The sequence below is a fragment of the Lontra canadensis genome, unplaced genomic scaffold, assembly GCF_010015895.1.
Source record: "Lontra canadensis isolate GAN:19392208 unplaced genomic scaffold, GSC_riverotter_1.0 scaffold106, whole genome shotgun sequence".
In the NCBI taxonomy this organism is placed as follows: domain Eukaryota; kingdom Metazoa; phylum Chordata; class Mammalia; order Carnivora; family Mustelidae; genus Lontra; species Lontra canadensis.
Window position 1 is genome coordinate 1,083,291 of NW_022631100.1, and position 124,300 is coordinate 1,207,590.

Genomic DNA, 124,300 nt, shown 5'->3' on the forward strand with positions numbered 1-124,300 from the left:
GTCTTGGCTTTTTCCCTGCTGGATTCTCTGGCCGAATTTTTTTTTTCATTGACTTTTTGGTGATTTTGTATTGGTCTGCTTGTGAGCCCCTTCTCAGTTCTGGGTGTTGAAACCACCTTCTCCGACATTGGCTTGGCTTTTCACTTGCCTCTGCTTATCAAAGCAGAAGTTCAGAACTCTGATAAACCAGAATTCTTAATTTGATGTATTCCAATGAATCTTTCTTTTCCTTTGTAATTTGTAGGTTTCCTTTCTTGGTCATATATATATTCTCCTGTATTCTTTCCTAAATGCTTAAACTTTGTTTTTCTTTAAATCTTCCATATATATATATATATATATATATATATATATATATATATATATACACATATATATTTGGTCTTTTAAAAAAATTTAATTTTATTTTTTTCATGTTCCAAGATTCATTGTTTATGCACCACACCAAGTGCTCCATGCCCTCCTTAATACCCACCACCAGGCTCACGCAACCCCCCACCCCCTTTTCCTCCCAAACCCTCAGTTTGTTTCTCAGAGTCCACAGTCTCTCATGCTTCATCTCCCCCTCCGATTTCCCCCAACTCACTTCTCCTCTCCATCTCTGAATGTCCTCCATGTTATTCCTTATGCTCCACAAATAAGTGAAACCATATGATAATTGACTTTCTCTGTATGACTTATTTCACTCAGCAAATCCCTTCCAGTCCCATCCATGTTGATACAAAAGTTGGGTATCCATCCTTTCTGATGGAGGCATAATACTCCATTGTATATATGGACCACATCTTCTTTATCCATTCGTCCGCTGAAGGGCATCTTGGTTCTTTCCACAGTTTGGCGACTGTGGCCATTTCTACTATGAACATTGGGGTACAGATGGCCCTTCTTTTCACTACATCCGTGTCTTTGGGGTAAATACCCAGTAGTGCAATTGCAAGGTCGTAGGGTAGCTCAATTTTTAATTTCTTAAGGTATCTCCACACTGTTTTCCAAAGTGGCTGCACCACCTGGCATTCCTACCAACCGGGTAAGAGGGTCCCCCTTTCTCCATATCCTCTCCAACACTTGTTGCTTCCTGTCCTGTTAATTTTTCTTTTCTCTCATAGTTGGGTTTATAATACACATGGATCTGTTTTTTTTTTTTTAAAAAAGGTATATTTATTTATTTTAGAGAGAGAATGCGTAAGCTGGGGGAGGGGCAGAGGAAGAGGGAGAAAAACAGACGCCGCACTCAGTGGGGAGCCGGGGTTGGGGCAGGGCAGGATCCTATGACCCTGAGATCATGGCCTGAGCCAAAATGAAGAGTCAGAAGCTTAATGGACTGAGCCACCTAGATGCCCCCAGGTGGACCTGATTTTTGAGAATGGTTTGGGGGGGGGGCAGTGAAGTTTCAGGTTTTTTTCCCTTATGTATATCCCACTGGCCCAGTGCCTTTATTGAAAAAGTATCTTTCCCCCATTAGGCTGGTGTTTATGATGAGGCCATGCTGCCCCCTGGCTGTCCCCAGTTAGCGATTGAGCACAGGGAGGGCACAGGAACCAGTCTCTGCCACTCTACTCAGAGGAGGACTCTGGTGGGACCTTTGCTTTGAGACTGCCATTGGTCAACTGAGGCTTTCTCGGGCCTGCACCGCGGTCCGAGGGCTCCCTGCCTCCTCCTGTACCCAGCCCTGTCCTCCACGGGCACAGGCTCCCTGCCTCCTCCTGTTCCCGCCACCCCACCTCCACCATGGTCACCTGCCCCGCCGATGCTTGTGTGTCTAGCCCCTATCTGGCGTCTGCTTTCTGGAGGCTCCAACTGACCTGGGGCAGGGAGAGAGGGATAAGGGAGCTGCGGTGATAAAGGCTGGCACAGGGGACTGGCTTTCTGAAGGAAGAGTGGGCAGAAGTGGCTGGAGGGGTGCAGAGCAGGGAGGATGGGAGCTGAGGCAGCTCTGGGGTTGGACTTGGTCACTATGCCTCAGAGCAGGGGCTCTGTGGGGACCCGTGATAGCTTTAGCTCTACGCCGGTTTAGGGGATTTTGTGGGAAAAGTAAGGTAATAAATTACATTTGACCTGGGCGTCCACCGTTCACTGGGCACATCGGCCCCGGACCCTTCTCCAGCAGGGCCTTCTGCATAGAGGAAGGGAAGGAGTTGAGGGGATCCCACGTGTCCCTTCCTGTTCGGTCTTTGTGCAAGGCCCCACTCCTGCCGTCTTGCCGAGGGCTGCAGGATCAGCAGAAGAACTGATGAGTCAGGTCGCATCTAGTCCTGGCAGTAGGTCAGGTGGTGGCGGCTGAGAAGGAGATGGGGCGGGGCTGGGGCACGGAGGGCCTGGAATGGGGCTCATTGGTCCGGCCTGGGGAGGGTGGCTTGGGGTGGGCCACGGAGAGGACTCCATGATGGGTCAGCGGGCGGGGCTGTGTCACAGAAGGGGAGACCCCAGGACATGAAGTGGGGAGGAGCACACCCATGAGAAGGAAGGACCGTCATCGTAGCTGGGTCTGCAGAAGGACAAGAACACTTCGTGACCTTTACGTGGGGGTACGGGCGCGCGCATGTGTGTGTTCTCGCCTCAGGCTGGGGAGCGGGAAGGGAATTTGGTGGCAGGAAGAGCAGAGTGGCAGAGGGGTTGGAATCCCAAAGCTTCCAAAGAAGTTGAAGGCCCTTCTGATCGGCCGCCACTTGCTTGGTTGGTTGGTCCCGCGGCCTTGAGGCTCTGTGGATGGTGACGATATGGACGGCGGGTCGGAGAGGCCAGCTAGATTCCGAGGCTCCTTTCCGTGCTAGGGATGGACAGATGGTTCAAGGGAGTTGCTAACTTTATACGGTTGGGTACCAGGTTTCAAACTAAATTTGGGCTCTGGCTTCCAGCTTTCCGTTGGCCCTGGATTGAGAATAGCCTCTCATCTCCCAGCCATCTGGTCCCTCCTGGTGTCCCCTGCCGAGTGACGTCTCCACATAATCTTCCCACAAAGAGGACAGATTCTCAAACCGAATCTATTAGGTGAACCTATGTTTTTCCCACAGGGGAGCCTCAGGTGGGATTCTGGGGAGGAATGGGTCCCCACATTGGAAGCGTCCATGGGGTATGTATGGGTCACAATTTGTTTGATGGGATGGGATGGCCCCTTGGTCAGCCTCATGTTGAGCTGTGCCCTGGAGGAGTGGTTCCTGCCTGTGCATCTAGATCTTGGTTTCTGGAAACTTCCTTTTCTGAACGAGCAGGTTCTGGTGCCGCCTCTCCACCATCTAGCGTCAGTGGGCGTGTGTGCATGCCTGCTCTGTGTGGGGCGCTGGTGGCCCAGAGTGGTAGAGGCAACAGCTACTACTAGTATGGAACGCAGCTGGTTCTCTAAGATGACGAAAGCAGAGAATGAGTTAGCTTTAACTGCAGCGTTCATTATTAGTAAGAGAATAATCCACTCTTATGTCTGCCAGGACCGTCTCTGCATGGAGACCATGAGCTGGGCTTGTGGAGACCAGAAGACAGACCAGACGCTGAGCTTCCTCCACTCCCACCCTCAGCCCCTGCCCCTGACAAGCCAGCTTCTTTCTCCCCGTGAGGTCGAAAAGGATGTCTAGGGCTAACTGGAAGAGGGTCCGTCACAAACTGGGCCAACGTGACCGGAGGAGCTGGACAGAAGTGGAGGGTGGTGTTGGCATTTGGCTAGCTCTGGGAAGTCTGGGGCCTCAGGCTTCCCTCCTTGGCCCCAGATGGCAGAGCCGCCCTCAGCTCTCCACTGGTATCCTCAAGAACCCATGTTCGGCCTCAAACCGGGAGGTCCCCATGGGCCAAGAGAAGCTGTTATGGTGGAAACCAATGCGTGGTGACCCCGTGCAGATGGAGCTCAGGTGGCCCCTGACAGTGTCTGGTGAGCGGAGCCTGCGGCATTGTGCGGGGGATGTGTGTGTATGTGTGTGTTGAAGACTCTGGTGGTGGCTACAGGGTGCCCGGAGGGCGCAGTTGGTCGAGTGGTGAGCTCTTGCTTTTGGCGCAGTTTGCGTCTCAGGGTCATGTTGAGCGCAGAGTCTGGGATTCTCTCTCTCCCTCCACCCAGTCACACACAAGCGCTCTCTCTCTATAAATAAATAAATCTTAAAAACAACAACAAAAAACTGGTGGCAGGCAGATCCACCATATACACCTGTCCTCTTCCATGGCTCATCCCAGATGCCCGAGCGCTGAGCATGAGCCAGTTAGGACGTGACAGGTCCAGAAACTCATCAGTTTCTCAATAACAACAAGCAGTCTATGAAACTGGTAACATTTCCCCAAATAGATTCTGCAAAGCTTGGAGGCTCTCCTCCACATATTCTGGGTTGTGGGGGAAGGGATGTTTCTATGAGTGATGGACCTACAAGTGTGTGTGTGGGGGGCGGGGGTGCTCACTGCAAATGTTATCTTCTTGCAAAAATGTTAAACAAGGGGCGCCTGGGTGGCTCAGTGGGTTAAGCCGCTGCCTTCGGTTCAGGTCATGATCCCAGGGTCCTGGGATCGAGCCCCGCATCGGGCTCTCTGCTCAGCAGGGAGCCTGCTTCCTCCTCTCTCTCTGCCTGCCTCTCTGCCTGCTTGTGATCTCTGTCTGTCAAATAAATAAAAATAAAATCTTTAAAAAAAAAAATGTTAAACAAGCCTTGTAAGGGTGGTTTAAGTCTTTGTGGTTAGCTGTGTATGTCCCAGCCCCCAGCACAGCGGTGGTCAGGGGCTTTCTTGTTGCAAAAGTGCAGGGTAGGGTGGGAGATCCAGGCAAGGCGAGGTGCATGAGTCATGAAACTCTGCTCTTCAGGGATAAGGACATACATTTCCTGGGCTTGCCCAGGGGGCATTGAGCCCTGGAGAGCCTGGACCCAGCACCCCTGTGTGCTCTAGGCCCCTGGTCTGTGCAGTCCTTCTGCCCCGTGCTCACTCCCTGCCCTTGGCCGGCTTGGGACTTTCTCTCTCTGCTTTCTATCCCTGCTCACCCCGCTGTGTCTGGCCAGTGGCAATCCCTGCTTGGAGTCTGGGGTTGGAAATTGCTTCCCCTGGGAAGGTTCTCTGAGTCTCCAGGCCTGGTGATGTGTGCCCCTGTGGCTGCCCCCGTGTCTCCTGGACATACGGCATCGTTTATCCCCTTGGCTTCTACACTGCCCTTTGCCCGCTGACAGGATTGTTTACTTTTCCCACACGGACCCCGGCATAGGCATACAGTCGGTGCTCAGTGATGCAGTGAGGGGATGAACTGTATTGTCCTTGGAGGCCCGGCCTGGTCGCCTTCTTTTTCTCCTCTCCCTCACTCCCTCTCCCAGACAACCCTTCTCCTCATCCCAACAATCTTAGAAATGCTATTGTCTGTTTCTCTTTCATACCTGGATGCCACTTCCCTAAAGTCTCTTTGGGTGAAATAATAAAACTTTGGGTTATTTGCTCAGATATTTTTCAAGTTGCATCAAGGTTGCAGAAGGAGAAAATCACAGCTGTGGGGGGGGGAGACCAATGTCAGAGCCATTTTGGCTAAAACATGAGCACTGTTCACAGCTCTCCCTGGTTTGGGGCCTCTTGTGGGACAGATGCTTTCAGATTGCCTCAGCGTTTATAACCTTTGGGCCAGAAGATGATTGATTGAAAAGCAGGCATTGGGTGTTACAAGAACAGGGGACCGGGGCTGGGGAAGCCTTGTGAGTCCTTGACTTGGAAACCCCTGCACATCCTTCGATCTTCCAGCCAGTGCTGGGGGTGCAAAGACACCACTGATTAGTGTCCCTCGACTTTGTGCTAAGATACCGACAGCGAAAGAGGAATTAGAGCAACAGCGCCTAGCACCTGCCAGCCCCTCCGCTCATCATCTCCTTGAACAGCTTTGGTTAAATATTGAGTAGCTTCCAAAGGACAGAGATTTCACTCACCATGGCCCCTGGGCCTCACGTCCTTTGCCCACTTTTGAATTGGGCTGTTTATTTATTTATTTTTTTTTTGTTATTGAGTTGTATGAGTTCTTTATTTTTCTGGATATTAATCCCAAATCAGGGATGTGCAAATATGCTCTCCCATTCTGTGGGGTTTTTTTCACTCTCCTATAGTGTCCGCGGACGCACAGTAGTCTTTAATTTTGATGAAGTCCTATTTATCTGTTTTTTTCTTTTGTTGCCTTTGTCTTTGGTGTGATATCCAAGAAATCACTGCCAAGTCCAAAGGCATGGAGACTTTCTTCTAGGTTTTTTTCTGTGTTCTGTAGTTTTAGTGCTTAAGTTTAGCTCTTTGATCCTTTTTGGTTTAATTTTTAAAAAAGATTTATTTATTTGAGAGAGGGGGAGAGAGAATGCTTGTGCGAGTGCAGAAGGGAGGAACAGAGGTAGAGGGAAACTTCAGCAGACTTCCTGCTGAGTGCAGAGCCCAACGCGGGGCTGGATCTCACCACCCTGAGATCACGACCTGAGCCAAAACCTAGAGTCGGACACTTAACAGACTGTGTCCCCAGATGTCCAAAGCCTTTTTGGGTTAATTTTTGTATATGATGTAAGGCAAAGATCCAAATTCACTCTTTTGCATGTAGCTAACCAGGATTTCCAGAAGCATCTGTTGAAAAGACTGTCCTTTCTCCCTGGAATGCTCTCGGCACCTTGTTGCAGGGCTTAGCTGAACTGCACATCTCCTTCCTGTTTTTGTGGGTTCTGAGGGAACAGCAGCTAGTGAGTGTGGTTAGCCTGCCATCCGAACCAGAGTCCCAAGATTTCTGGAAATAAAAAAGGCCTTGTTGTGGAGAAAGCACTGGAAATCCCTACCCCCACTCTTCTACCCCCTCTGTCCTTTGTGACAAGCCTTCGCTTTGGGGCCACTTCCATACTCTCTGCTCCGCTGGTTAATCTGACCATGTATTTTGACTGACTGACTAGCGTAAGAAATAATCAGATGCACAATACGTTAGTCGTTGCTTTTTTTTTTTTTTTTTTAAGATTTTATTTGTTTATTTGACAGAGAAGCAGCGAAAGAGGGAACATGAGCAGGGGGAGTGGGAAAGGGAGAAGCAGGGTTCCCGCTGAGCAAGGAGCTCAATGTGGGGCTCAATCCCAGGACCCTGGGAGCATGACCTGAGCCGAAGGCAGATGCTTAACCGACTGAGCCATCCAGGCACCCCCTAATCATTGCTCTTGAGACGGTAATATATGAGGAGCCCAATGCCTGTTGATTATCTCCTAACATGAGGTTGTAGGAGAAGTAAATTGTACTAGTCCTAAAAACAGGACTATGTGGTTTGTTTGCATCACAGGGAAAAAAGAATTGTCATTCTCTCAAACCTGTTATTTCATTATTGACTTGTTGGCTTTTTAAAGGTGACTGGGTTCTTTTTCTTTTCTTGGGAGATGATCTGTTAAGGTCATATTTAGCTCATCTGCTTTGCTAAGGGACTTTCGGGAGAACCTTTGAGTCACTCATAAGCCTGGAAGACAGACATTGTAATATTTGAATTACACTGGGGTAAGGACTCTGGGAAGCTGGATGGCCTGTCCTGATGCCTTTTCCCACCTCTGGAGTCAGACTGGATGGGCCAGATTGAAACATCAGACATTTGTACGTCCAGATGATGGGGTCGGTGTGCAAGCATTAGGGATGAAGACTGACCATGAAAATCAGACATAGGGGATGGCGTTGGGGTGGGGGGACTGGGGAAGCCGACTCTTCTCTGGATGATCTTTGCATTTTCATTCATAAAATTAACATCCTTTTTGGCTTTTTGGCTCTGAAAAGCTGAGGGCTGGGGTTTCCTTTACCCTCTCTTTGTGCTCCCCCAGCTGTCCCCGGGGTTGATTTATTTAACTGCTATTTCTGGTAGACACACACTATAGATGGCCAGGCCCCAGAGTATGTTACTGGATTAGCATAAATTTCTAGAGGCAAATATTTTCTGACTCTGGGAGAGGCAGACACGGCCAGGCTTTTCTGTAGCACAATTTGCTGTGACCAGCATGTTCCCCAAAGATAGAAAAGGACAAAACATGTCACTTTTCTCTCTGACTTAGCTATGGACTGGTTTTTCATCTAAAATAGTGTTGGGTATGGAAATACCTATGTGCAATGCGCCGGGATCCCACAGAATGTCCTCCTTACAGATGTAGGTAATGAAATGGAAGGACTTTTATTCACCTGAATTCCTCTTGGAGAGAAGGGAGTATGCGTTTGGGAGGAATATTTTGAGAAGCCTGGAAAGGTCAGCGCAGGGGACCACAAGTGACGTGTTCAAAATCAGAAAGTGTTGCGAATGCCTTCTAAGGGGCACGAGCCCCACTAACTGCAGAGTTTGCTTTTCTGAAGACTGAGACCGTCAAGTGTGCAAGCTTGCAGGTTAAGAGCCTGCCCTGTGCCTTCATTGCTCTGAATGATGGAGAGGAGGAGACTCTGACTCGACTTGACTTCTCCACCATGCGACCCAGCTCATGTGTTGCTGAGGTCCACAGCATGTCCCCGGGGGGAAAACACGGCACATTTTCTGGGCATTGGTGGTCTCCACGAACAGACCACGGAGAATTCAAAACTCATATACGCTGTTAAAAACTTTAACCTTGGGGCTCCTGGGTGGCACAGTCATTAAGTATCTGCCTTTGGCTCAGTCATGATCCTAGGGTCCTGGCATCAAGCCCCACTTTGGGCTCCATGCTCAGTGGGCTATCTGCTTCTCCCTCTTCCACTCCCTCTTGTGTTCCCTTTCTCACTCTCTGTCAAATAAATAAATAAAATCTTTTAAAACACACACACACATTAACCTTTAAAGACATGGGTCTGAGTCACATGAGTCTCTGGTCCCGGATGCTTCTGGTCCATCTGCTATGTACCTACCTTCCTTAGGCACTTACCAAGTGCTGTAAGAATTCAGGGGACAGAGGGAGCATTTCTGGCCGTGGGCAGTCACTGAGTGACCTCGGGGTCCTGTAGGGAGGCAGCACAGGAGATGAGTGTCCAAGGACCGAGAGTTTTTGTTAGGGAGAGGTTGGTGGGTCTGCGTTGGGTGTGTGGGGGACTTGTCAGGTGAGGGGTGGTGTGAGTCCCAGCTCCAGGGTGGAAATGACAACCAGAGAGGGGACCAGTGTGGGCAAGCTGTGGCACAGTGAGGGAGGAGGAGATCTGCATTGCGAGTGGGAACCAGTGGGCAGGAGCCAACTTTCATCTACCCTGATGAGAGACCAGGGTGGTCGGTCAGCCATCCCTCATCCCAGATGCCTCCGAGGCACCGGGGCAGAACTTTGGGGCCTGCCGGGACCCCGCCAGCAGAGTTTCTGAATCAGGAGCTCTCCCGTGGAGCCCAAGAAATCTGTTCAAGGATTTTTGTTTTTAAAACACTGCAATGGAAGCTGATGGCAACAGCCCACTTCGTAATGTAGTCAAACTTGGATTCAGGACTCAGGGGGGTGGCCATGCGGTGGGAGAGGGGGTCCACTTGAAAGGCTCTGTGAAGGAGCAAGGAGGACGTGAGGTGATGTCAGGCCTGTCAGAAACCCCAACTGCGGGCCCGGAGTGGAGCCCACATCCCATCCAGCAGGTAGAAAGGAGTTCTCCCGAGCTTTAGCAAAGGAGAAATTTTCACAGGGTGGAGATCACGCGCAGAGAACACAGTTTTGGGTGAGGGTGGCTTCCTGAGGGGGATGGAAGAGGTCTCCTGGGTGGACTGTCCCATTCGGCCACTCCTCCATGACTGGTTCAAGCTTCCTGGGGCCAGGAGGCTGGAAACTGCTTTGCTGGTGGTGTCAGGCCGCATGGCTCTATGTGGGGCCCGTTTGAACAGACTGCTCCCCACTCTCCGTGCCCCTCCCCAGTCAGCCATTGCTGGGCTCCCCCACTCACTGGTGACTGCGTGAACCTCATTAACAGCCTTTTCCGGGGAGATAATTCCACAGGATACGTGGTTATTTGAGCTCTTTGTGGACAGTTTTCCAAAAGGATATTTTTGCATGCTATTATAGCTGACATTACCATCATCATTATGTTTTTAAAAGCTATTTTATTGCAATCTCCAACTTCAGTTTTGTCTAATTCTTTCTTTTGAAAAAAAGTTATACTGTTCAGAGCAAAGGCATTAGGGAAAAAATTCTCAAGTTTCTGTTGCAGAGAGACACATAATGCCCCTATAGACCTAATCCCCCTGTACCTCTGATTTGTCCTTGACTGTCCCCGGAATAACAGGCGACTCCTGGACAGTGCGAGACCCGGTGTTATGTAAGACAGCAAGGGACTGCTTGATCTCCAACAAACCGGATTTAAGTCTCGTTTGGGCACCAGAAGAAAATTACCCAGTTCTATCACAAACCCTCACTGCCGGGGCAGACAATGTTTCATTAAAAGGCAGAGAAAAAGTGCTGATATGCACCCTTCCTGTTTGGGAAGCTGATCCTTTTGTCATGGAACAAAGAAAGGCTGGTAAAAATATTCACTCTGCAGTCATCAGGATGGCAGAACTCGAATCTGATGAATAGGCGTATTTATCATTTGTCATGATGTTTTGGCTACATGAGTCAGCATTATGACTTGCAGTGACCAATTTGAAAAGATGAGGCCGTTCTTGGTCCTGAGATATGTTTCTTGGGAATATTCCTACTTTGAGGACCGGTGTTGACTGTGTGGAGCTCTTGGCCTTCATGCAAGAGAAGAACATGGGAGTCTCAGAAATGTCAGTGTGGGTTGGCCAGCGTGAGGTCTGTGAGGCAGGGACTGAGCCAGGGCCACATGTAGGAATGGGAAGGACATGGCAACTGCTGGCATCAGCCTCAAAGGTCAGGGAGGAACCCCTGGAAAAACTAGTGTTGGGGAGGAACAATTTTACTCTACCCTTCAGAGTTTCTTCTGGTTGGTCTGAGAATCACATTGACATGAGACAGATTAACAGCAGCAAATCAAATTTAATTTTGCGCCTACTGGAACCCCACATACAGAGAGGTTCAAAGACAGAAGAGGTAAACTGAGCCACATGTGCTGTCTTGAACTAAGGATGAATAGGGGCCTGGGGCCTCTCCAAGTGGAGGACTGCCATCCACAGGGCATTGTTTGGTAACGAGATGTCTGCTGTGTCATTCAGATGGGTCACTCGGATAAAATTGATCTCTAATAATAATTCTGATTCTGGGAAAGAAGTTTCTCCTGAGTCTGCTGCATCCTGATTGCCCTTACCCCAGATAGTCCACATGCCGAAGTGGCACATTTGGAGAGACTTGCTCTGAACCCCTTCACCGGCTTCCCCAGTCGACTGTCACAGGCCAGTAAGGCGTTACTCCATCCGAACAACCCTAGAAACACGCTCTGTCTTCAGCCTGTATAATTTCCCTCCATTTCCTTCCTGTTAAATCCCAACTTGGCGTCATCAGAGGCTTACCTCTCTGGCCTCATCTCACACCCCCTCTGGCCACACAGGGGTCCTCCGCCTCCAGGAGATGCCCTCGCTGTCATGCCTCCATGCCTTCGGTCCTTTGCCCTTTGCTTATAATGCTTTTTCTGCACATGTGCCTCCATCAAAATCCTACTCATTTATTTTCCAAGGCCTGACTCAATGTCACCTCTATCAGGAAGCCTTCCAGATCTCCCCAGTCATTCAACACACATAGAACAGGTGTCCTCCATATGCCAGGTGCCATGCTTATGAGAATAAAGATGGGCAAAACATGGTCCCTTCAGGGGGTCCCGTATGGGATTCCTTAGGCAGTGAATACGTGTGCCAGCTACTGGTGGCATGAAATCACAATATAGTTCTTTCATTGCTGAAAGTCCCCATTCCTGGTGGTCCCATAGCTGCGTGTCTGATCCATCAGTGTCTCAGTGAACAGTGGGCATGGCGAGGGACAAAAGCACTTAGCTCTAAATCATAGTTGGGTATTTGTCAAGATTTTATTTATTTATTTATTTGACAGAGAGAGAGAGAGAGAGCATGAACAGGGGGAGCAACAGAGGGAGAGGGAGAAGCAGACTCTCCACCAAGCAGGGAGACCTGGGATCATGACCTGAGCTGAAGGCAGATACTTAACTACTGAGCCACCCAGGTGCCCTGGTTATTTTGAATCTATAATCAGGCAGTAGTCTTGAAAGACAGACTTTGTGGGAAGAGAAAAGGGCTTTCTAGAGACTTTACGTGTTCTCCTTTCATAGTGAGAGACAACTGGGCCAACGCAAATCCTGGGCTTTTTACTGAGCCTAGAGAGAACTCCAGATACAGATCTGATGTAGGGACGTTCTTACATGAACAAGGAAAGTCCTTCCCTCCTCCCCAGTGCTGGGGGAGGAACAGGGCAGTGTGATGTTGTGGTTTGTAATAGAAATATGCATATTTGGTTTTCATTCAATTTCTAAGGGATTTTCTAAGGGATAAGAGCAATGGGACCATCTTTTGCTTTAATATTTGATTTTTATCCTCAGTTTCTGGAAAGCCTTGAGAGATATAAAGGTGAAGTGGGTGCCTTCTTATTCGTAAGAAGCCCCTTTCAACCACACTTGAGTTTATGCTAATGAGGTGACTTTTTGTAAACCCCTAAGCAACCTTAGGCTGGGGGCTGGTTGCCCAGGGTGGGCACTGTGTGACTGGAGGGGTGGAACTGTTAGTCCCACTCCTGACCTCCTGGGAGAGTGATCTCCTGGTTGGAGATTGAGTTCAATTGCCAATGGCCAATGCTGTAATCAATTGTGCCTATGTAATGAAGCCTCCACAAAAATCCAAAAGGATGAGCTTCAGAGGGCTTCCAGGTTCTTGCACAGATGTTCACATCTGTGCTCCTCCAAACTCCTTGGGGACAGAAGCTCCTGTGTTGGGGATCTTTCTAGACTCAGCCTATGTATTTCTTCATCTGGCTGCTCATTTGAATCCTTGTCATAATCTTGTAACCTGTTAAGACTTTGCCTGAAACAATCTTTTCTGTTGCTCATAACTTCTTGCCCCACCCTCCTGCCTATAAAAACCTTCCATTTTGTAAACTCCCCAGAGGTCCCTCTACTTGCTGGGTGGGGTGCTGCGAGGTTTGTGAGCTCATTGATAAAGCCAGTTGGATCTTTGGATGTACTCAGCTGAACTTTGATTTTTAACAACAGCCTGTGGGTCAGGAGGAGGGCTAACAGCCTGCACTTGTGTTTGGAGTCTGAAATGGGGAGGGGGGTGGGTCTCGAGGGTCAGAGCCTAGAACCTGTGGGGTCTGACGCCACCTCCTGGGAGACAGTGTCAGAATTGAGTTAATTGTAGGACATGCAGGTGGTGTTGCAGAAACTGCTTGACGTGGGGGACAGCCTCCCATCCGGAGAGGGAAGTTGACCTATGAACGATCTGCTGTTCTGTGTGGGATGAGCATTGGAACCTCCAAGGGGCTCTCATGACACCTGATGATCTGGGGACTTTGGGGACTTGTGAGCAAGTTCTCTGCTTCCCTGGGAAGCTGCCGCCTGCTGAGAGAAAGTCTGGCTTTGGGCACGTGGGGAGACACAGGATGGAGGCAGAGGTGGAGTGATGCCACTGCAGATCAAGGAGGGCCGGGAGTCACTAGAGGCTGGAGGGGCCAGGGGCAGGGAGTCCTCCTATAGAGACTGTGAGGGGGTGTGCCCCTGCTGACCATCCTGGCCCTGGGCTTCAGACTTCCTGCCCCCAGAACCCTGAGAAAATTCATTTCTGTAGTTCGAAGGCCCCCAGTCTTTGGGACTTTATGAGATGAACACTGTGTGGGAGCGCTAGACAGGGCTGGCACTTTGGGCCATATTTCTGGTTGCCCGCGCTCTGCACACTTCCTTGGGTCCTGCAATCTCTGTCGGCCGGGTAGGGGCGCAGTCGTGAAGAAGGAGCCAGGGGTCGGGACCAGGGAGGCCACAGAGGAAGGGCAGCCACCTAGGACCTCAGCCCTGGGGCACAGCAGCCCAGGACACTGGTGGAACCAGCCACGGCGGGGACATCCGTGTCCAGAAGAGGTCAGGGGACAGCCTGTGGATCATAGGCCCATGTGGGGTGCTGTCAAGACAGGACATGTGCCCCTGCATGTATCCCCCTTCCATGTGAGAAGGAAGCGGCTGTGTGGCCAGAGCCCCTCTGGAAACAGGATATAGACCTTTTGAACTTGGAAAGTGAGTGATTATTTACCTGAAAGCAACATTTCCAGCCACCAAGAGCCTGAGGCTAAGGCTCCTGGAAAAACCCGGGAGTGTGCATGTTGTCACTGGGGATAGAGCACAAGAAAAGACTGGTTATAGAAAATGTATTTATAGTTTTTGCATATTTGAGTTTTAGAATATAAAGTCTGCTCTACCCTTCAATATTTACCATATTCTGTGTTTTTTCCCTCCCATGTTTGCTTCCTCCATTAAACTGTGAACTCTCCGCAGGTAGAGATGGTGTTCTGCCTTTTGGGATATCTGTGTCCCTGAGACCTAACGGGACAGCCCTGACACACAGTCTGGTCTCATCAACTGTCTGTTGCCTGAATGACAATGTTCAAAGTGTCACTGGCTGGCTCAGTTGGTGGAGCGTGTGACTCTTGATTTCGGAGTTGTGAGTTTGAACCCCACGTGGAGCGTGAAGATGATCTAAAAATAAGAAATCTTAAAAAAAATGTATAAGTAGCATTTCCTCTCATTTTCCCTCAATATCTTTCTTTCAAGTTTTATTTATTTATTTATTTTTTTCAGTTTTGTTGAGCGATCACTGACATATCACACTCTGGGAGTCCAACATGGGCAACAGAAGATGTGATATAGGTACAATGCCATGAAATGGTCATTACAAGGAGATCAGTTAACACTGATCATAGTTACCAATTTGCCACAGAGTTAGTTTTTCTTCTCATGATGACAACTTTGAAGATTCATTCTCTTAGCAACTTCCGAATCTACAACACAATGCTGTTAATTACACTCCCTAAGCCGTGTGGCTTCCCCAGGACTTCTTACCTTGAAACCGTAAGTTTGTATCTTTGGACCCCTTCCCTCACTTTTTTTTTTTTTTTTTTCAAATTTTAAACAGTGTCCAGGCTTTCTTAGGGCCTTTGCCTTGGATGCACACTCGGCAAGATCATGAGGACTGGGGTGCAGGCCCAGGCTCCAGAAGGAGCCGGGAGGACAGCGGTGTCTCTAGGGAGTACTTCTGTATGAGTTCCTTTTTGGGACCTCGGCTAGCACAGGACTGTGGCCCTGTGGCAGGGTCTTCTGCATCTGTCAGTACATCAGAGGTGAAGGAGAGGGATTTTTCAGAAACAGCGTAGTTTCTAGTAGGATCTTTGCTGCTACTTTAGCAAAAAAAAAAAAAAAAAGTATTTAAGACTCCTATAGTGTAAATTAATTCAGATGTAAATAACCATTCAGACAACCACAGAATTTGACAAGCAGAGGTGTCTACCAACATGTCCCGAGTAATTAACTTGATTTTTGCACTTTTTTTTTTTTCATTTTGCTGGCAGCACCAGGAAAAACCTACTTAGTTCTTAGCTCTGAGTTGATGATGCTGATTCTAGGAGTCAGAAGAAGTCTTGGGGATTTGGGTGGCTGCTTCTCAGGCTCCGAAGCCTGCTGGCCCAACCTGCTGGCCCGAGAGGCTTGCTTGGTCAGTTCAGAAGCTCTGTTAGCATCAAGCCTTGGGCCACCCCACCTGCTTCTCCCTGGCCCACCTTTGTTTGGAGCCATCACAAGGGCCGTATGATGACTCTCCACCTCCCAGATCCCCCCTTGGGATCCATTCTGGGTCTGGGCTCTGAGACAAAAGGCTGGAAGGCAACCCTTACTGCTCAGGAGACCTGTCTGGGTCTGCTGTCGCCTCGCCTTGGCCAGACGATCAGGCAAATGGGTTGTTGACTGTTCCCGGGCACAAGCTCCGTGTGCTGCTATGCACGGTGGGGTTCCCAGCCACTCCGTGCTCTCCTCCTCTTTGAGGCCCTAGGAAGGGATGATGTGGTGACATCATTACTGTAAGTCAACATTTGAATCAGAATAACTGCTCGGTCTTCTCAGGTGAGACTGAGTGTCCGGGTTAAATGAGAAATAATTCCCCTTAACTTCCTATGTGCAGGCAAAACGGATCTCAGCCTGGCTGAGCTGCGGGCCTCGGTCTCTTCTCTAAGCCAGCTCTCGGAGGGGTGGGTCGAGTCTGCTTTCTCCAAGAACTGTTCTTTGACATTTGGACACTTTTATTCTATTTTTATTTTAATTTTTAAAAAAGATTTTATTTTATTTATTTGACAGACAGAGATCAAAGTAGGCAGAGAGGCAGGCAGAGAGAGAGAGAGAGGAGGAAGCAGGCTCCCCGCGGAGCAGAGAGTCTGATGTGGGGCCTGATCCAAGGAACCCAGGACCATGACCTGAGCCAAAGCAGGGGCTTCAACCCACTGAGCCATCCAGGTGCCCCTTTTTGGACACTTCTTAAAAAAATATTTATTTATTTAAAAGAGAGAAGGAGAGCAAATGCGGGGAGTGGCAGGGGGAGAGAGGGTCTCGAGCAGACTCCATGCTGAGCACGGAGCCTGGTGTGGTGCTTGATCTCACGACCCCAAGATCATGACTTGATCTGAAACGAAGAGTCGTCCGCTTAACCGACCCGACCGTGCCATCAAGGGGCCTCTGACATTGAGATGCTTTTCTCTCTGATGACAGCTCCGATGCTCAAAGTGAGCTTTTGCTCCAAACTTGAGTTTCAGGAAGGAAGAGAATTTTTAAGCTAGAATACACACACAACTACCACAGCCCGAGGAGGACAAGACAGGACAGAGCCGGTGCTCACCGCATCTCTGGCACCCTTGCCTCCTGCTGGGGCTCTGGCGGGGGCTTACTGGTGGGACCTCACTGTGCGGTGTGGAGGTTTGAGGGTCAAGTTTATCAGCATATGTGTTTCAATGGTAGACCATGAATAAATGTCTGTTGAGATGAAATTCCTTCTAACCCTACGTGAGGTATTCGGATTATTGGTTTCTTTGGGCTGTTTTGCCTCCATAACTCCCTGCCCTTGCCCTATGACCACTCTGCATCTTAACCGTGAGCGTGGGGCTGCATGTGCCCCTGTCTCCCCGGCACAGCCCTTGGCCCTTCCTTGTCACATCTGCTCCCAGGGGAGGGGTCCGCGGGGACTCCTGGCCTCTGTGTCTGCAGCCTGCTAGGGCTTTGGTTCTCTGTTTACGAGTGGTGGGTTTCCACGAAGACTTAGAGGGTCTTGCTGCAGAAACAGCTCCTCCCCTACAGTTACACGTGCCGAGACGTGATGCGGAGGGCGGCTGGAAAAGGCAGGACTCTGACTTCACCTGAAGCTGTTTTTGTTTGGTTTAGGCTTTGGCATTCAAGGCCTGTTATGCTTCCCATCTCGCTCTGTTAGCCCAACAGTTCTGTTCCGTGATCTGCGAAAGAACACGCATGTTGGCACCCTGTGCCCCTTTCCTTCCCTGAGTCCTGCCTATGCTTCCAGCTGTGGCTGAAGGGTCAGCTCCTCCATAAAGTTCCTCCTCTATTTCAAGTCGTGTATAATGTGCAGGATTAGTCCAGGCCCTCTGTGAGGTGAGGGGTTTCGGAACCAGCTGTGTGGTCAGATCGCCGGGTTTGAATCCTGGCCCCTCTGTCTACCAGCTGTGTTTCCCTGGCAAAGTTAACTAACTTCTCTGTACCGCTGAGCCTTACAAATGGCGTAGGGGACAGGTTTGGTCTCAGCGTGGAGGTGGGTTTCTTGGAGGCCCATTTCAAAGGATCAGGGGAGGACACTGATTAATCATGCCCGCCTATCTTGACACCCACTCCCTGTCCTGCACACCAGAATGCAAAAGATGGCATGGTTCCAACTGGAGAACTTCTGTTTTTAGGCCCCACATATCAAACTATAAGATAGCCCATTTGTGGGGCACCTGGCTGGCTCAGTTGGTTGAGCGTCTGTCTTCAGCTCAGGTCATGATCTCAGGGTCCTGGGATCGAACCCTGCCTCAGACTCCCTGCTCAGTGGAGAGTTTGCTTCTCCCTCTGCCCCTCCTCCACCTCCCCTGACTCGTGCCCACTCTCTCTCTCTGTCAAATGCATAAATAAAATCTTAAAAAACCCACAAGCCCATTTGTGCTGTCAAAGGCTTAGCTGTTAAGTGTCTTTGCATCCCTAGGTCTCCCTGTCTTAGAAATCAGGCTTCCAAGTCGGACAGATTTGAACATGAATCCTAGTTGACCCTACAGTCTCCTGTGTGACCTTAGGCAAGCGCTCCACCTCTCCAGAGTCTCTGGTTTCCCGCCGGTGAAAGGGTGATGCTGATACACACACGGCAGAGTGAGAGGATAAAGGGAGACAAGGTGCGGCAAGTGCTGGCCCCAGGGCCTGGTGCCTGGAAGCGGTTGGCACTGACTATGAATAACCACGATGTAGGGGCGCCTGGTGGCTCCCTCGGTTACGTGTTCAACTCTTGATCTCATCTCAGCTTTGCATCTCAGGGTGGTGAGTTCACGCCCAGCATGGAGCCTATTTAAGAAGTAACCAGAGTTCACAAACCCGCTCTCCCAGACACTTAACGGTTGTTGTCCTTCTCTGCTGGGGTCACCGTGACGGGTGGTGCTCATTCAGATGCAGCTGTGGGGACTTCCTCCATCCTGCGTGTGCGGGGGGGAGGGGTGTTGTGCATGATCATGCCTGTGCATGTGTGTATGTGTGCACACACACAGTACGTGTATGTGTGCATATACATGGGCATGTGTGTCATGCGTGCATGCATGTGTGCACGACACTGATCTAAGCAACGCTTTCAGAAACCCTTCACACAAACTGAGAATACAGTTTGTATTCTGATAACTGATGAAGGGACTCACAGCTTTCTAAGCCCAAGTTCTGGGGGAGCAGAGAGGGCGCGGATAAGGCTGCAGAACTTGGCCAGAAGAGAGGCCTCTTGGGGCCCGTGGGAGTTGGGGTTTGGGGAGGGCGGTGGGAATGGAAAGGAAATCATGACAGCGATACTCAGACTGTAAAATTAGGCCCAACATTCATCTTGAGAGTTACAGACTCATTCCCTGTGAGGCTAGACTTTATAGCCTCAGATTTTCTGCAGGACGCCTGAGACCATCCCTCAGAATGGCACAGCGCTCCCAGCGTGGGGAGGAAGGGGGAGATTTGTCACATATGACTCCAAAGCCTGAGTCCTCAAGTTTCCTATCCGAATTCTCAAGTAGAACAAAACAAGGGGCGGTACAGTGGGCTCATGTCAATAGTCACCCTGCCCCATATCCCAGAGACTTCCTGCCCTGTGTGTCTGGAAAGGGATCTGGTGGGGGGGGGGGGGGGCTGTGGCAATTAGAGCAAATGGGAATTATGGGATCTGGAGGCACACCTTATCTAAACTACAGGAGCATTTTCTTTGCTGGACGCTTCCCTTTCTAGAAGCTGTGAGTTCTGTCCACAGTGGACTCCACATTAAAAAGGTCTGTTGGTGAATAAAGGACTTCCGCAATTATCACTGCACAACCAGCAACCCCCAACCTCAGCGGCTTGAAACAGCAGCTAGTTTTTAATCTGTTCGTGACTCAGCTCTGGGCTGAGCTTCGCTGGGCACGGTCTCTGCTTCACGTGGTATTGGGAGCACTAATCAAGGGTTCGGGGCTAGAAGAGCCAAGGTCTTCCCCAGTGCAGCAGCTGAGCCCCATGACCAGAGACTGGGGACCAGTGGGGCCTCCCTGTCCTCAAGGAACATATTTCCTGAGTCGCATTGACTTACTAATTTTTGATCGCCTTCAATCCATGGAGCTTTGCAAATGTAGTTTCACAAAGTAACAATATTTAATCAACGGAAAATTCACTGAGCTTCTTACTTGTGTCATCGCTTTAAGTAATTTACTAAGGTATTCGAAGAGCTTTCTTAGGATTTATAATTTGCTTTGTTTCAAGTGGTATAACATATTTCTTTGTTTCTTTGTAGTTTCTTTGACTTATCCTTAGCTTGATTACTTAATTACTTTATTGAGTGTTGAATTAAATTGATTTAACAGAAACACTTATTTCTTATAAAGTGCGAGAACAGAAATATCATTATTATATATCGTTATATATATATCATTATGTCATTATATCATATATATCATTCTATATAAAAATATCATTATTATTGTTTACTAAAGCTTATTCTCTAAATTCTTTTGTCATTTTCAAAATGTTCACTCTTGTTTTACAGGTTACAGTAAAATCTCCATGCTCTCTCTTGCTCTGTCTCTCAAATAAATAAGTAAATAAATAAAAAACAAAATCTTTAAAAAATAAAAAAATAAAATCTCTAAATTCTTTTTGCATTACAGCATTACAGGCTGCCCATCAAGATTCAGATTTTCTTTCAATTATTAATCTTTATTTTAAACAATTCTATTTATTCATTTGAGAGAGAGAGAGAGGCAGAGACAGCGCAAGCAGGGGGAGGGGCAGAGGGAGAAGCAGACCCCCAGCTGACCTGGGAGCAGGACGTGGGGCTCGATCCCAGGACCTGGAGATCATGACCTGAGACGAAGGTAGATGCTTAACCATCTGAACCACCCAGGCGCCCCTCAGTTCTTAATCTTTATCCCCAGATTATCATGCCACTGAATTCTGTGTATTTGACATATGGTATTTGTTGTGGACCCAACTGTGTCTCACCCAAATGCATATGTCAAAGCTTGAACCCTGAACCCCTAGTGTGGGTATATTTGGGGGTGGGGACTATACAGAGGTGGATATCAGTTAAGTGGGGTCACAATGGGGCCATAATCTGATAGCCCTGGTATCCTTGTAAGAAGAGAAGGAGACCCCAGATCCCTCCTCCTCTTTGAATGCATGCACAGAAGAAAGGCATGTGGGGGCACAGCAGGCAGCCTGGGGGAGGGGATCTCACCAGAAACTATGTTCCCGGCACCTTGACCTTGGACACCCAGCATCCAGGACGGTGAGAAGATAAAATTCTCTTGTTTGGGCCACCAAAGTCTGTGACATTTTGTTACAGCAGTCGGAGCAGGCTAATACAGTAATAAATATAAAGCTTATCAAGAAAAAATTTAAAGTGGTTTATTGAATTTACATGCTTGATTGTATCACCCGGGGATAATTGAATACAGTGACTTAATCAATTTTTTAAATTTAAATTTAAAACATTTAGATATGCTTCTAAAATGCTGTCTGAAATGCCAGACTTTCTCCCTAACATAGAGATACCAGCCCCTCCTGAACAAAAGATTTCTACGGAAATATTTCTCATTGATGCCATTTTTCTCAAACATTGACAATAACATTCTGTCATTATTTCAGAAATGATTCCTTACAAACTTCAAAGACCATCAAAATTCAATTTAAATTTCTCATTTTAAAATAAATTGTTACTTGGGGCGCCTGGGTGGCTCAGTGGGTTACGCCGCTGCCTTCGGCTCAGGTCATGATCTCAGAGTCCTGGGATCGAGCCCCGCATGGGGCTCTCTGCTCAGCGGGGAGCCTGCTTCCTCCTTTCTTGGAGGGGGGTGGGGGGCTTGGGGGGCTGGTGATGGACATTGGGGAGAACATGTGCTATGGTGAACACTGTGAGTTGCGTAAGATTGACGAATCATAATGCATTATATGTTAATAAAAATAAAATAAAATAAATTATTACTATGCTTTTATGCAAAACACTGAAGTTTCACAGAAAATGAATATTTTACTGTCTTGATTTATAACTTCTCAAATAACTTGTTTTCTCCTTTCATGAGATATATGTTTTCCAATAAGTGGGACGATAGAGATTGCAGTGTATGTTTATATAGGTCATACTTTCTCTTAAATGGCTGTTGAATAGTTCATGTTTGGAAATGCTCTATCATATTTAAGCAGACGGTAGCTAGTGTTCATATTTTCAGGGCATTTTCTTCATATTTTTAGTTATTTTATCAACATTTCAAACATTTAAATTTAGCAGTTCTGTTCTTTCAAGTGCATTATTGTGTGAAACCGATCTCTGGATTGTTTTTCTTATTGAGAATTATAATCATCTTATGAAACCATGAGCTTTGGGAGAATGTGATCTGCCCTTAAACTCAGCACTGTTTGCCTCCCTGGCATCCATGAGATGCTCGTATTTTTGTTAAAAACGCTCAAATTAGGGGCGCCTGGCTAGCTGAGTGCGTTGAGCCTCCACCTTCAGGTCAGGTCATGATCTCAGGGTCCTGGGATGGAACCCCACATCGGGCTCTCTGCTTGGTGGGGATCTGCTTCCTCCTCTCTCTCTGCCTGTCTCTCTGCCTTCTTGTGATCTCTGCCAAATAAATAAAATCTTTAAAAAAATGCTCAAATTATTATGAAGTGTTGAGTTATTTTGTCGTAATTTCATGTATTGTGTGATTTTGTAGTAATTGTTGTGAGTGTGGGAGCTGGGCTGGCCTGGCTCGCAGCCGCAGAAGGGGCTCTGGACTGTGATTCACTACCAGTATCACTCCTCGTTCTCTGCAGACTTGGAAGATAGAGGTGGACCATATTTAAGTGAACAGTAACAAACGGATCCACATTTCATTTTCTTTCATCAGTTCACCTTTAATATTCTATATGTAAATTCTGAAATGCAGAAATACTGGAACACTGCATTTAGCCCTTGCACAAACATAGTGACTGTTGGAGTTGGTGGCAGGTGAGGGCCAAGGAGTGATCTGGGAGTCAAGAGCCGGTGCACCCTGGGACACACAAGCCTGTCTTGGTGTGCTCACCACGGGCTCTTGTCACAGCTTCTGACAATTGGCCTGAATGGATGAGTTTCACTTAGAACTTCATTATTTATTAATTTTCCCATCCACAACCACAACCGTTATGATATTTACCAATCAGAACAGAAGCTTTCAAGACAACCAGACCATCCCTGCTGCAGTTATACTAGTGAATTTTGGCTGAATACAACTGCGAGGTGGAAAGTTGAAGATCTCAGAAGTCAAAGATCTTTCCGGTTCTGGAGAGATTCTGGGAGATGCCCCTCTGGGGTGAGATGAGAGGGGAGAATGACCCTGCCAATGACCAGGAGGAGGTGGGGAGCAATGTCTTGTAGACGGGAAGGAGGCTGAAGTTGGGGTTCTGGAAGAGAGGGGACCCCTCTATGCTGTTTGACCCCCATGACTCGGGGAGGGGGCAAGACCTCACAGACACAGCTGTGTGGTGCCCAGGAAGGGTGCACCTGGGCATAGGGCTCCCAGCACTCCAGCTAGGAGGGAGCAGAAGGCCAGAGGTCAGAGGACCTGGGGCCAGGCCAGCTGGGATGGCAGCAGGAAGCAGGGTGGGCAGATGACCAGTGGCAGAGAGAGGATCTGCCCAGTGTTTGGTGGAGGGCAGCCCCCTAGATCTCATGGGGAGCCCCGGCGAATGTGATACTGAATTCCTTGCTAGTCAAGTGGGAAGAGGACACACAGATTTCAGTTATTTTAAAGAAAATGAAGAGGGGATTGATCCAGTACTCTCAAGTTAGCTCGTCCACCAAGTGCACGTGTGCCACCCAAGTGGACATGGTCCAGAGTCAGACAAGCCAGCTCGCAGAGATGGAGGCACGCACAGCAACAGACAGGGGCTTCCTGAATACGGTCACTGTGCTCAGCATGGAGCTCTCAATGGCAGACGTTCAGCTTAGAAAAATTAGTGTTGGATAAATTACACGAAAGAAAATGGTTAAAAAATCCTAAGGGTGAGAGATGCCTCGAGGGAAAATCTTTACATTCTATGTGGAACAAACAAGATATAAAATACAATTTGGGACAACCAGGAAGCACGTGTGGCAAAATATTGATGGTTGTGGAATGTGGGTGATATGGAGGAGAATGTTCACTCTACCCCTTTTTCTACCTCTCTACACATTTGAAAAATTTTTTAAATATTTTATTCATTTAGAGAGTGTGCACACAAGTTGGGGAGGGGCAAAGGGAGAGGGAGAAGCAGACTCCCTGCTGAACACGGAACTGAGGGTTCATCCAAGGACCCTGAGATCATGACCTGAGCCGAAATCAAGAGTCAGACTGACTGAGCCACCCAGGTGCCCCTACACTGGAAAGTTTTATGAGAGAAAATCCCACTAATGGGTAGGGAAGAAATGTGAACATCCAAAAAGCCCACCCAAAACCTTTTTTTCTTTTCCTTACTATTTGATAAAGGCCAGAATGAGAAAAGACTCATCTCAGACTCACTTGCAATAAGGGATGGCAGCTGAGTGTCTGAATTCTGGCCAATCAAATGGAAGAGATCCCTCAGGAGGATTTCCATTACTTTCCGAAAAAACATGCCTTCGTGGGCTGAAATCTTTTGGCTCTTTTCTTTTGTCCTGCCCGCAACATGGATGGAGATGCAGCAACCTTTTTGTGACCATGAGAACCAAATCCACGTGCTAAGCATAGTAAGTCAGGAAGGTAAAAGGAGTTGGGGACAGTAATGGTGTCAAGGAGCTGCTATACCAGCCCTGAACTGATTATCTGATTTCCTCTTGCATCAGGAAAACATCCACCCCCCAACATTAAACCATGGTATCAGTTAAGAATTGTGATGGGGCACCTGGGTGGCTCAGTGGGTTAAGCCTCTGCCTTCGGCTCAGGTCATGATCTCAGGGTCCAGGGATCGAGCCCCACATTGGGCTCTCTGATCAGCGGGGAGCCTGCTTCCCCCCCTCTCTCTGCCTGCCTCTCTGCCTACTTGTGATCTCTCTGTCATATAAATATATAAAATCTTAAAAAAAAAAAAAGAATTGTGTTTACCTGTAAGAGAATTCCTTACTCTTGTGCCTTAAAAAAAGTCAGAAGTTTTATTGTCTCACATTGTAAGAAGCCAGAGAATAGGAAATTCAGGGCTGGTTTGGTGGCTTTGTCATGTTGTCAATGGTACTTCCTCCATCTTTTTATCTTTTCCGTTCTTAATGTGTTGATTTCTTCCTCATTGTCACAATATGGCTTCTGTACCTCCCTATATCATATCTGCATTCCAGGCAAAGAAAAGTGTATATCTCCTGAGCTCAAACAGTGTCAAATGGCTGCTTGTGGCTGCATGGTGGCTAGGAAAAAAAAAATAATAATAAAGCAATTGCCTTTTCAATGTCTACAGTTGGTGAAACAATGTAGGTTGGTCTCTCAACATCCTTTCCTCATTACTTTTTCTCCTGCCTTCCTCTACTGTGTCACGGGCAGTTCTCCTCCTCCCTCTTCCAGCCCTCCCTTGTGAAGGAGTTATTTATAAACTCACCAATGAGGCTGGGAATCTTTCAAGTCCCTGACAGTTCTCACCACCACTAAATAACATTTGTTGAATTAATAAACTGTAACTGCGAGCGGTTCTTATTTTCTGAGATTCTACTACCCCAGATAATTCTGCAATTGAAGACACAAGATAAAGTAGGGCTGGGGAAAGCTCAAGAAAAACAGAGGCTAAAGTATGTATGGAACTTTGAAAGTCAGAGTGGTAGGATAATGGATTCGATTTTTGTTTGCTTGATATTTTATTTTGATGTAGACACTCCTGATTCCAGTAATGCTGGGCTAGATCATTCAGACCAATCCTCCCACTAAAAACAATTTAAAAAGCCGAATAAAGTCTAAAAACATCTTCTGAAAAGCACCAAAGACTTATCCAGAGAGTAAGGAATTACTGCGGCCAAATTCTGAGAGTGGGCGAGATCAAGAGCCATTGACCTAGCACTGGGAGACAGTTTTGCCCCTCGGCAAAAGATTAGCATTTGCTAATCTGGAGGAAGGGTAGGAGTCTTAATTACGATTTTAGTGCTTTGTAGGGCTTTGGGGCAAAAGCCAAGTTCCAAGGACTAGGAGGGCTTGGGGCTTGATAACAACCTGTTTTGCCCGGATATCTAAAAGGACCACTTCTCGTGAATAAGGGTGAATTGAGAAAACCAGCCCTGAAACAGACGATGGTCTTCTGGTTACCCTAGAAAATCTCAAACCCTGCATTTGGAGCAAGAAAATTCTAGAATGTTCATGTCCCCCACTCACCTGGCAAAAGATGTAGAAAATCCTCCTTGGGGAAAGAGGACATCATCTTAGTCCTCGAATTTCTGCAAAGAACTTAAAAAAACAAAAACAAAAACAAAAAATACAAAAAACCAAACCTGTTTGACACGCAATAAAAACCTTGTGGATGTCAGAGGAGCGAGGACTCCACAAGAACGAGCCAGCAGAAGCAAAAGACAATAGATCAAACCTGAAGGAACTCAAAATACTGCAACGATCACATCTCCCTGTGATATTTTCTTACTGTTTTGGTGGCATACATAATTTGTATGGTATAATTACAACCTTAGTGACTGATATAAAGGAATGGTTGATATACAATGAAAAGCAAACAGAGCTAGAAGGCAGCACAGCCCCATGGTGTCGATGGTGTCTGAGAGTGGCCAACTCTGGTGTCCGTTTTATCCTTTTTCATTTCCGTATTTTCCAAATTTTCTTGAACGAGAATTTTTACTAGAAGACGTATAAGTAAAAGACAAAGTGATAAAGAGTGTAACCCAGAGTGGGGCTGGATTCACAGGTGCAAAACATCCTCAGTTGCCCAAGGTCCTGTGGCCAGAAGGGCGTCATACTTGGATGAATTTCTTTGCTGCTTCTATCTTGAGATTCTTAAGAATTTTGAACAGGGAACTCTACATTTCCATTTTGTACTTGGCCTCCCCAGTCCTGCATAGCCAGCTCTCACCCAGAGGCAGTTGAATGCTGATCGGTGGACCCTCTGTCAACAGCCACTGGGCTGGTCTGTTTTCTGTACTTCCCACTGAAAGGTATCTAGTTTCCGAGTTGGAGGTGTGCCCACACAGCTGCAAGAACACGGAGGTATGGAGGAAAGCATGCAGGTCTCATCCGAGCTCTGTCCTGGCCAGTCTAGGACTAGCTCTAAGTCCTTCCGTCCATCCCCAGAGCCACTGGAGTCATAACTGTGCATGGCGATTAACACACCGGGCTCAGAATTGATCAACAACTATTTATTTAGCATGCACTCTGCAAGACAGCAGGTGCTCTGAGACCCACTCTCACCATGTGCTGAAATGACTGGAAATCGCTTACAAAGGAAACATGGCACATTTCCAAGATTCTGGGCCACTGGGGCAAAGTGTGCAGACTATAACCCTACCGCATACCGAACTACAGGCCCAGCACCCCCACCCAGGTTCTTTCCTCATGTTTCCATTTAACCCCTTGACATAGATTGGAGTAGGAGTAGCCACTTTTTTTTCAGATAAGAAAACCGAGGTTTAAAGAGGTTAAAAGGGGCGCCTGGGTGACTCAGTGGGTTAAGCCTCTGCCTTCAGCTCAGGTCATGATCTCAGGGTCCTGTGTTGGGCTCTCTGCTCAGCAGGGAGCCTGCTTCCCCCCCCCTCTCTCTGACTGCCTCTCGGCCTACTTGTGATCTCTCTCTGTGTGTCAAATAAAGGAATAAAAAAATCTTAAAAAAAAAAAAGAGGTTAAGAAACTTTCACGAAGGGGTCCGACTCCAAAAGCGTATGCTCTGGACAGTTCCACTGGACCTATACCAATAATAGTCAACGTGGCTGCCTTTCAGCCCAGACAGGGTCTGGGTCTGCCAACCCCAAGTCAGATAGCAGGGTGAGGGGGCGCTCCAAGGGAAAGCCGCCCCTGGGGGACTTTGCAGGGGCTGGCGCAGCGCGGCCAACACGGCCCCACGTGAAGGGCACTACAGGAGCAGTGCTGGGGCCCAAGGGCTAGTCCCGCGTCCCCAGCCACACAGGGCCGGCCCACTCGGGCGACGCTGCGAGCACCGGCGGCCGCGGCCGCGGCGGGGCGCGAGTACGCACGGTCCCCTCCCGCAGCTCCCACCTCTTCAGACGCACGTGTTCCGAGTCCCCGCCCGCGCCGCCTGCCGCAGGTGTCCTGGAAGAGGCGGGCGCGCACAGCGCGGGCGCCCCCGCCGAAGATCCGCGGGCGAGGGTGGGGGTGGGCGGCGCTCGCAGGAGCGGGAGCCCGGGGCCGAGGCACAGGCGGCGGCGGCGGTGACAGCAGCAGGTGGAGCGAGCTCCGAGGCGGGCGCAGCTCCCGGTCTGAAACCCGCCTCTGCGGCCGCCGGGGAGCAGGCAGGCCCGCGGGGCCCGGAGCCCTGCGCGCCCGGTCCAGCCTGGTTGCCGGGAAGGTCGGGTCGCCGCGCGGGGCTCCCGCGCCTGTGACCCCCGCAAGACCTGAGCTCGCGGGAGGGAGCGCCCGCGGCTCTGGGATCTGGGAGGAGCTCGCGGGGCGGCGCGGGAGGGTCCCGGGTGGCGCTCCCGCCTCTCCTCGGACTCGGGCGCGGGAAGCCGAGGCTCTTCGGGCGCAGGAGCTGGTCGCGCGGCCCTCGCCGGGTTTGCTTCGGAGGCTCTCTGGCTGCACTGGTCTGCACGAGTTCTCTACTGACTGGTTTCCTCGATTTGGGGACTGTTCCCGCGACGCCGGAGCACCCGGCCGTGAGTTCCCGGGCGGGCGGGCTGGCGTCCCCCCGGCCGCAGCTTCGGGATCCCGGCGCTGACCGCCGCCCCTGACCCTCGAGGCTCCCCTTGCTGGCCTGCCTCCTCCCAGCCTCCGGCCTCGACGCAAGGGTGTGGACCTAGCCTGCCCCTCTAGGAGGGAGGGCGGTCCTGGAGTGGCGCTGGCCTCCGAGGACCTTCTTGGTGTGCGGCGGGACTGGGGTGCGCTCGGCCCCGCCGCTGGCCATGGCCTTCACTTTCGCTGCTTTCTGCTACATGCTGTCCCTGGTGCTGTGCGCCGCGCTCATCTTCTTCGCCATCTGGCATGTGAGTAACCGGCAGCGGCTTCTCTTTTTTTTAGTCCCGTTCCTCCCTTCCTTCCCCGCTTTCTCTGAAGTACACCTGACGGTGGAGCGAGGGGCGGACGGCGCCAGCCGCCGCGCACCTACGCGCTGGACCCTCGGCCGGCCGGGTCCCGGGTCAGGGGGACAGTTAGGGGCATCCCGAGTCCGCGGCGCGCGCGCCCTCGGTGCCCGGCTGCTGGTGGGGGGCGGAGGGAGCGCTGGTTCCCCGGCGAGGCCCCAGTGCTGGGCCCGCGGCGGCGCCCCCGCCTACCCTGCTCCTCCCTACCCGCCGGGAGCGAAGGAGCGGCGCCGCTGCCATCCCGGCAATTAGTCAAGTAGCTGTAACAACTAAACATTGAAAATGTCAGCGTCTGTGGTGGGTTGCGTTTAGACACGTTTGGAGACAAAACGGAGACACCACGGGAGCGCCGTTGGAGAGGGCGCGCAGCGAGCGGGGCCTGGAGGAGACGGGACCAGCAGCGGGGATCGCCTGTCCCGTGGCGGACGGGCCCCGGCGGGCCACGAGTTTCCCCCTCCTCCGCTGTCCCGGGGCCCAGCCACCAAGTCGCTGCAAGGCCCCCCGCAGGTGGCAGACTCCCCGCTCCAGCGTCCCGCTGTCCTTCCCGGGCTGCGCCCGGCTGGGAGCAGTGGAGGTGGGCCCGGGTTCTGCAGGTGCAGTGGGGGTCTAGGACGTGCAGCACTTCCGCATAAGGGGAGGAGTCGGCCGCAGTACAGATCGGTGCCACACTTGGCAAGCCCAGTGCTCCCAGGGGCCTCTTCTCTGAGGCCCCCTTGCCCTAGCCAGCGGGGAGCTGGTGGGTAGAACAGCGGAGGTCTGGAGTTCCAGACTGAGCCCGCAGATTGCAACCTCACTGACCCGCGAGTCTGGGGGCGGACAGGGACACTGGCAGGGGTTCCTGGAGGCTAGTCTCTGTCTCTGACCAGCCTTCCACAGCTCGTGTGCAGGGGCACTTGCCCCACGGGAAGAGCTGCAGGCTGGGTGGGATGCTGGTGTTTCCTAGGGGCGATTTCTGGAGTGAGAGGATTTATCTCAAGAACGAACTAAGCTAGAGCAGGTCCTGTTACAGGGCTTCCCAGGAGTGAGGAGAAGGAACAGGTTAACACTTCCTTTCACATCCCCAAAGCGAGAGTTGACCTAGGTGGTCCCCAGGCTTCCTCTTGCGTCTAGATTGTGCAAGTCTGTGAATCAGTTGGTTTAGGAAGGTGGGGGAGCGTTGGAGAAGAAATTCAGACACAGGAATTTCGGGGCTGATCAAAAAATCGGGCGGTGAAAGTGATAGGATTTTGTGATCTCTCCTCTGTCCCCGGATTCTGGGTCTAATTCTTTCTGCAGAAAGGAGCTTAGGGGTTGTTGACGTTGTTAAGGGAGAATGAAACTCTACCTAATTTAGAATAAATAGGGGTGCAGAACAGATCACACCCAATTAGTGCCACACGTACCTGCCCGTGTGTTTCAGTGGAGCTTTCTGTGTTTCCCGGGATCTGGGGAGTTATTCAGATTCCAGAAGGCTAACAACTCCCCTTTTCGACAGTACTTCAGCCGCTGTTTCTTTATGTTCTTGTCTTGGCCAGAGGGTGGCGGGTAGCCAAGAGCTCCATCAAACTGTCAGCCCCAGGAGCAGAGCAGGTAACCAGCAAGAAGAATTTCCTCTCCCTCAGGGGAAGATAACAAATAATTCAAGAGCAGATTAATTAAGTGGATGGTGTGTGCAGCTGGTTGACCTGTGAATCGAAGCTGGCCGGTGGGGTGATTCCTGGCAGCCTCCGTTCAGGTTCCAGGCACGTACCCCCTTGTCTGGGGAGTAGTCGAATGCTGGCGGGTCCTGACCAGGTTCCCAGTGGGAGTGTCGTGTCAAGATTCCAGTTTCTGATAATAAAAAGAACCTGTGCTCTTTGAATTCCGATTATGAGGAGCGTGGCCAAGTCTCCAGCTTCTGTTCTTTCCTGTATATTTTCCTTCCCGCTGCCTCGGAATCAAACAGCCCAGAGCCTCCCCATTTTGATTTGGCTCCCAAGCATTGAAAGGGGAAATCGATGCACATGTGGTGTGTGTGGGTGTTGCCTATAGGGTGGTAATTACTTCCATGAAAGTTTAGGTTGTGCGTTTGCTTTGCTGGCTTCTTATCTTCCTTATATATTTTTTTGATCTGATAAGCCATATCGATTGCTTAGCTTATGCTAACATCCCCAGAGAATACAAGGTGCACTTAGCAATACACTACAGTTAAAAAGCCTGCCAGTCGCCGTGTGTTGGTTGTAAGACAGGAAGACAGCACCTTTTTCTTACTTAATGATACACGCCTTCCTAGAGGGAATGATAGTAGCTACGACTTAAGGACCGAGTCCCGCCAGCCAGTTCTAGGCACTCAGTGAGGACCTGTCACATGTCCCTCTAGGTGTTTACTTCCCCTGGAGGCCCAGGGGAAAGGGGGATGTGGCCATATCCACATTGCTTTCAAGTCTTGTGTTTTACTTTGAAAATTTATTTGCCTCTGTTTTCAAATGAAAGGAATTTGAATGGCAGATTAATTTTTTTATCAACCACTATTTGCCACATTTGGAACATTTAGAATAAAAGTGAGGGTGTGATTTTATTTGTGTGTGTGTGTGTGTGTGTGTTTGGCTTTGTGTGCCTTCAGGCACATGGCTTCTGCCCCTGGCAGTCCTGCATTCCTCAGAGCTGGCATTTTATAGATCCAGGAAATGTGGATCAGAGAGGTTATGAAACTTGCCTGAGGTTGCACAGCTGGTGTGTGCTGGAGCTGGGATTTGAGCTGCGTCTGAGCCTGGTGTGCCCATGTCGTCTTTCTAACTCAAGTCACTATCTTTGGCTTGTTTAACTTTGATAATAGTAGCTAATGTTTTTACACAGTGGATTACCTTTCTGTATAAATGAAATATTTGGGTTCAGAATATCTGATTGGAGTTATAACAACAGAAACGACTGACACATTATATATCCTTTTAAAAAAGAGGAGATCCTATTTCAGTCTTTAAAAAACTAGTATTTCTGCTTATAAAATGATACAGGTTCCTTGCCGAAAAATTTGAACACACATATATGGAACAAAGTCACCATTAATCATGTTCTCCAGAAAAGATTTGGGGGTTTCTTCTTCCAAACATTACATATCCATGTATCTTAAAAAAATTGCATATGGATGTTTAGGAGGAAGCAAGGTGTTCTGAAGAGTTTTACATGTGAAGTGATTTCTCTTTCCAGACGATATAAAATGAACAGTGTTTACTGACAAGAGCACACTCAGCTCTGCCTCGGCTGGGCCTTTTGCAGACGGTCGCATTTATATAAATATAGATGAAACCATTCTTGGATCAAAGACCCATTTCAGGTTTTTAGCTTTCAAAGTTTTTTTTTCATTTTTTATTCAAATACACAGAGTCACTTGTAAGGCCTCTGAATTTTGACAAGATACAAATAAAATGAATTCCTGATAATATTTCTTTGGACGTCCAGCAGCATTTGCTGTGGGAGGGCCTGCAGGGGCCCCAGCAGATGATAACAGCACGTATTGACGAGACGCAGTTTTGCTGGGCAGGACAGCGTCCTGGTGGAGCCCCGTGGCCAGTCCCAGCCTGCCACAGATCCCGCCCCGGGGACCTGGTGCCCCTCTCAGTTTCTCCTCTTTTCCATCTGGAGAAAGGACATAGTTGACGTGATGTGGTGGGCTGCCTGGGGCTACACTAGCCTGGCTTTGGAGGACTCCACTTTGGTCTGCTCAGTAGGTGGAGCTGAGAGGTCAGCGACGCTCCCTTCTGCCTGGGACGTCCCGTGCCCTCTGGCATCTCTATGCCCGATGTGGGGTGTGGAAGGAAGCTCCCCCCTATCGGGGTCCCCCTCGTTCTCCAGAGCTGAAGGGCACTGCTGGGCTTGTGCAAGGGGCTCAGCAAATAATCCGGGGATGATTTCTTGTTCTCTTCTGGCTGACGTGGTGACTCATTTCTGAATTGACTTCTGGCTAATTCTCTGGGACTGTTCCCTGGGTGGTTTGAGCACATGCATTTTCTGCAGTAGTCTGGCCTTTTGGAACCCTGGAATCTGTTGCTTTTACAACAGAAAACTGGCCACGAGCAGGGGTGTGAGGGCCCATCTCGAACCTATCGGTTCTCTTGTGGGGCATAGCCTGGGGACGAGTGCTGGCTGTTCCCGGAGAGCGCGCCTTCAGTAAGGGGTGACATCGGTGCTGCCTCATGTCTCCTGGCTATTGGCTGGGGTCTTCTGCAACTACCCCATACAGGACGGCCTCCAGCCTCTGGTTTGTCCCCTGCCCCCACTCAGGCTGGAGAGAGGAAGGAGGATGCAGAATGCAGGGAGGCACCGGCCCCTATCCCCACTGCTTGGTGAAGTTTGGGGCCTGGTTGGGTGGGATGTTGGGAGGGGGGGCATTGTGACATTTGACTTTGAGGTCAGCGTTCCTGAACAGACAGTAAAGGCAGAGACTGTTGGGAAGCCTTTGCCAGGTAACGCCTGAAGCCAGCTGGGCAGAGTGCCCTCCTGAATCACGAGGCCTGGTGACCTGGCTTCACTCCTGTCCAGCACCTGTACCCCTGCCTGCGGCTCTGCACGGGGGTCTCCCCTACGCTCGCCTTCTGCTGCTCCCTCTCCCAGTATGTCAGCAAACCAGTTCCCCTGGCACCCCGCTCCCCTAGAAATGTGCTGGGCGGTTAGAGCCCTTGCCAGCTCTCCCTGGGTTGTCATTCTGCCTCTGTCGGCCACTCCCCCAGGGTCTTGCCAGGCCCTGGCATCTGTCACAGTCTTGGGCCTCCTCTGTGTCTCCCAACTTTCCAGGAGAGGGGGCAGGACCTCCATACTCTGTTGTTTGGTCGAGGCCCCGTGTGACCGGGACAGTTTCCTGTGTTCCACCCTGTGCCCCCTGACCTCACCGACCTCCAGCCAGCTCTTACCATGGCTCTTGGCCCCTTGTGCCCATGGTCCCCTAGGAAACCACTCGGCCCCTGTCTGCTGTCTGCCTGTGCCCAGGGCTGCTGGAGCGGGTGATGTATGGCTCAGTCCCGGACCTCCAGCAGGCTCCTGGCCGGTTCTTTCAGCTCTAGTGATGCTGTTCCAGATCCTTGGCGTTTCCCCAGAGCCCCCAAAGCCCCATACCCTCTCTCAAACTTCAGTCCCAGTTGATAGAGAAGGTGGGGTTACTGGCAGGGACACCTGGGCACCTGGCCCGTCCCTGAGCTGCTGAGTCAGCCAGCACCGGTCTCCTTCCCTCTTGGACTCAGAAGCGTCTCTCCCGTCGGGAGGCCAGCCCCTCCCCTGTGGGCTCCCTGGGGACATCACCCATAATGGCCCCCAGCTCCTGTGTCCTCAGCTGCTGCCCTCTGCTGTTCCATCTGCGGTGTCCCTGAGCTCACGGGCCAGCTGCTTTGTGCTGGACCCTCATGATGCTGCTGGCCTCTTCCTTCTCAGACTGGTTTTGCCTCCCCGTTCCCTCTTTATTCTTGTAGCAAATGTTTAAAAGCACCAAGACTGAAAAGCCTTCTGCTCCCGCCATCCAGAATCAGCAAATGTTAGCGTTTTGCCACTTGAGTGTCTTAACCACCTTATTTAAGGCAATGTGTTTTCCCGTTGGCTCCGCCTCACTCCCCGCCTATTCTTGGCTCTGCTCTCGGCAAAAGCTCAGGTGGCCAGTCTCCCAGTGCCATTCAGGGCTCCCCTGTGGCCTGTCCATGGCCTTGGGCTCAGGTGACCAGTCTCCCAGTGCCATACAGGACTCCTCCGTGGTGTGTCCGTGGCCTCGAGGTGCTGGCCCACATCCTCCTTGTGGCTCTTCCTCCCTTGCCCCCTATCCCAAAGTGCCAGTGCCCTTGACCCCGTAGATCGTGTATGGGGCTGCCTGCCCCACAGCCTGGGTCGTGCCCTCCTCGACCACAGTGATCTGCCTGCGGTGCCCATCTTTCCCCTGTTAGTGTCCACTCCTATCTGTTTGCCTCTGGCCGCCCCACGTACACCTGGCCCAGGCCCTCTCCCGCCCTTTCTCAGGATGCATGCCCCTTCTGGAGCGGCACCCTTGGTTAAATCTCACCGGAATGACTTCCCTGTCCCAGCTTCTAGGAGCGACCTTTCGAGCTCCTCATGTCATCCTCATACTAAACACTTTTTCTGGCTGCTAGGGCCTGCAGGGTCCGGGCCTAGGTCACGCTTTGACCACTTGGCTTCAGTGTTCCTGACATTCTCAGCTTCTTGTAGTTCCTAGCACGGGCTGTCCTGCAGCTCAGCAGAGCTCAGCGGCTCTGCCCCGTCCCAGCCTCTGTCCTTGGCGATGCCTGGCTGTCTTGGTCCCTGACCCCACCATGCTGGTGCCCTGGTCTGAGCCCCTCTGTTGCACTCGTCCCCAGGGATTGCTTTGGATTGTTAGCCCTTCTGGGGCAGGAACTACCACCCTCCCTTGTAGCCTGAGGTGCCCCCTACCCTCCCCAGAAGTGTCCCCATGGTCAGAGCCCAGAGAGGGTAGAGGACACAAATCCAGGATCTGGGTGATTGCCTGCACCAGCCAAGGCCCGCAGACTCTTCCTCAGTGAATGGTTTCCCCAATTTACCTGGTTACAGCAGTCATCTGGGTGCTTATTAAAAGTGCACTCATGGAGCCTGGCCGGGTGGTAGGAGCACATCTAAGCTCAGCCCGGCATCCCTGGGGTGGGGGAGACACTCGACAGGGCACCAAGTCTGGAGGGCCGCTCTGGGCTAGGATTCTGAACAGGAGAGGTGAGGAGGGAGGGAGCCATTGGAATGGGCTGTCAGACAGACAGGATGATGTCGGCTGGGCTGATTTATGCATGGAGACAACAGCCCCACAGCGTGTGGGGACACCCATTTTTGATCCGCGGTGATGGTGAGATGCGCCATCCTCCCCTCCTGTGATGCCCGGGCGCAGATAGTCCCCTTGCAGCTTAGATAAGGCGTATCTGAGGTTCTAGCTTAACGTCTCTGCCATTTGGATTCCTGGTGAGATGCTGGTCTTCTGGTGGAGGGAGGTTGTCGGAAAGGGACAGGGGCTGCGTCTGTCTAGAGAAGAGGCTGAGTGCATCCTGCTCCAGCCCTGAGGCCGCGCATAGGACCTGTGCACCCAGCTCTGTGGGACGGGAAGTGGTTAGTATCGGGGATCGCTTGCAGCCAGGACCCCTGCATCCTAACATGGGGAACTGAGACTTGCCAGAGCATCTTTTAGCAGCTCTTGGAATCCGATTAATTCCCATAAAGGTTGCTGAAAGCTCCAAGTGCACAATTAAATCCTGAATTGGTCTCTGAATACCAATCTGGAACCTAACAATGAGGCTGGCGAATATTTTTAATTTGACATAGAAGCGGCAAGCGCAAGACATTCTTGCATGCTGAATAAAATAAAGCCTGAACGAAAACCACTGCAAAAGATACAGAAATCAAGACGAAGCTGGGAGACGTTAATGAAATTGCCAACATTTCTGGGAGCCTGGGGGGCTGGGTGTTAGGACGTCCTGGTCTGGGTGGGGGGCTCCTGGCCAAAGGCATGGCGGGCTCACAGGAAGGTGCCACATGGCTCCGCGCTCAGTGTCCATCTCACGCCCCACCCCACAGGTAGGGTAGGTCTTATGGCGCCCACCTGTGTGCGTTTCCCCCTCCTCCACCGTGGACCTAAGTTCCATGTGTTCTTCTGTGTGGGTCCTGTCTCGCCACGGTCAAGCCTCTCGCTCTGGCCCAGCATGACGCCCAGGGAAGCTTGTGGGGCTCATCAGACCCTGCACCTGCGTGACCCGGGGCTGGCGTGCCGCTCGGGCTGCTGGCTCTGCTGTCGGTAAGGTCGATGCGGACGGAGGGCAGGCTCTGCCGTCCCCATCACACACCGTGGAACCAGGAGGACGCGGTGAACAGGTGCAGAGCGCAGCTGTGCTTGGTGGCTCTGACAGTCACTTCTTTGTCTCCTTGTCTGGGTGGTGAGTCTAGAAGACCCTGGAAGAAGAGGTTGTCTATGGCTTCGGGGACGGTGGTGGCCGGCCCCCAGGAAGGGTGTGGTGCGGCAAGTGCTGGCCTCGCTCCACCTGCTCCACGCCAAGCCGACGCCGCACAGTCCCAGGAGCACCAGCAGCCGGCGGGGGATGGCTCGGCACAGCGGGCCCTGGCGCCCCCTCGGATGGGCCTCTGAGAACGGGGCCTCCCACCACCGCCAGACACCCAGGCTGTGCTTGCAAGTGAGGCGTGCGGTTTTCTCTCTCCGGGATCTGTGAGCCTCCGTCTTCCCAGAACCGGCACGGGGCCCCAGTCCAGGGTGCAGAGCTGGGCGGGGTGGACCTGTCCCCTGCCCTCATGGAACTATTTGGCCCAGACTCAGCCTGCCTGGTCGAGCTCCCCAAGTTTCTGGCCCATGGCTGGCCTTTCTCCACATCGGCCTGGCTGCCCAACCGGGAGACGGACCTTACCTGGCCTGGTGGTTTCTCCTTTAGGCACTGCCCTGCTCCTCTCATGTTTTAACTTCAATTTTTTTTTTATTGTAGTAAAATATACGTCACATAGAATTGACTATTTTCCAGCCATGTTTAAGCGTACATCTAGCGGCATTAAGTGTGTTCACGTCATTCCGCCGCCATCCCTACTGTCCACTTCTAGAACTTTCTCATCCTCTCACCCTGTCCCCATGAAACACTGACCCCCACCCTCAGTCTCCCTCAGCCCTGGCGCCCCCGTTCCGCCATCATCCTGCCTGTCATCTCTGAATGTGGCTGCTCTCGGTGCCTCGTACAAGTGAGTCCTGTCCGTCCATCTGGCTGCCTGGCTCATGAGCACGGTGCCCTGGAGACTCCTCCACGTGGGGGCAGGTGCCGTCTTGTTCCTTCTTGCGGTCGGAGAGCCTCCCGTTGTCTGTCTTCCGATTTGCTCATCCCTTCCTCCTCTGGGTCCACCTGTGCTCTTTCTGGGAGCAGGTGGCCAGAGGTCTCTGGGTGCATACTCAGAAGCGGAGACGCGGGGTCCCGTGGGGATTCTCTTTACTTTCTGTGGTTCCCCTACTTCCATAGGCAGACCCTCTCTCAGTTCTCAGCCTTGGCTGCGCGGGCTCTGGGCCCTGTCTTGACCTCTGGCCCCTGCCGGTGGCCTCTGTCTGCCTTCCTCCGGGACCGATGACAGCTACGACTGCCCCGGTGAACTCATGGGCTGGAATGCCCGCTCCGTTTTGTTACGTTACTCTGGAGCCCTCAAGTCTTCTAGGCGAGTTGGTGAAAGACTATCTTTTCAAGTCTCAGCTTTGGGTCCTTGTCATCAGAAGTTGTAAGCGGCTCTTGGCTTTGCCGGGGAGAGGGCCCCAGGAGGCTTCTTCAGGAAGACACAACAGTATTTGCCTGAGAATGGGGACACACACCGGAGTGAGGATCCAGGGGATCTGGTGAAAATTTTGTCGTTCAATAAAATCCAACTTGCATTTCTGCTCTCACAAGGATGGGGGCCACAGAGGCTCGCTTGCCCTTGGTGGCTGCCAAGGGTGGAGGGAGAGGCCTGGGGGGGGGCGCTCACCGGGGCTGGGAGGGGCCGGCGCAGGGGGAGGGGACTGTCAGCTCATAAGCGATTCATAGAATAGCTTTATTTTCTAGCTTTCTTGAGCTACCTTGAGTCACAAAAGTGGTTAAAAAAAAAATTACACCAACCCAGATTTATAAAAATGTAATTGCCCTCTGTCTGTCTGTGTCTCTGTCTCTCACACATGCACACAGTTAACCACCACCACCAAAAATATCCCATAGCAGGGACAAGCCCTCACTTCCCCGGCCAACCTTCGGGGAGGATGGATTTGCTTTTCTCCGTCGCCCTGGGGGAAGGGTTCGTGGTGGATGTGGAGGGGAGACAAGTGCCTGTGTGCCCGTTTGCAGTTTGGGCCGAGTGCCTTCGTGGGGGCAGTGGAGACATACACCTCCCCCGACTCTCTGTACCTGGGGGTTTGTGACCCAGAGCCCCAGCTGGAGCCTGCCTACAGGTGGCCAATGCCTGGAACTGCCCGAGTCTGGGCTGGGGTTGATGCCGCCCGGCCAGACTGGGCTGTAACGGGTCCTTGGCGCTGGGTACACGTTTCCGACTGGATGATACCTGATGTCCAGCCTTCCCACTGCAGGAGGAACCGCAGACCAGGGCACCAGGAATCCCTGTTGAATATGTCCCCCTCCTTCCATTCCTCTGGCTTTCCATTCATATTCTTTGTGGGATTGAGCCCAACTCTGCACCGCCCCCCACAGGTGCTCCCGTGGGCTGGGTGCTCCAGGGCGTGTGGTGGGTGATGAGTCCAAGGCGTCAGGGGCTCCCAGGACTTGATCGCTCTCTCCCTCCTTTCCGCCCTTCTTCCTCTCTTGCTTTTGACCTCCTTTTGTTCCTTCTTCTTGGCATGGAGCCTAGATCTGTCGGAGGCTGCACAATATTACTTAGCCCAGCTGGAGGGCCCCAGGGCTGGGAAGTTAGCTGCCACCACATCCCTCCCCCGGGGCGAGGAGAACTGCAGGCTGACATTTCCAGAGCAGCAGCCTTAGGTAACTCTGCTGTCGCGCCTGCCCGGGGTCCATTTGGACGCTCGGATCCAGCTCTCCTGCTGGGGAAAAATGCAGGGGAGGAAAGCAGAATCTTGGAGCTGACTTCCTTTTTTTTTTTTTCTTATTGGCAACTGATTCATGAACCCTAAAAAAAGAGTTGATAGCAACATAGCCAGCTAGCTATAGCAGCCCAGATGGTCCCCTATATAATAGAGACATTTGTCTCCTGGATAAAAAAAATATTTAAATGTGTTCTGTGAGCTTATTGAGAAAAGGAATTAGCAACAGCAGAGGTTGCGGGCACGGAGACAGCCCGGTGATTCGAGCCCCGTGGAGCGCAGAGATGAGGAAGGGGGAATTAGAGGTGTGAGGCTGGATGTGCAGGGAACCCTGAGCCGGAAAGAGACGGCTCCAGGGTGCCCGCCGTGCCCCTTGTCCCTCGGGCATGCTGTGGGCGGAGGGGCCTGTCCTGACGTGCGCATGCGGAGATCGGGCCCTGTGGCCTGAGGCACGGCCAGCTGGGGAGGCTTTGTGGCAGCTGTAGGCAGACCAGGGCCAAAGAGGACACGTTTGTGCCAACCGTTCAATTCTACACTGAACGGATAGACAGATGATCCCCTGCTTCCTTTCTGTGTGGTCGCTGGGAAATGGTGCAGGCCCCGTGAATCCCCTGGGCCTGCCCAAAACCCTTTCAGAGCTTTGATTGTTCCCATTGTCGCCTGTCCTGGGCAGGTCACTGGGTGGAGATCCTGCTGGAGATAGGGCTTCTGAGCCGTGGTGGCCAAGAGCTGACGCCAGCGGCTTTGTGAGGAGGGAGGGCGCAGTGACAGCCATGGAGCGGGAGCAAGGAGCGGTGGGAGTGGGGGTGGGGGGTGGGGGACGGTCTCCCAGAGCATGCAGAATCCTCATCTGGGGTTGGGATCGAACCAGATGCGTGGCACCTCGAGCCCCTTCATCATGACTGGAGCGTGACTTTCCCAGGATGCTGTTTCTTGGAGGTTGCGGAGGGAAATGAGAGCTTGCCAGGAAAGCATGTGTGCTGAGTGTAGGGAAATGACTGGAGAGACATGTATTTGGTCTTGACACCCTTTTCCCTCCCTGGCTGACAGTTTGAGACCCCAAAGTCATGCCCTGAGAAGGGGCTGGCCGCCCCCTGAGTGGGCACTGCTGCTGAGCTGCGTTCTCTGCACACTGCTCTGTGGGTGCCCGGTCCTTGCACTTCCCCGGGGAGCGCGCATGGGCGTGCATGTATGTACACATGTGCGCATGCACGGGTGTGTGCCTGCATGTGTGTGCACATGTGTGAGCATGTGCATGCGGGTGTGTGACGTGTGTGTGTAGAATGAAGGCGCCGAACACAGCGGTCTCTGGGGTCCTCTCCAGCTCTCCTGCGGCTTGTGGTCTGCACCCTGTTCTTCCCTGTCCTCCGACGGTGGCCTTTCTTTTCTGACGGCCTTCCGTGTAGGGGACACATTGGCTGAGGTTCTAGAGATCGGTTCTGGCCCCCCCCCATTCAGCAAAGGGATTCTGGGGAGCGTGGGTGGAGGGCTCATACAGTGCGTGGGGTGACAGGTCTGCAGAACAAGACTTGACACAAAAGTCCCTGGATTTAGGTCGTTGGCCCTCCGCCCCCCGTCCTGGAATCGCTGCTTCTGAGGATAGAGAGTCTCCTAGGCTCAGCTTGGGTGGTGTCCCTGTTGGCAGCCCTGAGCAGTGAGAAGTGTCATGGGCTCTCCAGGTACCTGGATTCTCCCTCCCCCTGGGACGGTGCTCAGGTGGGAAATCAGACTGGTATGAAAGGGGGCATAGATGCTGGGTGACCAGAATGGGATGATGTTCCCTCCCTGAGCTCTCCAGCGTCTCTGTCCCCTCCCCTGTGCTCAGAGAAGGTGAGCTTGTCTCTAAAGCAGAGGTTAGCTTCCTGGGGCCATGGACGCTATGCTGTGTTAGCCCAGGGGAGCTGCAGAAGCTCACGTAACGGGATGCGCGGCAGCTCTGCTGTGGCCATGAGACTGGACCACCCGGGTGATGACTGTCCACTGCCCCTCAGGAGGGTCTCCACCATCTCTTCGTTGAAGCGTGCCACGGGGGCCATGTGACATGCTTCCGTGGCACACGGGCTTCATCTGACTGTCCCGGCCTCCGTCCTCTGCCTCGTGCAGAGCCGAGTGTGGGAGGCCCCTCCCAAGCTGTCTCAGCCATTGAATGTACCTGCTCTGCGTTCCTGCCCGGGGCCACTGTCGCACAATTAGCAAAGCCGGCAACTTCCACCACTGTAGAGGAGTAAGCTGTTTTGCTCTGTACATGGGAGGCAGCATCAGTTGTCTCCCGAGGGGACAGGTGACGGTATTGGCTCAGAGCGAGGCTGTGCGCTGGCTCCTCTGTTAAAATTAGCTCCTCCTGCGTTCTAGAATCGTCATAAAGGAGCCAAATAAAGGTGGGCGTGGCAGGATTCTTCCATGGCTCTGGGAGGAGCGTGTTGTTTTCAGAAGTCAGTCCCCCAGCCACGGAACCCGCTGAGCACTGGGAGAAGGGCAGGATACGGGCCACAGGGACAGAGGAGTGCTTGGCCACGTCCCTGCGAGACCTTGGCAGCGAGGAGCCGCTCTCAGTTTGTGGACTCCCTCCCTCTGGGTCCTCTTTCTTCCTCTTTCTTTCTTTCTTTCTAAAGATTTTATTTATTTATTTGACACAGAGAGAGAGATCACAAGTAGGCAAAGAGAGAGGGGGAAGCAGGCTCCCTGCTGAGCAGAGAGCCCAATGCGGGGCTTGATCCCAGGACCCTGACATCATGACCTGAGCCAAAGGCAGAGGCTTAACCCACTGAGCCACCCAGGTGCCTCCTGGGTCCCCTTTCTTATGTCAAACACCAAGGGGGGCATTTCATTCAAGAAAAAAAAATCAATACAACAAACGGAAACCAAAGGCAGTAAAGTGTTTGGGGTCAAGGGCTCAGCTGTGCTGTTAAGGGGCTTGCGGGCTGTGCTGCGCTCGGCGGGTGGCACTCCTCCTGAATTCAGGGCAGATGAAGGGTTTGTGTCCTTCTTGTTGATGTGTTTGGGATGGAGTCACACAATCAGGCAGTGCTGGAATCCCGACAGCAAGAGGGACCTGAGGTCATCAGGCCAGTCTTCTCATTTGGGAATGGAGCTCCGTTAACCCCGAGAGACTGCACACAGCCTGTCCCGGGGAGGCTGAGCTGCCCGGAGATAGGTCTGTGGTGTCTGTTGGGGAGACCGGGAGATTCTGGGGGGCCTGGGGCCAGCCCTGCCCCCAGGACGCCCATGCCCACAGCCAGGTGGATTCTCTTCCCTTCCTTGTAACCAGCCTCTGTTTCCTGCTCTGGAAGAGGTGCGGTGGCGGGGTCAGGGGCTCCCGTGGCTGCCTGACCAGCCTCCCCTTCCCCCCCGCCCCAGTGTTGCTCTTCAGAAAGTCTTGGGGAGGGGGGTCCGGGCCTCGGACTTTCTCCCAGGCCATTCCAGGTCTCTTACCCTCCTCTCCTCTCTACTGTGTTCAGTACTGCAGTTTGGTCCCACACGTGTCCCCAACCCTCCCCATCCCCCGACTCCTGCTCACAGCTCCTTCTAGGCTCACTGTCTTGCAGAGGAAATGTGTTCTCTTGGCTGTTTGGTCTGTGAGTTTTCCTCCCCCCTCAAGACTCTCCTCCCCTCCCATCAAGGACCTTGGGTATTGAGTAGGAGGCTTGTGAACAGCGCTGGTCTCTGATCTCTGTCTTCAACGGGAATGGCCGTTGCCTTGCCCTCCCCTTGAAGTGGACGTTCAAGTAGAAGATGTCCTACTAGCTGACGATTTTGTGATTCACTCCTGGATGGGATCCCCTTGTCCTGCTCCCCACCCAAGTCCTCTGGTCTGTGTAGGAGTCGGGGGCGATCATGTATTTACCCCTCAGCATCCCCACCGCCTTCCTGAGCTTCTGTCCGCTTGGGGTGTCTGTGCCCAGGGTGGGAGGGCCTGGGGGACCGGGTGACTCTGAAATGCTTTCCAGCCCTGCCTGCTGTGTTGTGAACCAGGGGTTATGGGAGTGGCCCTGAGCCCAAGGGATATGGGTCACCAGCAGCCAAGATGTCCTTCATGTGTGTCATCACCCGAGGGAGGGCTGAGAGGTCCTTATGGAGCAGAGGCGGTTGAGACGGGCTGGAGGTCCCTGCTGGTCATTTCCCAGGTGGCAGGTCTGACAGTGGAGGAGGGAGGGCCAGCGTGAGGACAGGTGGAGGTGGCAGGTTCCTGCGAAACCGTTGACTTTCAGTCACAGGGTCACACTGAGTTATTTCACTTGGTGCGGTTGTTGTCTCCTTGCTCAGGCAGGTGCAGTTCCCGTGGGCCTCTGAGCGCTCTTCAGTGTCTCTGGGGTTAGGCTCCTCAAGGCGCCGAGGGGATAGCCTGGGGCCTGGGCTGAGCCTCCCAGTGACCCGGGTGCCCCTGGCTGTCACCCTAACCTGTAGCACCTACTCCCTGGCAAGGGGCTCAGCCTGAGGCAGGACAAGCTAGGCACTGTTACAGGGGAGGGGAGTGGATGGGAAGGCCCCCCTTGTCCACCAGGCACCTCCTGGGAACAGTGTCCAAACAAGAGTACCTGTGCCCCCAGGACCCACTCAGCACCCCTCCCCCCACTGGCCCCTCTGGGGTTCCCACTGTTACTGTCCTCTGGGGACAGTGTCTGGGCCTGTAGCCACTCTGGACAGTGCCTCCTCGCTTCTCCGTCCCTGGTCCCGTCCATAGAGACTCAAGGCCTAGTGGGCACCTTCCCGCCTTGGTTTCCCTGTGTAGCCACGAGCACAGCCCAACACTCCGAGTTCTCGGGCCCCAAAGGAAGCCAGGCACATACGATGTGACAGGGGGAGATGGTGATGACCACGGTCCCTCAGGGCCTCTGCTGGATCCCAGGGCCTATTTCGAGCACTGGCGCATTTCCCCTAGCTGTCAGAGCCTGCAGGCCGCTGCCCACAGCACCCCTGCCGTCTTCTCTGTCACACTCTGGCATCTCTCACAGGATGGGATACTGGCCTGTCCCCACCTCTGCGGATTCCCAAGGCCGCCGGGCTCCCGATTTCCTTCCCCAGGACTAGTTAACAGAATGCAACCAGGTTGTTGGAGGGGCAAAGCCGGGCTGTGCTGTTTGATTTGTCAAGAAGGCTGAGCACCTGCGCTCCTCCCACAGGGACACCTGTGGCCGCTGTCCGTCCGTCCGTCGGTGGGTGGTGCGTGGTTGGTGAGAGACGGCATACCCTGGGAAGCCTGCTGCTTGTTGCTCCGCGCGTTTGCTGTAGGAGGTGTTTGTCACCTGTGTCTGAGTGGTCCTTCCAGTTCTTCTAGATCAGCCGGTCTCCAACTCCTGGGCGCATGCGAGTCACCGGCAACCTGACACCCAGTTCTGATGGCTCCTGCCCGTGGGGCTGTGGTTTGGGCAGGAGTGCTGGTTGTGCTGTTTGGACATGGGAACGTGTCAGTGATCCTTTACCTACGTGGCTGTTTGGCGCCCTTGCATTCTGTTACTGTAGATCTTAGAGTTCTCTGTTTTCCAGCTGAGAAATCGAGGCACTTTACAGGGAGTACATGGCCAAGAAAGTATTGTCCCCGGGTTGCCTGCCCCTCGGCACGGCCCTGGGCATGTGCTACTCTCCCCTCACTGTGGTCCGCCTGCTGGGAACCGGTTCAAGCTCTCTGTGCTCTGTAGCTACAGATTCATCTTTTACATTTAATTTATTTTAATTAATTTTTAAAAGATGTATTTATTTAGAGAGAGAGCAAGTGAGTGGAGGGAGGGGGACAAACAGACTCCCCCTGAGCACGGAGCCAGATGTGGGGTTCGATCCCATGACCCCAAGATCATGACCTGAGCTGAAATCAAGAGTCGGACGCTTAGCCGACTGAGCTTCTGGGCACCCCTGTTTGTTTTTAAGGAGAATGGCCAGTGTCTGTGATTTCTCATGGTCCCAGAGCTGCATGTGTATGAGTAGCTCCAGTGGAAGGGAAGTGAGACGTGGTTGGTCCTTCATCTTGGCACAGAAAGCCTGGCCCTCTGGGGGGTTAGGCAGGAGGAGAAGGGGGACATTGTGAACGGGGCTGCTCTGGGCCGGAATGTCCGAGAGGGCTCTGAAGGGACACTTGTCCGGGCAGCTGGACACACAAGTCAGGAAGCGGCACCTGCAGGCCGTCTGCGTGTTCGCTGGCTGTGGCGGGCACGTGTGTGTGGGGTGCGCACTGAGGTTGTAGTTCGTACACTCCTGTCCTCAAACGCACTTCCTCGTGCCTCAGCCGTCATACACGAACCGAAGAGTGAGACAAGGCCGGCCCTGGAGGGGATGGCAGCGTGCTCCGGACACACACGGAGTTGGAGCAGGTGCTCCCAGCAGCAGCGGCAGCCACACAGCATCTTAGCTGCAGAATCTTTTGGATGGTGGTTCCAGCCACGCAGAGGCTCCTCCACATTAGGAAACTAGTGAAATGGCACACAGAGCCTGGCTCTGTCTGACCCCTGCAGGCCAGCTCGACTGGAGTGGCCCAGCCGGGACCAGGGGTCATGGAAGCCAGGCCAGGAGGGGCGGGTTTGGTGAACAAGGGGGACCCTGCCTTCGTGATGGCCGGTAGCCTCCAGGCCATGGCCAGATGCTTGGGGCACATGGGGGTGATCCCCGTCAGGGCAGGGGACCCCAGGGTCTCCAAAGCCAGGCAGTGGGTGTTGGTGTGGCCATGTGACTCTGGTGCGGTGATTAGATTGGGGCAGAGCCTGGGACCTCTGTGATTGGTAGTCCCGCAAAGGTAGGACCCGTGTGTGCTCCCAGCCCGGGGCTGCCGAGGGTGTGGAGGACATGGCGACCACCTCTCCTGGGTGGTTTGGCACATGTGTGGAGGACTGGACTCCAGAAGCTGGGAGGGGGTTCAGGGCACACAACGTCCAAGGGCTGGTCAGCTCTGACACCCACCTGGACGCATGTGCTGTTTTGAAGCCAACTCAACAACTCTAGGAGGGATAAGGGCGTCCCAAGAACCCCTGTCCATCTGTCTTTGCTCTCCTTCCCTGTAAAGTTTCTCCCGGCTGCGGGCGCCGACCCCTGATCCTTGTCACAGCACCAGACTTGTGCTTTCCTCCCAGGCTGCAGCACCCCCCGCCGCCACTAGAGGGAGGAGACTTCCCGGAACGTGGGGCCTCCTGCCTGGCTGCTCTCAAGTCCCGGCCTGCCTGACACTGGCTCTCTGTGCTCCCGATTCGCCCATTCCCAAAGTACAGCGGGCAGTGAGGCCCAATGGCAGCCCGCTCTGGCAGGTGACGCCGTGCTCCGAGCTCTTGTGGCTACCCTGCATGTCATCTGTCCCAGCCTGGACTCCTAAAAGCTGACATGCCCCAGCCCACGCCCCTTCACTCCCACCAGCTGGAGGACTCTCCCTTTCCCTGAAGGAGCCAGTCAAACTAGAACAGCCCAGTGGTGGGAAGCCACGGGAGACGCACAAGAGAGCGCCGGCTGTGTTTGGTTCACCAGTCAGACCATCCCTTGCCCTTGGCCATGCATGGCGGATTTTCAGCCCCGTGCAGGGCAGTCCTCTGGCCAACCAGCCATGTTTAAGTTTGTGTCTATGCATCGAGCACCCATTGGTCACTGCTGGGACATCCAGGACACGGAGGTCCCATTGGACTGGGGGCATCATGGAGAGGTGGCCTTTATGTAGGCTGGCACATCTTGATGGACGGACGGGAGGCCAAGGACGGACAGATTCGTCCAGACTAAGGATGCATTTGGGAGAACTCATCAGGAGTCTGGTGTGCATTGTCCGCGGAATATGATCTCTGAGTAGGGACTGAGGTGAAACAGGAATGTCTGACCCACTGCACTGCCCAGGCTGGGGGACTCGGGTAAGCAGAAGGTGGCTAAACATGGCTGCTGGAGACTGGGTCAGGCATGGCCAGCGTGGTGGCTGGAAGTTCCCACCCAAGACTGAAGGTCAACAGGAACCAGGGCAGTGAGCTGCCTCAGAGCCCCCAGAAGAACGTGTAGCTCAGACACTTGGGAGAACTTGAAAGAGATAAGCTACCAAGCCACGAAAGACGGGGAAGAAACTTACTAAGTGGAAGAGGCCAGTCTGGAAAGGCTCCACCCGGTGACATTCTAGAAAGGCAAAGCTGTGGGGACAGGAAAAGATCAGGGGTGGCCCGGTGTTGGGGGAGGGAATGGTGAACAGGCAGAGCACAGGGACTTTGAGGGCCAAGAAGGGACTCCGAGTGATACCATAATGGTGGGCACTTGTCATTAGCCCTGTGTCCCCACCCTCAGAATGAGCAGCACCCGGGCTGAACCCTCATGTGAGCTGTGGACTTTGGATGCCTCTAGTGTGTTGACGTGCATTCATCAGTTGAACAAATGTCTGGCTGTGTTGGGTGTTGATAATGGGGAGGCTGTGCCTGGGTGGGGACGGGGAGTCTGTGGAAAATCTGTGCGTCTTGCACTCAATTTTGCTGTGTACCTAAAACTGCTCTAAAAAAAAAATCTATTAAAGAAACAACTTGGGAGACTATGTGCTAACCCCAGGCCTGAAGAAGACAAAGGCTGATGAGGCTGAGACCCCCAGAGCCAAGAATTTGTGACCGGGTGGCAAAGCGGTCAGAGAGAGAGCAGGTGGGAAGCAGCCAGTGTGGGGAGAGGGAGGATGTGTTAGGAGAAGTGAGAGCATCAGCCAGTGCTCCCAGATGGACATAGCAAGCCTGCAGGGGCTGGGGGGATGGCAATCAGTGGCAGGTGGATAAGAAATGAGTTAAAAATCTCTGAGGTCTTTGAACCCCTCTGAGTGGTGCTGGTTACACGGCTGGACAGGGGCTTTTGGATGAGCTCTTTTCCGGGCATGCTGACCTTGAGATCTGGAGGAAGGTGGGGAGGGAGTGTATATGTCCGGCTGGGAGGTATCAGTCTAGAGGTGGTGGTGGAATGAGGGGGAGAGGGTGAGTTCACCAAAGGAAAGATCGTAGATAGTGTTTTCCCTTCATTGGCGCATTCATCAAATGTCTGTTGGCACCAGGTTCAGCAATAGCCAGTCCTCAGTCTTCAGAGCCATTTAGGAGTGAAGAGCAGTGATTGGGTTCAGGGAGAGGTTTGCTTATTAAAGGGATCTTTGAGCTATCTCAGCAGGATTATCTGCATTTCCCCTCTCCTCTCCCCTGAGATGTTTCTGGAGGAGATGCAGATATAAGGACTGGGGATGGGAAATGAGGATTCACATTGTCATGACTCACCCCCTAGTGCGGAGGGCTCCCGTAACGGTGCTGAGCTGCAGCAGGGGACTCCTGGTCAACCTGAAAGCCGGAGTCTCTACCTCCTCTAAGCTTAGATCCAGAGGTTAGCACTGGCTGGCCCCCATGCTCCAGTGGTGTCACAGAGCCCCAGAAGGTGGCTGGTGATCAGCTCAGGAGAGAGGAGCAGCGTGCAAGGGCGTCCTGAGCTCTTAGCCCGCAGCACACCTGCCCACCAGTAGGCAGGTCTGGTTGGCATCTGCAGTGGGATCGTGCTCTTCCTTTCTGGGCCGGGAGGAGCCAGGAGTTTCTCAGCCACTCTGTTAGTGAAGGGAATGGCAGGCTCAGAGGTGGTGGTTTATCCTCAGTGTGACTAAACCACGGCCCTTTGTTCCCTGTTCTTTCTTTCTGAATCTCCAGCCAAGGAGCCAGCTCAGAAGTGGGTGGGCTTCTCTTGAATGTTGTGCTGTCTGGGTGGTAGGCAGGTTGATGGCCCCAGCGATGCCCAGGGCCTGGTTCCTGGCACCTTCTACTCTGTTACTTTATGTAGCAGAAGGGACTTTGCAGATGGAATTAAATTAAGGGTAGTGAGATGGGGAAGGGCCTGATGTAACCACAGAGGACCTTTGGCAAAGGAGGCAGGAGGGCCAAGGTGGTGTGGTGAGCAAACAGATTCTCCCCCGGAGCCCCAGAGGGAAGGCAGCTTTGCTGATACCTGATCTGAGCCCTGCATGACCCATTTCAGCATTCTTCTGTCTATGTCTGCAGTGGTTTGATACAGTAGCTATAGGAAATGAATGCACCCACATAAACCTCTTTACCGGCACACACCTGAAATCTTGGTACATAGTAGATGCTCAATGTCACTTATTGGATGAATAATGAACCCCACATTTACCTCCAGCCCAATAAGGTTCTCTCGACTTGGCTTCATTTGGAAATGCAGAAACTCGGGGGAAACTTGGTCCAAGCAAAGACACCTCCAGAGGCCCCTCTGTTCATTGCAAAATGATCTGTTCTCCCCAGTCCAGAACACCGGATACAAAGTCTGCCAGGTAGGCTCTCCACCGGGGAGAGCTGGTTCGCTGCCTGTCTCTGGCCTGCCCTGCACTATTTTATTCTCTTGCACTACAAATCCAAGTGGAGGAGGACTGTGTACCCTGGGCTTCATGGAATCTTTGAGACCTTTTCATCGGCAGAAATTTCCAGTAAGTGTGGAATACCTGCCTAGAGGTGCTCACACGGGCCATGGGTATGACCTATCAATGACAAATACACGTCCCCTCTAAGCACCCCCCCCACCCCAACACAGCACCCGGGGCAGGCTAACCACACTGTAACAGCTTCCGAGACTAGGGTGTCCTTGTGGGCTGTGCAGGGGTCCTTGCCCGGGATGCTGTGTCTGGGGTGTGGGCCAGGGATCTCCCGTCTGAGCAGTGCTCGTCAGCGGATGGAGGTGTCCGAGCACCCTGACCAAGCAGGGAGGCTCACGGGATACACGCTTCTGAGAAGTTGCACAGACTAACCACTTTGTCCCTAAACACTGGGAATTAGGTCTCTGGAAGCCCACATACACATTTATGCAAAACCATATGCAGATGAGCACCAGGGCCCCATGGCCCGGCCCTGCAACCTTGCCTGGGACCCCGCTCCCCTTGTGTTTGGTTGTTTTTGGCTCTGGGACTCAGTCTGTTGTGTCAGCGTGTGCGGGGAGGGGGTTGAGGGGTTGGGGAGCATGGAAGGAGACTGTTCCAGTTTAAGCAGACACAACAGCAAAATTCTTCTAGCAAATTGGCTTGCTGTTCATCAACAGTTTTCTGTTTGCGTGGGGTTTCAGAGGCCGGATACACTGTCGTCCTGGAAATAAGAGGCGAGGAAAAGATATGTCAGCTCCCAGCTGCTGAGATCATAATTGAGGAGAAGACTCCTTGGTTCTCTGGTGCAGCCGCGCTGGTGCCACTAGGACCCAGCACAGCTCCCCACCAGCCCAGCCGAGGCTCTGGTCTCCTTGGGCAAGCAAGGCAGTAGGTGTGGAGCCCATGTGTTCAGTATAGACACAGGCTTGACGGGGTCCTTCTGGTGCCAGGTCCTCAGCTGTCTGTGGGCTTGTTCAGATGGTGGTGGGCTGGAAAGAGAGTGAGTGAGAGGGATATTACACACGTGCACACACAAGCCAGGCATGCACACATGCATGCACATAGGCAGGTGTGTACACACAGGCGGGCATGTACACACACTTACATGCATGCACACACAGGCAGGCACACCGAGGCAGGTATGCATACACGTACATGCAGGCACACACAGGCAGACATGCACACATTATATGCATGCATACAGAGGCAGGCATGCACACATGCACACACACATGCATGCATGCCCACACAGGCACACATGCACACATGAACACACATGCACACAGAGGCATGCATGCACACATGAACACTCATGTGCAGACATGAACGCACACATGCACACAGAACAGGTACACACACGTACATGCATGCACACAGAGGCAAACAGGCACACACATGTGCATATATGAACACACACATGCACACAGATCAGGCACACACATGCATGAACACATGTATGTGTATGCACACTCACATGTGCAGACACAAATACACACATGCACACATAGGCATGCATGCACACACCTGTACATGCATGCACACAGAGCAGGCACACACACATGCATACACACACCCATACATGCATGCACAAAGAGGCACTCCCACATGCACACATACAGGTAGGCAGACATGCACACACAAGCATGCACATGCACACAGAGCAGGCGCACACACAGGCATGCAGTGCATGCACACAGGCAGGCACACACACACATACATGCATGCACACAGAGGCACTCCCACATGCACACATACAGGCAGGCAGACACTCACACCCAGGCACGCACATGCACATGCGCACATAAGCACACAGCTCAGAACTGATGAAGGTGAGCCCAGTGCAGTCACCGGCTGCTGCTATACTGCAGTTTATTTGGTTGGAAGTGATGCATTTGGAGTGATGATAGTTAGAAAAGCAGGGGAATGAAAAAGCCCAGTAAAATAGCTTTGCAGGGTATTTCCCTGATTCTATGAATATTTTATGCTTATTATAAAAATACAAATAGCACAGGAATGGTGTGAGGAAACTATCCAGCGATAGGGCCCATCAGCATTCCGTGATGACTTCCACGTATCTTTCTGTGAGCGCACGCATACATAATTGTACGTAAATGGAATCAGATGGGATTATCTATGTTCTGTGTTTCCTATCACGAATTAAACTGTGGTTTTGTTGCTGTTTTGCATAATTGCCCCCTCCAGCCACAGTGCCCGCCAGCATTCCCCACCCACCCCACTGTGCTTAGGGCACCAGCGGTAACAGCCTGGCGTTTGCCCTTCACAGGCTTCCCCATGCTCGTCTACAAACACGAATACTTAGGATGTGTCTTGGTTTTGCTTTTCCATTTCTCTGCAGTTGACTTTTCTCACCAGGTAGCAGCCAGGAACCCCCTCCTGTTTAGGCTCCACGTGGCTCGGACCCCAGGCTGCACACATGTCACGGCCCGTTCTGCCTCATCCTACTGATGATGGGCACTTACTGTTTCTCCAGTGTTTTTCCCGTGTTTCACTTGGACCTCTGCTCTGTGGTGGAGGCTTCATTTCAATGAGCAGCTCCCTGAGAGTTGGGGTTGCTGGCTGCGGGCTTTGCAAATTGGGACTACCAGGATGTATGCGTTCACGTTCTCAGCAGCACTGAGCAGGTTTCCATCTCCTGCCTCTCCGACAGCCGTGTATGCAGCACAGATTAAATTTCTCTTTCAATCTGATATGTGTAGAATAACATCTCGTTGTTACCTGTGTTTGCATTCCTTAGTCTGTGGCGTGGTTGGGAAACTTTCATGGAATTGTTGACCTGCTGCCTCTTCTTGCAAAGGAGAAGTATTGGCCTGGAAGTCTGAGCGGTGATTTCTGGGTTTGGGAGGAGAGCAGAGAGCTGACCCATGACCTCACCCAGACCTCTCTTCCAGGTCTGTGGCCTATGGCCAGAGGCTGGAGCAGACGGTGTCCATACGGAGGCAGATCAGCAAGGTGGTGGGGGTCACTTTGGGATTCCTAGACTGGGACTGCACACGAGGTGGTAGACTGCAGTCCCTGGGAGGCTGCTGGCTGATCTGTGCTCCCGCCAGTGGGTCTGATGAGTTTAGTGGGGAGGTTGGCACCCAAGTCCTGCCCAGGCCATCCTTTCCTTTGCCATTGGCTGGGCTTCATCCATTTGTCCGCTGCAGGAGGACGGGAGCTTTGGGGGATGGACTCAAGGCCGGGGGTTGGCAGTAGACAAGGGCTAAGCAGTGCTGCCTGACAGCCCCTTCTGGTCACTATGGGGCCAGGTGGCTGAGAAGGCATCCCCGCTGTACAAAGCACATAAATGCAGAGGGAGCAGGAAAGATAGCAGAGTCCCCCATGGGGGCATCTCTCAGGACTTCCAGAAATCATACCCAGGGAAGCAGGATCAAGCCAGCTTGCACCAGGTGGTGGGGTTGGGACCGCTGACGTGCGTTGTGTTGCCCATGAGGACTGCAGGACTCCTGGCTCCCGTCCTCCCAGACCAACCAGGCAGAAGCTACGCAGGCAGAGCGGAACTCGATCCCAGGACCCCAGGATCATAACCTGAGACGAAGGCAGACCCTTCACTGACTGAGCCACCCAGGCACCCCTGATTCTGTTTTTAGAACAGGATTTCAGACAATGGCTGAGCGAAATGTCTATTAAGGCCACTTGTCGCTTAGGACCAAGAGGGAGAAGAAGGAAGATGAATCAGCAGCACACCAAATATGCTGTCTACTTAAAAACAACAACAAACTCCAGAACAAGGGGGCAGACATCAAGATTACCTAAAAGGAGCTCCAAATCTCTGAGCTTCAGGTAAAAAAGCAAGAGCGGCTTTAACCCAGGAGCCTTACTTGATTGAAACGGGTATCTGGCCTGGAAGGGGGAACACTGACATGTGGCGCAAAGCATTGACACCCAGTGTTTACACAGAGCTCACACAGCTTCGCGTCCACAGAGGGGACGGCGACAGGTGCAGTCCTGTGAGAAGTGTGTACAACCGATCTGTTAAATATGTAGAAATGCCTGACATCCAGTTGCTCCCCATGTGCAACACTGATCTGAGAAATGCAGACCCACGGATTGAAGGAAGAGACACATGGAATGCCCAGGCTCGGGCTCATAAAATACCCTCCATTTAACGACGAGGCCCTCCCAGTTTGAAACGTGATTGGCCAAGCAGCGCCATAGGAAGAAAATGGAACCCGGCTGATCATTCATTTCAGCAGCCAATATTTCTTTGGTCTATCAGCTGGGCTGGCACAGAATGTGTCCCCTTCCTCCACTTGGCCTTTGCCATTCTCAAGGAAGGAAACCTCTGGGGAGGTTTATTTCTCCCTCTGCCCCTCCCCCTGTTCATGCCCTCTCCCCCCGCCTCCGTCAAATAAATAAATAAAATCTTTGTTTTTTTTTTTTTTAAAAGATCTTTTATTTATTTATTTATTTGACACAGAGAAAGGGAACACAAGCAGGGAGAGTGGGAGAGGGAGAAGCAGACTCCCCACTGAGCAGGAAGCCTGATGTGGGGCTTCATCCCAGGACCCCAGGATCATGACGTGAGCTGAAGACAGACACTTAATGACTGAGCCACCCAAGTGCCCCTAAATAAAATCCTTAAAACAATAAAACCAGAATCGTCAGACATCTTGCAGAGTTTCATCGTGTATAACCAGTAACCACCCAGAGCAGGTCACTGGCCTCAGTTATTTAGGGACACACCGTATAAATAATTCAGCCTGGAGAATTCATGGGGAGGCTGTGCTGTTTAAAACTGAATATTCCACAGCCGCGTGATTGGGGTTGAAACAAACAAAATTCTCCGCTGAGCGGCAAGAGCAGCCAGTCGCTGGTCGTGCTTGCTTTGGAAATTTCCTCTGGTGAAGTAATTCTGTGCCCTGCGTCTGGGATGTTGAGGCAGGGACCAGTCATCGGCTCACATGCTGGGGTGTATCCAGAGTCTGTATTTACTCGGTTGTTAGGAAAGGCAACTGGCCTGCTCTTGAGGTCCCTCGGCTCCTGCCTCAGTTAGGGTCCCAGTAAGACAGAAAGCACTTCCCCAGGGGACATCACGGAGAGCTCTCAAGGTCATTTAGAGAGGTATGGCCAAGGGGTAGGGGGCTCCCACCCCAGGTCTGAAGAGATGCGGGGAGGGGGCAGTTCCCATGGGGGCGGGGGTGTCCTTGACCGGAGGAACATAGACTCTGAGCCACCACCATCTGGCAGGAAGGGAATGGGGAATAGGTGCCCCCTAGGATCCTATGGTCTCCCTCGGGCACCTCCTATTGGCCTAAAGTGATGAACAGCCAGCAGGTGAGGAGGGCCAGGTGGTGCACTCTTTGGAGAGCAGGAGGGAGAAGGGCTGAGAGGCATCTGGAGGGATAAATGGAGACTCACCTTTGGGTGGAAGAAAAACGGACATCCAGGCAGGAGAGAGCAGCCTGGTCTTTGCTGGGGATCCCGGCCTCCTCTTGCCTGTGCTCTGACTGCTGTGGCCCCTGCGGGGAAGGTAGGTTAGTGGGAGATTAGGGAAGCGCATAGACCCTGCCTGCCCCATCAACTGTTTCTTCTGGGCCACACATCAGTGCTGTTTCTCAGCCACTGTTGAGGGAGGCTACAGTAAAAAGTCCAACTCCTGGTTCCGTGCTGTGTCCTCTGCTGGGTTAAGATCTGTGCAGTGAGCAATTTCAGGTGTGTGTGTTGAGGGGCAATTTGTTTCCTCCGACGAGTGCGCACCCTTTTTTGTGGATGTTGAGAGCTGTGCCCCGGGTTTCTCTTCCCACTTTCGCTTTGGGGAAGTGGGGATCCTAATTGTTGGCTCTTTGGAGCCCTGGGGTCTTCAGGTGTGTGTGTATTTCCCCCTCACAACTTTTTAAAATTTCATTCAGGTTCAAATTATTTTCTGACCCTAATTTTTCTTTTCATTGGTTTTTCCACTATTTTATATAGTTCTGATAAACCACCCAAAATAATTTTTTTATAAGCTGGAGTATCCTTACACACTCCCAAATGTGGGTAAATCACTAGTTAATTGGCGAGTGTGGACAGAAGCCCCGAATCCATGACCAGCCTCGGGGGACTGCCCTCCCGGACCTTGGATTCTCCAGGGCTCCAACATGGATGCAGAGAAAATTTGTCCGTAAGCGCACACATCCACCCTGGGAAGATGGTGCAGGGTAGCAGGACGTCCCCTGCTTTGTCTGCAGGGAGAGCTGGCTGGACGGCTGCGATGAACTAATGAAGTATTTGTGAAAGTGGTTTGAGAAGTGTAGAAATCCTTCACATTTGTTCGTGCACTGATTTACCAGCTGTCACAAATGGTAGGCGGGGGATACAAAGACGGGCAAACTTATTCATTCATTCATTTTCTCAGTAGATACTTACTGAAAAGCTTCCGTGTGCCTGGCCCCAATCCACGTGTGGGGGAGGCAGCCATAAAAGAAAAACGTGGTTTCGTCCCCCCTCTGGTGTCTCCCCTCCTGCTCACACACAACACCTCATTCTGGTCACCTGATGGGTGGCGGTTTTCCCACACCGAGGTTCTCCCACACCACAGTTCTCCTGCGCAGCTGCAGGGGCTACAATTTTACTACGTTCTGCTACTGTTTACCCAGAGACAGCACAGACCCCGGAGGGGAAGGGCTTGGTCCTACGAGACCGTCCCCCACTTCAGGTGCCAACAGCAGGTAGCAGGTAGGTCTCTAGGTGAACCACAACTTCTGCCCAACGTGCTTACCAATCAGAAATTCCCGAGATCCCTCCTTGGGTTTGACTAATTTGCTACAACAGCTCATAGAACTCAGGGAAACTCACCATTGGGTTATTACAGGACTTGGTAAAGGATACAGATGAACAGCCAGATGAAGGTCTGGGGTGAGGTCTGGGGTGTGCCGAATGCAGGAGTGTCTGTCCTTGTGATGTTGGGGTGCATATCACCCTCTCAGTGTGGATGTGCTCGCCAACCCCGAAGCTTCTCTGAACCCTGAACTATTGGGATTCTATGGAGGCTTCCTCACATAGGCATGACCAACTCTCACTTCACCTCTACCCTCTCCCCTTTCTAGAGGGGGGGGGGTGAGTTTGAAAATCCCAAGTTTCCAATCACGGCTCAGGCTTCCTGGCACGCAGCCGCCATCCAGGAACCCACTCAGATTTGCCTCCTTAAAACAAAAGATGCTCCTAGTGCCCTTATCCCTGGGGGGAGGAGAAGGATTTTAGGAGTTCTGTGCCAGGAATGGGGGCAGAGGACAGCCTCTGTGTTTTCCATCGCACAGCAGCAGCGAACAGAAGCCTCTCCTCTCCTAGTGCACGGTGTCCTAGAGACCGCAGCGGGACTCTTTACACGTGTCCTTCATGTTCTTCACATATGTGGCCTGGACTAGGACTAACTTTTCAGGTGAAAGCTGTGTTTCTGAATTCGGGTCTAGAGATGGAGGCTACTATGTTGAAGATGTTTGTATTTGCATAGACATAAAGTGGTATCTCCATGAACAGTATCTGGAGGTAAGTGTCAGGGGGTAAGTAGGAACCTGTGGCTTGGGTCTGCAGTTCCCAAAGAGGCTCTTAGATTGGGCTTTGATTGTCTGAGGGATGCTGCAGGTGGCCTGGTGGGGTAGCATTCTCCAGGATGCTTGTAGAGCTGGATGGAGGGGGTCCCTCTCAGTGAGCCCCAGCAGTGCTCCCCTTTGATTTGGGTTGAGCAGATCCTGCATAGGTCCTCTGCCCCCTTGTGCTTTGAAAATTCCCCTGGAATCAATCTAAAATGCATACAATTCCTCTCCTGTGTTCAGAAATGCTGATCTAACCCAGGGGGCTAATTTTGCACATCAGGAAAATGAGGCACGGTAGTGGGGGCAAAGAGGTTGTCCAGAATCACATGGTCAAGAGCAAAGCCAGGACCCAAACTCAAGTCCATGACTTGCACGTGATGCCCTTTTTGCAAGCACAGGCTCTGTGCCATCGGTGAACATACAGGTGGTGAGAGCTGTGAAGTGGGCTGGTGACATGCACTTGCTGTAATATCATCCATCCCACCCTGGGCCCTGCTCGGAGAACTCCTGGCCTGGGCATCCTTCTGTGGGGCCTTTTCCTGGCAACCCACAGCTCAGGGAATCCCCATTTGTAAGGAGGGCTGCCACTGCTCCTGGGACAGTTGTACCCCCCACCCCACCGCCGTGTGTGCTGTGGGGTGCAGAGTGTCCTGAAAATCCTTTTTCTTCTCCGGTCCTTAGGGTCTTTGTCCGTAAATGGAGCAGCCTGAATCACACTCTTTTTCCAAGTTATTTTAGGGTAGCCTCCTTCCTAAAATGAGCTCGTTGACAGACGCCAAGATTCACGATGGTTTCTCCCATGGGAAAAGCACCTGCTGGGGGCATAATTCTGTCCTGCTGCTCCATTTGCACCTGCTGGCCAGGTCCCAACACACCCCAGAGCCTGCAACAGTCCCGGCTACTGGGGGTTTGGGTGCTTAATTTTGCATCAACTTGATAGGGCCATGGTGCCTGGTTATGTGGTCAGTGTTAGTCTGCATGTTCCTGGGACAGTGTTTCTGAATGAGATGAACAAATCAGCCAGTGACTCTGAGGGACTTCCAGGGAAGATGGTGGAGTAGGAAGATCCTGGGCTCTCCTTGTCCCACGGGGACACCTAGATCATACTGACATCAGCCTAAATGACCCAGAAAATGACCTGAAGAGATGGAACAGCCTCTCCACAGTTAAAGGTAGGCAAGAATCCACATCAAAGAGGATAGGATGGGTAGAGACAGCTGGGAACCAAACGGGCCTGAGACTGTCCGCAGGTGCAGGCAGGGAAGAGGAGCAGACTCCAGCCAGGCACGGGGGGCCCACACCGGGAAGACAAATCCCCTAGTATTTGGCTTTGAAACCCAGAGGGGCCCAACTTCCCCAGTTCTTACAATCAGTGGGACTTAACACCTGGAACTTAAAAAATCAGTGAGCAAGCTCTAGGAGAGCTGGGAGGGTGGGGGGAAGCTGAATCCCTGTCCTTAAAGAGACGGAACAACCAGCAGCCCCTCTGAGATACAGCACAGAAGCAGCAGTTTGAAAAATATCTGGGGTACATGAGGAGGAGGCTTATTTGCTAATATAAGAATGCATGCTGGAGGAGCAGGGGTCTTTGTGAGACTTCTCTAAGAGCAAAAGGGCTGGCAGGAGCTGTATCCTTCCTCCACCCCTGGCCTAGATACAGGACACCTATGGGAACCACGGCAGCACCAACACAGCTTGCTAACAGCCGGCTCCAACCCTGTCCTCCTCTTTAGACCTGCCCCTTCTACCCCAGCCTCTGCAGCAGTTTTTCTGGATGGCTGCATGTCCCCTCCCACAACATATTGCTGGCATTTTGTGCTATGCCCCTGCATTCTCCTGAGCACCTCTCCCTCTAATACACCCCTGTAGAATCCATCCAGAGCAGTATCATAAACCTGGCAGTGTGCGTGCAGCCCAGATTGGGACTAGCACCACTCCGGAGTGAGTGTGCAAGCACCCCAGATGAGGGCCAGCTGCACTCCAACGTGAGTGTACAAGCAGCCCAGACAGGGGCCAGCCCCATTCCAAGGATGAGTGTGCAAGCAGCCCAGATGGGGACAGACCCACTCCGGGGTCAGTGTGCAAGCAGCCCAGATGGGGGGGTGGGAGCCCCACTCCAGAGTGAGTTCTGCCAAAGGGAGAGGGGAAGAGAACCATAGGTCAGTCTGACTGTGACCCCAGCAGTGGGCTGGGGGTGGGCAGCTGGTCTGACTGTAGGCCCCGCCCACCACCAAAAGCTCAGGGGACAACACAGGGAAAGTGCCTGCAGTTTGGGGCTACTTCATCTCTGGTAAACGCCTGGTCTGACTCAACTCAAGCCCACGGCAGCCCCAGACTGGCCCACTAACACCACAGGGACCAGACTCTGCCCACAACAGGCAGAGAGCCATCACAGGCAGGACTGAAGGCAAACACAGCTCTGCCACTACAGGAAGGTGCATACAACATACAGGGGAGATGCTCTGAAGTGCCAGGTTCAGGGGAAAGGGGACACTGCACTATGGGACCTGTTCTTCATAAAGCCGCTACTTCCAAGTGCATGAGACATGGCTGAATTTCCTAACAGCAATATACAGAATGAGGAGACATGTCCCAAATGAAAGAACAGAACAAAATCACAGCAAGAAACCTAAGCAAAATGGAGATAAGAATATGTCTGATAGAGAATTGAAAGTAAAGGTCATAAAGATACACACTAGATTTAAGAGTGGAGGACCTCAAGCGAGACAACAAAAAAGAGATAAGAAACATAACCAGTCAGAGACGATGAACTCAATAAATGAAATAAAAAATACACGACCTGAAATAAATAATAGACAAGAGGAAGAATGGATCAGCCACCTGGAGGACAGAGTACTAGAAAGTAATCAAGCTGAGCAGTGAGAGAAAAAAAAAAATTATGCAAAATCAGAATACAGCCAGGGAACTCAGCAACACCATCAAGCATAATAACAGTCACATTATAGGGATCCCCAAGAAGAAGAGAAAGAAAAGGGGGGCAGAAAATTTATTTGAAGAAATAATAGCCAAAAACTTCCCAAATCTGGGGAGAGAAAGAGAAATCCAGATCCAGGAGGTACAGAGAGCTCCCACCAAAACCAATCCAAGGAGGTCACCTTCAAGATACATAGTAATTAAAATGGGAAAATGCAGTGATTAAGAGAGAATTCTAAAAGTGCGAATAGAAAAGAAAGCAGTTACATACAAGGGAAACCCCCTAAAGCTTTCAGCTCATTTCTCAGCAGAAACTTTGCAGGCCAGAAAGTAGAATGCTATATTCAAAGTGCTGAAAGGAGAAACATGCAGGCAAGAATATTCTGTCCATCAAGGCTCTCATTAAAAATAGAAGGAGAGATAAAGAGTTTCCCAGACAAATAAAAGTTAAAGGAATTCATGACCATTAAATCAGCCCTACAGGAAATATTAAAGGGGACTTTTTGAGTGGATAGGAAAGACCATAAGCAGAAGAACAGTAGGAAGCATAAGGCAGCAAAAATAAGTATAAAAATCAGTCAAGGGATTCACAAAATAAAAGGATGTAATGTCTGACACAATATACCTAAAATGGGGGGGGGGGTAAGGAATGAGTTCAAATATAAGTGCCCACCAACTTAATATATAGACTGCTATATGCATAAAATGTTACCTAACGGTATCCACAAATCAAAACTGGTAATAGATGTGCAAAAAATAAAGAGAAAGGAGTCCAAATATATGACTAAAGAAATCCAGCAAACCATGAAAGGAAAGGAACAAACAGGAAGAGAACAGAGAAGAACTACAAAAACAACTAATAAAGCAAGTAGCAAAATGGCAACATGTACATACCTATCAATCAACGTAAACAATTACTTTGAATGTAAATGGACTTCAGCTCCAATCAAAGGACATAGGGTGTCAGAATTGATAGAAAAAATAAGACCTATCTATATGCTGCCTACAAGAGACTCATTTCATATTTAAAGACGAGCAGATTGAAAGTGAAGGGATGAACTTATCATGAAAATGGAAGTGAAAAGAAAGGGTAGCTATACTTATATCAGACAAAATAGATTTTAAAACCAAGACTAACAAGAGATGAAGAATAATATTACATAATCATAAAGGGAACAATCCAACAAGAAGACATAACAATTGTAAATATTTATACAACCAACATCAGAGCAACTGGATACACAAAGCAGGTCATAACAAACATAAAGGAAGCAATCAATAAGAATACAATAACAGTAGGGGATTTTAACACCACACTTATGTCAATAGATAAATCATTTCTAAACAGAAAATCAACAGGGAACAGTGGCTTTGAATGACTCATTGGACAGATGGATTTAACAGATATATTCAGAACATTCCATCCTAAAACAGCAGGATACACATTGTTTTCAAGTGTGCATGGAACATTCTCCAGAATAGATCACATATTAAACCACAAAACAGGTTTCAACAAATTAAAAAATATTGAAGTCATACCATGCATCTTTTCTGATCACAACTCTATGAAACTAGAAATCAACCACAGAAAGAATTCTGAAAAGAACCCAAAGACTTGGAGGTTAAGTAACTTGCTACTAAACAATGAATTGGTCAACCAAGAAATCAAAGAGGAAATTTAAAAATACATGGAGACAAATGAAAAAGGAAAACACAATGGTCCAGAATATTTGGGATGTAACAAAAGTGGTCAGAGGAGGGGAGTGTATAGCAATATAAGCACAGGTCAGAGGGCAAGAAAAATCTCAAATAAACAACCTAATCTTACACTTAAAAAGAAAAAGAAGAACAAACAAAACCCCAAACCAGTAGAAGGAAGGAAATAATAAAGATTTGATCAGAAATAAACAAAAAAGAAACTTAAAAAAAAAAAAACAACAACCACACACACACACACACACACACACACAACCAGAACAGATCAATAAAACCAGAAGCTGTTTCTTTGAGAAGATCAACAAAATCAATAAAGCCAGACTCACAAAATAAGGGCTCAAAAAACTAAATAAGAAATGAAAGAGGAAAAATAACTGACGCCATAGAAGTACAAAAGACTGAAGAGGATATCATGAAAAATTATATACTAAAAAATTGGATATACTAGAAGAAATGGATATATTCCTAGAAACATATAACCTCCCAAAACTGAATCAGGAAGAAATTGAACATTTAAACAGCTTGGTTACCAGCAATGAGATTGAATCATTAATCAAAAAACTCCCCCAAAACAAAAGGACTAGGACCAGAGGACTTCCCAGGTGAATTCTACCAAACATTTAAATAAGAATTATTCTTTAGAATTATCTTTTTATTATCTTATTATCTTATCTTTTTAGAATAATTTTTTAGAATTATCTATCCTATTCTTCTCAAACTAATTAAAAAAAATAGAAATAGTTTCCAAATTCATTCTATGAGGCCAGCATTACTATGACACCAAAAAGATAAAGACACCACACAAAAAAGAGAGCTACAGGCCAATATCCCTGATGAACACAGGTGCAGAAATCCTCAACAAAATATTAGCAAACCAAATCCAACAATATGTTAAAAAATCATTTATCATGATCAAGGGGGATTTATTCCCACATTTGAGGGTGGTTCAACATTCACAAGTCAAATAATGTGATACATCCCATCCTATCCTTTCAGTAAGAGAAAGGATAAGATCATGCTCCTGGATTGGAAGAACAAATACTGTGAAAATCTCTATGCTACCTAAAGCAATCTACACATTTAATGCAATCTCTATCAAAATCCCATCCATTTTTTCAAAGAAATGGAACAAATAATCCTAAAATTTATATGGAACCAGAAAAGACCTCGAATAGCCAAAGGAATATTGAAAAAGAAAGCCAAAGTTGGTGGCATCACAATTCCAGACTTTAAATTCTATTACAGCTGTCATCATCAAGACAGTATGGTACTGGCACAAAAACAGACACATAGATCAATGGAACAGAATAGAGAACCCAGAAATAGACCCTCAGCTCTATGGTCAACTAATCTTCAACAAAGCAGGAAAGAATGTCCAATGGAAAAAAGACAGCTTCTTCAACAAATGGTGTTGGGAAAATTGGACAGCCACATGCAGAAAAATGAAATTGGACCATTTCCTTACACCACACATGAAAATAGACTCAAAATGGATGAAGGACATCAATGTGAGAAAGGAATCCATCAAAATCCTTGAGGAGAACACAGGCAGCAACTTCTTTGACCTCAGCTGCAGCAACTTCTTCCTAGGAACATCGCCAAAGGCAAGGGAAGCAAAAAATGAACTATTGGGATTTCATCAAGATCAAAAGCTTTTGCACAGCAAAGGAAACAGTTAACAAAACCAAAAGACAACTGACAGAATGGGAGAAGATATTTGCAAACGACGTATCAGATAAAGGGCTAGTATCCAAAATCTATAGAGCTTAGCAAACTCAACACCCAAAGAACAAATAATCCCATCAAGAAATGGGCAGAGGACAGGAACAGACATTTCTGCAAAGAAGACATCCAGATGATCAACAGACACATGAAAAAGTGCTCCACATCACTTGGCATCGGGAAAATACAAATCAAAACCACAATGAGATACCACCTCACACCAGTCAGAATGGCTAAAATTAACAAGTCAGGAAATGACAGATGCTGGTGAGGATTCGGAGAAAGGGGAACCCTCCTACACTGTTGGTGGGAATGCAAGCTGGTGCAACCACTCTGGAAAACAGCATGGAGGTTCCTCAAAAAGTTGAAAATAGAGCTACACTATGACCCAGCAATAACACTACTGGGTATTTACCCTAAAGATACAAACATAGTGATCCGAAGGGGCACGTGCACCCGAATGTTTATAGCAGCAATGTCCACAATAGCCGAACTATGGAAAGAACCTAGATGTCCATCAACAGATGAATGGATCAAGAAGATGTGGTATATATATACAATGGAATATTATGCAGCCATCAAAAGAAATGAAATCTTGCCATTTGCAATGACATGGATGGAACTAGAGGGTATTATGCTTAGCGAAATAAGTCAATTGGAGAAAGACAACTATCCTATGATCTCCCTGATATGAGAAAGTGGAGATGCAACGTGGGGTGTTTGGGGGGTAGGAAAAGAATAAATGAAACAAGATGGGATTGGGAGGGAGACAAACCATCAGAGACTCTTAATCTCACAAAACAAATTGAGGGTTGCTGGGGAGAGGGAGGTCGGGAGAGGGGGTGGGGTTATGGACATTGGGGAGGGTATGTGCTATGGTGAGTGCTGTGAAGTGTGTAAACCTGGTGATTCACAGACCTTTACTCCTGGGGCTAAAAATACATTATATGTTTATAAAAAATAAAAAAAATTAATAAAAAAAAGAAAGGATAAGAACCATATGATCATTTCAATAGACACAAAAAAAGCATTTGACAAAGTGCAACAGAGATTCATGATAAAAACCTTCAACAAAGTAGGTTTAGAGGGAACATAACCTCAACATAATAAATGCCATCTATGAAAAACCCACAGCAAACATCATCCTTAATGGGGAAAAACTGAGAGCTTTTTTCCCAAGGTCAGGTACAGGACAAGGATGTCTGCTCTCACCACTTTTATTCAACATAGTATTGGAAGTCCTAGCCACAGCAATCAAGCAAGAGGAATAAAAGTCATCTAAATTGGTAAGGAAGAGGTAAAACTTCCCCTATTTGCAGATGATATGATACTATATATAGGAAACCCTGAAGACTCCACCAAAAAAACCCTGATAAATTGGGTAAGGTCATAGGATACAAAATTGATATACAGAAATCTGTTGCATTTCTATACAAATAATGAAGCATCACAAAGAGAAATTAAGAAAATAATCCCATTTACAGTTGCACCAAAGATAGTGAAATACCTAGGAATAAACGTAACCAAGGAGGCGAAAGAGCTGTACTCTGAAAACTATGAAACACAGATGAAAGAAATTGAAGATGACACAAATGGAAAGATATTCTGTGCTGATGAACTGGAAAGAGAAATAGTGTTAAAATATCTCTACTACCCAAAGCAATCTACACATTTAATGCAATCCCTACCAAAATACTAACAGCATTTTTTCACAGAACTAGAACAAACAATCCTAAAATATGTCTGAAACCACAAAAGACCCCAAGGAACGAAAGCAATCTTGAAAAAGAAAACCAAAGCTGGAGGCATCACAATTATAGATTTCAAGTTATATTACAAAGCTGTAGTAATTAAAATAGTGTGGTACTGGCACCAAAACAGACACATAGATCAGTGGAACAGAATAGTCCCAGAAATAAACTGATGATGATATGGCAAATTAAACTTTGAAAAAGGAGACAAGAATATCCGTGGGAGGAAAGATGGTCTCTTCAATCAATGGTGTTGGAAAAACTGGACAGCAACATACAAAAGAATAAAACTGGACCAGTTTCTCATACTATATAAAAATTAACTCAGGGCATCTGGGTGGCTCAGTGGGTTAAGCCTCTGCCTTCAGCTCAGGTCATGATCCCAGGGTCTTGGGATCGAGCCCAGCATCGGGCTCTCTGCTCAGCGGGGAGCCTGCTTCCACCTCTCTCTTTGCCTACCTCTCTGCCTACTTGTGATTTCTCTCTCTGTCAAATAAATAAAAATAAAATCTTTTTAAAAAATAAACTCAGCTTCATTTAAAGACAAATGTGAGACCTAAAACCATAAAAATCCTGGAAGAGAACACAAGCCGTAGTCTCTCTGACATTGGCTGTGGCAACATTTTTCTAGATATGTTTCCTGAGGCAAGGGAAGCAAAAGCAAAATAATCTACTGGGACTTCATCAAAATGAAAAACCTCTGCACAGAAAGGAAATAGTCAACAAAACTAAAAGAAAACCTATAGAATGAGAGAAGATATTGCAAATGACATATCTGATAAAGGGTTAGTATCCAAAATACATAAAGAACTTACACAACTCAACACCCCAAAAAAATCCAATTAAAAATGGGCAGAAGACATAAACAGACATTTTTTTTTTCCCAAAGAGGACATGCAGATGGCCAACAGACACATGAAAAGATACTTAACATCACTTACCATCAGGGAAATGCAAATCCACAGGGAGGTACCACCTCACCCCTGTCAGAATGGCTCAAATTAACTACTCAAGAAACACAGATATTGGCAAGGTTGCAGAGAAAGGGAAACCCTTGTGCCCACTTGGTAGAAATGCAAACTGGCATAGCCATTGTGGAAAACAGTATGGAGAATCTTCAAAAAATTAAAAATAGAACTACCATAAGATCAGCATTTCCACTAGTGGTTATTTACCCAAAGAATATGAAAATATTCTGAAAAATAAAACTGGAAAATGTACACACACCCCGATGTTTACAGCCGCATTATCTACAATAGCCAAGATATGGAAGCAGCCCAAGGGTCCATCCTGACAGATGAATGGATAAAGAAGAAGTGGTGTATAGATAGATTATCTATAGAATAGATAATTAGATAGAATTATCTATAGAATATTATTTGGCAATAAAAAAGAATGAAATTTTGCCATTTGCAATAACATGGATGGAGCTAGAGACTATAATGCTAAGTGCAATAAATTGGAGAAATATGATCTTACTCATATGTGGAATTTAAGAAACAGAACAAGCAAGGAAACAGAGAGACAAACCAAGAATGAGACTCTTCACCATAGAGAACAAACTGGTGGTTACTAGAGGAGAGGTGAGTTGGCGGGGTGGTGAAACAGGTGAAGGAGATTAAGATTACATTTAGGATGAACACTGAATAATGTGGAGAATTGTCAAATCATTCTATTGTACACCCAAAACCAATAATACATTGTATGTTAAGTATACTGGATTTGAAAAAAAAAAAAAACTAAGAAAGAAAATAAAAATAAATCAGTGACTTTGAGTAAAAGCAGGTTTTATCCACCATATTGTGGGTGGGCCTCATCTAATCAGCTGAAGGCCAGAATAGAACAAAAAACTGACCTCCCCTGAGCAAGAGGGGGTCTGCAGTGGTGGCTTTCAGACTGGTGCTGCAGCATCAGTTTTCCTGTGTCCCCAGGCTGCTGGTCCACCCTGCAGATCTTTGATTAGCCTTTGTAAATGCACCAGCCAATTCTCATGGGAATGCTGACTAAAATGGAGATGAGATGGGGGTGAGGTTAGGGCCAGGCCCGCCTCTGCTGGTCTGGAATATTTTTCTTTTCTAAGCTCTTGGCCAGGTAGGATTAAGCAATTTATTTGATGGAGAGTCCTTAGCAAGTAGAGGTGTGCGTGCTAAGCCTGCTGTGTCATGCCTAACAGGGCATCTCATACCGATGGGTGCTTTAGTAAACCATTCTCACTCTCCAGTAGGAAGAGGTGAATCTGTGTGGCCTGATGGTAAAAGCACAGGGAAAAGAAATGGAGACACTGAGTGCAGGTTTAAGCCCTCCCCCTTCTGCTACACCCTTTCTAGAAAAGGAGGTGGGCAGTAGGTCAAGTGTCAGAGACATTTTTTCATAGGCCGCATGATGCCAGGAGCCGAGCCAGGACCAAGGAAGCAGCTGGTATCCACGAGTGTGGAGCCAAAGCCTCTTTCTTTCTTCCTAGGGGCTGAGACATGTTGTAGCAAATCCTTAGAGCAGCTTAGGAGCGGTGATCAGGGACGCTGGGACTCACAGCCGCACCAGTATGACACGTAGAACCAGGATGAGACATTAAACCACGTGCATGTCCCAAGCAGTCTAGTTGTTCCCATCCATCACCCCTCTCCCGTCCCATGGAGCTCCTGACCCTCACAGAGCCTTGGGCTGTGGTTTGTAGGAATTGCTGTGTTTGGGACAAAACATGACGAGGACACAAAAACCTGATTTTGGGGGCACCTGAGGGGCTCAGTCTGTTAAGTGTCCGACTCTTGATCTCTGCTCAGGTCTTGATCTCGGGGATCTTGAGTTCAAGCCCCACACTTGGCTCCAGTGGGGAGCCTGCTTAAAAAAACAAAATATACACTGGACTTACTCTAAATCACAAGTGCATTCTGAGTGTGGCTTGGGGCACGTGTAAATCCCGCCTCCTTGGGGAAGTACTTTTTTTGGGTTAGCAATACTTCTTTCACACCAAGATTTACTGGTGCAACCAAAGCCATTTACAAGATGGTTCTTGTAAAAATCAGCAATACTAAGTACAACAATCTTTATTTTAGAGATGAGCTCATCCAAATAATGTAGGGGGGCTTAAAGGGCCAAAAAGGAAGAAAACATATTGCTGTGGGCCATGAGAATGAAAATAAATGCATTTCAACATTGAATAAGGTTTGATAGGTAAATAAAGAAAGTCACTTTTTTATTTAAAAAAAAAATGATGTCACAGCAGAAGTTTCAGATGTTGTGCAAGTGGAGTGCCTTCACAGGCTCCCACTGCCTTGGTGGCTTTAAATGCCTGGTTCTGGAAGCTGGAAGTCTGGAGTCAAGGTGACAGTGGGGTGTCAAGGTGCTCAGGGTGTGAGCAGATCGAACACTGCAGTGAGATAACGTGACACAGACCCACGGTCCCGAGGGCTTACCCACGTAAGAGCTTTCGGAAGCCAGAGGGCACTGTGGAGTGGAGGCAGGGGAGAGAATGTTCCAGAGAAGAGGCTTCTCCTAATGCTGAGCTCTCAGTGGTGCAACCCTGGGGACTCATTAGCTCCTGCAGGTTGAGATTTCAGCCGTTTTCTTACTCTTCCAGGGAGGCTTTGCTGCAGTCCAGCACGGTTATTTTTAGCAAATAAGTGTTTCAGTCAAGCATGGTAATTTTTAATCGCCTGGTTATCCATGCCATGGGCCTGAAGAAGGAAGGCTCCTTGAGATGCTTCTGGAGTATTTCTGTGTTTCCCCACCTCTTGAGGTGGGTCCCTGCTGCTCCTGCCTGACACTTGGGGCTGATTTGCTGCTGGGAGGGGGTGTCTCTAGCCCGGGGGAGGCCCCTCATGGGGGCTCCGGTGGACAGTGAATCATTGCTCTGTGACCTTGTGGAGGCTGGGGCCGGGGGCCGCTGGACCTCGGCGCCTAGTGTTGGCATAGACAGGGCTCGGTGTTCAAAGAAATAGCCTCACACCACGTGCTTCCTCTGCTTGTGACCCCCTTTCTTCCTGACTTGGCTGCAGACTCCCCCGGCCTGCCTCGGCTTCTCCTGAGCCTCCAGCTCAGTACACATCCAGGTCCTGGCATCTGACCTCCTGTCTCCCTCTTGTCTCCGGCAAACCTCCGATTTCCACCCCAGGCCTTGCTTCTGCCATGTCTGCCCGGCCCAGCCCAGCGAGGCCCCAGGCAGCCTGGGTCTCCAGAGTCCCTGGTCCTCGGCTGGTGGGAGAACCGCTCTTCTAGCTTTGTCCCTGCTCATCTGCAGCTGCCCTTTCCAGCCTTTGTCTGTGCTCGTTGGAACCTCTGTCTCAAATTTGGTGAGAAAACAAGGAGAGGAGATGGCCTACGAGAGAAATTGAAACAGCCAGGGGGGCCCCTGAGTTTGAGTGCACCCTGTAAACGTGACAGTTTTGATGAAATGGGCCAGTTCCTGCAAACTCTCAGAGCTCGAGTTGACCCAAATAGTCCTACATCTATTACAGAAATTGAAGTTGTATCTTAATAAACCTTCCCATAAAGAGGGGCATCCGGGTGGCTCAGTCGGTTAAGCGTCTGACTCTTGATTTTGGCTCAGGTCATGATCTCATGGTTGTGAGATGGAGCTGGGCTTCGGGCTCCATTCTCAGTGGGGCATGGGCTTGAGACTCTCGCCCCCTCTCTCTTTGCCCCTCTCCCATCTTGTGCACACAGTCTTTCTCTCTAAATAAATCTTTAAAAAATCATAACCTTCCCATAAATAAAATGCTATTTAGGAAAAAACCAGAAATATCTGTACAGCCTTAGGAGTTCTTAGATCCAACACCAGAAGTCTGATCAGTAAAAGAGAAAGAGATACATTGGATAAACCGAGAAATGGTAAGAAGACGTTTGCTCTGAGAAACATGCTACTAAGAATGGACAGACAGTCCACACAGCAGAAGAAAATATTGCCAAATCATATATCTGACAAAGGACTTGCATCCAGAATATATAAAGAGCTCTCAAAAATCATCAATAAGAAAACAGCTTAAAAACAAAAAGATGGGGAAAAGATCTGAGCACATGCTTCACCAAAGAAAGCATACAGGGGGTGATTAAGCCCATGAAAAGATGCTCAACATCTCTGATTAGTCATTGGAGAAATGCAAATTAAAACAAAATGGGACACCTTTACACACCCATGGAAATGGCTGAAGTAGAAGACATCCAAGCTGACACAGGGCTGGCAAGGATGCCAAGCTTCTCACTCATTGCTGGGGGGCGGTGTGCTGAGGTGGTACAGCCTCTTGGGAAAGCAGTTTCTCGGCTCCTTATGAAGTTAAACACACAGCATGCACAGGGCCATGCCCACCGCACCACCTGTGTCTCCCGGGCTCGGACCCTGCTCAGGAGGTGGGGGCTGGGAGACCATGAATGAGTGCTAAGAAGAGGGTAACCTAACTCTCACCTGTTCTGGAAGCTTTCTTTTCCTTTCCTTTCTTTTCTCTTCTCTTCTTTCTTCCTTTAAGATTCTATGTATTTACTTATAGAGAGAGAGTTGCGGGGGAGGGGCAGAGGGAGAGGGAGAATCTCTTGCCGACTTTGCACTGAGTTTGGAGCCTGATGCTGGGTTCGATCTCACGGCCCTGAGATCAGGACCTGAGCTGAAATCAAGAGTTGGACGCTTAACCGACTGAGCCCCTCCAGGAGCCCCTGGAAGCTTGCTTTCATTCCACAGACACAGTTGCTTATTCTGGATGTCCTTGGGATCCCGCTTCCTCCCCTCCATGTGTCTTGGGAGGCAGAGCCTTGTAAAGCTAACTGCCCCGAGGTCAGCATCAAGAGAGGCCTTGGTGTGAATCCTGGGGCCAGAGCAGTGATCTTGGGCGAGGACTGTAACTACTTTTGGTTTCAGCTTCTTGGCCTCTAAGACAGGGACAATAATAGTACCTACTTCACTGGGTGGCCAAAGGTTAAACAATCAGAAGCGTGCACTTGAAGCCCAGGGCCCTGGTGTGGCGAGCATGTAATAAACAAGTTGTCACGTGAGCGATGCATGGATTCGTGAGTGGTTCCGGGAGGCAGGGATGCTGAAGCCTCTGTCCTCCTTGTGCCCAGTGCCAGCACCGGCCCGGGAAACACCGCCGAGTGTCTGCTGTGTCACGGAGCTCTGGGGCCGAAGTCATACTCAGAGCTTACTCCTTTCTTCACTCCTTCCTCCAGGCCTGGCCCTGGCTCTCAGACGCATTCAGCAGCTCCGAGTCCCTCCCCATCCTTCACGCACCTTCACTCCAGACTCCCCTCCCAGCCCCTGCACCGGGTTGGGGCGGGATGGGACCTGGACAGTCACAGCCACAGCTCAGGGTCTGACTCATTTCCTCCTGGGCTCCCTGCCTCTTTGGGCTGGTATGTGGAACACCAATGGTTATGGGGTTCTAAAGCCATCCGGGGACTGACTTTAGGTTTCTGGATCAAAATATGGTGAATTGTCTGTGTAATTGGATAAATAAAAGGCTGAAGGGTTGCTGATGCCAGCCTCGTGGGAGCAAGGAAGGGCGAACTTCGGGCTCTGCCCTGGTCTCTGATCAGTTCGCACCTGTGTCCGAGTGAACGTGGATGTGCATATCGAGGACATTAGGTTCATTAGGATTTGTGCTTGGGAGATAGATCATATCTCAGCAGACTGGACTGATGGACCAAACCAAAGAGGGAGGAAGAGGGATAAAGAGGGATAAAGTTCGGTTCTTGCTCTTAGGCCTTCATATCCAACAATGTGCATACAGAACAATGTGAATTATTAAACTGAGTTTAATGAGCCCATGAGAAAGATCTGGGGCTTTTAGGCAGTGCAAGGTCAGAATGAAGCCAGGGCTGTGATATGGAAACAAAAAAGCTAATGCTATCAGGCTGCATTAACAGAGACATAGGTTACAGAACAGAGGAGGTGATATGTTTGCTCTCTGTGCTAAGCTGACCTCATCTTGAATGTGGCACTTATTTTTGACAGTCACATTTTAGTATGGACATTTCCAACCCATAACGCCAGCAGAGGGCAACCAGGATGACAAGACAGCTTAGTGCCAGTTTATAGAAAGGTTGGAGAGAGTTAGCTTAAAGAACAAAGATTTGCCAGGTTCAGGATAGCCGACAATACTTAAGGGGATTCCTTGTGCTACAGTGATTTGACTTATCCTATATGTCTCCAAAGCAGAGTTATATAACAGAACTTCCTGTGATGATGGAAATATTTTGTGTCTGTACCATTTAGTAGCTACCAAACAGATGTGGTTTTTGAGCAAATAAAATGTGGAAGCTGAATTTTTTAATTGACCTAGCTAAAATTAAAATTTAAATGGCTTAGTGTGGCTACCTTCTTGGATGGTAAGGCTTTAGAGGGAAAATAAAAGAGTAGACCAAGAGTTGGCAAGTTTTTTTTTCTGCAAAGGGCAAGAAAGTAACTATTTTGGGCTTTGTTGAGCATATAGTGTCTGTTGCAACAACTGGACTGTCCCATTGTAGTGGGAAAATACACACGGTGTAGCAAAGAATGAATGCATCTGTGTTCTAATGAAACTTTATTTATGGCAACTGAAATTTGAATATAACTTTTACATGTCACGAAATACTCTTCTTTTGATTTTTTTCAATGACTTGACAGGCATAAAGACCATTCTTAGCTCCCAGGTTGGACAAAAATGGGTGTCGGACTGGATTTGGCTTTGTAGTTTGCTGACTCAGGCTTAGGATGTGGGTGGGATCTTCAGGGAGTCCTATGTAAGTGCAAGAAAGGGAGACAGTATTAATTAGAGGGAGCCAGGAACGGCCTGAGCCCCCTCAGTGAGAGGTGTGTTCTTGTCACTAATGGTTCAAGGACAGGGGTAAGGCAGAAATACATCTACTTACTACAGGTTATACTAGAATTTCCCCCGAATTCTGGAGGAGTTTTGAAATCAGGATGACATGTGATTGCTTTAAAATTACACCTGCTTTGTGCTGGGAACTAGGTTGTTTCCTCCACTGAGTACTTACTCTGAGCCCTGTGTTGGTGAGACGAGAGACACCTGTCCTCCATGCCGGTGCTCTCTGGCGAGCTGTGAGTCCAGAATGAAGCGGAGGACCCACGTCCAGCGACCCATCTGTGAAGACGGGACTGCTCAGGGCTGATTGTCCAGCCCGTGAACTGCTGGAGGTCGGGTCCTCTCCGTTGACGTCAACCCTGCTTTCTTTATTTTTCTTCTCCCTCTGTCCTGCCTTCTGTCCGTCTCACTTCCAGTCAGCATCTCTGCCAAAATAAACACAAATAGAAAATAAACAGCTTCTTCATGCAAGGAGAGAAGTGGAAAGCGCCAGCTTAAAGTTTGAATTTCTTGTGCCTTTATCCACACCTGCACCTGCCGTCACCGTAATAGAGTTTGCTCCATGTCTTTGTAAAGCACGGGAAGCCTGTGAAGCCTTGGGGCCTTCACAACCATTGAGATAAATACCTTTAGCTTGCAACATTGTGTAAGTTTAAGTATACAATGTTATCGATTTGATACAGGAATGTTGTGGAAAGGTTCCCCTTGTACGATTAGCGACCCTCTGTCCCCACACATAGTTATCACTTAAGAGCTCCTCTCTTGGTCAGTTTAAGGTTTAGAGTACAGTGTTGTGTGTGTGCGCTAGATTGCTTTAGGTCTGTAGGACTTCCTTGTCTCCTCATGGCAGGCACATGCCCTTGAACAGTAGTATCTTGCCCTTTCCCTACTTCGGGGAGTTTGAAGCATACAAAGAAAACCCAGGAGGACCATCAGCCCCAGGTATCCATCACCAGCATTGACGGCGACCGCCTCCTGGCCATTCTTAGTTCACGGGTACCTTCTTCCTGCCTCCTATATCATTTTGAAGCAAATCTACAGGGAGACGTGGTGCACTGATTCACCTTTGCACTAACTTCTTGGTTCTGCGCGTTCCATTTCAGATCATTGCCTTCGATGAGTTACGGACGGATTTTAAGAGCCCCATAGACCAGTGTAACCCCGTTCATGCGGTAAGTAGCGGGTGTCAGTGGGGTGCAGGGTGGTGTCCAGGTGGGTTGCCAGGGGGATGCCAGGGGATGGTGGGTCCCATGGGGGAGGAGGGATGTTCTGATGGGGGGAGTGGGTAAAGTGCCTCCACTCCTGACTCAGGGCCGTTGGGGACCCTTCTCATTCCTGAGGTCCACCAGGTCCCGACATAGCATCTTGCAAAGTGAAATATTTTGATCCCAGGAAGCCAGGTGGGAAAGGTCTGCTGTGCTCTGACGGTCGAGTCTTCAAGGCCTCGTGCTGGTGTTTCTGGTTATTCATCTTGAATAACCATGTCGGCCAGCCTGCTGGCAGCGTATGGGACCCTTAGCGGCTGTCTGCCCGCTGCGCTTGGCCTGGTCTCTCAGAGGGAGACACACAGAGTGGGTGGATGTACAGAGACCCTGGGCCCATGTCCATATCCGCTGCTCCTCTCGAGAGGCTCTGTGAGCCTGAGGTCAGCTTGCCTCCCACTGGGGAATCTGATGCTGTCTGGTCCTTGGCCCCAAGCTCAGCACGCGCTGATCTGACCATTCCATCTGGCTGCTGTCCCTGTGTGCCCTGGAGTGCACAGGGAAAGCAGCCTTGGCAGGAACAGGAGGAGGACCCTACTTCCAATGAATGGGCCAGGGACTGGAGGTCTGCCTGTCCCCAGAGCCCGTGTTCTTACCACCTGCCTCCTCAATGTTGTCTCTTTCAAACATTTGATTTTCTAATGCCTGATTTTATAATCCTTGGGCATCAGATTCTTCAGTTCTGTGAAATAGAGCCAAAGCCTTTCAAAGTTGACGGTGTGAAGCTGAAATTTGTGGCAAGTTGCAAGAATCTCTAAGATGCACTTGAAAACTTCTTAGGCTTCGTGACATGTACTTGGCATTAAAATCCATTTTGTTTCCATCTGCCGGTCTCCCCATCATCCACCTGTGATGACTTGGCAGCACCAGGCCTGAAGGGTAACCCCCTCCCCTGGTCTCATTTCTTCCTGGATGTTTAGTGTTCTGCACCAGTGTCACACACCTGGCCCGTTGGTCCCCACCCGGTGTCCCAAGCTGCTCTAGTCTGAGGGAGCCTGCTTTCCCTCCTCCTAGACAGGCGGGTTCAGAGGAGCTCACCAAATACACCCAGGGCTTTCTTGAATGAGCCCAGGCACACACTAGCACAGACACGTGTCCTCTGCTCCATTCTGTCCTGCCAATTCAGCCCAGGCGATCGGCGAAACCAGAGATGGCTTTGTGGAGCCTCGTCCCTCCGGCCATGGCAAGTTCTGTCGTTCTGACGGAGTGGAGAATATAGGACTGACATGCACGCCTCTGGGGAAGGTCAGTGCGGGAACGAAGCCTGCACACAGTAGGCGCTCGGCCTGCACACAGTTCGTGCTCACAGTAGGGAGAATGCGGTGTAGCACGAAGGCTGGGTCTCAGCTCTTCACTCTTATCATGAAAGCCACACTTCTAACTGGGTAATGACTTAATCAAGGAGCTTGGACGCTGCCAGCCATGGATAGATCGAAGTCTCCCTGGGAAAGGACTCTTCTCCAAGATTTCTAAAAAAATCTGTTAAAACCCTCCATGGAAGAGTAGCAGACTTATTTTCTTGGTTCTTATGATTTCATCCCCAGCAGGAAGTTAAGTACTTTGGATGCCTCATTAACTCGTGCAAGGTCTTTTGGGCTCCGTAGAGCCCCCGAATCTGCATCTCCGTCTCAGGTAGCTTGGAGAAGCTACCGCACTGGTTGGTGACCCCGCTTTAGGTGGACTTAGCTTACAAAGAGTTGCTCTACAAGTGAGCCCCAGGCCCACCGGCTCTCTGGGTCAGAGACCCCCTAGAGCTCCAAATCTTGTGGGGCTGTCGGGGTGGACCCCCTTCCAGGAGTTGAAAGGGAGGAGGAGGGCCTTGTTTTACTCCTAGCTTCTCATTGAGCCCTTCCCCTACCGTTACCAGCGGACCCTTTAGTATCCCTGTCAAGTAAGGGGAGCCACCAGACGACTAGCCTGTGGGGAAAGAGTTAGTGCATTCCCTATCCATGCCTGGCCCCTCACACCTTTCCCCTTACTCTCCATGTAGGCGGCCTCAGTGCCCAGTGGTGTGTGGGGTTTGTGTGTGCACATGTGTGTGGACACACATGGGGTTTGTTGCAGAGGACATGGTCTGTCTTCCTAGCCATGGGGACACTAATTTGTCCCGATGTGGGCTCTTTCCTCAGGGCTTAACAGATGCACAGGAATCACGGTATGATTCAATTAGGGAAGCTCAAGTGGCCCAGCCACCTGTCTTCTTCAGATCTGTGAGCAAGTTCATTAGCATCACGTCCATGGTCACCAAATTGCCTTGTAATGAAGCATTGGCAGACGCCGCAGCTGTGCTCAGAGGGGCTTTGGAAAACAAGAAAGTCAGTGCGGGAAAGGGGCAGAGGCATGCCGTGTGTGTATGACGTGACCATCACCTCCCGCCTGGCCGTGGGCTCCTGTTCTCAGCCCTGAGTCAGGCTCCGGGGATGGACTTCGATGTCTCGAAACCTCTTAGCCTGGGGGCACTGTTGGTGTCTAATTTAGTGTGATGATTCCTTCCTCTAAATGCCCTCACTTTAGAAAAATAGACTCAATGGCAGAGAACTTCCCTTACCTTAGACTCTAATCAGGGGCACACTTCCCTTACCTTAGACTCTAAGCTGTGCTCTGGAGAAAGTGGGCAGTCTTCCCAGGAGGGCTGACTCAGCCTCGAGGGCGTCCGGAGGTCTTTGTTGTCTTCTAACTGGCAGTTTGTACCTTTGACCCTCTCCATCCAATTCTCTCTCCCCTGCTCCCTGTCTCTCATAACCACACACCTGATCTCCTTTTCCATGAGTTTGCTTTGTTGTTGTTTTGTTTTGTTTTTAGATTCCATGTTGTAGCGAGAACATAGGGTACTTGTCTTTTTCGGTCTTATTTTGCTGAGTGAACACTCAGGGTCCATCCTCGTTGTTGGCAATGGCAGGATTACCTTCTTTTTATGGTTGAGTAATATTCCGGTGTGCGTACTGTGAGTGTGAGAGCCTACTGTAATGTAGTACGCTATGGTGTGTATTTATGTATACACACACAACATTTTCCTTGCCCATTCGTGCATCCAGGGGTGCTCAGGCCATTATAAATGTTGCTGCCACGAACACAGAGGTGCAGATGCCTTTTCCAGACAGTGACTTCATCTCCTCCAGGGAGACATCTGGAAGTAGAATTGCTGGATGATACAGTAGTTCTGTTTTTTAACTCTCTGAGGAACCTTCCGCATGTTTTCGTAGCGGCCGCCCCAATTTCCATTCCCAGCAATAGCACATGAGGGTTCCCTGTCTTCCACGTCCTCAGCGGCACCTGTTGTCTCTTGTCTTGTGGGTAACAGCCATTCTGACAAGCGTGAAGTGACCGCTCACTGCGGTTTTGATCTGCATTTCCTTGATCGTCAGTGACCACCACCTTTTCACGTACCTGCGGCTAGCTGTATGTCTTTGAAAAATACCTGTTCAGATCCTCTGCACATTTTCATTTGGATTATTTGTGGGTTTTTTTTTTTTTTCATTGTTGTTGTTGTTTGTTGGTTTTGCTATTGAGTGCTATGAGCAAAAACTGGTTACGAGCTGCTGGGTGGGAACCTGCAGGCCTCAGGGGGGTTCTGCCTCCTCTCCCAGGGGGCTGACTGTGGGGGCTGCTCACATTCCTTCAGCAGAGCATCTAACCTCCCCTCTTCTTCTTTCCTGTGCACCCCGATAGAGGGAACGGCTGAGGAACATCGAGCGCATCTGCTTCCTCCTGAGAAAGGTCAGTGCGGGAGCTCCACGCCTGGGGATGGATGGTCCCATGGGCGTGGCTGGTCGCCCAGTGGAAGGGGCAAGTGAGGCTCAGTGCCTGCTCCGGTGCTGTCTCCCCGAAAAGGCAAATGGCAGGGGAGGGGGTGGGGGGAGCAAGGGAGCCTTATGTTGGTTGGAAACCTCTGAGACAAAAGGAGCTCATTAGAAGGGTGGCCATCAATCAAAGTGGCAGGCAGTGCTGGATATTTGCAGGCGCCCTCTGGTTGGACTTAGAGGTTCTTTCCTCTCGCGTGATGATGGATGACATTTCCAGCTCAGGTTCCCTCGGAGCCTTTGTTCCTGGCTGGCGCTGCACTCAGGGAAGTTTTAAACTAGATGGTGGGTTTCCTTTGAGGTTTCAGCCTGCCACTCAGCTTTGTAGTCTGATGGACAGTGTCACTGGGAGTGTTTTACGACAGGGACGGGAAGTGTTGTCGAAGGGGGAGCCAAGCATTGGGAGAGTTATTGTGAATGGATGGGTGGTCAGTCACAGTGGCCCTAAGTGTGTCTGGGAAGCCTGCATGTACATGCACAGTCACGTGTGCACGCACGGTCATGTGTGCACGCACGGTCACATGTGCACGCATGGTCACGTGTGCACGTGCAACTCACACTTGGTTTTTAGCACGCCTCTGTGACATAACCAGGGAGGCCCTGCGGCAGAGCAACTGCTGCTCCCCAGTTAGGCCCGTGCCTGCTTTCTGCGGCAAAGTGCAGGGAACAGCTGCTGGCAGGTCGAGGAAGCAGAGCCCATTGCCTGGAACCAAAGCACATGGGACATGGGGAAGCCACCCGTCAACCCAGAGGCTTAGGTGAATAGGAGAGAAACAACTACCCTGCCAACATTAATGGAGGACAATAACCGCGCTCTGTTGAATTTTTTTCTCTACTTCCATAATGGCGCCTTTCATGGGAGGAACGAGCTTAATGAAGCAGTTACTTATTTTCCCAGCTACTTACTTGTCCATTCATGTTTTCCTGGACCCTTGGTGCGGTAGAGTTCCCCAGCTGGTGGGTTGCAGCAGGGAGAGGTGGTCAGATAAGGAAAATACATGTGAAAAATATTAGCAATCCAAAGTAGAGGATGATGTAAGAAAACACATGACATTTGGTTTTAAGGGCAATTCATGAATTTGTCAGTTATTTTCCCCCGTCGTATCTTGGACACCAGTAACCCCTTTAGCTTCCAGTCTGACCCCTAAGTGTCTGTCACGATTCCTCCCCTCCTTCTGTCCTGAATATGCCTCCCGGATTCTCCTGCAGTGTATAATCCATACCCATCTCATGAGTCCGGCTCACCCTTCAGCACTGACTCTGGCTGAACAGTGGCAAGTGGCTGGCTGGGCCAGGCTCCTCCTTATAGCCCAAGGTCAAAGCCGTGGCCATGAAAGAACAGAGGCTGGGCAGGAATTAGCATTACCATTTGCAAATTTACATACAGTTTGCATAAGTTTCCGTCAACAGTAGATGGAGGCATTTTGTTCCAGGAAACACACTCCAAGTACCTTTTTGTTTCTTGTCCTTTTCATGTGGTCCTTCCCTGCCATGCCATGGCCTCTGCTGCTCTGGTGAATGCAGATGCTGTTCCTTGTTAGCGGGAAACATCAGGGAGGAGGGCCCATGGTAGACACATGAGGACAGGAAACACTGACTTCAAGTTCTTAGGTATCACAGCTGTGCCCGATTGCGTGTCCTGTGCTGCTTGAGAACCGAGCCCGAAACATGTACATTTACTATATTTTACTACATTTACTACTTACATCAGATTTGTATTTTTAAAATCACATGTAACTCTTTATTGCATTTGCCATTGACCCGGCAGGTCGCTAACTGACAGCTTCTCTTACCCTGTCCGCTCCTGCTGCCCAACTTGGGGTCTATGCGGTAACCTGACCCACGTCTGCTCCCTGACAGCTCTGAGCCCTTCCACGGGAGAGGCGGTGGGGTACGCAGGCTTCTGCTGCGACCAGAGGCTGCCCCTGCCCCTGATTATCCATCCAGCCCTCGGTGCAACTCTAACTCGGGGGCGGTGAGAACAGAGCCCTCCCCACGCACCTGCTCTGAGATTCAGCCAGAGGATACAGGTGTGTGTGCCTCTGAGCTGCCCCACGCCTCGTGTCACCTGACCCCCGGTGGCTGCCGGGAGTGCCCTGTGACACCCCTGGGTGCATGCCCAGTGCCGAGGCAGGTGAGGTGGCCCATGGCCGGTGGCCTCCCCAGCTGGAGCCCTTGCCGGGGACGTGGGGAGGGCCAACAGGTCTGGTTAGCCCCGCCACCTTCTGGGAAATATACCTTCCAAGAAATTTCTTGGAACTTGTCCCCCAAACACCCAGAATGTGATGTATCTCCGTGTCTGATTGTTGCTAAACCACCTCCTCAGCTTTCTGGGGAGGAAGGAAGGGATTTTCAAAGTGGATCCGTTTTTAGCTCTCTAATTATCAGAAAATGTGTTCTCCGGGTAATTGTCTGAACTGTAGGATTCTCGCGTCAACGTACGCGTGGGATTCATTTTCCGTGGCAAGAGCCATTTCACATGCTGCTCTCCCGCTGGAGCGGGACGCGGGCTCCGTGGGTTGTGGTGGAGGACAGCTTGGGAGCCGGACTCATCACAGGCTCCTGGGGGGAGGAGGCTGACCTGCCGGGGTGGGGGGGGCAGCTGTGTCTCCAGCTTCAGGAAAGGGTTGGAGGGAAGGAGCTGATATGGAGACCGAGGTTGGCAGGAGTGTGAGAAGCAGCGGGCTTCGTGAGCGGGGCTCATCAGAATCTGGATTTGGTTGTCCCCGGGGGCCCATGAAATGTCACCTTCCTCGGGCCAAGTCAGACAACAGTCTGTGACAGTTTTGTGTTGGCTGAGCCTGCTCGAGGGGGAAGGGACTCAGGGCAGAATTTGTGATGTCCCTTCTGGCTTTGACACTTAAGTGTATCTCCAACTTGCCCCCCAAACTCCACAAGCGCATCTCCAACCACGCTGTGGGTTTCTGATATTTGTGGTTCTAAAAACCCCTGGGGGGTGGATAATTCTCCCCCACTCCATTGAGCAGTTGCCCTGGGACATGGAGGAGGAGGAGGAGTGGATGGGGCTGGGGGGCTGGGGCGTCAAGTTTCCTGGGGTATAATCAGGCTGGTGGGAGGGGGCGGGTGTGCCAGGTTTTAATCTGGAAAGAACAGGGTGGTTTTAAGGCCACGCGTGTTACCACTAGTGACCACCTGTGCCCCTCCCCCTTCATACTTACCTGAAACACACCTGCGGGGCCGGAGACAGTGGCATGGGGTGAGGTACACCTGAATGCTGTGAATCCCAGGTCCCCTGCAGAAGTTCCACGATGAGGTCCCATCAGCGGGGTTGGAGGAGGTGGGGAGCGGCTAGGACCTGTTTTCAGCACAGAGCCCGTTTGGCGAGTTGTTCCCAATTCTTCCCCCTCCCCTGTGTCAGTGGGGTCATGTGCGTCTGCACAGGTCCCGTCCCTGAAGCTAGAGGCCCTGCCTGTACCCATGACCTTCCCATGTGATTGCGCAGGTACCCTCCCCCACACTCATGTTGGGCCGGCTATGTGTGCTGCTGTCTTCAGAGTCCTGGGTGTCCCTTCTGTCTTGAACTTCTGACACCACCAAGGCCAACCCACTGGTGCAAGGAGCCTAGGAGGCAGCGTACCTGGAGCTCAGAGCCACAACCACTGGATCTGGTGACCCCCCCAGTCGACCTTTAGATGCACGAGCAAGTATGACTGATTATCACTGAATTTAGGAATGATTTGTTATGCAGCATTATTAAGGCAATGGCTCACTGACGCTGTAAGCATGTGCTACTTACATAAGGGGGAGATTCTTTTTTAAAAAAGTGATTGTGTCCTGCGCCTGTAGGCATCAGCTGTTTGCTGACTCTACACATTTATAAATGGAAGGCTTCAAACTCTGCCCTCATTTCTTTGACCTCAGAGGAGGCTACTGAATGCATTAATGGACTGGAACCGAGAGAAAGACCCACGTCGCTTGGGATCACAATGTTTGTCATGTATTAGCTACTTGGAAGAAGAGCGAAGATGGTCCTTTTTCTCTAATCCCTGCCATAAGGGACTGACTTGATTTCCAGCCTTTTTGGTGGCTGGTGCAGTTCTTCCTGTGGGGTTCTGGAGGGAGTGGTGTATTTTATTTGAGAGACGTAATGCAGTGAAAAGAGGCATGCAAACTCAGTGACCGTAGACATGCCATCCTCGACTCAGAAATCTTCCAGATCTGAATTCTCTGTTGGCTGGAGGGTTTCTAAAGCGTGATGGGTCTGAGAGATGCTTACATTTCCTGAGTGACCACTGTTTGCCTTTAAAAGAATGAACTGGAGCCCCACTTGATAGACGAGAAGCTGGGGCGTGGAGACGTTTACCTCCGGGGTCTCAAGCTTCCCAGGTCGGTGGAGCTGGAATCTGAAGACAGGTCTGATCAGAATCCACATTTTTAATACCCAAATTGGGGAAGTTGTTGGTTTTCTGAAACATGCACCTTGTGGACCTGAGCTCCGGTAACATCGCTCGGCTGTTTCAAGGGAAGATACAAGACCCCGAAGCCACAGAGGGCCGAGGGGGCCTGTCCTGGGCTGGCTTGTCGGGATGGGGCCCAGTGGAGTCCTTCAAGACTCTTTTCTATCTCCATTTAACTTCTTGTTAGGTTAGTTCACCCCTGGAGGGATTGTTTGAAGAGAAGTAAAAATATCCTGGAACAACACTTGCAACCAGTTCAGAAACTGTGTCTCATGTATAATGTATTTCTAGTCACTTTCTGTGGCAAAGTCCTTATTAGTCAGAGGGGAAGATGGAACATTTTTCGTGCCGTGTGAACAGGGGTGCTGTCACGGAGGTGCTGAGCCCAAAGTCGGGTGGCGCGGGGGGGAGCAGGAGCCCTGTCCTCGCTTCCCTCTGCTCCCAAGGCCACGGCAGGACCCGCAGAGGACCCCGCAGCAGCTCTGACTCCTGCGGCCCAAGGCTGGTTGGCCCTGTCTTTCTGAGTTCTTCATTATGATGGTAATAGAGGATTAAGCCAGTTTCCATTTCTGGTGGGTCCATGGATCATGTGGTTGGCTCCCCCCATGTTGGTCGGGCTTAAGGGGAACAGGGGTTGTTCTGCTCCTTACTGGTCCTCCAGCACGTGCCCAAGCCCTTCTTGTGGTGTCACAGAGAAGCTGCGGGAGGCTTGGAAGCACTTCAAGATTCAATTTGCATCAGATCTACCGGTGTCCTGTTGGCTGAAGCGAGTCACACGACCAAGGCCAGGTTGTTGGTCTGAAAGTGCCTCGGGAGCCTCCCAGGTGTGAGCAGAAGGCGGTGAGGGCCTCAGGAGAAAGGCAGGCCGCTCCGGTTGGCAGGCGGCCAGTTTCACAAGTGAGGGGATGGACACGTGGGGCTTGTCTTGCAAAGCCATGAGATGAGTAGATCTCTGCATCCACCCACCGAGTTTTAGAAGTTTGTAAAGAGCCTTGATGGGGCTTAGTCCCATGGACAGTTCACATAGTCCCAGCACCACATCTGTCTGAAGGCTATCCTGGGGGTGGGGGAGCTCCTGGGAGCAGGGAAGACAGCAGGACCCACATTCCAAAGACAGGGGAAGGGTTAGTGAGACCTAATCACCAGGGTCCACCTCACAGGTCAACCGTTGATCATGTCCTCTCAGTGACCTTCCCTAACGCAGGGCAGGAGTGGGAGGGACTACGGCCTTACAGGCAATGGTGTGGATATAGTGAGGCTGTTCATTGACACCATAATGGCACTATAATTCAACCTACCACATATCTGTATGAAGGGGATTAAGATTCAGGGGTCTGGACAAGGAGACATCACCTGACTCCTGTTAGAAGAGCTTGCATCAAAAAGACACAGGATAACAAGGGTCGGCGAGGATATATGGGAAAGGGATCTCTCGTGCCCATCGTGGGAATGCAAACTGGTGCAGCCACTCTGGAAAACAATATGGTGGAACCTCAAAAGTTAAAAATAGAAATGCCCTATAGTCCAGCAATTCTAATTCAGGTTATCTATCCAAAGGAAGTGAAAACACTAAGTCAGGGAGACATGTGCACCCCTGTGTTTGTCGTGGCGTTATTTACAGTAGCCAAGTTGCAGAGACAACCCAAGCGTCCATCAGTGGATGGATGGATAAAGAAGTTGTGGTGTGTAGACACCAATGTCTCGTTCATTCTCAGGACCCCGGATTTTAGCACAATGTGGGACCCGAGGCTGATGTTTGGTATATGACCAGGAGATGAAATTCTAAACCTGGAATTGACCTTCGAGTTCATCTGGCCAGACCCCTCATTTTCAGATGGGGAAACTGAGACCCGAGCGCTTAGTGGTGAGATGACATCAGTGCTATATGTCTGGGCCGCTTAACTGGCATGGCCATGGCCCTTCTCTGAGAGTCTGAGGCCACCAAGGCTGGACAGAAGGGGACCCAGCTGTGAGCTCTCTGGGGCAGGGACCACATCACTAATGCCTCTGTGGGGCCGAGCTCAGGGCACTGGGATGGGTAAATCCCTACCTGGTGCCAGTGGCTGTTCCACTGTGAGTAGCATTTCCTCCGCATGAGTTCTGTCTTCCCCCCCGGGCTATAATCCCTCACCCACTTGACATCTGTTAGGCCTGGGAATGAGGCTGCCATGTTTATAGTCTGCAATTCCTGTCAAAAGTTGTGGAAAAGATTCTTGGTTATTTCAAAACTAGCCTTTCCCATTCTCTGGTGCAAAGTGAGTGGTCTGTTCATGTAGATGCGGGAGACACGGGCAGTCTGACCGTCTGCAGGGGACTCGCATCTCTGCCTGTTCTTCTTGTCATGACAACTGTACAGAGGTCTTAGATCACTTCCCCCAAAGAGGTGACCTCATCTGTGCCATGGGTCTTAAAGGACTTCTCCATGGTTCTGTTTGCAAGCAGCCCTGGAAGCCAGCCATGTGCAGAAATCGGCAGTAGATCCGTGACATGGACTTGGATCCTGCATGTTTCTAGGCTAGGGCTGTGAACATGTTCCTGAGCTAGTGAGTGAGCCTAGTCAGCCGCCCAGCACCCTCCCAACACTGCAGCACGGCTTTGCTGTTCTCCAGGGTGCATGCTACACCCAGGACTTCCACTTACTGCCCACGGAGGACACTTACCACTGGCAGGAAAGTTTTGCGATCTGTCTTGTGCAAAATCGTGTGTGAGCATCGTGTCAGGAAGCGGTAAACAATGCACTGCTTTATTGTGTCTATTTTTAGTGGGAGTGGTGGTTCCTGACCACTTTATGTGTCGAAATCCCCCATAAAGATCTTTTTTTTTTTTTTTAAGATTTTAAAAATTTATTTGAAAGAGAGAGAGAGCATAAGCAGGGGGAGGGTCAGAGGAGAAGTGGATTCTTACTGAGTAAGGAGCTCGACGTGGGGCTTGATACCAGGACCCTGGGATCATGACCTGAGCTGAAGGCAGACGCTTAGCCGACTGAGCCCCCCAGGTGCACCCCTTGTCCCCGGTGGAGGTCTTCTAAGGTGCTCTGCTAGAAACCACTTCCAGAAGTTATGCCGTAGGAGGTCTTGGGAGGGTTTTGTTTTTTTTTTTTTTTCCTTTTCTGCTACAGAAAGCTTTATTGTTTTCATGTGGTCTAGGGCTTGGGTGAGGGCCCCGGGAGTGGGTTAAAAAGCTGCCTCATGGCTACAGGAAGAGGCTCAGGCACAAGCTCAACATGGGGGTCCACTGGGGGGGCCCCAAGGGCTATGGGGCTCCAGAGGCACCTAATTGTGCCTGAGGGTGAGCCTTTCAAAGAGATGCTCGCCCAGTCTATCCTGGGGGCTGCCCGGCTTCTGGATGAGCTCATCTGCTCATCTGGGAAGTCACAGAGATGGGGGTCCGTGTAAGCAGAACCCAGGCATGTTGACCCCGCAAGGGTCCCGTGCAGGCTCTTCTCTAGAACCCAGGCGGCTTCCGCAGTGTCCAGGGTCTGACCCCATGGCTACACTGATTCTCCTTTCAGGGACGCTCAGTGTCCACTTCTCCTCACTCTTCTCCTCAGCCAGTTCGCTGGAGAAGTGGCCCACACCCTCCAGAGCCACGTCCTTCCGGTGCAAATAGAAGCCTGGAGAGAGGTGGGTGTGGGAGTGAGAGGCCCACTGGTGGACCAGGAGGTCAACAGTGGCGTCCGCGTCCATGGGATGACTGACGCATCTGGGAGCTCATGGCTGATGGGTCGCAAGAAACTCAAAATAAGGCATTAGCTGGTTGCAGAGGCACAGGGTTGAAGCAGGAGACAGATCTGCGGGACCATTGGACGTGCTGCCTGGGAGTATTCTGCTCTGTTATTGGATAATGCCGCATATGGGCGTCTGTGGGCAGCCATGCTGGAGGGACATAGTGAGATGTTTCTGGTGATTTGAGTGGTTGGCAGATGTCCTGGGGATTCTCAAGCAGCTCCCAGGGTCTGGAGAACTGTGTCTGCTGCAGAAGAGGGGAAGGAGAGATGAGCTTCAAGCCAGGGAGGGTGGCCATCGGCAGGCAGCCCTGGGCCTGAGGAGCAGCCCCGGCTCACTGTGTCCTTGGCCCTGCGTGGAGGGAACATCTTCGAGGCCCCACGTGAGGAAGACTGGTTCCACTCCACTGAGGAAAGCCAGCGACCCTTGTGGAGGTGGAGGGAGAGCCCGGAAACCGGCAGTGACCTTGAGGTGCCTCAATGAGAGTGGTCCCCAAACTTGGCAGGGCTTCAAATCACCATGGAGAGGTTGTTGAAAGTATGGATTCCTGAATGCCCACAGACATGTGGTCAGACATTATTCTAGATGTATCTGTGAGGGTGTTTGCAGGTGAGATTAATATTTAGATTGGTGAACTTTGAATAAAAAAGATTGCTCTCCTCAATGAGTGTGAGCCTCGTGTAATCAGTTGAAGGCCTCAAAGAAAAAAAAACTGACCTCTCCAAGCAAGAGGGAATTCCGCAGACTTCAACTACAACATGGGGCCTCCCTGGATCTCTGGCCTGTGGGCCCACCCTGCAGAACTGGGACTTCCCCAGCCGTTACACAAACAAGTCCCTGCAAATCTCTCTGTTTATGTACATGTAGATGTATGCATCCAACAAAGCCATGTTGTGCAGAGGGTGTAGGCAGCTGACTAGACTAATACACACACAGGCACTGTGCTCACAAGTGCACACACATGCACAGTCAAAGTCATATAAACCTGCACACACCACACACACTCACAGTCACATACGTATGCCCCATCCCGGGAAGTGCAGGCTCAGCGGGTTTGTGCAGGGACCCTGGGACGGCCACGAGTGGCATCTCCTGTGAAGTAGGTAGTGTGATGGTCACCAGCAGGTGGTAAGGTCACCCAGCTCCTGGGTCTGGCTCCAGAGCCCACGCCCACACCCTTTCTCCCTTGCTGCTCCCGTCTGTGGGAGCTGGTAACTTTCCATGCCTTCCCTAGCTTTTTACCGCATACAAGGGACCCATCTCTGCAGGCCACCGACCAAGAGTGACAAGCACCTGGTTTCCCTTCTGGTCTCCACAGTTGTGTGGACCAGAAAAGGAAGCCGATGCCCTCCCTGTGGCTGTTGGCAAGGCCTGTCTCACAGTGTGAGGCTCTAGGTGGAGTTACGGAGCCGGTGGTTTTGCCGTGAGAAGTCGCCCATTCACTGGCTGCTTTTCGTAACCCCACTCTCCTCTCCTGAGTGTAAAAAGGAATTCCCAGTGCTGCGGTTGTGGGAGGCAGGAGCGCGTAATGAGTGTGGGAGCCACTGGCAGTGAAGGACACAGGGCCCTCACTACCGGGGACGCTCACCCTGTCCAGAACGGGGTGTGGTAGGAGGAGACTCTGTCCCAAGGGTTCGTCTGGGGACCCAAACTCCCACTGCCTGTCCATGCAGTCTGCAGGGGTGTCACACCACGGTGTCCCTTCAAGCCCCGGGGGGAGGGAGGAGAGGGGAAAGGGCCAGATCTTCCACTTAACTCATTGGCCAGATCTTAGGCAAGTAGACACAGCTGATCTTATTTTGGGGGGGATCAGCCAAAGAGCAGGGATTTTGTTCCAGGGAAAAGGAGAGATCTCGACTTGCATCAGTCAAGCAGACCACCAGCGCAGAGCTCATGGCCACGGTTATGCACTGCATGAGGCGGGGGGAGGGGCCCTGCCAGGCAGAGGTGGGGGTGGGGCGGGGAGAGACAGGGTCCTGAAGGTTGAGGTGCTGGTGCTAACCTGGAGAAGCCTGTGCATCGTGGGGCTGGAGAGGGGGGCCAAGGCCTCCTGGAGGTTGGCTTGGCGGGTTCCAGCGGGCACTAAGCTGACTGGATTCATTCATTTGACTGGAAATCATTTAGCAGCTGCTGTGCCCATGGCCTGGTGTCATGTGCTGAGGGGGATGTGTGTGTGTGTGTGTGTGTGTGATGTGTGTGTGTGTGAGAGAGAGAGAGAGACTGAGAGAGAGAGAGAACTGTGGAGATATGCTCAGTCCAGCTAAAAGGGGTCTTGCTTTTTTCCTGACTTCCTGCCTCAGAGTTTCCCGAAGCCCCAACCACATGGGACTTTACATTATAGTTGTATATACACACGTCTTACATAATTGTATTTTTGAAGGATGGGATCATGCCCTCCTAATTTGTGTCCCTACCACATTGTAAAGCGTGGTGTCTGCTTTATGTTAATTAGCTAAATGGACCAGGGCACTAGAGCCTGGCGGCCACATAATGGCTTATAGCGGAATTCTGTCTGCTGAGCGTGGAATTAAGGCGGGAACGAGACCAGAGAGGTCGGTGACAGGTGTGACGCGCTTTGCTTGTGGAGCATCCCTCGATGCCCGGTGCGTGAGCACGGTAGAAGATGGGGTCTGAGCGCCAGTTCTCAACCTGCCTGTCCATCGGCACCCCCTGGGTCCCCACCCCCAGAGAGTCCGTCCCGTGGGTGTGGGACATGGCCTGAGCATCGGGATTTGGGGAGCCCCTGGGGCAAGGCTGCTGATCTCAGAGTTGGAGGATAAGACCAGCTCTGGCGAAGCAGGGGGGTGGCACGCCCTGGCACGCCCCTCATGGTGTGAGTGAGAGCGCCACGGTTCCCTAAATGTGGCAGAGTAAGGGCAGGAATGTGCCGGGGGCGGGGGCGGGGGGGCGCGCAGGACCTGAGGAGGGCTCGCCTGCTGCCTGCTTCCGAGGAGAGGGTCACCCTGGGGGGAGAGCTCCACACAGAGTCTGCACACAGCCTGTTTTTCTCAGTGCAGCTTTACTTCCAGAAGCCCCCTTTCCCACAATGTGATGAGGAGTAAAACCTCCAGTTTTCAACAACCGCCTCCCCACAGCCTGCCCCGCAACACCCAAATGCTTACCCTCCCAGACAGCCTTTCTTGCCCTTTGCCCAGTTGCTGAAAAAGCAAGAAACATTTCTGGGTCATGTTTCTAGGTTCCAGAATGTGCCAATATTCCCCAAATCTCATGGTCCCTTGTTCCCTGTGGCACGCCTGGGCTCTGCCCGTCTGTACAGTGAGATCCCAGCCCTGACCTGCATTGACAAAGAGACCCCCAGGACTCAGATGAGCCTTGCTGGGGGCTCCCAGCAGGTGTGGAACCGAGTCCCATGCTCCCGATGTGTCTGCCTCCGCCACCCCCCCCCCCCACGGGTTACCCACGGTGCCGTGCTGGCTACATTCACCACTTATGTGGGATTTGTGATTCTTTAAGCAATTCGGGGCCTTGGTCCTCCCCCAGCACAGAGTTTCACTGGCTCTGATCCCTAAGCCGTGTCCATGGCACACAGACAATTACAAAACACGTGGAGTTTTGTTTCATACAGATAAGCCGGCGGTAGACAGGGAAATGCGCTGGCTGCCTGGACGGGCTCTACAAACACAGAATGCCATCATCACAGGGGGACACAAGAGCCATCCCTTTCCCTTTCTGTGTCTGCCAAATGGTGCAAGCGATGATGGGATCATGGAGGACAATGGTCACTGATCAGAGCGCAGGGAGGTGGGCGGGGAGCCCACAGCGAGAACAGCTTTGCTACTGTGGTCTTTGCTCGGGGACCTCACCACGGCAAGTGCGCTCCAGGCATCCGCATCGAGTGGTGTCAGGACCGCTGGTGTCCCAGCGGGAAGCAAAGAAAGGAGCCACTTAGCCGGGCTCCTGCCCTCAGATTATGCCAATAGGACGGGCCGCTGACAGTTCGAGGGCCATTGTCTCCCTCCCTGGGTGAGCTGGACGTTCATCGCGGCCACCACGCTATCAGATGCTTTCTCCATGCTGGGGACACCAACTACACCGATGTCCGGTTGCTTCCTATTAATCCATAAAGCATCTCGTGAGCCAAGTGTCAGGACTTGAAGAGGAAGGCAGTGAGGGCAGGAAGGGGAAAGTCAGAGGCACATGCTGGTTGTCCCCATTAGACAGCACGGTGGGCGTGGTGGCCTGGGCGCCTGGCTCCCCTCTCGGCGCTCTCCCTGTGAGCAGCAGGCCACCAGGACTGCTTGGTAGTTCCTCCGTGGCCCCCACCCATGGTGGTGGGGGTGGAGTCACCCGACTTGACTCCCAGGCTCCCATCCTTCCGGAAGTCCTCGTGTTTCCACATCCATGCTTCATAGGACAGTCCCCTGCCTTTGTGGCCCTCAGAGGCGCCAGGACGCCACCCCAGGGCACCCAACATTTTTCCCTGAGCCCGTGGGTCCCGCGCGCCTGCCCCTCTCAGCGGGTCCCCGGCCTCCAAGTCAAGTGCAGGCTGAGAGCTTCAGACCAAAGGCATCTTCGCAATTTTGAGAGACTGTTGGGGGCAGGTTGGCTGACGAGAGTCATCAGAAGGTGTGGTGCCCTCTACCTGTGTTAGTCGTGAGGCCTGGCACATCTGGGCAATTTAGATGCCAGAAATTCACTTCTTCGCAGTCGTGGAGGCTGGGAGTCCAAGATCAAGTGTAGGCGGGCCAGTTCCTTCAGAGGCTGACCCTCGGCTTGCCGACAGCCACCGCCCTGCGTCCTCACATGGTCGTCCCTCTATGTGTCTGTGTGTCCTCACGTGTCCCCTGACAAAGACGCAGGTCATATTGGATCAGAACCCAGCCTAATGACCTCATTTACGTTAATGACCACCTTAAATACCCTCTCTCCCAATGCAGTCACGTTCTGAGGTACTGGGGGCTAGGACTTCAATGTGCAGATTTTGGGGGAAGGGTCCATGCATCAGAGAAGGGTTTTTATGAAGATGACATCCTTGTGGTGAGGAGAGAACGTTGGCCTTTCCTTGAATTTCTCCTCAGTGAGTAACAGGTGTAATCCAGTAAAAGCAAGGACAAGACATTGCTCGTTTCCATGGGATTTATTGTATGTTCATTAGAATGAAAAGCAAAGTTGAGCTGAGCAAAGCCTGTGAAGATGGCCTCCCTCATTCTCAAGGGGAGAAGGGCCAAACGAAAGGGACGGTAAGCTCCCTGCCTGGGAGCAGTGCCCAGAGCCAGCTGCCCAAGCCCAGACAGTGAGTCAGATGCCCAGGGGACGAGTCCCAGGTTCCCCGTCATTCTAATCAGCTCAGTGCCTGTCTCCCCAGTGGGCCCGGGGCAGCGCCAAACCCAGGTTCGTGATGTGTGCTCTCACATGAAGGGCTGCTTGTTGATGTAATTATGATAACTATTTTTGTTTATAGGACATGCTTTCCAAGGGGATCGCTGGCACTTCTCTGTCCAGAAATTGTCACTTGGTAGCTGGACAGTGCGACCCATCCTGGGGCTGGCAGAAATCATAAGGAGCATGGCCCACCCCATGGCGCTGTGCAGGCCGCTTAGGAAGGTCATGACACGCACGGCTCTGGGCAGCACAGGACGAGGAGAGGGGCCTGGGTCCTGTCTCTCTGCTGCGGGGGGGTCGTGCCTCCCTAGACATGGAAGCCTGTTCCCTAGAGGCTGAAGGAATGTTTTCTCCATGACGATGGTGTTTATTAAGTTATCGTGGGTGGTAGAAAATCTGCCAGCTGCTGTGAGAAGTGCTTGACGTTGTGTCCCCGGGTCCCACCTCACCGACGAGATCATGAGGACACATGGGTGGGACCCTAAGCCCAGACTCCACTCTGGGCAGGCTTAGCCCAGAGCTCACTCTTTGGTTTTCCTTTGAATTGTGGTTCATTTTAATTGTGAAAGTAGTCTGTCCTCATTTTTTTTTTAAAGATTTTATTTATTTATTTGACAGAGAGAGATCACAAGTAGATGGAGAGGCAGGCAGAGAGAGAGAGAGGAGGAAGCAGGCTCCCTGCTGAGCAGAGAGCCTGATGCGGGACTCGATCCCAGGACCCTGAGATCATGACCTGAGCCGAAGGCAGCGGCTTAACCCACTGAGCCATCCAGGCACCCCTGTCCTCATTTTTACTAGAAATGGGGCTGATGCTAAGTTAATACAAAGGAAATACTAACAAACCCCCAACTCTTCTCCCTCCCTAAAACTCTAACTTAACTGATGGCACCAGCTGAGGCCTCCATCCCTGTGCTCACATTTCCTTGCACGTTTGAACACGACAGGTGCACGTGCGTGTCCACACACACACACACACACACACACGCTCTCTCTCTGAGCTGACTTATTTGTTTCTTTTTCCCAATAATGGAAAAATTGGTCTCTTGCACTTGTTCCCCGCCCACATATGGTGACATTAGGGACTCTCCTGCAGGTCACTACTACAGAGCTAACTCTCTTCAAAATCAAAATGGATTTGCCTAAGAACCTGTCCTCATATGCCATCCCACAGACCGTCTGTCCAGTCCACGGATTCATGGACATTCTGTTTTTAGCCTTGTTTATTTGGCCCCTGCCAGTAAACACCCCACAGTGAACACCTTCGTGACTTTATATCCCAGGAGTAAAATCGTCGGGCTGAAGAGTATATGAATTTGTACTTAAAAAAAATTGCCGGATTATTTTCCCAAAAGGTGGAAGCCGTGTGCCGCGCCCCCAGCTGTGTGCGGGGGTGACTGTTGCCCTGTGTCGGGGTCTCTGTGGCCAGATGCTCCCGGGGAGCCCACAGGCTGACTTTCTGTCTGCAGGCCTTCTGGGTGATCAGAGTTTCCCAGTCCCATCAGCACATTCGAATCTCCTGGGGAGCTTCTAAAATCTGGGTACGGGGACCAGCCTGCACAAAGTTTCACTTAACTGGTCCAGGGGACATGGGCAGTGGTGTTTTCAAAAGCCCCCTCCCCCGCCATGATTCTGATGGGTGCCTAGGCGGAGCGCTTCCGGGAGACCCTGCAGACACTAGATCCCACACTCCCTTCCCCCCCTCCCTTCCCCCACCTCAGCTCCTCTCATGCACAGGCTGTGGGGACTCTGCTGGAAGCTCCAGGCAGTTTCCTTCTGCCAGCTGCAGCTTACTCTCTGTCCTGGTCCTGCAGAAGCACACTGCTGGTCGGAGCTGCCTCTAGGCTTTGCACAAAGTCCCCTGCTGGCTTCCAGCGTCTTCAGGACACTGCAGGACTCACACTGACCTCCAGAGAACCTCTCCCAGGCCGGTTCAGAGCTCTTTCCGGGGGAGAAGAGGGTGTGCGCCCACCCCTATTTCACGACCAGAAACATGTGGGAGTTCCAGGGGTGTCCTCCTCCTGCACAGGGGATGTCACTCACATCCTGCAGCACACAGACCGTCTGTTCTCCTGCCCGGCGCCCACCCCATGTCCCTGCGGCACGCGCTGATGTCATGCACGTGGCTGTGGTGGGAGGCACAGCCCGCACTCCATGGAAGGCACACCCCCGGCAGGTGTACCGGCCACATACAGGGTCCAGTGCGCTAGACCCTGGTCTCTTCCAGGGCACGATGGGTACCCTGCTGTTGACGGCCATCCATCATGCGCCCCAAGTTAGAGCATTTGGAACCCATCAGGGGCTGATGTAGGAAGCCAGCAGACCTGCAGGAACTCAGACATTTTGAGTGCGGCAGGTGTGCACGCGTGTGCACCTGTGCGTGTGTATGCGCACGCTCATGTGTGTTGGGGTGGAGGAGATACGAAGGTCCTTGCCTCATTCCACCTCAATAGTGCGGTGTGCTGCGTGTAGACCCCGCCGTCGGTGGTGGGAGAGCTGACGGGGTCCTGCGGAACCATGGGGGAGTTCACATGTGTAAAAATACTAGGGATGTTTATGTTTCATGAGAAAAAGATGAGCTTCTATCTTTCAAGATACAAATGGCGTCAGAACCTCGATTCTTAGCTCAAGAGCTGGTTTAGGGATTCCCCGAATGAGGCTGCCAACCTGGGGAAGACCCCCGAGGAACCAGGGAATCGGAAGCCGGGCGTCGTCCTCGCCTGGCCCACATAATTATCAGCCGTGATACCTAACGCCAGCAGAATGCTCTTTAGGACCCCGGTTTTCAGACTTGGTTGCACACTGGAATCACTGGGGGAATTTTAGGAACTCTTGTCTGTCCCAGAGATTCTGACTTAATTGGTTCGGAATAAATCCTGGGTGTCAGGAGTTTTAACGCTTCCCCGGGGTGACCGTAATGTGCAGCCCAGTGTGAAACCCTTTGCTAGACAGGCTTCATCATTCAGGCTCAGTGATGCATTTCGGCTGCGTTGGTGGCCTGGCCGCTGGGGCTCAGCGGGGCTGGTGCCTGATCCACATTGCCCACCCAACTGCCCACCCCCCCGCCCCAGGTCCCCGCCCCCAGCGCAGGGCTGCTAAGGGTGCACGGGTACCCAGTCATTCGCTCCCAGAATCTCCTGACACTCCCAGCCAGGAGGGGTAGGGTTTCAGAGGTCAGGCCCCGCCTGCACGCAGGAGTCCCCTGTTGGCGGGTTCATGAACTCTGAGGCTGGGCCCCGCCCTCTGAGTCTCCAGGGTGGTGCTGAGGTTTGGATGGGGACTTTGAACTTCTCCGGAAGGAGGTTGTCAAGTGTAAGGGCATGTGGAAAGAGCCGTGTGACGCGTGCCCACAGACTTCACCAAGACCACTTGGGCTTCGTCTGCCCTTCCCTGCCCCGTGTGCAGAGCACGGCCGCGTTTGCCTGGACAATTTTGTTGCACACCTTACAGCTCTTCCCCCCAAATGCATTCCACAGCATAACTGCAACCCCTGGCCGTGCCCACGGACACCGATGATGACATCTGATTATAGTTCATGGTTGTTTCCACTCCTCCCCATAAAGGACTTTATTATAGCTTTTTTTTTTTTTTTTTTTTTTTTTTTTTCAAAAAATTCAGGATCCTGTCAAGTATCCTTTGTCAAGTAGTCTTTGTACTTTGTTACAGGACAATGATCTTTCCGGAGAATCCTGAGTGGGGGTGGTTTTTCAGGGTCCCCCTGGTGTGTGAAAAGCAGGGGTGGGACTGGGAGGCTGGCGTTAGGGAAATTCGTGTCCTGTTTCCCATGTAAAACATTTATGTGTTGGCCGGGCTGTGCCTTCCTGCTTACAGCTGGTGCTGGCCTCCAGCAGCCCCATGGCCTGTGCCACCCCATCGCGTGCCCTGACTCTCTGTGCTCCCCTAAGTGTCCCAGCTCTCCTGTGGTTTCCTAGCAGTGACCCTGTGTGCTTGTGGGTAAGTGGGGTGCTGGTGTTGGGCTCCCTGTCTCTAGTCCTCTCTCAGGGCCCCTCCCTGCCACACTGGCCGGACGCCCCTTCCGTGGGCTCCCTCCATTCTGTCTCCTTCCAGCTCATTCCAGAGTGTGTCTGGACTAGCTGTCTCTTTCCTGAGTACCTTCTGGCTCTTTCTTCAAACACATCTTGTCTTCCTTGTCCTAAAAATGTCATTGGCCTTGGTAACCCTTTGTGCTATCTGCCCCCATTGTTCTTTGTTCATATGTTGCCAGATTCTGGAAAGAGCCACAAACAGCGCGGCCTGCACTTCCTCCTACTCATCTGAGAATCGCTTGCAGGTGACAGGTGCTCTTTTCATTCCACAGAAACTGATATCTTGAAGGTCACCAGTGACGTCTTGACGACGAACTCCAATAGCCTGATGCATTCATTCTCACCCCATGCCTCTCCATAGCATGACGCTGCTGGTCATGTCCTCCTTTCTGGCCACCCGGCAAAAGAGCACTCCAGGTTCCCTCTGTCCCACGCACATGCACCTCTGTCTGCCTTAACGCCCCCAGGCCCACTCCAAAGACACCGGTATCCATTTGGGTTCTGCCCTTGGCCCCGTTTTCTTCCTGTTCTGTACTAGTGTTGCAGTCAGCAGCCTGTGGATCCTATATGGACTGCACATTTGTCTTCTTCAACCCACTTAATATTTTAAGCATCTGAAATATTTACACAAAAATCCAGGTTTTTCAGCTTGCTTTTGGGAAAAGGTCACAAGATCTATCAATACTAGAACGTTTTTTTTTTTTTTTAAGGTAGCCCTCTGCTGGGGTTGAGCAACAGATGACCCTTCTGATGGGAGGCACGTTCCTCAGACCCCCTGCACCCTCTCCTCCCCAGTCACTGTGCACCCTGTGCCTCTGAGCATAAGGTTCTGCCTCCTCGGGGCTCACCTTCCCCAGGGCTGGGGCTTCTGTCCTCAGTCAGCTTGCAGCGGCCCCCAGACTGTACCTTTTCCTGCTCTCTCCCTCTGGAATTCTGGGCTAGCATTCTTGACCATCTGCTGAGCTCCTGTACCTAGTTCTACATCTTGCATTGGGGTTAGAAGTGCTGAAGAACCACACTTCTCCACCTCTGTGGGTTTGTCCCAGTCAAGAACAGACACAAAAGTCTAGATGAGGATTAAAATATGGTGTCATGCTGCCAGCTGCATGGACGGCCATGGTCCATGTATGAGAGAGACAGACACACACAGAAAGTGCCCTACAGGGGCAGGCTCCAGGCTTGTGCTGGGGCGGAGGCAGCTCTAGGTCCTGACCTCAGGTGCCTGCCACATGCTTGCAGGCATGGACAGAGAATGTGTGGCATTTGGGGACAGGAGCAAGAGAAGCCAGGCCACAGGCTTCCTCCCTAGCGCTTCCCCAAGATGTGGAAATTGCTGGGGGGAACTCCCATTGTATAGGGTGAAGCAGGAAGGCAGAGAGGTTGAAGGGTTCTGATTTCACCCTTCACTCAGCCATAAATATGCCGGCTTGACCCGTGTTGGTTACTGGAGACACTGTCTTCCGTGTCACTCAGACATAATACCACACTTGTCCTCTGTGGGTTCTATTTCCCATGTGCTTCATGAATGGCAACCCTCCTCCACCAAGTCCCTTCCTTAAGAGCTCAGACCGTCTTCTTTTGCCTGGACTCTTGCAGTAGCTTACTAGCTGGGATCCCCCACCCCCAACCCCACCCCTGGCCTTTGGTCTGTTTTCCGGCCCTCCTTCCAGATTTAGCCTGTGCTAATGATCTGGCCAAACTTGGTCAGGTGCTCCTGCCTTGTCCCAGAGCCTGCTCTGGGTCCCAGTGTTGGAACACAAATGACCAAGACATAGCACGTTTCTCAGGCTATCTGTGATTTCTCCTCACCTTATGGAAATCTACTTCCTTTCAAACACTTTTCTGTTCACCCAGCAAATATTGAGTTCCCACTGCGTGCCAGGGATTGTGCCAAATCCTGTGAACAGAGATGTGTGAGACTGCCCTGTGATTTCCTTTCTATTTTTAAAAAAGTTTTATTTATTTATTAGAGAGCATGAGCAGGGAAAGCGGCAGAGGGAGAGGGAGAAGCAGACTGCCCTCTGAGAAGGGAGCCCGTGAGCTGAAGGCAGACCCTTCACGGACTGAGCCACCTAGGCATCCCAGTGGTTTCCTTTCTTTGTGTCTTTTCTTACACTATTTTACCGCCTGGAGTGTTCTCCAATGGCTAAATTATTATCTTTTCGTTCCACCTCCGATGTTTCTTCCACGAAGCTTTCTCTAACCCACTAAACAAGAAATACCCCCTGCCTTCTCCGTCCTATAGCGTTCACTGCAGTCGTTTGTGTGTTCGACTCCCCTCGCAGGCTGCATCTTCTCTGGTCCCGCGGGCCCCGTGGCGTGTGTGCAGGTCTAGCACACGGGGGATGCTCTGCCGCTGAGTTGTCACAACACTGCGTTTCCTTCAAAGGAGGAAATGGAACAAAGCCACAGGGAAAGTGTTTAAAAAGACAAATAAATCACACATGATCCTAGGTATTGCTAAATATAGCCGGACAGAGACCAACATGTCATGATTAATTAGCATGCTGGTGAGCCACCTACAATCCATTCTGAAATAAAGCCGCATCTAAAAATGTTAAATACTGCTTCTTTGTCTCTTGCCTTTCATTCCTACTGCAACCAACTTAGGGTTTGTTTTTGTTTTTGTTTTACATTATTTATTTATTTGAGAGAGACAGACCGTGAGAGAGAGGGAGAGAGAATCTGAAGCAGACTCCCCACTGAGCATGGGGCTCAACGCGGGGCTCAATCCCAGGACCCCAAAATCATGACCTGAGCCAAAACCAAGAGTTGGATGCTTAGTCAACTGTGCGCCCCCCTCCCCACCACCAACACCCCTCCAGCGTAGAGCTTTACTCCTTTTCTTTAAGGACCCAGTTTTGCTCACTGATTTCTCTGAAACCAGATGCCTGCTTGTGCTGATCTGGCCATCTGAACCCTGCCGGGTTGTTTCTGCCGACGCTGGTGTGTGTGTGTCACTCCTGTCCTGGAGCCTTTGCCCAGCTTCATGGCCCTCCCCAAGGCCTGTCCCAGGGGCTTGTCCTGCTTGGCCCTGGGCCTCGGGCCAACCAGGTGGTGCTCCCTCTGTGGGAGCGCCGTGACCTTCCCAGACGCACAGCCGCCCCCTGACACTCGTCCCTGTCTTGTTGCCTGGGTCAGCTCTTCCCCCCTCACCTTTACCAGCTGCTTCCAAACCTGGTTGCTTTATCAGAGCAGCGAGCACAGCATTTGAACTACAGATCCCTCTGGAAATTCTGAAGTGGGGCCTGGCAATCTGTATTTTAGCAAAGTTCTACCCAAGGATTCTGATGTGCAGTAGTGGAGGAAACCCCACAGTCACGAGAGGATCTCCCGCTGCCTTGGGTTGTGTTTGCATCTCTGTCTGCTGGATTGTCCTCTTCCTGAAGGCAGGATGGCACCCGCAGTCATCTGGCCTTGGGCCCCTGGCAGGACGTGGCTTGCGGAATTGTGACAGTCTCTGCACAAGTGGTAAGGTGTGAGGGTTGGAGGGAATGTGTGTTGTGCCCAGGAGTTGAGAGAAGACACCAATGACAGGGGACCTTTCAGTTTTAATATTCTGTGCAAAATGCAGGTGGTCATCCGGCCTCTGCGGCATCAACTCGAAGCCTGTTTGCTTCCGGGGTCAAAATACTTCTCACAGACAGAATTATTTCCCGTTTTGAGAACATGCTCATCTTTATAAGGATTGCCAATGTGTACCTTATTATTTCGTTGTTTCGCTTCTGGCTTTCTGATGATCAGCTGGGTGTTTTTAAAATAGAGCGTTCTAGAATCTTGTCCCTGAGGTTGCTTTGGAAACCACCTTGCAAAACTCCGGAATGCTTTAGCCTGTTGCCAAACTTCATAGATTTTTCCAGCTGCCACACCATGTCCGGGCTGTGCCCTGACCGAGGGGTTAACACTAACTGATCTTCACCGGGTCACTGATCCGAGGTGAGGGGCAGGACCGGTCGGTCACTGCGTCATCTGTGATGCTCACGTGCCTTTGCGAAAGCAAACCTGGGGAAGGAGACCCTAGGCCCCAGCACGTTTCCAGGCCTGCCCTTCGTAGACACCTGTGTCTGAGCGGCAGGTACGCAGCGGGAATGTGGGTGACCCAGGCCAGTAGGCGTTTCCTCCCCGGTGAGGTCAGTGTCCTTTCTCCTCCGACGTGGGAACTTGCCTGTCCCAATGCCGGCCTCTGCCGCCCTTCCTTACACTCATGGGCTCTTCCCTCTCCCCTCGCCCTGCACGCTGGGGGGCCCCAGGCCCAGTGCTGGGCTCTGTTTCCCACCTGCTCTGCTCAGTGCCTTCCGGCCCCGCATCCGAATTTCCTCTGCCACGTTTCCTCAGCCTCCAGGTCCCTATTGTGAGGATCGACCCATGTGCCCAGCCTGGGGCATCCCAGACTCTTTGGACACAGGCCAATGCTGGGCTCACGGCCCCCCAGAACACTTCCCCCCTTCCAGTGCTCCTCCCGTGTGTGAGCCCACGACCGCTGTGCAGGACCTTGGAGTGACGGTTTGTCCTCTCCCTCCCGCTGGCTCTCAGTGACCAGGTGGGAACTCCTATCTTTACAGCTCCTCTGGGTGGCTCTGTCCCCTCTGCCTATCCTGTCCTGACAGCCACTGTCTCTTGCCCGGACCTTCCAGAGAAGGAGGGAGGCCCGAAGATGACCCTTGTCCGCCAGGGCAGCCCTCCCCCCAGACCCCAGGCCACCGACCACTGGTTTTGCGGCTCCTGGTGTCACATTCTTGCCTCTCCCAGCACATGTTTTCCACACCAGGATGGAAGCTTCCTACAGATGGGGTGACGGCTCTTTCCCTTGCTGTACCACCACCGCTGGGCACATGGGACCCACGTATGGTAACTGTTGAGTGAATGAGTAGGAGTCACAGAAGTGGGGATTAGTAGTCATGGAAGTCTCTGCTCACCTCTTCCGGTCTCATGGCCGGGCCTCCTGCCGGGCCTCACCTGCCGCCCTGGACGCTCTGAGCTCAAATTGCTGAGCCGTGATCGAGTCTGCACCCCTTCTGCTTTACTCAACCCCTTGGGACCTGCTGCAGGTGCTGTAAAGGACCGGCTGGGGCTGGGACTCCCATCTGTGGGTGTGAGAGGCAGACTGCCGGCCCCGATGCTTGCTGAGTGACCGTGGAGTCAGCACCGTGTGTGTCTCCAAGACAGCTGTGCAGGTTTTGCACTGAGCAATCAGTTCAGGGTGGTGATCATGGTGTTTGCACACACACTGACCGTTCACTCAGCACAAAGTGGCACTGTGTGCCAGCCGCAGGTCCAGGAGCCAGGGAGGGAGTCGTGAGTATCTAGCAGTAGACAAGTAACCAGATGTGCGATTTACATGTTCAGACAGTGATGGTAGGTTCTGTGAAGCACTTAAAGAGAATTGAACAGAACAACTCTGGGCCCAGGGGTGGGCTCCTTTGAGGAGGTGACTGTGCATGCATTCCAGAATGAGGAGGAGCCCGTCAAGAGGAGGTCAGGGGCGATGGTGCGTGCTAAGGCCCTGAGGTAGCAACAGGCAGGCTGGGTGTGAGGATCAGCAAGGGGATGAGTCTGGCTTGAGTGAGTGGGCAAGGGAGCGATGTGGGGTAGGGTTCAGGAGGGCAGGGGGACCAGGTCATATAGGGCCATGGAGATCATCGTAAGGAGTGGGTCCTATTCTAGAAGCAGCAGGGAAGCATTGCAGGGTGGAGCGGAGAGGCTCCTGCTAAGAGTGGGCTGGGAGCTGGGCTGAGGGGGCAGTTGGGAGGCCAGCCCCTCAAGCAGTGGCCGTCGCTCCCACGACAGGTGGCAGAGGCTGGCACTAGCCCCCGTGTGTCCTGTTTGTGCGGTGGGACTGCGTGCCTGCCTCGGTTTCCCCACTGTCCGTTGTTCAGGCCTGCTTACTACTAAGTATGGTGCACCTTCTGCTCCTCAGCCGGGGTCCCTCTCACCTGCCCGGGGAGCAATGGTGCGGTGCTCGACAATCGGTACCTCCAGTGCCTGTCCGATGTTTGAGCCCCTCAGGAGGCTCTCAGCGCACGTTTGTCTAGGGAGCAAGTGGTGAGTTTGCTGGTGCTTACCAGGTGCTGTGCTGCTGGAGCTGCATGGAGAGGGACCCAGGGAGACACACACATGGACACATGCGGGACTCGGTGGGGTGGGTGGTGAGGATGTCACTCCTGAGGGGCATGAGAGCTTTAGGACCTCAGAGTAGCTAATGGTGACATGGACAGTGATGGCTTTTCTGTGGACAGAAATGCACGTAGGGAGAGGATTTAAAAAAAAAAATTTGCAAGCACTAGAAATGGACTGGAGAGGAAAGGGAAGACACATTGGTTTAATTTTCAAGAGACTTTAATTGCTCAAAATCTCAAAACTCAAAGTACTTGAGCTGACATGACCCGCAGATGTGTGGGAACGTGCGGGTCAGATGCCTCTTCTCCTAGGCGCCGTTCTTAGCCCCATGTTATCGATGAAGAAACTTGACCACCCTTGACCTCAAACAGCTCACCCAAGGTTCTGACGTGGGATGGGCAGGTCTAGAGTCCAGCTCTCATTCCTGAATCAAATATTGTTTCCGCCAAGATATTGCCACTCGAGCCCTTCCTGGAAGCCGGAGTTACCATATTCTTTTGCCTTTTCTCCAAAACGTGAACTTGCTCAAATTCCCGGTAAAGTATGGCACAGTCCTGCTACTATCTGCCTTTGCCAGAGTTCGGAAAACACATTTGTGTGCACTGTTGACCCTTGAATGGCGTTGGGGGCTGCTGAGGGGGGCCAACCTTTGTGAAATCCGTCAGATTATATACCGTATCCTTGCAGTCAAGCAAGCTAGAGAAAATGCCGCTAAGACAGGAAGAGGAAATACCTCTACCACCCCGTGCTGTAAGAAATCCACGTCTTAGTGGACCTGGGTGGTTCGACCTGTGTTGATCAGGGGTCACCGTGCTTGAACTCAGACCACCCTGTGCCCGGCACTCTGGAGGGCACTGCTCACTGGTCTTGTCTTTGCCTGAGGGCTCCGGGTTGGGACTTTGAGCCCGCCTCCCCATGTGGGTGCTGTTGGGCACGCAGGAAATAGGACTGACAGCTCTCCTTCCCCAGGTGCCCATACTTGTTCTCCTGTTCAGCCTCCTTTGCTCGTTTTGAGCATAAAGTCTCCAAGCGGCTGGAGCTAATAGGTAATTAACACACTTCAGAGCTGTTAAGTAGGATAATCGTCTGTCTTTATCTGGAAAAAGCTCTCCTTTGGGAATGTATGTGCTGCTCAGGCCCCAGGCTGCTACCAGCCTCCTCGATCTAGTAAGAAACTGTCTGTGGTGCCTGTTCCAGGAGAGATTTGGGGACAGAAGCGTCCCATGGGGAGGACCGGGAGTCAGGAGGAGAGCTGGGGCTCCCTGCCTTCAGCCAGGGCTCGGGGGCAGCTTGGGTGCGCATGGCTAGCCACTGAGCCTAGATTCTAGGGGAGCCTTATGACGGGGACTCTGACCTGGAGACTGACTCGCCCACTGTGCACCACATTCTCTGCTCGGGGCCTAGAACAATAGTAAGACAGAAGCCCCCTAGCTGTCATGTGGCCTTTCCCGGTCAGGAGAGCTCTCCACGGCCATTCCCCGCTGTCTTGAGCTGTAGGAAGCTGGTACGAAGTCTCCGTCTCACCTCCAGGGGAGGTTTGTAGGTCATGTCATTCCAGAACGGAAAGAAGAATGTGACTTTCTCAAGCCACAGTGATGGCTGACACCAGGGCCTCATGGGGATGCCCTTTGCCCAACACTCTGCCTTCCCCAGAGCAGCAACCTCGGGACCTCAGCTGGGCTCCCTCCAAGGAGTGCATCCAGAACGCGTGTGTCTTGTCTCCCCTCTCCCTGCATGGAGCTGCTTGCACGCTGTGCTCTGGCTCCCCTCCGGTGGTGGTCCAGGCTCCACGCGCACCCTGTGCACCTATGACACGGTCTCCACTCACCAGACTGCTCGGCGTTCATGCCTGGCCAGTGCATATAATACGGATCTGCTGAGTGTGCAAGTGGGCTCTCCAGCACCAGCAGGCAGGCTTGTGAAATCCTTGCCCTTCTGCCCTTCTTCTAGAACATTCCCCTGCCCCCCTTAGCGTCTCTCCTCTCAGACAATTTGAGCAATTGCCTAATCACTCCCTGTATCCTGACCCCAGTTCCCACTCCCACCATCTCTGGCTTAAAGAAAAGGAATGAATGAGTGGGGATCGGAGTGTGACTTAAGATCTCCCTGGATTCCCAGGCATGTGTCCCTCTGAAAGTGTGGTATTATTCGAGAGAAGGCTTTTATTCTTACCTCCCCCTCGCCAGGCTCTTAGGTACTTGGTAACCGTGTGTGAGGAAGTGGCAGAGGGGTGTTTGGAATTTAAGTGTGTCTGGAAGCTGCAAGAAGACAACGAAGACAACGAAGACAACGGTGACAAGAGGCAGCTGGGGAGGTATGGGCGGGGTAGGGCTGGGGCCCAGAGGCTTGGTCATAAAAGGGACCAGGCCTCTCCCCAAACTGGAAAGCCCCCCGACAGGAGGAAGACTGGTGAAAGGAGCCGGGTTTGGGGGGTGGGTAGCCTGCCAGGAACAGGAACAGGGATGGGAGGTTGGCGTTTGGGTGGCGAAGGATGATGAGGGAGATGTCCCCCATCCCCGGAAGATGCCAGGGCTAACCTGGGGGTTGCTTCCAGAGTGTTCTCCCACAAAGTAGAGGCTGGGGGAGCCCGGAGCCGGACACACTGCTCTTACCTGTGAAGGCTGCCTGCCCAGGGCTCGAGTCCGAGAGTGTAGATGGTCCCGCTGGAGGTTGGGGGTGAGGAAGGAGACCCCAGGTTTTCAGAAAGGAAGCCTCTGCCTCGTGTCCTCTTCGAGCCCTTGGTCTATGAACCTCAGCTCCAATGTTTAACAGAATCACCTGGGCCAGTCCTAAAAAATACAGATTCCTGGCCCAGAGAGTCTTTCTGGGTAGACTTGCGTAGGACCTAGAAATCTGCGTTTTAACGTGCATGCTCCAGGCATTCTGGGGCAGGTGGCGGGCGGACCCTGTTATGAAAGTCCGTGCTCAGGGGCCCTCTCGCAAACTTGAATGTGCACGTGGATCCCCTGCGGGTTCTGTTAACTGCAGGTTCTGCTTCCGCCTGTCTGGAGTGGAGCCCCAATTCTGCATTTCTCACAAGCTCCCAGGCGACACTGGTGGTGCTGGTCCCGGGAGCACTGTGAGGAGCACTGTTCCCAGCAGGTTCCTGGGATCTGGTTGGGAAAGAACCCCCCAGGCCTACGAAATCTGAACCTCTGGGGGTGAGCCTCAGCCGTGTGTGTTTTAGCCACACCCCCCGCTGAGGTTCGAGGAGCCCTGCTAGGAGCGGGAGGCTTAAGGAAAGGGGCTGGAGGAGCAGCTGGTGTGAGCCATCTGTTCCCAGCTTCCCTGTCCTCCAGAAAGAGCCGAGACCCCTATGAATTCAGATGGAAGGAACGTTCTTCCTCGTGGGGTTGGGCATGCACACTTCCCTCTGGATCAAAATGGGGAGTTTCCCTAGTGGGTTGATGTCCCCACAGGTGGTATGACAGGTGGGCAGGACCCACAGGGAGTGGCAGTAAGGCCAGAGGCGCCGACAGCCACCAGTTGGGCTGGGAGCTGGTCCTAGGAGCAGTCAGGGCAGGAAGGACCCGGTGGCTGTGGCAGCCGGGGCAGGGTGAGTGGGAGCCCGAGCAGCCTGTGGCATGTCTGGAGCCCGTGGGAGAGGTGGTGCAGCTTGGTCAGCTGGGGCCTCCAGGCTGAGCTGTGAACTAGTCTGTGCACACGCTGGGGAGCCAGGAGCAGTAGGCAGCAGGGGTATGGGTTTGCTCCCCACCTTCTCTCCCTGTGCCTCTGTTGCAGAGAAGTGAGTCCATGTGGGTGGGCAGGAAGGCCGCAGAGACTCCCCTGGTTTGCATAAGATGTGCTCAGGGATGGCGGGGGAAGGAGAGGGTGGGCGGCCCATGGGCTGGAAACCACGCCCCTTGGCTCCCGGGCCCCCTCTGTGCCCTCGCTGACCACCCGCCTCCCCAGTGAAGGCAAGTACTTCTGTCCTCACATGCTGGGACCCAAGCACGGAAGTCCTTTCCTTGCTGTCTCCCTCTGATTCTCCTTGAGCTCTTGGCGTTCAGAACAGGCCCACAGGGACATGATCGTGGACTGGAGTCCCTGGAGGCTGGGCCCGGTCCCCAGGAGCAGCCATGCGGTTCTGGCCCTGACCCTGACGCAGGATGGGCACCAGGGTTTGCTGCTGGCTGTGCGGGGTTCAGAGCCAGGCCCAGGGTTCTTGGGGACACGCCTCAGCACGCATCCGACTGGTTTCTGGTGGCTTTTCAAGTTACATTTCTAGACCAGGTGACCCTGTGCTGGGCACTTGGGTACCACAGTCATCCGCTCACCCCTTAGAATATTGGGTGGACATCGGGGCACATTCCAGGAGGTCAAAAGCTTCAGCTGGCTAGCACCATTAATCGGGCAATACTCAGGTCAGCCAAACCATGCCTAGCTGTCGGGAGTCCCAGCTACTCCAGCCAGCTGAGGCCGGCGCGCCAGGCCCCAGCACGAGGGATCAGAGCCCTGGAGGGAGGCCACGCTGCTCCCTCCTCCCAGCCCCCAGCCTGCTTGAGCTCTTGCCCGGCTGCCCTCGAGGAGCCCTTCGCCCAGAGTTACTGCAGAGAAAGCAGCCTCCCTTGAGCAAAGGGTCTCAGAAGGGTCCTGCCAACACTTGGGGTGGTTTTCTCTTTGCCTTCCAGGTCAGCGAAAGTCCAGGTTCCCAGGCACGCGAACCTTTCCCTCCTTCCCGCGGCCCCACCCCTGAAGTGAACTGGGGGTGCAGGTCCCACCTGGGGACTAGTGACACAGGTGCTTCCTCCTGCTCATCCCAGGAGGCCTCCTGTTTTGGGGGAATCAAATGAAAGGACATTATCCTTCCTTTTCCCACCCACCGGCCCCAAAGCAGATGGACACAAGATGTCCTTGCCCGGTGTCCTTGAAAACAGGCAGGGCTGGGCTTTCTCGGTGGGAGAGGCAGGTGTGGTTTCTGTCCCTGCTGGGGGAAGCTGGGAGCTTAGTTTAAGCAGGGGTAGGGTTGCGGTTCAGAGGAGCCTGAGTGGAGAATCCGGGAACCCGAATCGGTCCTGGGTAAGAGTGACAAGGGACCCACCCGAGGTTGGGGTCAGCTGGCATGTGATTGTTGGTGACTGTGATGGCCCCGTTCATCACAGCGCGCCTCCCGTTCCGACACTGCCCTGCCGCTGAGAGCAGCCTCCTGCCGGGGAGGAGCTGGGTCCCCCCAGCAGCCTTGCCAGTAGGCCATCAGGGCTGCTGTTTACAGATGAGGGAGGGAAGGCCCCGTGTGGTCAGCTGCCTCGCTCAGCACCGCGCAGTAGCCATTATGTAACCGCCAGACCTTACCTAACACTTGCAGATCCTGGGCTGGTATTTTTAGCCCCATGTGGTCACAGTTGAAAAGCTTGTTGTCTGAGTCCCCGGAGAATGGGTCTCACGGCTGCCACTCCCTGTGGCCACACTCAGCCGTGGGACCTTCCCTGTGGCTTCCGTGTGCGGTCCCAGGATGTCTGGCCCCAGGCACGCTTACACCGGCAGCTCAGCCGTCTGCCTGGGACGTGCGGAGGGGGCGGGAGCAGGTGCACAGAGGTGGGGCGGGCCCGCTCTTCACCATCTTCCTCTCCCCCTGTCTCCCGGGTCCCATTCTTCTGCTCCGTCACATCTCCCTGTGTGCAGGCTGGGAGAGCACCCCGGCGTCCCGCAGTGAAGACAAAGGGGCGGCATCACTGTGCCCCGCTCCCCGAGTCCTCAGGCTAGCAGTCAGCACAGATCTCTGTGAGCTAATGCCAGGAATGAAGGTCTACACCAGCGAACGGGAAGACGTGTAAATGCAGTTAAACCACTTCTAACACGAGTAAAATCACATCCAAAACACGTTTGTGGATTCAGGACCTAAGCAGAGAGGTGTGTGTGGGGGAGAGAGGACGGCCCTCCAAGACCGTGGGCATGAGTGCAAGGACAGAAACCTGCCAGAAAGTTCTTGCCCTGGCTGCGGGAAGGGGTGCCGGGACCCAGACCAGCAGGGGTGGTGCTGGGGAAAGCGGAAAACAACCACAAGTCCATGTGAAGGAGAAATGGCAAGATTTGGAAGCAGAGCGGAGAGGGGACGGGCACCACGGAGGAGCCAGAGCTGGCGGGATTGCAGGGGTGGGAGGAACGGGGGTGGTTGGGGAGTATCCAGGTGGAAATGTCCACCAGGACGAGGGCCTGGGCAGGGGATCAGACCAGGAGGAGTGACAGAAGAAGCTGGGGCATGGATGAAATGGGTGAGGTCTTCCCAGCCAGTGTGTGCGCTCGGCTCAGTGCTCCACATGCTGGGTCCCCGCAGCAGCGGGCAGTGACCTCACATTGGAGATGAGCCTGGAAGGCTGGCTGGAAAGGTTTTTCAAGGAGTGAGGAGGCATTCATGTTGCATATGGGCTCCTATGTTAGGGGGAAGAGGGTGCATGTCCCTCTAGGGGTGAATTTATTGGCCTGGGGACCAGGTTTCTCCTTTACAGTCGCTGTGATCTCCATTACAACTTTGATTTCTATTAAACACCCTGGGGAGTTCATGACTTGAAGCTCTTTTCACCATTTACCCTCATGTGGCTGCGTGCGGGCTGGCGAGATCAGTCTTCCTGCTGGTCCCCGAGCGTCGGCCCCTTCCTGGTCTGGGGTGGCCTCTCTCTCTCCTCCATCATCACTGCCATCTCTCTCGTGGGCTCCCAGTTCACCCACATCCAGCAAAATGCTCTTTCTCGATGCTGTCCCAGTCTGCCTCCATCTGAAACAAATACATGTGTTTGCTGTAGGAGTGTAAGTTTGTAGAGGGGGGTACGTAGGGACCGGGAAGCCAGGAGCAGGGGTGTTACAGAACCGTGGAAACCCTCTGGGGGTGTCTCCTCCCGCCCTCTGTGACCATGCAGGGGTGACCCCAGAAGCAAGTGCCCCGTTCTGGTAAGTAGGGTGCTGAGAGCCTACGTCCCTTGGACTTGGGTAGGAAGCATGACTTTGGGACCCCAAGGAGGAGAACAGAGCAGAGCTGGGCCATGGTGTCAGGGCAGCCTCGGGGTCGAAGCACGGTGGCAGCCTGTGGGGCAGGAGTGACTCTCCCTCCCGCTGATGCAGGCCTGTGTCTCTGCTCCCCCTGCAGCTGGTGCTTCCGGAATATTCCATCCACAGCCTCTTCTGCATCATGTTCCTGTGTGCTCAGGAGTGGCTCACCCTGGGGCTGAACATCCCTCTACTTTTCTATCACTTCTGGCGGTGAGTCTGCTCGGGACTGCTCTGGGCTTCTTCCCTTCTGCGTGGGCAGCCGGCCCTGCAGAGACAGTGTCGTCCAAACAGACCAGCTGCCCCAAGCCTCTCCTCCCTCCCTCCCCTGTCTTTCGGAGACCCGATCTTCCAGCAACTCCTGGGTGGCGGCCCTGTCCCTCAAGGGACTGGTGTTAAGATTCACAATCTTATGATTTTGCATGATTCACAATCGTCCACAAACGGAAACCATCCAGACGGTTGTCAACAGGGGAATGGATAAACAAAATGCGGTATGTCCTTGCAAGGACGTGTGATTTGGTGATAAAAGGTAATCACGTACCAACACATGCCGTAACATGGGTGACAAGGGAAAGAAGCCGGTCCCAAGAGGCCATTTATGGGAAAGGTCCAGAATGGGCAACTCCAAAGAGAAGGGAAGTAGATGGGTGGTTGCCAGGGGCTGGAAGGGAAGGGATGGGGACAGCTAAGGGGTACGGGGTCTTCTTCGGGTGTGACCAGGTTCTGAAGTAGATACTACTGAGAGCCAGAAAATTCTGTGAACATGCCAACAATCACTGGATTGTATACTTTTAAAAGGTGAACTTTCTGGTATGTGAATTGTATCTTTTTTTTTTTTTTAAGATTTTTTTATCCTAGACAGCGAGAGAGTAGGGGCAGAGGGAGAATTCCAACCAGGCTCCACCCCCAGCATGGAGCCTGACCTGGGGCTCAATCTCGTGACCCTGAGATCACGACCTGAGCTGAAACCAAGAGTCGGATGCTTAACCGATGAGGCCCCCCAGGAGCCCCCGAATTATATCTTAATAAAAAAATCACCTACCAGATGGGCTGGATTTTCTGGGACACTTCTGATTTTAAATATTCTATTCTCTGTCAAGACTACGCATCAGATCATGTGATCCGGGCTTTCTGTAAAATCTGGTCACCATCTGGACTTAGGACGTAGGAAGGGGGGACTGGAGTACAGAAGGCAGCTGTGCAGGTGAACGAACCACCCTTTTCCCCTTGCTCCCAGAGCTTCCATCCCACCAACATCTCATCACTCATTTTACCATAAAATGTAGCCTGTGTTTGTCACGTCTGGGGCGCGCACTCCTTCATCTAGCAGACACGGGAGGCATGCCCCATACTGGGCACTGGAGGGGACTGCCATGTGGATGTGAGACAGAAGCTTTATCCTCGAGGAGTGTGTACTCCAGTGCCACAAGGAAGCAGAGTCTTAGCAGACGTGAGGAACACACTTAGGCACGCAGGGAAGCAAACATGTGAGTTAGACTGGTACGGGGACGGTGCCAAGTCAGCAGGTTGGGGGGCTAGCGTGGGCACAGGCTCGGAGGTAAGACAGCACTCAGTGTGTTGGGGAAGGGCCCTGGTTCAGCGCGGCCGCCTGCAGGGTCCTGGGGGAGACGTGAATGGGCGTGAATCGATGTAGGCTTGACAGACAACAGAGGGTCCGGAACTCTCCGCTGGGGAAGTTGGGATCAACGTATTCTGTAGGAAGTGGAAACTCTCAGCAGCTTTTGGGGGGAGAAAGTGGCATTGCCTGATCTGAGTTTTAGGAAAGCAACCGGTGGCAGCTGTGCAGATGGGTAGGACGGTGAACTTGTGAATCTGGAATTAGGAGGTCACCATGGACTCGCAGGGGAAGAGAGAACGGAACTTGACTCCCAGTGTGACTAAGCAGTGGATGTTGGAAGAGACAGAGAGGGTCCATGGAGGTGAACTTGGCCTGTGAGCAGGTGCAGGGGGTGGGGCAGAGGCAGCCTTGAAGGAGGGGATGGCGCCACTGACCGGGGGCAGAAGAAAGCACAGGTTAGGAAGAAAAGAAAATGACTCTCTTACACAAGAAAGTCCTGCTGTTGTTGTCATTTTTTATAAAGATTTAATTTATTTATTTGATCTATAGAGAGAGTAAGCAAGAGAGAGAGAGACAGAGAGAGGACACAAGCAGGGGGAGTGGGGGCAGAGGGAAAGGGAGACTCCCCGCTGAGCAGGGAGCCCACACAGGACTCAACCCCAGGACCCTGAGATCATGACCTGAGCTGAAGGGAGGACACTTCACTGACTGAGTCCCGCAGGCACCCACGAGAGAGTCCTGTTTTGAGTGAGCGTAACCCCCTGAGGTCTGAGCTTGGAGAGCAGTCAGGTGGGAACATGGTGTTGGAATGTATTTCCTGCCGGCTCTGGGACTGTGTGGGCTCAGCTCACCCAGTATCCTCACAATCCGGTGAGCACAATCCGGTGAGCCGCAGTCCCTTCTCTGTTTCATCCATGGGTGGGGGGTGGGGACCGGCAGCTCACAAGGTTAAAGCACCCCCAGGGTTGCTGAGTCAGGACAGGGAAGGGCCCGGTTCAGCCCCACCTCTGTATGGATCAGTCGTCCTGTTGCCCCGGGTATCAAAGACATGGTGGCTTTATGAGACTCTGACTGGTGCCCGGCTTCTCGGGGCCATTGGCAGGGAGGCGTGGGCAGGGTGAGGGGAGAGAGGGAGGAGGGAGGTGGGAGTGGCTATGGTCTCTTCATACCCAGGGTGGGGACTGCCCTTGTCTGACCATCTAGCCTACTTCCAGAAATTCCTAAGTGCTCAGGAAACGAAAAGGCATGAGGAGCAGAGGGTCCTTTGGAAATCAGAGTCCTTGAACATGGACTTCCTTGGGTTTCTGCTCCTGTTTCCCCCCAGGCCCAGGCCAGGACGCTGTCCTGCTGATCCAGCTCTTTCTTAGGTGCTGGTGGAAAGCAGCGGGGCACATCCATCTGGTCCCATATCTCACCCTACACCCAGTCGTCTCAATGCATTTTTGCCCCCATTTTACAGATGACAAAGCTGAGGCTTGGAGGGGTCAGTGGTAGGCTGGAGGAAGGTCGGTCTGGTGGCCGGTGACCCACAGAGCCCTGACTCTCTCCACTGAGCTGCTTGGCCGCCTGGCCCCCTGGGCCCCATGGAACGAGGTCTCACCAAAGGCCCCTTGTTTGCAACCTGCCCCTGGAGAGGCAAGGAATGAGGCCTGCCAGCTGGCAGGCATCACTGAACCCAGCTTTTGCTGTCCTCCTGGCACCCTGTGGTGACCGACATTGTCGCTGTCCTTTGGGGTGTGAGGATGGGCTGGAACACCAGGGCCCAGGTTCCTAGCGACAGGGCGCTCTTCTGAGCTCAGGGGTCCTCTGCTCAGGGCCTCTCTCTGGCCCGGCATCCAGCCTCCTTCACTTAGTGACAGACCACAGCCCGCTGAGGCCCTGCCAGGGGCCAGAGGTCAGCCCTGGGGTAGCCCTCGTGTCCCGCCCAGCCTCACCACCAGAGTCTGACCTCTGTTGGGTGTTTCCATGGAGATATATATAGCTTGCTTCAGCCTCCCTCTGTCCTACGCCCTGTGCTCTCACTTCACTGGGTCCCTCTGCTGCTCTCTCCCCGCCGAGGCCAATGTGCTTTGGCTGTTCTGGGTCCTTCTACCAAGAAGAAAAATGTCTGAACTCCACCACACTCCCATGGGAATGTGACATCCCTTCCCTAGCATTCTGGATTTGAAAAGCGGAGCTGTGTGGAGAACAGCATGAGACCCAGGGTAGAACATGGTCAGTGGCAATGCCACCCCTCGTGTCACCATCCCTCTTCTGGGCTGACACCCACAGGGGCCCACAGGAGCAAGGAGGCCCTTCTCGGTGCCTCCAGGTGACTCAGTTTCCTTCCAGCGGGTAGCTCTGTCTTCGGGCGCAGTCCCCCCCGGTACCGGAGGGTCTCCGTATCTGGAGTGGCTCTCAGGGCCAGGCAGCAAAGAGGGCGGAGGTCCCTCGGATGTCCTTTCCGAGCCCCAGAGCCAAGGATGCTGTGTTCTCTGTCCTTGCAGGTACTTCCACTGTCCGGCTGACAGCTCAGAGCTTGCCTATGACCCACCGGCGGTCATGAATGCGGACACCTTGAGCTACTGTCAGAAGGAGGCCTGGTGTAAATTGGCATTCTATCTGCTGTCCTTCTTCTACTACCTTTATTGGTGAGTCTCTGTCCCTCTGGGCCTCTGGGTCCTGCAGGCGCTTTGCACCTCCTGCTCTTGGCGGGCGTGGGGGGTGGCGGCTGTGAGGGTGGGTGTTGCAGCCATGTGGGTCTGAGGCCAGCCATCTGACTCGGTTGGGAGCCTGGGCTTGTGCACAGAGGCAAGGGGGGTGGGGTGGGGTGGAGGGCTCTACAGGAGGCCTGGCTCCTGGCAGGCACCTCAATAGAACCTCACAGAGAAATGCACTGTCCTTACCCTCTGGGTAGGCGGTTGGTGACATGCAACTAGTCACTCCTTCCCCATGGAGCTCCCTCCCCAGCTCAGCCCCTTGGCTCCCTTGCAGCCCCTAGTCTGCGTGGGAGCTTCTGGGGAACAGAACAGAGACCCTGAGGGGTGGTCGTGTGTCTCGAAGGGGCACACGAGGTCCTCATGTGCTCACACTCACGTTCTCCCGATGTTACACGGCACCATGCTAATGAGGAAACTGTGCTGACTTTGTGATTGTTTGGCGCCCCGCTCCCTGCCCCGCCCGTCGGCACCTCTGCACAGAGTGGCCCAGGGAAGCAGATGGCTGTAAGCAGCCTGCCTATGGCCGGGCGCCCAGAGTGCCTTTTCTTAAACTGTCTCCCTCCTGTTCCTCTTGGGGGCCCCCTCCTGGGCGCTGTTGATCCCCAGGCGAGGAAGAGGAGGATGGGGTAGAGGATGGGGTGTTAGCAAGGCCCCCCCGGCTTGGGGCGGGCTGAGGGGGGTGCTGCATTTATCCACATTTAAAAATGAGCCGTGCTTTGAGCCAAGAGCTCAGCCTGGGGCTCAACACCTTCATTGCCCAGACAGTAACAATCAGGAGATGGAATCCCAGATGTCCGATGTTTTCCCATGTTGCAGCTAATAGTGCATCTTAAGTCTGATCCCAAATGTGGGATCTGTACTGCTGACTGACACAGGAAAGATCTAGAAAAGTCTCATCAAGTGGGGTCTTTGGGCTTTCTGTATCAGAAGCCAGAGGGAGGTGGGTTTGTTTCTGAAAACTGTGGATTCCTAGGCTTGGATCTGCTGACTCAGGATTTCGGGGCTGGGCATCCACCCTGGGGCATGAGGTGGCGGCGGGCGTGTGTGTGTGTGTGTGTGTGTGTGTGTGTGTGTTGGGGGGGAGGGTGGCTCCTGTCCTTTGGCTGAGTGTGACCATCCTATAAACATCGTGTCCCAGACATTCCATTCGGCCGTCTGTCCTTTTGTTCAGTCTGGCTCTGCCTTTGTGTTGCATTTACTAATTACTTCGTTGCTAAACATAATTGGAACTGCTCCTCCTGCCTCGCAGGGACTTTGGGTGGTGGCCAGGACTCCCCCTTCTTTGTTGAACCTGGCGTCTTGGGGCTCTACAGAGCTCCTCCAAGGCCGTGTATCTGCAGCTCCTGAACTCCCAGCCCCTTAGAGCCAGGGCTTGTGGGCATACGGAATTGTCAGCCCCGGCTACTCTCATGGGGGGCAGGGAGGGTGACCCACGCACGTGGACAGCTGTATCCAGGCTGAGCACAGTGACGGACTGAAGTGACAGCTGCTGGGACCCTGGGGTTGGCATTTCATAGGCCCTCCCAGTGATTAAGAAATGTGTCCAGGGCCCAGGCTGAGACGCGTTTGTCTGGTCCCAGAGTCCAGGCTCTTCTCCATGTCCTGTGCTAACCACCCCAGCAGGTGCCCCGTGGACCAGGAGATGCGCACAGGTTCCTGGAATTGATCCTAGCTAACACGAACGCGAACACTAGCAGCTTAGTCCAGTGTGGGTGACCTGCCCGCTCTAGATAACCATCTGTCAAACCAGGAGGGGGAAGTAGCACCAGTCCCCTGCCCATTCCTCCAGGTTACAGCTGCCTCCTCCTTCAGGTTTTCTCCTCTCCCTGTATGAGCATCTTCTCGCCGGCCGGCCTGGTGGCAGACACCCTGCAGGTCTCGTTCGCCATGTGTCTGCAGTGCCCTGGCCGGAGCATGGTGCACACTGGGAGCCCACGAGCTCCTCGTTATCATGGAAGCTTGGCTCTGTGCTCCCTCCAGGCAGGTGTCAGGCTGCACGCTCAGCACTGTCTCTCAGCACCGAGAACAGGGCCTGGCATACAGGAGGTGCTCAATAAATGCTGAATGAGTGACTGAAAGTCTGAGAGTAGAGCGGGTAAAGGACACCCGTGACCTCACTCGGTGTCATTGTGGAGAGAGCACTGGCTTTGGCCATGGGACGTGGCTCCTTGCCTTGCCCTCCCTGGCTCTGTGACCTTGAATGATCCGCTTTTCATGCAACCTCCCCCCCCAACCCCGAGTGCAGGGAGACCCTCCAACTCCTGTCCGGCCAGTCATGCTCCGTGGACACAGGTGTTATTAGGTTCTCAGAGATGGTACTTGACCTGCTCAGAGAAGCTCACAGGGCCTCGGAAGCCGGATAGGGTTAGACATAAAACAGTAACTTCCCTTGGTTTCCTTTCTCAGATGATCCTTCTTCCTCTCTCTTATGTGAACAGGTAATTGTTTTCTTGGTGCCAGGAGGGCAAAGTGGTATATTTTGTCATGGAATGTTCCTCGATGTTGCAGAATTAGCCCGCAGCCCTTGCTAAAAGCATAGGGTTGCGTCACTCCTTCCCTGGTAGAGTCGGGGCACAATCTTAGGACACACGCTCTTAATGCATGCTCAGTGCCTGGATTTGGTTAAAAACCAGAGTTTTCAACACGTAGGGAGTGACCCAATTCAGAATCCATGTCGTTTTTGTGCCCAGAGGGCCTGCATTCACATCGGTCCTCGGAGCAGGGGTGACAGGCATCTTCCCAGCAGTGGGGTATCATGCGGCATCACAGAAGCATACATGGCAGGTGGCAGGAAGAGAACCCCTCGCGCCCCACCCCGGGGACCTGTTGTACAGTTGCAGGAAGGAGGAACAGCCGCCAGATTGTCCACGCGGGTGAGGGTAACACCCTGCACTTACAGCAATCACATCTACTACCCGAGGGACTCGGTACGCGCTCATAGCACAGGTGTCGTCCAATGTGGTGGAAGGAGTGGGGCTCCAGAACCAGGATGAGAAAGAAGCCACGGGGTCTGGCATGGGGAAGGACCCTCGGGTGAGGGTCAGTCTGAGTCCCTCACAGGTTCCCGCTCACTCCTTCTCTTCCTTTTCTCTCTGCCTTCAGCATGATCTACACACTAGTGAGCTCTTAACTCAGACCACGCACGTCCTCCAAGGCTGAGTTCATGGGTGCCAGGCCCAGATGGGGACGCGTGAGAGACAACTGTGGACTGTGGGCTCCTGCAGCAGCGGTGGGCCAAGCTTACAGAGCGCAGGGATCACTGCCTAGCCTGTGCTCGGGTCGCAATCCCTTCTGGGCCATGGGACCTCTCCTGGGCAAGGACTGCCGCCTCCTGAGTGCACACCCCTCTCCGACAGCTCCGTGCCATGCAACAGAGCCCCAAGACCACGGGAGGGGCAGCTGGCAGGCTGCATGGGGCCTGCCCAGAACAGAATGACCCAGGATCCAGGCCGAGTGTGTGGGACCCGCTGAGCCTTGAGGGTATCGTGGGCTGTCTGAGCCTCTTGTGTTTCTTCGGACCTCTGGTCATGCCCCGTGCTTCCGCGGGACAGCCTGGAGGGTGCACGGATTTGCCTCCGGCTCCGACCGTCCCTGAGCCCTCAGGCTGTCTGTTTCCATGCTCTGCCATGAGAGAGCCAGCTTGGCCATGCCGGGAATGCAGCTCGGGGCTGTATGTCAGTCATGAGTTATCTCTAAAGTCAAGGGGAGGTGGGAATCCGAGGGAAGAACGATTTTGTAAAGCATTCACAGGTTCCAAGTATTAGTTCTTGGCCCCCACAAATGGTACTCTTCAGCCGTCAGTCCAAAAGCATCACGGAACCCATGAAGGCCGAAGGATGGCTCCCCCGTGTCCAGCTGCCTTGTGTCAAGGACCACACGCCCAGAAAAGGTGGCAGTGTCTGCTTTGTGCCCGCATGGCCGGCGGCCGGGAAGTGACTCCACAGTCACATGCTGCTGCCTCATTCCTTCTGTCCACTCCACGTGGGGACATCCGCTGGTTGAGAATTTTCCATTCGACATTCCCCCCTCTTTGGGTGGGAGTTGTTCCCGAGCGTTGTAAATAATGACAAGGCTGAGATGTTTGATGTTTAAATTGGACACAATGATTTCCACCTTGTTCCCCGACCCTGCTTTCCTTTCTTCTGTTTGACACGTACAGGCTATTTATACCCGCACCCGGCTCCCGTCCGAGGCCTGTGACTCAGGTTTATGAATGGTGTTTGTGTGACGCGTCGTGCGTTATGTTTGAGATGTGGTGGCAGCTTGGGCGTCTCATCCGCCTACCTGGCTGGTCTTGTCTACACCCTGATACAGGCGCATTGGGCTCTGCGAGCTTGGTGCATTAGGAAAAAAGCTTCCAAAAGGTGTTTTGCTTCTAAAAATTGTACAGAGAACAAAACACAGATTTTTTTGCTCTGAGCCTGAAGCTATAAAACCAGGAGATTCCGGGTGGTGTTTTGGGGAGCAGAACCCCTTTGTCTAGGCTGGGTAGCTGGAGGGTTGGCCGGCCCCATCTCTGAACCCATTCCTGAGAAGACAGGCTGCTGGAGGGCATGACCCGCCACACTTCTCACCCCGGAGTGTCTTGTTTGTTTTCATAATTTGCTTCCTTCCAGAAAGATGCGATCGGGCTCGTAGCAGCAGACACAAGTACAAAGAGATCACTAAAATGGAAGTAGGGAATTCGGACCCATAAAGGGGGATGCACCGACTTCCCAAGGTTCTGATTCCTGAGACCGAACCTTGAATGTTGCCTTCTCTTTGCAGTAAAAGGTAGTCCACGTTTGCCTAGAACTTCACCTTCTATAGGTTCCTTTTGCTTCCTGTTTGACCTTCCTCACAGTCCTAGGAGGTCAATAGTTTCCTTTTTCCCATTGTCTAAGTGAGGAAGCAGAAGCTCAGAGAGGGTAAGCGACTTAACTGTAGTCACAGAATCCACAGACCTGCCTTTACACCCAGGTTGTCCGACTTCAAAGACCCCGTGTCCTTTCCATCCCCTGAAAGCCAGCGAGTGAAGTAGCTTAGGCTCCTGGGACGGTTCGATTAGCATAAAAATTTTCGAGATAGGGAGACTTAAAGATGTAGAGTTATAGACAAAGTGCCGGGTTTTCTTTTCCTCCTGCGTGAGCCTCAGCCTTGCTTTATCGTGGCGGGTTCTTCCCCAGGGGGATTCCTCTGAACGCTGTAAGAGGCGTGAGTGTACAGACACCCCAGGACTTCCCTCCCGCAAGCTGTGACCAGGACCCCTTGTGGCTGCTCTGTCAGGACCTTCAGCCATTTTCGGGTCCTGCGAGAGCTAATAATGACCACGGGGGGTGAGAGCCATGCTGGGTGCCCATCTCTGGGCCATGACGTTGCCAGACTCATGGTGACCCCACAAAGCAGGGGGTGTTTTTATCCCCGTGTTAGCGACAAGGAAGACAGGGAAGCTCTGGTGGGTGAGTCTGCCCCAGGGACCGAGCCAGACCAGGGCTCGGGGCTGCGCCTGAGCGGCGGATGGTGATCACAGCTCTGAATCGAGGTGTGGGACGTTATTCCAGGCGCTCCCCTCCTAGCAGCACCGTGGGGTCAACGTCCTCCCCATTTTATAGATGAGGACGTGGTGGGTCCTCAGAGATCTTCAGCGTGGAACGGGTGGGCAAAGCTGGACCAGCATCCAGGCCCACATGTGCCTCCCTCTCACATAACGTTGCGTGCTGGGATATCTTTTTCCATCATTGTTCATCCCACTAAAACGACCACAGGCAGGGTGGAGGGCGGAACAGGGGATAGTGCGCTGGGTAAATCCCCAAAGTGACTGACGGACAGCTCTGACCGCCCTGCACAGCTCTGGCCACCCTGGAGAGAGGCTTTCGGGGGCACAGGCAATAGGGAAGGGGCTGTGGGGACCTGATTCCTGTTTCCTCAGAGACACAGAGCCTAGGCCTGGCTGTGCCCAAAGGGGAAGAGTGGGACCTTGGGGGGTCACTTACTTCCATGTCGCTAAGTCAGGTAGATGGTTATACCTAGGTCACCCGACTTCAAAAACCCCATGTCCTTTTCATCCCTGACTCGTTAAGTTAAATGCGATCATATTTGCAGAGAACTGGGAAAAGTGCCCTGCATGTGGGAAGTCAGGTAAGAGGTCCCCCGCTGTGGGAGGGTCGCCCTCACTGTCCTCACTCTGCCCTGTGCACATCCAGGTTCAGGACCTCGGTGGGGAGGGGACATCACCTGGACCAGCTGCCTGCCTGACTCCTCATTCCGGCCACAGTACCTCAACCCCTCTTTCCAGCACCGTGCTCTCCAGCCCATGACAGATACCCTCCAAAGCTTGCCCTGTGCATTCCCATGCAGAGCACGCCGTGCGCACGGTCTCACTTAACTCCACAAGAGTATCTCGAAGTAGGAGCTGTCCCCGGGTCCGGTTCATAGTTCCAGAACAGAAGCTGGGGACATCTCATGAGTGACAGTTACCTGGGAGGCAGGGAGCCTGGACTCCAACCCATGTCTGTTTGTCTGCTGGGCTCTGGCCACTTTGCAGTCCTGAAGGGGTGTGGCTGGACAGGGATGGAGCAGGGAGAAAGGGACAGGCACTATCCCAGAAGTGTGGCCAACGCATTTCCTGTCTCCACAGCCAGTAGCTCAGGGTATGTGACCTGGCAGCATTCGGGAGGATCTGATCTACTGGGTCTCGTGCAAGCTTCCCGATCTTTCTGATACCGAGTTTTCCCCTCTAAGGTGGGGCAAGAATGCCTCCCTTGCTAGTGTGGTTGTGATCATCAGAGTAAGTTATGTGCATAAGGCTTGTGCAAAAGGCTCGGCACACCTTGGTCCTCAGTGCCTGGCTCCCCTCTTGCCCTCTAAGACTTGAAGGGAAACTTCCCAGAATAGAACCTCAGCTGCCTTCCTTCCATCCCCCAGTCCTGCAGCTGGCTGTCACTGGCACATGACCCGGGGGACAGAGCTCAGCCCTCTCAAGATCTCCCCTTTGCTTCCTATTTCTAGGCTTGGCCATTGCACCAATGTTGACTGAAGCTATCACTGTTGAAGAAGTTTTGTTCTCCTATGGGAGAGCTGAAGAGAGCCAGCAGGTGCTTTGGCCACTGCACAGACCCCTTTCTAAACCCTTCCCGTTACCGGGCTGGGGCTCCTCCTTTCCAAACTGTGTGCTGGTGACAGCGGTCCGGTCTCAGGGCAGACGCCTGGCCGTGAGGCTTAGAAGGAGGGCTGCGGTTACTGTGGTCACTGCGACATACCCTGGATTGGGTTTTGGCGGCCCCCACGCCCAGGAGCCAGGGGCAGGGTAGCAGGCCGCAGCGCAGGGCCTCCCAGGATTCATCCCACACCTCATCACGACCATTTCTGCTCCTGTTCACCCCGGCCCAGATGGCTCTGGGCACCCCAGGAGTGTCTTCCTGTGCTTGACCTCTCAGCTGCTGTGCGATGCCCACCCAGTCTTCCTTCCCAGCTGGCAGAACGCTGGGCTGTGGGAGCTGCTCGCTACATTTCTAAGAGCTCTTGCTCTGAATATGGCCCTTATGAAAACCGCTTGTGTAAGCTCACAGTGAAATAAATCCTATTCCAAACAAAGGTAACGTATAGTCAAAACTCACCACCTCCTGGTTATTTCATGACATTTTGCATTCTCTGTGGTTGTAAAGTTCTGTCTGCTGTGCATATGGCGGGGGGTCCCCGTGGGCTGAGGCTGGGAGCTGGAGGTTGGTCGCGGTGGGCATGTTTGCACCTGCAGGGGATCATGTGCCCTCCTCTCCCCTGCGTGCTACCCCAGGGCCCAGTGCTGAACGTCGACCAGTACCCGGGGTTCACGTCCACCGGCTGCAGTACAGCTATGCTCCAGGAGCCGGCGATTCCATGGCAGCTGGCAGCCAGCCCTGCTGAGGCTGTGTGCACCCAGAGCGCAGTGTCCAGGACCCTCAGGGCCAGACCCACCACCCTGGCAGTGACACCAGCAGCTCTCACTTATGTGCTTTGTCCCCGAGAGGTGATTGGACTTCTCAGCTGAAAGTCTGGAAGGTCTGGAATGCTTCTGAAGTGTGAACGTGCTTCTGAACTTGGACCCCGGTGCCCCCGAATTACCTTGGGGGCCACCCTCCTTCCTGGAGGGTGGGTCCCGTCCCAGGGGTCTTCCAGCTCCTGCAGTTGGACGCCTGCATCCCATGTGAATGCTGAGGTGATCTTGACTGTACTCCACATGTTATCTGTTCCACTTGGGGCTGAGGAGGGTCTAGGGCGTCTCCGGGGTGCCTGCCGTGTGCTTTGCACACAGAATAATCCTGGGAACCACAGTTCTTCTCTGCTCGGCTCTGCAGGCTCGTGAGTGTGGTGTCTGCTCCTGGCCAGCCATGGGGCGGTGTTTCCTCTGTGCCCGCCTCCTCCGGGCAGGCCCCTCTCCTGCTGGACCAGGTACCTCAGGGGCAAACACTCTCTTGGTGGAGAGATGCACCAGCACCTGGATGCTGTTTGGCTCCTGCAGTGACTGTCAGCCGGCAGAGAGACTTACAGATCACCGCAGTGTTTCTGTCCAACGCCGCGGCTGGGCTCTGAGCAGTAGACCCCGGCCCTCTTGGAGATGCTTGGCACCTCAGAGAAACGTCATCACCTTTCCATTAGGAATACATCGCTGAGATTTCAGAGCAGAGGCCCTGGGGGAAAGGGAACCCGTTAAACACCAGTCCCCACATTAAATGATAATGAAAGGCATCCATCAGGCCCCCGTGCTGGGGCCTGTCCGTTCTGACTGTGGAAAACAGTGAAAACAGCAGGGCCGAGCTGGAGACTCTCGGGGAAATGCCTCTGGGCAGGGGCCTCATGATCCTGGTCTGCCTTTCCCACAGCTGCACGGGGAGTGAGTGTGATGGTGAGGTGATGTGCAGGGCTCCACGGGCTGCAGAAAGCCCTCTGCGTGGAGGGCTGGCGGGTGGAAGCAGAGATCTGTGGTCGAGCACCCGCAGGCCTGCAGGGCTAAACACACCGCAGGCCATCCCAACCCACTGGTGCAGGGAGCTCCAGTCCAGGCCTCCAGGCGGAGGCTGGCCTGTGGAGCACTCTCTGGGAAATGCAGCCCTGGGGACTCTGGGGGAGGAGTGGGGCAGAGGCCTCTGGTCCAGGGCGGCCTGAGACATGAGCGTGTATTCGGGTTGGAGGGGTCCACACAGGGGGGAATGACTGTGAAAAAGTAGGGCTTGCCCTGAACTGGACGATGGTATTCAAGAGAATGAAATGCAGAAAAAGGTTGGAAAAGCCTGGATTCAGCATCCCATGGATTACAGGCTTTCATTCTGTAGCTCCAGACCTGGCTCAGTTCTCATTAGGCAGCTGCAAATACACATTGAGGGAAATTCTGTGTCCCTTCCGAATCGGCAGGAAGCAGAGAAAGCTGCTCCGGTCGGTGGGAACCGGTGTCCTGGGAGGAATGTTGAGGCTCGTGCAGTCATGTCCAGGATGCACCTTGTTGGGCTCAGTAGTTCTTCTTGGAATCAAGAAAACACAAGCCCCAGACTCACAGGAGCGGACGGTGGCTCTCCAGAGTCACGGAGTGACCAACCCTCAATGCCACCACCTTCCCTGCTTGTAACAGCTTAGAAAACCTGGAGGGAGAAAAGAGCCAGGCCTCTGCTTGCTGTTCCCTAGCTACAGTCCAGCCCTTGAGCGGCGCGCCGGCAGACAGGGGCCTGGTGGCCAGGAGGGCAGGGGAGTGGCCAGGCTCGAGCAGGTAATGTGGATCGTGGGTCCGGTTCTGATGTCCTGTGAGTCCAGGCAGTTCCAGGCGTGGTGAAAAAGGGAGACTGACTCCATTTCCCATGTGTGTGTTTGCTGCCAGCTTCAGGCCTCCTTGGCCCCTCCTCCTCTTTCCCATATCTGGGCTGGCTGAGGAGAGGGTCTGCACACTCCCTCCCTCGACACCAGGGAAGAGTTCCAGCTGCCCCAAACCCAGCCTGTGTGGGACCCCTCACTCTAGTTCCCCCACCCCCATCACTACCAAATCCAGACCCCTCCTGGCTCTCTAACCCTCCCAATGGGAGCCTGCCCTGCCCCATTGAGACTCATCACCTCAGTTATAAACTCTTTCCTCTTGGTCCACATGTGGCACCATCAGGCTCAACATGCAAGTCACATTTTGAGTGGGCGGTTGGTCCAACCCCTACCTTCCAAGCAAGCACGTGGGTACTGGTAGACCCTGGATAAGCATGAGGAGCTTATTTCTGGCTCAAGTCATGGTCCAAGGGAGAAGCTTCTGGTCCCCTGGCCTCCTGTGAGCTCATCGGCGGCTGTGCCCTTCTGTCCCATAGCCCCACCTGTTTGAGGCCTTTCGGGTTGTCTGCATCGTCAACGGTGGGGAAGAGCGGGGAGGGTCAAGTGCGCGCTGCTCATGGGCCTGGAGCTCAGGTGTGCGGCCACGCCCTCCCACGCGGAGACGCGCCCTGCCGCCGGACGCTGAGCTCGCAGCAGCACCTCTCACGGGCGTGCGGACTGACCCTTCGTTGGTCATTGAGGGGGTGTGAGGTAGTCGTGTGAGGTCTCAGAAGGAAGTTCTGGGCTAGCGCTGGACATCCATAAATAACCTTCTGGGCGATGAGAGGGGACAGGAAAGAAAAGGAGCAGTAATAATTTTATTCATGATACCCATTCTGGTGGGTTTTCATCCTTGAGGCTTGACTTCTACAATCTCACCTGCGGCGGTGGGTGTTGTGGGGGGGGCAGGAGGACACAGGCAGGAAGGTGTGGGGTCCTTTCCCCGTGAGTCGGAGTCAGCCGCTTGTGCACAGTCACCTCACACACATGTGCACACGCATGCACACACTCTTATATGTGCACACGCACACACACACTTTTTCTCACAATTGGCCCCTCCAGGCTCCTGCCCTGCTAAGATTCTGATGACAAGGGAAAGGAAGTAGCAGAACAGGAGGGGAGGGAAGGCTGGGGGCAGAGGAGGGAGGAAGCCGGTTGACTATTTTAAGGACATGCAAGTCTTCTCATAAGTCCTTATAGTCTCCTTGCCAGTTCATTTCCTTTCGAATGAAATTGAAAGGTAATCTGATAGGTTTCATTATCTCTGCAAATAATTCATAAGTTCAGATGAACTCAGAACCATGACATAGTGTATAGGAGGACTTCAAGGTCTAGCAAGGTGGTAATTGCAGGACTGCTCTGGAGCTGACAGCTGGTGTTGCAATGATCTCCTTTTAGTGAGGTTTTCTGTGTGGTTAGAAAAAAAAAACCCAAAAATAGCAAACTGAGTTAAGATCGGCGACCGCTGCTGCTCCAGCGTAGACCCCTGGAGCTACGTGTGGTGTGTGCGTGACTGGGAAAGCCCCTGTGGCCAGTGCG

At 52.2% G+C, this 124,300-nt stretch overlaps 1 protein-coding gene across 1 annotated transcript; it reads left to right on the forward strand.

Annotated features, from left to right (window-relative positions):
- Window positions 1-28,324: 28,324 nt before the first annotated feature.
- CNIH3 (cornichon family AMPA receptor auxiliary protein 3) lies at window positions 28,325-116,480 on the forward strand. The gene is made up of 6 exons (XM_032838808.1): window positions 28,325-28,630; window positions 74,100-74,168; window positions 77,928-77,975; window positions 108,786-108,898; window positions 112,754-112,897; window positions 116,069-116,480. The coding sequence occupies exons 1-6, from the start codon at window positions 28,550-28,552 to the stop codon at window positions 116,094-116,096; spliced, it is 483 nt and encodes a 160-aa protein (XP_032694699.1). The 5' UTR covers window positions 28,325-28,549; the 3' UTR covers window positions 116,097-116,480.
- The last annotated feature ends 7,820 nt before the right edge of the window (window positions 116,481-124,300 follow it).

Excerpts from the sequence above, each read along its gene's own strand:
- CNIH3 (XM_032838808.1), top strand. The coding sequence starts at position 28,550 with ATGGCCTTCACTTTCGCTGCTTTCTGCTACATGCTGTCCCTGGTGCTG. Across the intron at positions 74,169-77,927 it reads AGTGTAACCCCGTTCATGCG|AGGGAACGGCTGAGGAACAT; the intron begins GTAAGTAGCGGG and ends GCACCCCGATAG. Across the intron at positions 108,899-112,753 it reads CTTTTCTATCACTTCTGGCG|GTACTTCCACTGTCCGGCTG; the intron begins GTGAGTCTGCTC and ends CTGTCCTTGCAG.